Source organism: Lissotriton helveticus, chromosome 2_1 (assembly GCF_964261635.1).
Source record: "Lissotriton helveticus chromosome 2_1, aLisHel1.1, whole genome shotgun sequence".
In the NCBI taxonomy this organism is placed as follows: domain Eukaryota; kingdom Metazoa; phylum Chordata; class Amphibia; order Caudata; family Salamandridae; genus Lissotriton; species Lissotriton helveticus.
The window spans coordinates 960,741,903-960,886,081 of NC_136059.1; positions in this window are offsets into that span (position 1 = coordinate 960,741,903).

Genomic DNA, 144,179 nt, shown 5'->3' on the forward strand with positions numbered 1-144,179 from the left:
CAGCCACTGCCGGAAACGACGGATTGATCTGATGCAAGACGGAGAAGATGGTCCGAAGGTTATGAGAGGTGGCGCGGCCGGGAATGAAACCAGATTGGTCTGGGCGGGTGGGCAATGAGTGGCATGAGTGTGAAGTAGGTGGGAGGCGAGCAGCTTGGCAAAGATTTTGTTGTCCGTGTTGATAAGTAAAAGTGGACGATAGGAATCTCTCAACTCGGGGGGCTTGTCCAGCTTGAGAAGCAATGTTAAAAGTGCCTTGTGCACCGATGGGGGGAACTGACCCGATTCAAAGAATTCATTATACATAACAGCAACATGTGGGATCAGTAGAGGAGCAAATGCCTTATAAAAGGAGGACGTCAGGGTAGGGCGGAGCTAGCTCGCAACGAAGATGGCCGCTTGAGCCGAGAGCTCCGATATCCCGCTGCTATATTTGTTAATTATCCTGTATCTGTGACCAACCCTTACCGAGAAAAGGTGATCTACGGCCCCCTGGGGTTGCACAGCGTCGGCGGAGCGAGGCGCGACTCTTCTGGTTGCCCCCGGTGCGAGAGACAGCCCATCGTCGGTGCACGGCTGATCGGCCCCGGATGCCGGAGCCGCGCTGAGGCTAACGTAGTGCGGCAACCCCCCTCTGGCCGTGGAGGCTACGTCTAGCACCTGGGGATGAGCCGCTGTGGCTGACCTACTGCTGCGTGACAGGCCTGGTATTACGGGGGCATGGCCGTCTGCGTCCCTGTCTGCTGGCTCTCTGTGCCCCCGTCACTTGTGATGCGCAGGGAAAGTGCGGCGGAGGCGAGCCCGCTGTAAATCGAGGGCTGATGCTGAAGAAGGAGCAGAGCCCAGGCAGCCTCAAATGACTCCCGGGCGCTCTGGGTACTGGTGGGTGCGACCCTGCTGACACTGGGTCCCCTGGAGGTTTCTGCTGACATTCCTGAGTGGCAATCCCGTGAGTAAAAACCCCCCTGGCTGTTGGACTTTGCGGGCCTTCCGGCCAGAACCTGCTCTGCGGTCTGGGCCCTTTCTCCACCTGGATGTGTTGCCCACAAATTACTTTTAGTGTGCCTGTGGGTCTGTAGCTGCACACTACCTCATCTACCCCTGCTGACCTTGGCGAGTCGCCCGCACAAAGACCGCCTTTTTACGCTGAGCGCCCGACGGCACCCACTAGCTGATAATACCCTGGGTGGAGGCTGATCGGCTCTGAAATACATTACGCTGCACTGTTGCCTGGCAGAGGTGTGGCGGGGCACCGAACAACGGGCTTACCACTCTCTACCTACACGGCGGCTAGATAGCTGGCGCTGGCTGTTATCTGAGGCCCCTGGATAGTCACCTGCAAGTCACTGCCAGCGGACTGCCACGGTGCGGTCCCACTGGCGGACAGAGGAACCTGTCTGGAGGTGGACAGGGTGACCCTGCTACTGGAACACTGGGCTGCGAGGCTGCATATCGAGAAGATTGTGACGCGCCACCATTTTGTGATAACCACGCTTGCATCCCTGTGTGGAAGCCCTCCTTCAAGGGGATCAGAAAATAGTTCCTGGTTGGGCCAGGTGCCCTCAACGGACCCCCGGCAGCCACTGTGGCTGTGACGCGACACTGACGTTGCTACAGCCCTAATGCACGAGCAGAGATTTGAAAGCGGAACGGCATCAACAGGAAGTCAGGATGGGGCAAGTGGACAGAACGCAACCAAAGTTGTCGTTCGACCAGAAGCGGTCCAAGTCCAGTGAGGCCACAGTAGAGGACGTAGCCGGAGAACAGGACCAGACCGTTGAGGAACAGCGCCAGGACATCCGCAGACTAATATTGACTATGGAAAAGAATCTTCAAGGTGGTATCTCCTCCCTGGGCACCAAGATGGATGCCTTATCCTACAGGATGGACCGCATGGCCCAAAGGCTGGACAAGTATGCGGAAAGGCTCGACATGTCGGAGCGCAGATTGACAGAGGCGGAGGAAGCCCAGACTGACTGCCCTTGATACTGAACATAAACAGCTGGGCAGTGTCCTTCAAGTCCTACAGGACAAAACAGAGGACCTGTAACCCCTTTTCAGGCGGTGTAATCTACGTATCACTGGCCTTCCGGAATCTACACCAACAGGTAACATGGAGCTCTTCACGGAAAGGCTCCTGGAGATCGAGATGTCGCGCTGAAACTGGCCCGTGAGAAATAACCACTACGCTTTGAGAGGTCGACGATATTACTGTTACCGGACTTCATGGTTAGAGTCCAAGAAGCACGACGCCTGTTCGCCCCCATGAAGAGACAACTCCGTGAACTTGGAGCAGACTATGCCATGCTATACCCAGTGAAACTGCGAGTGAACCGACAGGGCCGCTCACACATCTTTACCGATCTGAAAGCCCTACAGAAGGTGTTGAAATACTGGATGAAAGAGAAGCGGCTACACCCGGAACAACACCTCCTAGATGAAGCAACAGGTGGCCCTATGGATGAACAGGATACGCCATGGTGACACTAACTGCTGAGTATGATCTGATATTACAGGGGGGAGGGATTACGGTTCCATAAGTACTGTGTCTGGGATGGAGGATTTCTGTCCCTTGGATATGTGGCCCCAACTGGCTTGCCTTATGACTGGGTCGCCTTACCTGCCTAATGGAGATACCCAGAGCTACTCCTTTCCAGGGGTAGGGACATAACAAAGGAGCTGTCACCTGGCTTTAGATTTGTGTGCTGCTGAGGCTAATAACAGATTTTATGTGCCCTTTTCGGGCTGAACTTCTTATGGAGTGATACTCAGGGCTGGGGTCCCGATTACCTCAGTGCCTCCTGGAGCCTGCTGGGCTATGTTACCCTACACCATTTCTCAGTTGCAAGTTTTCCTAGTGGCGGGGTGCGGAGTATGGCCTTCTACGGGCCTGCCACTCTTACTGTTGAGCGAGCTACATCCACCCCTGTGTGTACCACACTGGGGATGTTTTTTGTTGTTTGGGAATGGGTGGGTTTTCCGTTTGGGGGCGAGGGGTGGTATCGCAGCCAAGTTGGGGTTGGGCAGGCGTGGGAGGAGGTTGGGGGGGTTTGTTACTTGAATTGACGCAATGTTTACATGCACAGTTTGCCTTTACGTGCTGCGTTATTTGTGCGTTGGAGTTACAAGGGGCAGGCCTCCTTGCATTTGGCCTGATGTGGGTGGAGGGGGGGTGCATGTTGAAATTGTTTCTAGACTTATTCCTTGACATGACAATCCATGATATGCGGCTTTATTGTTACGTAGCCCTGATGAGAGCGATTTTGCTGCCTCTAAGCTGCATACTCTCTCATGACGGATACACTACCGACTACCATGACAACTCTCTTGACTCGATGGTCCTGCTCACTTGGAATATACGCGGCCTTAATGACTACAGGAAGGTCCGTAAAATTCTGAGCTATGTATACAGACATAAGATCGACATGGCCCTCCTACAGGAGACACATCCTCACCCCAATTGTCCCATTTTGAGTACTATGGGGCTGCTGGGCAATGTGCATGCCGCTGGCTTTACTTCTCATGCCAGGGGGGTTCTGACGTGGGTAGACCCGAAGACATCGATAACACTGACGCCCTTGGAAACAGACAGGGAGGGTAGGTTTGTCCTTTTTAAATGTTGTGGGAAGGGATTGGAATTGTTTCTTTTAAATGTCTATGGCCCTAATTTTGACCATCCAGACTTCCATACTAACTTGACAACTCTGATCAAACCATATGCACAGGAGCAGATTTTGTGGGGGGTGGGATTTGAATTTTGTTAGGAACCCGGCTTTAGACAGGTTGGACGGCCCCGACAGACGCCCCTCAGCCTCAGCCAGAGTGGTGGAGACGCCCTTGATAAGGTTCGACATGTGTGAAGTTTGGTGGCACAGACATACGAGCCAGGGTGGGTATACACATTATTATGCGTGTCATAATGTCTACACCAGAATTGACTACTGGTTTGTTTCAAGACACTTATCTCAGCACATTCATACATGCACGATCCTACCACGCACCTACTCTGACCATTCGCCACTGCTATTGACACTCGCTTGCCCCAAGAAGCGAATCCCCCCATTCCTATGGCGCTTCCCGCCTTACTCCCTCCTTGATACTGTTTTTAAAGAAGAAGTTGCTACGGCCATCGAGACGTTTTTTTTTAGGTTACCGTGAGGTCAGTTGACTCCTTCCACACAGGGGTATATCAGTTGTAAAAATTTCTAAACACGCGGGGGTTCTTAAGTCAATTCGAAATAGGTTGGCGGCTTTGGAACGTAAACTGAAAGACCTGGAAGCTTCCCGTGTGGTGAACCAGAGCGACAAACTCACCCTAGAACTAGCGCAGACACTCCGGGAATATCATGAGGAGGCAGATGCAGAAATTAAACACCTTGGTAAATACGCCATTGCCCGAACATACGGGAAGGGCGAACGGCCGGGACGGTTTTCGCACAACTTCTTAAGCAACGCAGGGACAGAACCGCGATACCAGACATCAGACCACCATCTGGGCCCCCCACCAAAAGTGAGGCCCAAGTGGCGGAGCAATTTCAAAAGTACTATGCGGACTTTTATTCCTCCCGCGGCTGCAGCCCTGACGACCACATACTAGACTACCTCATTCACATTGAGTCCCCGTGGCAGTCCAACTTGCACCGTGAGTTCCTAAAGCGACCGATCGAGTGGGAAGAAATAGTCTTAGCCCTCTCAGATATGAGAGCTGGGAGCGCGCCGGGGAGTGACGGTCTCACTGTTGCCTTCTATAAGGCGTTCATGGACCTACTATTACCGCACTTACTTACATTGTTTGAGAACATATGCACCTCGGGAACGATGTCACCGACTATGCGAGAGGCGATTCTCGTGGCTATACTCAGGCCGGGGAAACTGCCAGATGAGTGCGCCTCGTATCGACCTCTGTCCCTCATGAATGTGGACGCAAACATCTTTGCGAAGCTGGTCAACAATCGTTTAGCCGGGGGGCGGAGCCAGGTCGGCGACCAAGATGGTCGACCTGGCTCCCGGCTCCGTCGACCTTCTCCCCCTACTGTGGGTTCCGGTCGTCGAGGCGGCGCTGCCGACACTTTCTTGGATGACGGAAGGGGACCCGACCCGTTGAGAGTGACCTCGGAGGCTCTCCGAGCTCAGACGACGGAGATATGCCCCCCCGGCCGGGGTGGCCTGCGCGAGTCCCGCAGCCTGGTCCTCGCGTGCTGTTGTTGCTGGAGCGAGTGTGATTGCAGCGGCCGGAGGGACCCAGAGCATGCCGGTCACCCGCCGAGGCATCCTAACCCGCTCTGGACGCGACCCCGACTTTCGCTGCTGCGAGTTGTTTCCCAAAGCTGAATGGAGGGCCCCCTCCACCCCCCCTTTTTGATTGCTGCCCTGCGGAATAAGAACATGCGAAGCCGCTCTTTCTCCCCCCTGATGTTGCTCGAGAGACTCGCTTGCAGCTATCTGTCCCTTACACTCCTGGGGATCGGAACAAGTTGATATACGCTGCTTTGGCATTGCCTGTGGGCATTGGGGGGCATGGATGAGATCAGCGGTGGGGGAGTGGAGGTGGCTGCCTCATCGTGTGCGACCGGGGAGATGCTCGGACGACACCTAAGATGGCGGCTTGATGTGAGCCCCGGCGGCACTTCTGAAATGGACCCCGCTTGGAATCATCATCCCGGAGAGCAGCACCTATCCGTAGGGATTGCGACGCACACCTCAACCAGAGCGCGCGGATCGGATGGCCCCCCCCCCTGTGTATTGGTAACGTACAGTATGGATTGGGTTTATAAGGTGATCAGACCCTGGCACGCGTGGAAATATGAGAGAGCCTGCTCCCGGCGCTTTTTCATGTGACTTTGGTTTGGTGACTCTCTTTGCGCATTTCTGGTAAGGCCCGACTGGATGTCTCTACACGACCCTGCCTGTTTTGGATAAGTGGGAATATGTGCGTGGGATTTTTTGGTCGTTTCGAAGTGACTCGTCGCAATGGTGCCTGACCCACGGATTCAAGGGGAGGTCGGACATTCCATCGGAAGTGATGCTGTGGAGTTTCAACTGTTGCACCCTCCCTTTTTCCGATGGCTGATGTCGTCATGTAACGTAGCCAAATGACCTGCTGACAATTTCTGAACCTGGACCTAATTTTGCTGCTCGGGGACTGGTTGTGGGTTGTGAATAGCCTTGGAGTGTGTTGAGTCCTCGTGTGGTACACTGTTTATTGCTCCCCTGGACATATTGTCTTTAGTACTGTTGCCACTCTGATTGATTGCCTTTACATCCGTATTGACTGTGCCGCGCCTTAGATTATGGCTGGGTGGGTCTGGATCCCAAGATGGTGGTCGTTCTCTTTGCTTTTTGACGGGGAGGGGCCTTCGAAGAGGGTGGGTGACTGGGTGGATTGATGTGGTAATCGCTGTTCTATCTTGGTCGGTGTCCTGGAAATTTTGCATTAGCGCCGCTATAATTGCAAGCTGAGCACTGGGGGGGGGGGACCTAGACTGGAGACCCCTCATTATATTCCTTTCCACTTTCTCTCTCTTCTATATTTCGGGTTCTTCACGGGGCGACAGGCACACTGCTAAGGGGGAGGCCATAGCCGTAGGCAGTGGTGCGGGGTGGGGGGATTGGGGAAGGGTATTCTTGTTTTTCACCTTTTTCTGTTTCTAGGGCCTCTTTTTTCTCTTTTGTTTCTCTCGGCTGTCCTTTACTTTCTTCTTCTTTTTCTGGGACTCGAGTAATAGGTTGTTCTATGTATGTTCTATAGGCTCGACTTACGAGGGTGGATGTCTTTCTGAAGCTTTACGTTATAGCGGGCTCATACTGTACTGGTGGGTGAATTGTTTGCTTATTGTTTATCCTGATTACTGCGCGTTAGCGCTAACGTCATGCCTACGCCTATCCTGCTTGTTAATATCCTGTTTCTGTTAACCATCTGCTCTACTATTGCTCGATTGTGTGACACCAGATACTTTTCTTTTTATAATTATAAAAGAAACCTCTTTAATCCTGGTATTATCCTGTTACAAGCACTGTCCTGTGTTGCATTGGGGCGTTTTGGGTGCGTATTGTTGCGTTCCTATGACATGATTGATTGCTTTATACGCTTCTTACGTAATGGCCGGCCGTCAGGGTTGTAGGCCCACGACTGTAACTGCTTTTAATACCAATAAAGGTTTTTAAAAAAAAACCAATCGTTTAGCCCCACTTGTCACTACCTTGGTAGCACCAAAGCAGGCTGGGTTTGTGCCTAGTAGAAACTTAATGTATAATCTGCGTACCGTTTTTGCTGCCCTACAACACACTCGACCGGAAGTTCCGGGTATTGCGGTCTTTTTGGACATGGAAAAGGCCTTCAACTTGGTCGAATGGCCCTTCATGAGACAGGTACTTCGCCGCATGGGAGTTGGGGCGGTTTTTCTGCAGCTCCTTGCGGCACTGTACTCCTCTCCCACGGTGCGTATCCGGATTGGCTCCCTGGTCACTGACTCCACACAATTCTGCAGGGACACGAGACAGGGCTGCCCCCTATCACCAATACTATACGACCTGAGGGCAGAGCCCTTGGCTTGCGCCCTACGGGAGTATCATGGTCAGAGGGGCATTCGTTTCCCAAACTATAGTTTAATTGTTTCTACATATGCGGATGACACGCTTAATTATGTCAGAGACCCTGAGACCAACCTCTCTCCGGTTTTGCGCAAAGTGGTCCTCTTCGGCTCCCTATCTGATATAAAAGTCAACTGGAATAAATCCATCATGTTCCCCCTTACCCCAGTCACGGTTCGCTTTGAGCCGGAATACCCCCTACAATGGACCACAGACGCGGTGCGATACTTGGGGATCAGGTTGCATACTGACTCAGAGGTTGTCCTCAGGGAGAACTTCGGAGTTGCTATCTCGAAGCTGGAGGAGGATGTTGACAGATGGGTGTGTCTCCCTTTATCTCCCAGTTTCACTTATGAAAATGATTATCCTACCGCTCTTCCTCCTTTTATCTTTACAAACATGCCCATGGTTCTGTCCAGGATATTCTTTCAGCGCCTTCACTCCCTAATGGTGCGCCTGGCCTGGGCGGGTAAGCAGGCACGCGTTGCTTGGAAGATACTGACATTGCCATACGCGATGGGGGGCCTTGGAGCTCCCGACTTGGAATTATATTATAGAGCTGCTCAATACTCTCACGGATATTACTGGATACAGGGACCCCCTGACATTCCGCACATACGGATTGAAACCATAGTTGCCGCCCCAGGCCTCTTCCACCTTTGCTGTTTGCGTCCTGTGATAGACGCACAGGTATAATGGATTCTTTAACCTCGGTCACACACGCTTGGCATTATATACTGGATGCCCAGGCCGGTAATATACTGTATACCCCAATAGCCTGCCTTGATTGGTGCCACTGGCTTGCTCCGTGTAAGGACAGGGGGGTCATAACCGCATTGCAGACACTAAACGTACATACCGTGGGAGACCTCTTTGCGGACAGCCCTGCCCGCTCCTGAGAGGATGTCTCAGAGGGGGAAGTAGTACTGATGCCCCTTGCGCAATTCCAGTTTCACCGACTTAGACATGCTCTCAGGGACTTAATGGGGTAGGATATGGTGGAGCCCCCTGAGGTTTTGGCACTAACCGTTGTTATTAGAGCACAATCACCCGATAAACTAGTGTCCAGAATATATCACATCACACTGTCTGCTAGAGGAGGCGACTACACCAAACCGCGATTGGCATGGCAGCGAGATTTGCTGGTGGACCGGACGGATGACAAGTGGCTCTACTGCTGCTCGAGCACTTAACTAATCTTGCTCAACGGACGCCATAGACTTGTACACTGTAAATTACTACACGCCGGAACGATTATATCGTTATGGGCTACGCGAGGGACCTCAGTGTGAAAGATGTGGGGAGCAAATCGCTGATTTCTTTCACATAGCCTGGGTGTGCCCGGGGGTTGCTCGCTTCTGGGGAGATGTTTTCACTGAAATTAATCGAATCACGGATATGGCGCTAACTCTAGACCCGGTCCTAGCCTTGCTGGGCTATTCCAGGCCTCTCCCTAAAGCACATAGATGTGTAGTGGACATGGCATTCCTCTTGGCTAAGATATGTGTTGCTCTTTGTTGGCTTCGTGGCCCGACACCTACAATAGCACAGTGGTCCAGAGACATGATGTATTGTTGCACCCAAACAGAAAAATATAGCGAGTTACTATCACCCCGCAATAGACCAAAAAGCTTTTGGGCCTTGTATATGACGAGACGGACGGCCCCGGCAGTTGCCGAATCTGACGACGCTCCACAACCCCGCGACAGCTTGCCCCATTGGCCACGATTATACTTTGTAGCGTATCTCTTTGTTCGATGCTGACCAATTAGTCTCCCATGTTACTGCCCTTCAAGGTAAGGGCATAGATGAGAGAGAGCTATTTGTCATTCTGGGGGCAAGACCTCTCAAATGGTTGCTGTACTGTCTTTTCATTTCGGGATGGTGCGACGATGTATGTTCATTTGCAGATAATATTGCGTGGAATATGTAATTGTCATTATTTTCTTGTTGCTTTGTTTTTTCTCTGTATAAAATCTCAATAAACATATATAAAAAAAAATATTAAAAAATGAGACCGGCGGAATCTGGGGCCTTGTCACCTGGCATACTGTTTATGGCAGCTAAAATTTCCTCCTTAGAAAAGGGCTCATCCAAGTATTCCTGATGTGCATTCCTGAGCCAGAGAAGTTGCAGAGTGTCAAAGTATTAGTCAAGTACTTCACGAGGCGGGGCCGAACCGGTTGTATGGAGGTGTGTGTAGAATGCGGTGAAGCACGCTTTGATGTCTTCGGGGGAGGTGGTGCAGGATTGCCCACCATCTTGCAGGGCAGTAATATACGATGCTGCGCAAGGCCTACTGAGGAGATTAGCCAAAGTTTTACCGGGACGGTCGCCCCCACCGAATCGACGGGCTCTCGCCTCTCTACCGAGAAAAGCCAGTTCCCTATTAGGCTCGTCGGAGAATTCAGTAAGCTTCTCGCGTATCTGGGCAAGCGTTGGGGCGTTGGGCATGGGAGGCGTCTAGTAATTTAATCTCCCTTTCAATCTTATCCAGAGTACCACGGATGGAGTGCAAAACACTGGATTGCTTAGAAATGCATTCCCCGCAGATAACTGTCTTGAAGCCTTCCCAAAGCATAGACTGGGAATCCACCGACGCCTCATTGAGCTCAAAGTAATTCACAATTGCGATCTGTATCTCATCACAGAATGCCGAATTGCGGAGTGCGTTAGGAGGGAGCCGCCATGTGAAAGCACGGCAAGGATAGTGGGGGAAACGGAGAGATAAGCAGACGGGAGTGTGTCATAAATAGTGCGTGCCATATGGTCTACTGAGCTCATTCAAACTAGTGTGTCCGGGCTGGTGATCCACAAGTCCGGCCGGGACCAACAGGCCCGAGACCCCGTGACACACGTACCCTTGCGTGCTGCAGGGTATGAATGGCGCCACGCGACGTATAGTGAGGTATCCAGGAGGATGGAATTAAGAAGTGAGGCCGCGCGTGGGTGGGAGAAATGGAAACCGGTCCGGTCCAGGGCGGCAGACAAAGTCACATTAAAATCGCCCCCCCTCCCCCCAAAGGAGAACAGCAGGGCTAAGAGATGATATGCGGTGACAGACTTGAGCAAAGAAATCTGTGTCGTCGCTATTGGGACAATATATGGCCGCGAGTACCAGAGGCTGGGCCCACAGGGTGCCGTAAAGTATTACTAAACTCGCGCCAGGCTCAGTAAACACCTGGGAGGTCTGCCATGGGAGCCCGCTGCACAGTAGTATGGACACCCCCCGGGAATAGTTGGAGTAGAAGAAGGAGTGGATTTCACCCCAATGCCGGGAGAGAAGTCTAGTAGCAGTGGGCTGCATAAGATGGGTCTCTTGTAAAAAGCTTATGTCCACCTTGTGACAAGTTAGATGGACATGTACCGAGCCTGCCTTGCGGTAGTCATTCAGCCCACGGACATTCCAAGTCCAAAGTGTAGTGTCAATCATGGTGCTGTAATCGAAGGAGGGATGTCTGGGGACATTGGCATGGTGGGCAGAAGCTGTGTGTATGGACAATTAGCGGTGCTGTGGGATGTGTGCGAGAAAGGCATTTCAATAAGCAAGAGAAAATATCAACATAATATGAACAGACCTATCTTGCAGTCTCTGGAGTGAAACAATAGTGCAAACAGAACTGGCCCCTTGACCGAAAGATGTCTAACATGAAGAGGAAACCTGATTACTGAAAGGTCATAGACAATCGACTGTGTAAAAGCAAACAACAAGGCTTCAGGAGGAAGCCGTAAACCCCAAACCCCAAATTCACATCCGCTGGAGCCCTCCCAGAAAACAAAAAAACCCAAGAACACCCCCAACCCTGCACTCACACCAACCCCCCAATCAGGCTGAGACACCACCCAGACCCACCCCAGGGATCCACAACTTGGAAAGGGAGAATCCGTGACCATGATGGGAATTATCCCGTGGGGGCATGGCGAAGCCCGGCATACACCCCTGCCAGAGAGACAGGGTGGCGAAGCCACAAGAGTATGCAGACATAGGAATGACCTTTAAGGGCAACAGAACTGCACATCAAATACAAACAGACGTGCCCCGGAGGGCTGCAGAAGCCAAAGGACTAAATTAGAATTACAGACCAGGAGAACAAGCAATCCCAAGGATACAACAGCAAAGGACAAAGAATAGGTCAATCATTGTCACTGAGGTTATCAGCAGCCGTTACTTGGGAGTTCGCAGGTGATTTACAGTAAGACTTGTCGAGTTTTTTAGCAAACCCCAACACCTCTCTAGGGTCTGGGAAAGTGAGAGTCTTTGTTCCCTGTTTGACATGCAGTTTGGCCGGGTACGCTAGCGAGTAGGGGATCTTATGTTTCTGTAGGATCCGTTTGGCTGGCAGGAACTCACAGTGAGCCACCTGAACTGTGATGGTGTAGTTCGGGTAAAATGAAAGGTTGTTACCCTCTTGGCGAATGTCCTCTTTTTCCCTGGCCGCCCGAAGGATGGAGTTGCGGTCCCAGAAGTTCAATATATTGGCAATGATGGGACGTGCCGGCAAGCCTGGGGCCGGACGGGGACCAAGGGACCGATGAGGACGCTCAACGATGAACACCGGTGTGAGGACATCACCGAAAAGCTCCCGTGCCAGATAGTCCTCCATGCGAGATATGTTGGTGGACTCAGGCACTCCAGTGATGCGAAGATTTCTGCAACGTGAGCTCGCCTCCAAATCTTCGTTCTTGTCGCGGATAACGGCGAGAAACTTGTCCATCTGTAGTAGTTTTTGGTGGTCCTGAGTGGCGGCATCCTCGGTGTCAGACACCCTAGTCTCAACATGAAAGAGTCGGGCATTGTGTCAAGTCGAGTCAACCCGGGCTTTCACCGTGTCTAGGCGTGCCGACAGTTGATCCAGCTGTGTCGCAATAGTGGTGACCGTGGATTTACCATCAATCATGATGGCCTTTAGATCATCCTCACGGGATTGTGCCATTTCGGATGTAGCCTGGGGGTCACCTCCGTCTCCACCGGCACCCTCCTGGCGTGTCTGGCAGTGCTGGTCAAAGGCGATCTTGGGCTGCTTTGGGTCAGTTCTGCCCATGGCCAGTGGACGCAGGAAGTTTGAGTAGCGTAACAGCAGGAGAGGAGGCCGCAAGTAGAAGGAGCAGACCAGGGTACTCAAGGTGCAGCCAGCCAGCGGAGGCCCAGAAATCAGAAGGGCCGCTCGTGGAGGAAAAGGGGATCCGATGGGCTAACAGTCTGGCACCAAGCAGCCGCCGCAGTCAGGTGACCGACCAGCCAAAGTGAGAGTGCAGCGGCCGTGTCCAGCTCAGGGTGGGCTGGTCGTAGCAGTTAGCCCCAGGTACAACTGAAGCCAGCTCTGACACAGACATGGATGTGGCCTGGGAGATGCCAGTGAACTACAGGGTGAGTAGCACAAAGCAGGTGACGGTCAGATGGGCACAACAGGAGGAGAGGTGGCCAGGTCGGGTAGTCTCAGGGCTGAAGGCAAGCCGGGGAGTAGCACCGGTGCAAAGTCCAGAGATGCATTGCGGATCTGCGGCAGAGCCCAGCCAGTGTAGCGCAGGAGGCCGCGCCTCGGTCAGATGCGGGGGGAGGGCCTGATGCCACCGGGATTAGTCGCTGATCTTTGCACTATGAGGCAGAGGGCCGCAGCGCCCATATGAGCCAGCAGGGGTCGAGGCGATAGGCAGCAAGCAGGGCTGCAGCACCAAGCTGACTCCAGGGGGGTGCCGCGTCCGGCCATCCGGGATCACCACAGGGAGGGCCCCGGAGGCCTCCCGGGCAGAGTTAGTCGTCGTCGCTGGGGAGTCGGTGGTCGCAACGGGAAGGGGGTCGCAAGCAGCGGGGGACCAAGGAGGGCGCACCGCCCACCTCGCCAGGCCCGATGACAGATGCCTAAACCCCGGGCGCCAGAGGAGGAGTGACGGCACCCGAGAGTGTGTAGGCCGGGCGGTACGACAAGCGCGCCCCCAGCCCCGCCGTAAAGCGCCCCCGCAGCAGTGGATCTACCGGCTCTGGCATCCGCAGGGTAGAGATGTTGCTTTGGACAATGATCCGGTCCTGGTCAGGGTCCAGCAGTCTACTCCGGGAGGGCCAGGAAGTCCACGCGCACCACAGGGCCTAGGCCCGGGCCTCGCACAGCGGCAGATCTCGGCTCAGCAGCGACCCCGGAAGGCAGAAAAGGTCTCAAAACACGCAGCCGAAGCAGGTGAGTAACGATGAAACAAGTTCAAGGTGGCGATTAGTGAAATGCCTGCGGGATTGTGAAGGATGTTGGGCTTGGCCGGCAGTGCCCACTCAGAGTGCAGCCATTTTACAGATGTATAAGCTTCCCTCCCCCCCTCTCCCCCCCCCCCCCCGGATTTCTAGGATTGTTGCCGCCCGCGACAGCCGCACTTAAGAACAGGGGTGGCAAGTTTGCTGCCGCAAGATGGCAGGTAAGAGCTGGGAGGAGACCACCACCCCGCCCTAGCTACACCACCGGCCACTGCACTCTACACCAATGCACTCTGTCACTCTACTCTACATCACTGCACTTTACAACACTGAACTCTACAGCACTCTACTCTGCTACAGTACACTCTACGCCACTCTACCCTGCACAACTGCACTGCACTCTGCATCACTCTCCACCAATGCACTCTATGCCACTTTAATCTACTGTGCACCACCTCACTCTGACACTACACTCAAGTCCACAACACTCTATGCCTCTCTGTATGCCGGTGCACTGTACTCCACGATGCTGTGTATCACTGCACTCTTCGCCACTGCACTCTACACCACTCCAGTCCATCCACTCTACTTCACGCCACGCCACTCTACTCTGCAACACTGCACTTTATAACACTGCACTCTATGCCAATACTCTATGCCACTGCACTCTACCCTGCACTACTCCACTCTACGCACCACTTAACGCTACTCTGACACAGTCTACTCCACGCCACTCCATTCATTGCCACCCTATTCTGCGCCACTCTACTCTATGCCACTGCACCCTACCTGATAGCCAAAAACCGGTCCTTGGATGCTTGATTCCGGTCTGGGAAAGACATGGCTTGGTAGTTCGGACTGGACTGTTTCCATGAGGCACAGGGTCAGAGCTGATTTGCATATAGCCAGTGTCTAACCCAGGGTGGTGTGGTTTGCAAAAAAACGATGGATTTAGGCCCAGATCCTTGTACTGGGGTGAATGTATGACATTGTTCTACATTCTGTCCATCAACTGTGGTTTTTGTAAACTGCACCCTACCCGGCACCACTCTACTCTACCTGGCAGCACTCCACTCCAGTCTACTCTGAAACTATCTACTCTACGCCACTGCACTTTGCACCACTTTACTCTAAGCCACTGCATTCTATGCTGCCCCACTCTGCGCCACTCTACTCTAAATAGCTACCGTCTAAACCTCTGCACTCTATGCCAATGCACTCAACAACAGTTTACTCAAAACCAATGAACTCTACTCTATATAGGGCTTTGTCACTGCCCTATACGCCGCTCTAATTACTCTGCACTACTGTACTCTGTGCCACTGCTCTTTGCACCACTCTACTCTATGCCACTACACTCTACTCTGCACCACTCAACTTTACGCCACTCTACTGCACTCTATGCCACTCCACTGCACTCTGTCACTACACTGTACGTCACTACACTTTAAATCACTCCACTTCACTCTAATCTATTCAGAACCACTGCACTGCAAGCCACTGCACTCCACCCTGCACCACTCCCCACTTCACTCTACTCTGAAATATTCTACTCTACGCCACTGTGATCTACTCTGTGCCACTCTACTGTATGCTACTCTACTCCTCTCTTCGTTACTTCACTCTCCATACACTTTACAGCACTTTACTCAAACCCAATGTACTGTATGCCGCTGCACTCTACACCAATCTACTGTGCACCGCTGTACTTTACGCCACTACACTCTAGGCCTCTCTACGAAACTCCTCTCTATGATGGTTTACTCCATTAAACTCTACTCCACTCTGTCACTCCAATCTACAACAGTTGAGTCCAATCCATGCCAATCTACAACACTGATCATTCTACGACACTCAACGCAACTCCCTCTATGCTGCTTTATGCCACTTTTTACTCCACTCTATTCTACAGTACACTACTTCACACTACTCCACTCTACCCCACCCCACGCCACTCCACTGTTGTATTCCACTATTAGGCCCATGTAGCAAAGAAGCTTATTTCTTACATTGTCCTCACAAATAAAATTTTCAGCTGTGACCTTTTGCATGCATGCATGCATGCATGCATGCATGCATGGATGTCAATGTCGAATTAGTTTCTCTGAAACTAAATTTGTTTTCACATCTAGTTACGCACAACATTTTCACAATACCCTGAACATCATGTACAAGGTCTTGTATGGATCTACGTTCAAATGACATGTCTATCTTCACCCACGGGGCAATAGGGCTATCTACATATCCATAATATCACTCATCTATACGCACATCGCAAGGCTGCTTTCTATTATAAAAGATGAGCATCCCGATAGGTTAGCAGAGGAGGCACTTCCGCTTACACCGAGGGTCCTTGCATGCTGAGAAATCACCATGCAGCGGTCTGACATCTCATGAGGGATGTCCAGTTTGTGACCAATACGGGGCCTTCAGTCTATCCCATCAGGTAATGGGGTTGGTTTATTCCTTGGGGGAATTCTTGGCTTCACACCTATACTGAGAATTTGGCCTGGTATATGCTGTCCACTAATTAAAGTGGGCACCTTGCACCAGTCAAACACCCCTTATGGTGATTTCAGAAGTCACAGATAACCTTAGAAAGCTATCCAAGTGGTATCTGTGGAGAGCAGCCTTCAGGCTTAGTCTTGAAGGAATGTTAAGCAGCTTGTTTTACCAGAATGCAACCTTAAAGTATTGGTTAAATGAAAGGAGAGTATTAAAAAAAGAGAGGTACCCCTTAATTTATCAAGGGAATTGAGGTTCAACAACCTAAACAAGTACTATCCCCTTGATATTACTAATAAGTTCCACATATAAAAACAATCAATATATGACCAAATCTAAAAAATTGGTATTTTTTATTTCAAGTATAAATGTATACAATAATATTAAAAAGACACAAATTGATATTGTTTCGAAACAACGCGGAACTCCATGAGAGACGCGACGAGTGTGAAAGAGAAAGTAACCCGCTGAAACTGGGCAAGCGAAGGACTTTATCTCTCGTTTTTATTGTGGAGGCACAACTTAAGAAACTGCCACCTTGAAGATCTTTTAACACAAGAATCTGAACATCAATAAAAAGTAGAAAGGATAATAATTGGTGTTGTTGAGATCTGTAGCTCTAAACACCGGGGACCTCAGTATAAGTTCGTCCATGCAGCAACTGATCTGAGTTTGAGAACCAGTTTGAAAGTCACAACGATAAGCATATTCTACTTGGTAGTCTACTGAGGGAATTACTCTAATTCAAGCAGGAGCAAACTCGTGACAGGAGGAGAATCTATTGTTGACCCTTCTCACATGACAGAAAGAATATACAAAGTCTTGATAAAGATGGTGTAAATTGATGTAATCCATAGAAACGCGCCGACGCACTTACCCAGTACAATTCAGGAGTCCATCACTTGTGTAGTAATACCGATTACATCTTTGTATACGACACAGTGGCTTTACAGGATATCGAATGTACAATTTGTATTGAACAATTTTGATGTCTTACTTGTTTCTGTCTGTCTTTAAATTATGCTGGTCATAATTTTGTATGTATTATCTTTTTTTAACCAGTGTTCTTTTGTGTTAGCAACATAAAGTGTTTTTATCATAGGATGTATATCAATTTGTGTCTTTTTAATATTATTGTATTAATTTATACTTGAAATAAAAAAATACCTATTTCTTAGATTTGGTCATATATTGATTGTTTTTATATGTGGAACTTTATAGTAATATCAAGGGGGTAGTACTTTTTTACGTAAATGAAAGGAGAACCACACAGTAGTTATAAAAATATGTATTTATTAATATAACACTATCTAGCACGACACAGTATCTCCTACACAGAGATAATCACAAAGCACACAATACTTTAGCACAAAAATGATAGTAAACAGCACTAATTCCCAGTGGGCCGGGGGATGGGGGGGGGGTTGGGGGGACCAAACCATATACTAAAATAGTGGTATAAGAACCACAACTCGAGTCAAGACAGTGTTGAGAGGTGGATTCTTGTCGAAGAGTACCTGAAAGCAGAGGGGACAGAGTCTGGATCACTCAGGAGTGACCAGGGACTCTGTAGACAAATGCCCACCGATGTCTGGTACTTCAGGTGCGTTAATTGAGTTCTTGACTCTGCAGTTACGGGGACCAGGAGACGTCAAGGATGACCAGGAGCGCGATACGAGCTCTCCTACAAAGGATGTCGAGGACTGAGAGGTCGATGTCTGGCGGGTGCACCAACAAGCCTTGGTAAAGGCAACCCATGCAGAAGGTCAAGGATGTGTACGGTTCGGACCAGCAAGATCCGGGAGACTCGCCACAGCAAGGAGAGTCAGGGCAGGCCTGGAGCAACAAGGGGAGCCCAGGAAAATCAAAGTTGACCCTCAAGTGGACCCACAGGCCAAAGGCACAGGAGTTGCGAGAGGACCTCGGGCGATTTCACCAAACAGCAGCCCATGGACCACTCGTTGCGAGGAGGCTGGAGTTCTTGGTAGGAAATGGTGCCAGAGGTTGGGGATACTCAGAGCCCAATGCACTTATTTGGGAAACGCCAACAAACATGCACTTGCAAAAGTACGCGATGCACAGGGGTTTGGGTATTGCAGCCCCCACGAGGGATTCTGACCTTAAACTTGGTGATAAGGCAGCTCGGACCTCGTGGAATGTAGAAACCCACCTCCTGTGTTGCTGAAGCCTTCAGAGTCGGTAGGAGCTCAGGGTCAGCAAAGCGGACAGCAGTGTTGCAGTGCCTGCGAATGCAGGGGAGTGACTCCTTTACACCAAGGGAGATATCTTCAGTTGTCCTTGATGCTCCACAGGTCCTGCAGGGAGCCTGTATAGTACACAGGCACAGACGATGCTTCAGACTGAGAGAGAGACGAAGTCGGGCCCAAACGAAGTCCAGAGTGTCCAGATGGTTGAAGTTCAGTGGTTTCTGGTTCAGAATCTTGTCCACATCGAATCTAATCTCCTACAGCCAGGTAAGCCCTTTTGTACCCACGGGAAGGGGTTAGACAGAGTCAGGGGACCCTCCCAGGGAAAGGTCTGGACAGTGGGGAGGTTACTTCCATGTCCTTTGTCCAGTTTCGTACCAGAGCATGAGCCAATGACTACCAGGGCTGGTTTGAACTGGACTATGCACAGGGACACCAAATGTGCCCCTCATGCAGACTTTCGGTCACTGGCAAGCTCACCCACCCAGCCCTAATACACTAAATCCAGTCTGGGAGGTGGTCACACCTTCCTGTGACAGGATGCCTATTGTTCATCCTTCCCCTGCTCGAGCTTGGCTCAGCAGTAGGAGGGCAGAAATGTGTGTCTGGTCGGCAGCAACCATTTTGTGCTGCCCGGGACTAGAAGGCTGGTACCGGGAACAACAGGGACCCAATGAAGCTCGCTTCTGAGGGGTCGAATCATACCTCCCACAACGGTTACTGGTGTGGGGGTATGATTCCAGCATGTTTGACACCAAACACGATAGGATTTGTTTCAGCCGTTTTAGAGTTGGTCATCACACGGTCGCATAATGCCACTCTATATGTTGTAAATGGCTGTCTCACTGACAAGCTGGGAAAATGGTCTCCGTAGGCTGCAGGGGTGTTCTGCTCATGCAGTGGCACCCTCTCACCCAGAACCAAACACCCTGCCTTTGGGATTGTTAAGGCCTGCTATAGGGGTGACTTATAGAATGTAAGTGCAGTGACCCTTAGATATCTTAGATTGAAGGGCCATCTGCTTCGGCTACTAGGTTTAGAGATGGAAGGATAGCTGTCGCCCAGTGCATGACAGACAACTGTCTGCAGCTCAATACTAGCAAAACAGAGGTTTTGCTGGCAGGGAAGAACACCGCCCTCTGGACTGAGCATTGGTGGTCGGCATCGCTGGGCGAAAAGCCAACACCAAAGGCCCTTTAAAGAACCTGGGAGTCTGGATGGACTCCTCACTAAACTTCCGGACCCGCGCCAAGAGAGTGGCAGCTACGTGTGTAGGCCTGATGAGAGGCTTTAAACCCATCCTGAAATATTTTGAACCAACGGTACGTCAGCTCATCATACAAGCCATGGTCACCTCACATTTGGACTACGCCAGCGTGTTGCTCCTGGGTGCTAATAAAGCTGAGATCCTGCGACTCCAAAGGGTTAAAAACATGGCCGTGAGAACCCTGATCGGTCTCCCTCGCTGGTGCCCGGTCAGAGCAACACTGGAAAAACTACATAGGCTCCCGATTGCATCTCGGATTCAGTTCAAAGCTTGGGTCACGGCGTTTAAGATTCTTAAAACCGAGAGTCCGGCCTTACTACGCCCTTTGTTGACCTGGTATGTTCCGCGGCGCAGCTTGCACTCGCTGGGCCAATATCTGGTGAACGTGCCACGTATCAAACTATGCCACATGGGTGGCCGCTCTTTTCGCGTTTTGGCGGCCAAACTGTGGAACTCCCTGCCGATCCACATTCGTGGCATGGAGAACATGTTGGTCTTTCGGAAGGCCATTAAAACCTTTCTGTTTCCATCATTATAGTTTTCTCCTGTTAATTTCGGTCTAGCCTCTGTTTTTGTCTCTTGATCTGGTAGCGCCGGGCCGCCTCTTTGCTGGGACAGCTGTCGCGCTTAAAAATTTCTTAACATAACATAACATATGGTAAACCTATATCCTAAGTGGTGCATGTACCAACTTACACAGGCTGCAATGGCAGGTCTGTTGTTCCATTTTGCATGGCCCCTCATGTGTGGCATAATACATGCTTCTGCCCATGGGAGGCCTCTGGGGTACCTATGCCCTGAGTACATATGTACCATATACCAAGGACTGACAAGGGTACCTCAGTATCCAATCTGGAGTGTACCTAAGTACATAACATAACCGTTTAGGGAGAAAGCAGATAGACTGGGGTCCTGATTAGCAGGATCCCAGTCAGACTAGTCAAAAACAGTATCACATGTAGCAAAAAGTGGGGGTAACCATAAGAAGCAGATCCTACTTTCCTACACACGCAGTCTAGGTACACTTAGAGTAGGGTTTACATTGTAGGAGTACACTAGATTACTGCCTTGTTTTATATGCCTACATATATATATATTGTTTCAGCACCATGGTAGAACAATATCTACTATTTACGCTGTTGGTGCTTGTAATCATATTTATCTGCTTCTGTCTACTAATCTTTGCAGCACACGTATTTTGTGCAATAAATATTATTGAAAACGTCCCCCTGTATATTCTCTGTATATTTCTCTGGGAATAAGTAAGCACAAGTGACTGAGGGAAAAGTTCTGTACTGTTCTCACGATACCTGAGGTGTCAGGATTGTCATCTTCAGTGGTTGCCAGAAAACATTTCGCTACCTGGCAGGTTAGGAGGGCTTACGGTTAGCTGGTCTATAGGCTAGCATATCCTGCAGGGGTGTCGGGATTCAGTCTTGGCACCAAGCCCCTAGTTTATATTGTCCAAACAATGGGTAGATCCTCATCATTATGAACTACACGACATGGCGCCGCCAACGTTGGTTAGGCTCTTATTTAATGTCGAATCTGAGTAGTTAAATCGTGTTTTCTCAAAGACCCCTACTCACATTTAAACCGGAGACATCCATAGTGGGAAGGGAAACAAAGACGCCTCAGCTGAGTAGGTATACTCTATGTATTGGCTGTAGTTTAAATCCAGCTTGGAGGATTGGAAGTTCCCACGTTGTGCAGACCCTATCTCTATAAAATATTAGCTGAATACTAATGCTGCGACAATGACAGAACAAACTGAGGACATTGAAGAACAGATAATTGCACTAAATATTCCAGAAAATTGCAGAGAGGCAGTTGTCATGAAATTATTACAACATAGCCTCCCTGCAACCTTCGTGGTTGAGGCACACGAAACATTCAGAACAGAGGGATTCTATTCTTGGGTTAAATTCCTGCCTGCAGATGCACATACATGGTTATTTCATGAATTCATTGAAGTTGAATCACCTGATGAGTATTTCCCATTCATGGACTTAGAAGTCCAATTAACTTACCAAGAGCACATTAATTGGTTTAAAGGCGTCCTACCCCATACTTCAGAACATATGAGACTCGGTCCGCTCAGTAGAGAAAGAGCGACTTGGCTGATCTTAGCTTCATATACACCACATCCAGACATTGTTACTTTATCAGCAGCTAAAATGCGTACACTCTACAGAGATTTAGTAAAAATTTATGGAAATCTTACACCATAATAAGAACATTAACCGTTCAACCTGCAAAGGCTGCTCAGGCTACAAACCACATATGGCTACTACGGATGTTAGCCCACAAACATTAAATGCCGTTAGGCGAAAAGTTCCCACCAGTCGGGAGCAAATTCCTTTCAGGATAGCACAGAAAACAGCCCCTCTTGAGGCAGTTTTTCTCCATACGAGTCCGCAGGAAAAACACACTGACACTTTGCTTGCCAGTGGGGATGGCTCCTCCGATAGAAGATTGTGTCTCTTGGGGTACAATCTTCGCTGCCATTTATACCAGTACACATGGCACCTCTTCAGAAGCAGTTATACCAGATGTACTGAAACAGATTCAGAATGAGTATGGGCCAGAGACTGCCATAGATCTGGGGATGAAACTGAGGGGACATTTTGCCCAGGTATCGCCCATTATGTTTAGTAACATAAAAGGGGAGGCAGCTGCGGTGGCTATATGCCAACGGTAATTCACTTCTGCACAGTAGGAGCGAGAATCGCCTAAGATTATCGAGGATACATATGCTTCGATTCGTAGAGATAATCTGGGCCATACCTGGGAAACCAATAGTTAAGAGCAATTCTGAAAAGGATTACTCTAAGCAAGCACCTGATATTTCAAAGAAGAAATGGGATAATAAACTAAAATATAAACAAAATAAAACACAGTCACAGGGTGGTCTCCTCAACAGGAACACACCAAAAAAAGTAGAGTTTGAGAAACTGTGACGATATGAGAAAGCCTGACCGGTATCAGGATACGGATACACGTTCCTCTTGTTCCTTTCAGGAGTCATCCGAAAAACATTCGGAGAGAGACAGTCAGTAAGAGCACAGATCGGAAGAGCGAGTCAAGCCAAAAAGGGAGACACACCGCACTTCGGACTACATCATTAAACAAGAAGATAAACAAAAGACTTCTAAACCTTAATTTAAAAAGAAGGTAGCCAGGATCAACATTAGAAATGCCCAGGCTACCGTGGACTCTACTTCTGAGCGGAGGATAAGCAATGACGATGCTGGACAGGGCATCAGAAGTCACAATAGCTCGCCAGAACCTAATGGATTATCTGGGGGTAGTAGCGCTGAATGAGCATATCACGGTGGAAACACCTGATACAAGGGTAAGTGTCCCATATCGAATATGTGAAATAATGCTCCAAATGGAGGGGGACATTCCCAGGCAAATAAAGGGTCTCTTTTGGGAGAACTTGACGTATGGTTAAGATATTCTTTTGGCTGAAAAGGATTGGGCACCTGATTTCGTAATGGATTGCCCAATGGGGTAAGATGTGATTTTACCTGCTTTCTTCGACCTCGTACCAGAATCGGTTTAAAGTCATACGCACAGGAATGGGCGTTAGGTCCTGCACTTTACCGTAGTCATGTTGGGTGGGATGATGAGTCACCTCATCACGAAATCCCATTAAAATTAATTCCTCAACCACATAGACAATACCCAATAAAGCACGAAGCAAAGAAACAAATCAGGGAGCTTCTAGATCAGCTTGAGTACCAGGGTGTGATAGAGAATTTCACCTCACAGATGAATGATCCCTTGTTTCCCCGTAATGAAACCTGATAATTCATATTGTCTGGTCTTACATTATAGTCATTTAAACGCATCCACACGCACATTTACAGTACAAAATGCACATAGTGTCACACTTATGAATAACAGCGTGCGGAAAAAATACAAAACAAAACTAGACATCTCAAATGGATTTTTCTGTCAACATATAGCACCTGGGAACAGATATTTGACAGCATTCTCAGTGCTAGGCTCTCAACGCCAATTCTGTAGATTATCGAAAGGGTATAGGAACAGCCTCTGACTGTTTGCAGACAGGGTAACAAAGTTACTTCAAAATTTTGATGAGGAGGCATTGCCCTATGTAGATGACCTCTATCTGACGGACAATAAATTAATGGAACACTTGTCTAGGGTGACCCACATAATTCTTGGATTCGCCCACCTGGGGTACAAATTTAATAAAATTTTTAAAAAAAGAAATTGCCTATCTCATTGTCCTATTTTTAGGGTATGAATTGTCAAGTGAAGGCAAAAGCCTGGCGGCACAATTTTTTGAAAAATATGCACTGCTCCAACCTCCAACAACTCTGAAGAGACTATAATCCATTTTAGGATTTTTTAATTTTGGCAGGACATACATTTGGGATTACGCAGAAAGGGTGAAACCTTGCTCAGATTTAATTAGACCTGATTTTTCAGTGTATCATTAGACACAGGAACATAGAGATATTCTGTGTTCCGTTCAAGCTAACTTGATAGCTTCTAAACATTTACATACACGCTTTGACAGAACTAACCTGGTGATCCACGTAGTAGCTTGACCAAAGGGGTACACTTACATCACTTTCCATGAAGGCGATACAATCCCTATTGCAAACAAATCACATTTGTACACAAATGCTGAAACGCATTTTGCACCAACTGAGAAGATGCTCACAGCAGTTCAGACTTCTGTAGTGAGAGAGAGCACTAGCGCAGGAGAAACGCATAATTGTCATGACCCCGGCACTGACTCTTGAGGCCGTTACAAAGGAAAGCATCCCGAATGCCAAAGCATTACATCCACAATCCATTCAATGGGCCAACTTTCTCACTGCAACAGATGTAGCTTACAGATTTAACTCTACATTAGTTATTCCAAAGGTTTCACAATAAAACACAAGATGCTTTGGGAACAAGTGGCAAAGCTGAAAGAAGAATGCATGTAGGTGGTCTGCACACCATTTTCTCCCATTATATCCAATTTTTACTTCAACCGAAAACTTTTGACCAATTGCGTGCTACCCAGGATTGTGCAAGCCCAAATACACTCAAGTTCAGTAATGTATGTGGGGAACACGTAGCTACGCGCTCCACTTCCAGGTGCACTGCACGTAGGGATTCCAGATCCCGCTTCATTTTAAACCATTCTAACTCTTCTCAATTTTTACTGCGTTTTTCACACTTATTTTTCATGCTTTTGTTGTTTCACACATCAAATCCACAAGTTCATCGTCCTGTATTTCAGAAACTTCTCATATTTCCTTGTGCCCTTCCGGACTTCTTTGAAAATAAGATCTTCATACACATAATAGTTCAGAGCAGCAGTCTTTTATTTCATTTCTTTCCGACCCAATGCATTTCGGGCTACATTTTAGCCCTTCGTCAGGGGTAGCTGTAAATGGATATTTTTAAACAATACATTATTCATACATAAAATCAATATCTTATTTAAAGTCATTTTTAAAATGACACTTTTATATACTAGCAATAACATTCCAAATCAATCAATGCTATTAAATATACAACCAAGGAAGCATTGCTACTCTACGCTATACTATACTTGCTAAAACCATGAATCTTGACTTGACCCCTAACCTAATCGTGCACCTCTTGGGAGGTCCTTTTACTGGGCATTTAAAAAGCTTATTCGACACTCAATTTCTTGTATCATTATAGCAATTGCGGTTACATTCAGGGAGTTGTCTTTCTAATCGTATGCATTTCACCTATTTAAACATCGAGTGCACTACTCTTAAATAATCCTTTATGATGTTTCTCTATTACCGTGCCTCACATACCTGCTTATTTTTCGTCATCTCTCTCAGCCCACTGCGCATACTGCAAATAATTTCTACTTCCACTTGTGTCAGTCTAACGTTTAAATAAGCACAACCTACTACGCCCAACTCCTCCCCACTTAAACTAATTGCCCAATTAAAAACCTAAACTGCATATCCCACAATGCATCCTTATATACATGCCAAGCTAAGATTCTAACACAAAATAATATAACAACACAACTCATGCTTGTAAACAGTGTCCATTTTTTCAATGTATTTGTAATGCTTCCATATACGTCTATAGTGAACATCAATAAAGATTGCGGCTCCCAACTTGTTGTTCTACTTCTTGTGGAGTTGCGGCTCATCATCAAACATTTTACGAATTTACTTTACTGTGGGTGCAATAACCAGCGATAGGGCTAATTTTTAGTACAATGCATGTAGGTGGTCTGCACACCATTTTCTCCCATTATATCCAATTTTTACTTCAACCGAAAACTTTTGACCAATTGCGTGCTACCCAGGATTGTGCAAGCCCAAATACACTCAAGTTCAGTAATGTATGTGGGGAACACGTAGCTACGCGCTCCACTTCCAGGTGCACTGCACGTAGGGATTCCAGATCCCGCTTCATTTTAAACCATTCTAACTCTTCTCAATTTTTACTGCGTTTTTCACACTTATTTTTTATGCTTTTGTTGTTTCACACATCAAATCCACAAGTTCATCGTCCTGTATTTCAGAAACTTCTCATATTTCCTTGTGCCCTTCCGGACTTCTTTGAAAATAAGATCTTCATACACATAATAGTTCAGAGCAGCAGTCTTTTATTTCATTTCTTTCCGACCCAATGCATTTCGGGCTACATTTTAGCCCTTCGTCAGGGGTAGCTGTAAATGGATATTTTTAAACAATACATTATTCATACATAAAATCAATATCTTATTTAAAGTCATTTTTAAAATGACACTTTTATATACTAGCAGTAACATTCCAAATCAATCAATGCTATTAAATATACAACCAAGGAAGCATTGCTACTCTACGCTATACTATACTTGCTAAAACCATGAATCTTGAAATAAAAGACTGGAATCCCTACGTGCAGTGCACCTGGAAGTGGAGCGCGTAGCTACGTGTTCCCCACATACATTACCAAAGCTGAAAGAAGGCCTGCCGTGGGTTCATGTTATTCATACATTGAGTCATCAGCGTGTTGGCATTCACGTTGAAGGGAATTCAATGGCGGATGAAGCTGCCAAGGCGACAGTACGCACTGCTGCCATTGCTGCAATTACTCGCGATTGTGCAAGCCCAAATACACTCAAGTTCAGTAATGTATGTGGGGAACACATAGCTACGCGCTCCACTTCCAGGTGCACTGCACGTAGGGATTCCAGATCCCGCTTCATTTTAAACCATTCTAACTCTTCTCAATTTTTACTGCGTTTTTCACACTTATTTTTCATGCTTTTGTTGTTTCACACATCAAATCCACAAGTTCATCGTCCTGTATTTCAGAAACTTCTCATATTTCCTTGTGCCCTTCTGGACTTCTTTGAAAATAAGATCTTCATACACATAATAGTTCAGAGCAGCAGTCTTTTATTTCAAGATTCATGGTTTTAGCAAGTATAGTATAGCGTAGAGTAGCAATGCTTCCTTGGTTGTATATTTAATAGCATTGATTGATTTGGAATGTTACTGCTAGTATATAAAAGTGTCATTTTAAAAATGACTTTAAATAAGATATTGATTTTATGTATGAATAATGTATTGTTTAAAAATATCCATTTACAGCTACCCCTGACGAAGGGCTAAAATGTAGCCCGAAATGCATTGGGTCGGAAAGAAATGAAATAAAAGACTGCTGCTCTGAACTATTATGTGTATGAAGATCTTATTTTCAAAGAAGTCCGGAAGGGCACAAGGAAATATGAGAAGTTTCTGAAATACAGGACGATGAACTTGTGGATTTGATGTGTGAAACAACAAAAGCATAAAAAATAAGTGTGAAAAACGCAGTAAAAATTGAGAAGAGTTAGAATGGTTTAAAATGAAGCGGGATCTGGAATCCCTACGTGCAGTGCACCTGGAAGTGGAGCGCGTAGCTATGTGTTCCCCACATACATTACTGAACTTGAGTGTATTTGGGCTTGCACAATCCTGGGTAGCACGCAATTGGTCAAAAGTTTTCGGTTGAAGTAAAAATTGGATATAATGGGAGAAAATGGTGTGCAGACCACCTACATGCATTGTACTAAAAATTAGCCCTATCGCTGGTTATTGCACCCGCAGTAAAGTAAATTCGTAAAATGTTTGATGATGAGCCGCAACTCCACAAGAAGTAGAACAACAAGTTGGGAGCCGCAATCTTTATTGATGTTCACTATAGACGTATATGGAAGCATTACAAATACATTGAAAAAATGGACACTGTTTACAAGCATGAGTTGTGTTGTTATATTATTTTGTGTTAGAATCTTAGCTTGGCATGTATATAAGGATGCATTGTGGGATATGCAGTTTAGGTTTTTAATTGGGCAATTAGTTTAAGTGGGGAGGAGTTGGGCGTAGTAGGTTGTGCTTATTTAAACGTTAGACTGACACAGGTGGAAGTAGAAATTATTTGCAGTGTGCGCAGTGGGCTGAGAGAGATGACGAAAAATAAGCAGGTATGTGAGGCACGGTAATAGAGAAACATCATAAAGGATTATTTAAGAGTAGTGCACTCGATGTTAAAATAGGTGAAATGCATACGATTAGAAAGACAACTCCCTGAATGTAACCGCAATTGCTATAATGATACAAGAAATTGAGTGTCGAATAAGCTTTTTAAATGCCCAGTAAAAGGACCTCCCAAGAGGTGCACGATTAGGTTAGGGGTCAAGTCAAGATTCATGGTTTTAGCAAGTATAGTATAGCGTAGAGTAGCAATGCTTCCTTGGTTGTATATTTAATAGCATTGATTGATTTGGAATGTTATTGCTAGTATATAAAAGTGTCATTTTAAAAATGACTTTAAATAAGATATTGATTTTATGTATGAATAATGTATTGTTTAAAAATATCCATTTACAGCTACCCCTGACGAAGGGCTAAAATGTAGCCCGAAATGCATTGGGTCGGAAAGAAATGAAATAAAAGACTGCTGCTCTGAACTATTATGTGTATGAAGATCTTATTTTCAAAGAAGTCCGGAAGGGCACAAGGAAATATGAGAAGTTTCTGAAATACAGGACGATGAACTTGTGGATTTGATGTGTGAAACAACAAAAGCATGAAAAATAAGTGTGAAAAACGCAGTAAAAATTGAGAAGAGTTAGAATGGTTTAAAATGAAGCGGGATCTGGAATCCCTACGTGCAGTGCACCTGGAAGTGGAGCGCGTAGCTACGTGTTCCCCACATACATTACCAAAGCTGAAAGAAGGCCTGCCGTGGGTTCATGTTATTCATACATTGAGTCATCAGCGTGTTGGCATTCACGTTGAAGGGAATTCAATGGCGGATGAAGCTGCCAAGGCGACAGTACGCACTGCTGCCATTGCTGCAATTACTCGCGCCAGTACGAGGATAGACAGAACAACTACGATAGCTGCCAATGCCATGCACAACAGCTCAGACCTTTTCACTCAATTACTGCTACAAGTTAGATGCACAGACCATTCCATATGCTCAAATTCCTGGAGTGGGGGATAGAGTAATACCAAACACTGTTCTCGGATTGGGATTGATAATAGCTGCTCGTGAAGGTCTGGGTTCATCACAAGCAGGTATCCCTGCTAAAGGAAAGTACAATCGAACAAGACAGACACAGAAGGGTGAAATTATAATTTACAAGTATTGGCCCGGGTGCTCTCAAAAATGATGTACAATTGAATTAGATAATTTTAATGTCTTTTGTGGTTTTTTGTCTCAATTGTGCAGGTCATAATTGTTGTATATTGAATGTGCATATGTGTATGTATGATTTAGAAATGTTTTAATTTTATTACTTGTGAGAACCCCTGACACAATTGTATTTTGCACATGTTTGTTGAAAATGTATTGTTTTTAAACTAATTTTATTGAATATTGCTAAAAGCATATAAATAAAGACAATTGTTTATGTAGATAAACTATATAATTTTTGAGTGTTACAATATTTGGTATCGGCTGATTACAGTTTGAAATTAGTGTGTTACACAGGTTGTGGACATTGTAATTAATATCGTGACCAAGGGAACCCTCCTTTTTTTCTGGTATTTGTACCTCAATTCCCTTGGTGTATCTAGGGGTCCCTCTCATTTTTTCTCATATCACTGTTACAGTTCCACTACTAAAGCAGTGCTATTGGTGACTAGGTCTTATTAAACAAACCAAGGACTTTGTCCTCAAATGCGATATCTGCCAGCAGATGAAGGACTCCACTGTAGCACGTCCACCACAAACACCTTTATTGATCTCAGACAAACCTCTCGTGTATGGATATTTGGTTCACTGCAGTCCCTTACACTCGAACAGGGGATTACAAGTACATCTTGGTGGCAGTAGATTCATGCTCCAGATGCCTGTGGGTTGGCCCCATTGCTCGGCTGACACTCATTCTGTTATAAAGGAGTTGCGAGTCTTTATCGACACACACGCAAATGGCACATTACATTCTGACCAAGGACCGGCGTTTAGCTCTTGGGCTTACAAAAGAGCCATGGGAAGTATGAGTGTGGCCTTGCGGTACTCCTCCCTGTACCATCCCAGGGGAAATTTGGTCATTGAGATGAAAAACCGTGACTTAAAGCAATCCTTGACAGTGAGGGTATTGGGCCTGGATGGTAGTTAGGTTAATCGTGTATATGGGGTCCAGAGGGCACGTAACAACATGCCAAGGAAATCACTTGGGGGACGTACATCTTATTGACTCCTGTTTGGGGTGAGGATGTGGGTACCCGACCTCGATAGTGTCAGCACAGTGGCGGCTGAAACCCCATTTGATATCAATGATCCTTTGGATGTTTTACAGGACCTTAAGGAATACCAAGCTTTACAAAGTAACGTCCAAGTAAAACGCACCGTCACTGGGGAAGTGAAAACAGTATCGGTAAGACCTGCTTGGGTCCCGAAGATTGGGAACCTGGTCAGAGAGAAAATTGTAGATAAGAAAATGTGAGCCTGTACCTGTCCTTGCTGTCGAAGGTATAAGAACTGTACTTCTTCCGCGACTTGCCAGTCACCGAGACAAGTGGTTTGTCTCCAAACCACACTATGTGGCCGATTGTAACAGTAGGTCACATGGGCTCCTTGGTAGGCGCCACACTCCTCTCGCTACCGTACAGGAAGTTCAGATGGAAACTTTAATAACAATGGGAGACTCCACTTTCCAAAGAGAAGCTGTAAATGACAATCAAGTGATACTTCTACCAGTTGAAACAACCATACATTCAACAAGTACAGAAATTTCAATTCGAAAAATTGACGGCGCCTATGTTAACATGCAACACATCCAGGACCGGTGTCAGTTCCCAGTCCGGCCCTGCACACATCAAGTCATCTGCTAATTCTACAAATCCTGCTGAGCTGCCAAGAATAGATCGGATGGCGTCTGGCTACCTTGTACATTATGATGATTTTTTATCCGATCCAAGTAAACATGAATTGCCAACCTTACCTCTCCCTTTCAAGCTATGAGTGTATGCTTTCCTTCTTTTGCTGAAAAGACTTCCTTTGTTGTTCCCTGGATACTTCTCTGGATTACTATCTGATTACTTTTCCTGGTACTTTGAATTAATACAGTGCAGGAAGATTGCTTAGTATATCTTTCTCACTTATGTAAGTGTAGCACCCATCACTAATCCAGACAACCCTCATGGTGATCCTAGCAGTCTTAGACAACCTTAGAAAGCTCTCTAAGTGGTAGCTGTGGCGAAAAGCCTTCAGGCTTAGTCCAAAAGAAGTGTAAAGCAGCTTGTTTTACCAGAACGTAATCTTGGTATAGATTAAGTGAAAAAGAATCACACAGTGTATTTATAAACATATGTATTTATTATAAGACACTCACTAACTCATACACATATCTCCTATCTGGACATATAACACAATGCACACAATACTTTGCAAATAAAAATGTAAGCACAAATACACGGGGAGACCAAACCATATACTAAAATAGTGGGATGGAAACCACGACTCAAGTCAAAGCTATACCCAGAAGATGTAGAAATTCTGGGGACCCCGGAACCACCCGAGGTAAGTAACCAGCAACCCCACAGAAGCTGTGTGCAGAGTGGGAACACGACTGAGTGCTCAATTGAAGTCAATTAGTAAATTGTGATTTCAATTTTAAAGATGGATCCTTCCCAGTGGACCCTGAAGAAACCCTGTGGAAGTCAGAAGGTTTGAGAGCCACCCCACCCGTGGATACCATAGGAACCAGGATACCTACACCAGGGAAGCCGGGTGCATAGGTGGAAAGTGGTGTCGGAAACCGCCTTCGAACTCAATGGAGGACTTCAGGAAGATGCTGCTGGCGCGAAGAAGGTGAAGGTGTCCAGTGGAACCCAAAGGTGGATGCAAGATGTGAAGTGCCTACAAGCAGAGGGGACAAAGCCAATGCCACACAGGAGTGACTAGGAGGCACGGAACACGAATGTCCACCGATGTCTGGGATGCAGGAGAGTTGACGATGACCGTGGAGCTGCAGCTGTGTGGACCCGGCAACATTGAGGAAGACCTAGATCCGTTTATGAACTCTCTCATGTTGGATGTCAAGAGCCAGGGGGTCTGTGTCCGTCAGGAGCACTAACAAGCCTTGGCAATGGCAACCCACGTAATATGCGAAAAAGGTGCAAGGTCAAAGTGACTCACCATGAGCAGATAGGATAGGATAGAGTTTATAAAGAGCTCGAATGATGAGGCATCTTGGTGCTGGGAGGTGAGAAGAGAAAGAGACTGCAAACAACTGTACCGACCGTTTTATACCGCAGGGAACAACCAAGTTTTTAGCAGTTTCCTAAACATTAGACTATTTGGTTGAAGTCTCACAGTGGTAGGTAGTTGGTTCCATAGCCTGACTGCACAGTGCGATAGACTCCTACCTCCCCATCTGGCTCTACAGACTTTGGTGGCACAGATGCGACCTGTGTTTGAGGAACTGAGGCTTCTCGTAGGAGTTTCCATTGGAACAATTTACGGAAGTCAGCTGCCCCTCTGCCATAGAGTGTCTTGTAAACCAGGCATAATGCTTTAAATTCCATTTGCTGGTGTATAGGGAGCCAATGCAACGACCTAATGGCAGCAGAAGTGGTGTGCCTTTTGGGATATTCAATAATAGCCGAGCAGCTGCATTTTGAATAGATTGCAGTTTAGCCTTCTGCACCTTGTCAATGCCTATAAATAGTGCATTACAGTAATCTAGGCGTGATAGGGCTAGGGCCACTACCACTGTTTTCTTAGCTCCTGGGGAACACCTTCCGAAGAAGCTTCAATACAAAGAAATGGGCGGAGGTTACACGATTTATCTGGGCCAAAAAACTAAGTTGGCCATCAAAAATGAGCTTAGATTCTTGGCCTTGGCTGAAGGAACAGGACATTCACCAGCCTCTATCGGACACCAGGTGTTGGTCTTCAGGGACAGACCGATGCCAAACTCCATCACCTCTGTCTTATCCGTATTGATTTTAAGATAGTTACTACTTATCCAGCTCATGATGTGAATCAGACTAGCATGGAAACTAGTGGCAATGGACTCAGACTGTTTAGATACAGAGATGACAATCTGTGAGTCGTCCGCATATGACACAAATGATAAACCATGCTGTCTGATGAGACTGGCGAGTGGGGTGACAAATATATTAAACAGAGTTGGAGACCGTGCCGATCCCTGTGGCACTCCACACGGGAGAAGAAAGGATTCAGATTGTAGATTTTCCCAATGTATGGTCTGTTCCCAAGCCTCTAGAAATGAGGAGAGGAGGGACAGAGCTGAATCCCCAATCCCCACTGCCTTCAGCTGCCGCACTAACATCGTGTGGCTCACGGTGTCAAATGCTGCCGATAGGTCTAGGAGGATGAGGATGGCTCTTCCCCCCATCTACCTGTCTTCGAATCTCCTCTGTTGCCATGACAAACGCGGTCTCTGTTGAATGACACAACTGGAATCCATGCTGACTTGTGTCCAGTAGATTGTTGACATCTAGATATGCAGTCGGCTCCCGGTTTATCGACCTTTCAAGACTTTTGGCTGCAATCGGCAGACACGAGATAGGTCGAGAGTTCTTGGTCTCCAAGGTGTCAAGGGTCGGCTTTTTCAAGTCAGAGCAGGCCCGAGCAAGCGGGAGAGCCCACTGGAGCCAAAGAAGATCCTCGAGAGGACCCACAGGTCTGAAGGCACAGGAGATGCAAGATGACCTCGAGCAGCTCATCAAAGGATCAAGCCCACGGTGCAGAGGATGTGGTGCTAGCGGAGATCTTGGCTGCAGGAGATGCTTGATGTTGGACTTTCTTGGAGCCCGAAGATCTCTGGTGAAGAGAGTCAACAAGCCTTGGTAACGGTAAGTCAATGCGGTGAACAAGGTTACTGCTCCAGCAATTCCAACGAGGCATACTGGCTTCAAACTTACTACGAGACAGTGCAGGCCTCAAGGGAGTTGTAGAACCATCACCTGTGTTGCTGAGCCTTTCGAAGTCTGATGGAGCTCAGGAACAGCAGACCGGTCAGCTTGGTTGCGGTGCCTGCAGATGTAGGGAAGTGACTCCTTCACTTCAAGGGAGATTCCTTCAGGTGTGTTGGATGTCCAGAGGCTTTGGAAGGATCATGTAAGGAGCACAGGCACAGACGTTGCAGCGGATGAGCAGGGTGATGAGACCAGGAGCCGCAGGAGACTTCCCAGTTACAGTCTTGGTGCCCAGAGCAAAGTCCAGCGAAGTCCAAAGGGCCTAGACGGTTGAAGATGAAGTGGTTTTGGATCTGAATCTAAGGAACCACCCACGGGTAAGCCCTTAAGTACCCAGAGGCAAGGGTTGGGGCGATTATGGGATCCCTTCCACAGGAGGGACTAGACAGTGGGGAGGATACTCCCATGTCCTCTGTCCAGTTTCGTGCCAGAGCGGGAGCCAAAGGCTCTCCTAACTGGTTCCAACTGGATTATGCAAGCAGGGCACCAAATGTGCCCTTCAAAGCAGTCTAGTGGTTCTGGCAAGCGCCCACACACTGTCCTAATACACTAAACCCTGTCTTGGAGGTGGTCACACCCCCCTGTGACAGGATATCTATGTTCTGCCCTCCCCTGCTCGAGCTTGGCTCAGCAGGAGGATGGCCGAATCATGTCTCTGGTCTGCAGCAGCCCTAGCTTGCTGTCCGGTTCTTGAAGACTGGTACCGGGAGCTCTGAGGGCCTCCCGGAGGAGTTTTACAGTGCATGGAATCATACCTCCCACACGGTATGCTTCCAACATGTTAATACCAAACATGACAGGGTTCGTTACAGCCATTTTAGAGATGGTCATCATGTAATGACGCTTGGCCACTCTATTTATCGTAATTACTGATGCCCTTACAATCTGGGAGAATGGACTCTGAAGGTTGGAGGTGTGTCCCGCTCTTGCAGGGACACCTCACACTTAGAACCGAGCACCCTACCTTCAGGGTTGAAAGGCCTGCCTGAGGGGTGACCTATAGGTTTTAAGTGCAGTGACTTCAGATATACGTAAATATATCTGTTGTTAGTGGTGCTAGCTCTAGCTTACATAGGCTACAATAGCAGGCCTGTAGTCACAGTTTGAGTAGTCTCCCATGGGTGGCATAATACATGCTTCAGCCCATGTGGGACACCGGTGTACCAATGCCCTGGGTACCGTGGGTACTAAGGACTTATAAGGATGCACCAGTAGCCAATCTGGGGTGTACCTAAGTACTTACCAAGCCAATTTAGGGGAGAAAGCACAGATACTGGGGTCCTGATTAGCAGGATCCCAGTCAGACTTGTCAGAAACAGCAAAACACCAGACACAAAGTGGGGGTAACAATAAAAGCAGATCCTACTTTCCTGCACCCCCCCAGCCCTCAGAGCCCAAGTTTAGTATGGCGAAGACTTAAGCATTTTGAAGATGCCCAAAATGGATAGAGTTGACCCCAGAGCCTTTACCCCATTGGTTATGGCATCCTCGGGGGTCATTCCCACCCACTAGGTTGTGCCTGGCATGAATGTGGCATCTTTAGGCACCTACATCAGATTACTTTCTGGACCTGAGGAAGACAAGAAGAGCCTGTGGAGACCTGCTGTCTCTGACCTGAAAAGAGTCCTGAAGCCTGAACTTGCCCTCCCTCATGTACCTAGAACAAACAAGTCTGACCTCCTTTTAAAGCTAATGTGGCACAAGCTGCAAGAGGACATTTTCTGCAATTGCCCAGCTGACCAGCGGCAACTGGACCTGGACTGGACTCACCTATTGGCCTCTGCCTGCCACCAAGTGAGTCTCTAAATGCCTCCCCTGAGGTCCTGGAGGGGTAGGGGGCTTGAGAAGTGCACTTCTGTGGTGGGTTGGGACTTAAAGGACTAAAGATGAGTGTACAACATTTGACCAGGACGAACTTGGTTAGGCTATCTGACCCACGCTCCATCGCTGTCAGCATCAAATTGTGCCCATGCCCTGTTCTACAGCCACCATTGACTATCATTGGCACTTTGTTCCTCTTGGTGCTACTTTTGATTAAAACTTTAACAATTCATATATCCCATTACTCTTATTATTTTTCTGTCATTTTGATGTCATTTTTTAAAATTACATTTTACTTTATTTTTCTAATTAATTTTGTAATTTTTATTCTTTTGCATTTTGACTTTATTACTGTGGGAGTACCACATACATACTTTACAAGTTGCCCCTAAGTTAAATCTGTCTGCTCTATGCAATAGAGCTCAGGTTAATTTTGTGACTTTGAGGATTCACCCTGACATGGGTTGTAGTTATTACTTCAGGTGGGTGGATACTCGTCCCTCCCATTTCACTGAACTAATAACCACATTTTGTACATTGCTGTTTAGTGATGGGATCCAGGATTTTGTGTTTTTGTAGTACCAGTAAGTTGAGATAAAAAATCCCTTTATAATTTGACATCAAACTCTGCATTTATTTTTCAAATTGACCTTCGATTTTTAAATGAAAGTGGATTTGAGCCACAGTGAGAACTTCAACATTGTGGTGCTGAAAAAGCTGTGCAAGGAGAGAGTCCTGAAGCCAGCAAAATGGGCCATAAAAGTGGACTACCAGATAGCCAGAGCATGGAAGGAGGCCCATCTGCTACAGTCCCACACACACAGAGCAAGAGGATGATGAGGTAAAGGAGGAAGTAGTAATGATAGAGAAGGTAGACGGCAGTGCAAAGGCTCCAGCGCCAGAGGAGGATGAGCTTATGGGAGCCATTTCCCTGCCTTATCCAGAGTGGGAAACCTAGCATCCGCCCGCAGCCTGACGTAGTCAAAACTGGATGATAGACAAGCAGGGAGGGCCCTGAATCTGAAACTGACCACCCTGGCCATGTACGAGATACAGTTGGCCACAGAGAAAATGAAAGCTGAAGCAGCAGCAGAAAGAGCGCTTGAGGAAAAAGATTTGGCCTCGGTGGAAAAGAAAATGTTGTTGGCTAATGCGATGCATTAGAAAGAACTGAACCTGTAAGCCAGGAGCGTCACAGATTCCGGGGAGATGGTGGTAGTGACACTTAAATGCCTAGAGGAGGTAAAATGGTCCACATACCCAAAGAACTGGTGCCTAGCTGTGTGGTGGGGTATGGCATAGACAAGTAGTTTGAGTCCTATGAGGTGTCCTTGTGTAGTCCCAGAGGGGGGCTGGGAAGCTAGCTTGTGGAAGCATATGTCCGCTACAGGGAGGGATTCCTTATTGACCCTTGAGAAACTTGACAGGATGAAATATGCCCTAGTGAAGGGAGCCCATGTTGTGAATTTTGGTCTAACAGCAGGGATGTGTCGCCTGAAGGTCAGGGAGAGCAAAAGCAGTCACACTAGTCATGAATAGACTTTGTGGATTCATCAAGTGAGGCACTGGCTGTTCGGGTGAAAGGCAGCAAAGTAAAAGATTATGATGGGTTTTATAATTTATTTATAAATGAGCACCTACTGAGTAATTGTTTTACAGAGTTGTGTCAGCATAGAATTGATTCCATGCTCACTGTGCCCAGAAGCATTTGGGGGAGGCTGACCTTTGGATTAATAACAGAGTGTCTAGAAAGGTACCTGGGAGTGACCCCAAGAAAGCTGATTCAGATCCCACTGAGCAGACTAAAGGGGAGATCCAGGATAAAACCAAGAAGTACCCCAAAGGGTCTCAAAAGAGTTTGAGGGAAAGGATTCCCCTAACCCTTCTGAGCACAAGAAAGGGGGTTCTGGTGGGTGGAACAGCAGGGCTCCTTTTCTTTCAGTCAGGTGTTATGACTGTCACCAGTCAGGAAACAAGAATGGGCACTTTAGCTATCCCAGGAAATCACTCACATGTGGGCACTCCACATGGGTTGCCAATGTGGCTGTGCGGTAGGTTGTCACCAGGAGAAGATAGTGCAATGCTTAATGTCCTTTTGCTGGAAGGTGGATCCAGATGGTAAGCTGGTGATCCCTGAGTGTGGGATTCATCACCTCCATCATATCATAGTGAATGGGGTCCCTGATTTGAGGGGTACCTGTTCCAACCAGACCATGGTGGTGGAAAAGCAGTTTTCCCCAGGGCAGCATCTGTCAGGACAGATATAAAGGGTAACTTATGCCCATGTGGAGGACTTGTTTTGCTCTGTGGTCCTGGAATGGGGACGGGAAGTTACCCAGGGGGGCGTCATTGTCAATCCCTAGATGCCCATTGAGTGCATCCTTGGACATGAACTTTCACTGGTGAGAGAAGAGCTGAGTGGGGCAGTTGTGCCTGGAGTCCCAAACCCTCATATTTCTGGAGGTGCTGCCTAAAAAAGGGATAATACAGAGGACCAGATGGAGAGTAAGGTGGTAGGACGTGGAGGCAATCCATAGTGGGAGGACCACTATGTCAGGGGTTACCTGCTCTGAGAGAAGAGCATCACAAGACTGGCCCTGGTGAAGCTAAAACTGACCTGGAGGGGTTGTCTGCACTTTCACAGAGACAGAGGACCAGAGTCCTGCCGCAGACGGACCCCTACATGACAGACAGAGTGTGTCACTATTGGTGGAGGCTGTGGTGCTCTAATAAACGTTCTGGACTGCCAGGCTTCTGTCCAGCCTTGAAGTACCATCCTGAGGTGGCAGATGTAGGAGTGGAAGAAGGGTATCTATCATCTGAGGGTGTAGTGTCCCACTCTGAAGAACCTAAGTGGCTAAGGAGACATCAGGAAAAAGTGGGGGACTCCTTACAAGACCCATGACTGGAGGTAAAACCTGCCCAAGGCCCCAGACTGGAACCTCTACCTGACAGTGGATGGTCAGTGGCCTAGCTCTTGACACTAATAGCAGGCAGTGACCTCAGATGGCTGCTATCCTGGTGGGCAGTGGTTTCCTAGGTTTGGGACAGAAGTCCGACTAAACGGGCTGAATGGGCCACATCACCTTGTTAGCCATGGTGGTACTAGCTGTATACTGGAATGCACCTGTGAGCAAGCTAAAGTTAGGAGTCTCACAGATGGGGCCTGCAGATGAGGAGAAGTGTTCCAATGGGTCGGACCAGTGGCCCAGGAGGATGGTGACAGAGGGTTAAATATAAGTGCAGACTTCACTGTAGAAGAGGCAAATTGTCCATGTACTATTTCCTGAGCAGGGTAGATCATCAAGGTATTGATTAGTCTACCCTAGCTTTTGGCGAGGGGTACACAGAAATTTGCATTTCCTGTAGGGTAATCGTGATTTTTTTCCTTTTTGAGGGACCCGGATTTCTTGGCTAAAGTATTATGTGCACTTTACCCTTGCTACCAGGGGTAAAGCGCTTGCACTCCTGTTTTCAACGTGGTAAAATTGTTATACTTCTTAGTGGAGTATTTAATTTATTTTAAGTCCCACGTATATGGGACCAAGATGTACCCAGGAAGTGTAAGTTAAATATCACAAAGGGACTGCAGCACACATTGTGACATCCACTACAGTGACAATGTAAACATGTCTAAGGCCTTCCACGATTAGCCTGGCTGTGGAGATTTTAACTACAAATTTGTTTTGTTAAAAAAAAAACTTTGACAGGCCTAAACCTTCCTTTAAATATTTATAAGTCACTCCTAAGTAGGCATTAGGGGTTGGCATTGGATGACATTTAAAAGTAGGACATGTAAAAGTTTAATGTTAAATGTGACCATACAGTGAAAATGCCCTCAAAGCTATTTTCACTGTAGCAGGTTTGGCTGTTCTATAGGACAACACTGGGACGCAATATTATATACTATTCCTGTATTTCAGGAATAGCTAGAAAAGAAATTAAACAACTATTTTTTTAATAGTTGTTAACATCAAATTAAAAGGTCAACCCAGATTTGTTCTAAATAATAGAGAAAGGTAACTTTAAAAAAATAGTTTTTGCCCTGCCTTACCTGAACTTTTACTTACCCCAGGTAGAGTGATCATTACTGACATCCTAAGTTTCTCTCTCTGTCCTTTCCCTTTTCAGCTCATCATCCTTTTCCCTCTGTTTCTCCTCCCACTCTGTTTTTCCTTCCGTGCCCTCTGTTTCTCCTCCCCCTCTCTCACTATTTCTCTTCCTGTGCCTATTTTTCCTGTCTCTCCCCCTTCCTTTCCTCTTGTTCCTGGTAAGCATATCTTATCTTCTCCCTCCCAAAGTCTCAGGCCTTTTCATCTTTCCTCAGCCTTGGGTTTTTGAAGTAGCAACTGCGAGCCTGAATCCACAGCTTTCTCTTCCCTAGTTCTAACCATGATTCCCTCCCCAGATTCAACTACAGCCTCATACTTTTCACTAAGGGGCAGATTTACAATCCCGTACGCCACATTTGCGCCGCTGTTGCGTCACTTTTGTGACGCAGCGGCGGCGCAAAGCCAGCGCCATGCTGGGGGGTATTTACAATGTGACGCATCTAAGGGGATGCGCCGCGTTGTAAGGCCCTGTGCCACATGTGGGCATTCCGGCACAGGGGGGGACGTTCCGTTGCAGAAACGCCTCCTAAAAGTGGCTGAGTGAAATCTACAAGATTTCACTCAGTCACTTTTATGGCCATGCTGCGTCAAACCCCTGCGCCTGCTTGAAGCAGGCGTAAGGATTGACGCAGCATGTTAGGCATAGGGGCACCCCGAGCCTTGCGGGAGCTGCGTCGCAACTCCAGTAATGCGTCACCTTTATGGCAGCAGATGCGTCACGCATCTGTCTATTCTTGCCCCATGGTGCGCCGCATTGTAAATGCGGCGCATCTATGGTGGCGCAAGAGGTGTCTGCTGTGACGCAAAATAACTGGTGCATCCCTGCTGATATGCAGGGATGTGCCAGTTATTGTAAATCTGCCCCCCAGTGTCTCGAACCAGTCCCTAATGAAAGTAGCAAGGACCTCTATGACCCTCCCCGCGGGAATCATTCACCCTCTGTCCCAACATAAATCCTTCATCTGCTATATGGACATGGTGCTGAGGTCTATTTCCAACAGTCTGTTTTCTATTGTTTGTGTGTGGCGCCTTTGTGCTAAAAATAAAACTGGACTTATTGTACTACTGATGTAAATTGGAAGTAACCCATGCCACTCATTTATCCAGGGTCCTAAATGTTAGGCACCTTTCTGCTTTATGTCAATTGTCAGAACCCTGTTCACAGGGCCATGGGGCAAGCAGCGGTTACTGGCCCCAACCGTGGTGGTTGAGGCCTTTTACTCCTGATGTACCTGGCACCACCGACTAGGGATCCTGAGCAACTGGGCCAAGTACCCCTTCAGCACTTGACTCTCGGGAATAGTGGGGTCTGAACAGTCCAAGATGCCCTCGGGGAGGTAGATACAGGACCTGTCCAGCCAAATGCTCACTTTTATAAACCAAGACTAGTATTTTATTTTATTCCTAACAAAACACATGGAAATATAACATTCACAAGCAATACACACTCCCCTCTCAGGGCTCTAGTGTTTCATAGGCAGTTCCCCATGTCCCACTCCCTCATTCCCTCCTCACTCTAGCGATAGTGAGTATTCCCCATCCACTATAGGCAACATGCAAGGCAAGTCCCACTAGTAGTTGAAGACTCAAGAGCTCACTCCAACTCTGTATCAAAGTCAAAAGCGTTCCAGCACCTCAGCACTATCTTGCAAACAAGTTACCCTGTGGTAGACCGACCTGAATTCAGTCTTACCCACACTCTGGCGCTAGACAGGCAGCGAATGGTTCAGTTGAGTTCACTGCATGTGGCCCAGGTGGGTTGCACTCAGCGATCACTGAGTTCCTCACACAGGGCAACCGGTATTTCCTCACTGCTCTTCCTAGCAGGGTAAGTTGTTTGGTCCATCCCTCAGTGAAGAGAAGGTAGTGTGAAGTTACTGATGCTAGTCCTGCGTTCTGATGTAGGTGCCTAGGGGATCCAACTATGGCCTCACTTCTCTGGCAACACTCCTGGTAAGGTCACACTTTTTGTCAGTTACGGCGGCCCCCCTCTGGCATACAATGTCCCCATACCTCTAGTGTACATGACACCAACCCATTCAGAACAGCAGATTCCTGCATGTTGGCCCCCCTCTGGCATACAATGTCCCCATACCTCTAGTGTACATGACACCAACCCATTCAGAACAGCAGATTCCTGCAGGTTGGCCTCTTTTGGCATGCAGGGTCACCAGCTCTTCACCGCGCATGGGCTACGGCCCAGTCCACCTGGCAATCTGTCCACAGCAACACCCCTGGTATATGGCCGAGCCCTCACTGTACACTGACTCTGGCCTGGTCGACACAGCGATGGTGATAGTCCACTTTGCGGTGTCCCCTCCTGGCATGTGCGGTTGCTTACACCACAATGCACAAAGGCTCCTGCCTGATCGGCACATCGGTATCCATGGCTCACTTCAGGGCGGCCCTCCCCAGGCATACTGGGTCGCCAATTTCGTCTTGCACACATCCAACAACCTAATCTGTGAAGCAGCCATTTCCTCACACCAGGGGGTCCTGAGGTGCTGACCCCCACTCACCCTCCCTTTCCTTGCTCAGGAAATGGACTCAACCGGATTCCTCACTGGACTTTCCTCTCTCCAACACTCTCCTCTTCCTCACAGTGCACACTAGTTTTGGCAGGCAGGCAGGCACTGATGCTCTAGGGGTCAGAGCAGGTCATTCTGTGGGTTATGTCCCCATATCCAGCAGAAAGACTAGCAGGCCTTGGCCCCCAGTTCTGATGACGGGCAGAAGTCTTGCAGACCTTCGCCTAGCACAGCCCGACTGGCTGCTTGACACGTTTTTTTTTTGTTTTTTTTAAATATTTTTATTGAGAGTTCATAAACACAAAATAAACATTACATGACACATTTAGCAGCAGAATTAATACAGTACGGAGTAAAGCGCGTATGCATAATTACAGAAAAAGACATTGCATTACATTACAAAAAATGAAAAAACAAAAACCAATCCCAGCTTACACTAACTTCATTTAAATACAGAAACGTGTTCAAATTTCAACAGTTTAAAACTTACTTATAAAGTGCAATGTGCAAAGTGTTAATGTAATAACGATCTAGCAGACTAATATTAGAAGAAGTGGTTAAAAATAGATATCCAAGAAAATCTGACTAGGATTCAAACACACTCCAGTATTTATCATATTTCCTGAGGGCCCCTGATCTCAGTGCGTATTTTCTTTCCCTACCCTGAATACGTAATAGTTTTGCCTTCCATGCTTGTAGGGTTGGTACTATCTCTGATTTCCATGACTGCAAAATAAGCGATTTAGCTATTAGAGATGCTATGAATAGGGACTCATCGTATGGAGTGTGGCTCGGAGAGCATCCTAGCACTGAGGTTAACTCCTTCCAAAATTCCTGTATTTTGGGGCACTCCTAGATGATATGCTTCCAGGTGCCCTTTTCTTCGCAGCGGAAGCACTTATCGGCAACTTGGGGATAAATACTGTGGAGGAATGAGAGAGTTCTATAGATTAACCATTTATTATAAAATTGCATACGTTTAAAATTAGCACCGCGGAAGATGGTTTTATTAAATGTATTAATCTTATCCCATGTCAGTTTGCTAATTTCAATCTCTTCCCTCTTTTTCCACCTTTCTCTGATCTTATTGAAAGAATCGATTACGTTGTCTTCTTTTAATATTTTAATCCAAATACTGATCTTCTTTTGTGTTGCTAACTGGCTGCTTGACAGTTGACAATTTTTGGGGTCTTAAGTGCCCCTTCTTATACTCTAGTTACAGACACCTAATGTAATTCAGAGTCTAAGACTGAAGTTTATGTTGGGGGTCTGCTTCCTTTTGAAGTGCCTACTGCTCTGCCCTCTCTTCCTGTGCCCTATCCTGCTCTTTAAAACAGTCTGTCACAGCAGGAGCGTCTCCAAAGCTGATAGCCATACAACACAATCTATGAGAGAGACTAGTGTTCACACCTGGATGTCAGCCACAGTGAAATGTGCATCAAAAGGTTAGCCCAGAGGCCCAATCGTACACTTTATGATTCTTGTATCAGGCCATTCTCTTTCCTGAGATATGCCCAGGCCCCTTCCTTATGACAGCACTCTTTGTAGTGTATGGGGGAAGCCTGGTTCTCCCTTCTCCAGTGTGTCTCACCCAGCTTACAGAAATGCAGCAATACACAAATCTGTCTGTCCAGCTGCTTGCCGTATGAGTCAATGGGGATGGCCGTTAGGTGTCATAATTAGGATGAAAAGCTAATAATTCAGCTCCCCATACTCTCCACAAGGCGTGCCCAAAATTCCTCATCAAAACTTACCCACGCCCACCCCCAAAGTCACCTGTGCCGGCCGCACGCCATCCAGATATTTGAACAACACTACAGATTTCTCTGGAAACGTCTTACAAAACACACTCACGTATATGAGAAATGGTGTCATCCAGTTTTCAGTATTAACAGGTACCCTTGGCCTTCGAGACAGGTCGTACTCCTCTTCCTTGGAGCCTACTTTTGCCCTTATCTCCTAATGTAGCATCTGTTTGTGGAGGAGTGTGGCTCAATGGTTAGAGCGGCAGACCCTGATGCAGAGTTCTGGCCCGGGACCAGGGTTCAATTCCTGCCTCAGCGGGTCTTGGGCTCAATTTCCTCAGACCTGACAATTCTCGCCTCGGTGCCTATTCTAATCATGACCCCCACGCTGCAACTCTGGGCAATAGCTTGCTTAACCTCCACACCGGCCCCAACAGCGCTAGGATGCCTGGCTTCACCCTGGGGGTGCCCAGGAGTGGACACTTCGCAGGGAAAGCCAGGAAGGGTTCCACAGCGGTATGAGTAATAGCGCCAGGAAACCGCTTGGTGGCAATGCGCTCTACAAGTACCTTGACATTTACATTTACATCTGGAAAATTTCCACATATTCCCCCTTCAATATCCGCTCCCTGGTTGGAAACAGATGTGCTCCCAGATTGGTAATTCCTATGTAAGCCTCCACTTGTTACTCTGTGTTAAAGGAAATCCCTCTGAAATAATGTGTCATATGCTTAACATCTTCATCGATATGTAGCCAGATTTGCTGGTATTTTAGCTTGATATGTCCTTGAAAGAACTGGGGGAAATGCCTGACAACATCAGAATTTTAAGATGTTTTAAAGAGTGCAATGAGCTGACAAAGCACCTAAAGTAAACTACGTTTCGTCTGAGTAGAAATTGAGAAGGCATTGGTAGTCGGTAAAGGCCTCAACAACATATAAGTCTAAATTAACTTGCTTGCCTTCATGGAAAAGTGCATCAGGGAGGTATGGTTTGCTTGTGAACACTTTGTGAGTACCATATGCTTCAATTATAATTTCACAAGATGAAGTGAAATGCAGTTTGGCAAATACGGTGTCAGTCACTGTATTTATGTGTGCTCCTGTATCAACCAGAAAACAAGAAATGTAGTTTTGGTGCCTCAAATACTAATGGCTGCCGCAAACTCATCACATTTTTTCAGTCATCAAATTGGTTTGGATTCAGTATACGTTCACATTTTCTAGCATTGTGCATTCACACGAGTTTGAAAATACACTTGTGTTACTTCTCTTCCATGAGCTCTTTCATCTGATGTTGTGACCTATACGTACAATTTCCTTTTGTCATTTAATGCTTGAGAGAAGAAGTCGTCAATCATCAAGAATGATTGTTGGCCACACTTATGTTGAGACTGGGTCGCACTCTCACAGAGGATTGTCATAGGGGCTGTAAACAGAGGGGCACCTTCTTCCAAATAATATGGGACTGTCCGATTATACATCAGTTTTGGAGGACGGTGACGCGAGTAATGTCAGAGGTTCTTGGGCTCAAGGTACCTATGGAGGTGAAGTGGCACTTTCTGTGTGTACCTGGGGAACAAACGTGGCCTAAATATAAAAAAATCTGGTTACTAGTGGCCGCAATGGTGGCCAAGAGAAATATTGCCGGGGCCTGGGGAGCCAGCCAACCGCCAAAAAGATGAAAAGATGGACATGGACTGGTGTTGTGCAGCGGAGAAAACAATTGATGAGAGTCGAGGTTGCCCGAAGAAATGGGAAAAAGTTTGGAGCCAGTGGGATACATATAGGAATCTGTAAGGGACATTGGGTTGCATAAATGGGAGGGGGAGGGAGAATAGGATTACTTTGGGCACAGTTTCCGTAGGCCCTTGTTATGTCAGCAAGGATAATATCTTATAGAATATGCCATGTGAGGATGTTTATGTAATGTCAAATGCAAATTGTGGTAAAGCTGTTTACTCACACTGATGTTTCTTTAATAAAAAGAAGTTTAAAAAAAAAATAATACTAGTTGACATTCCTCTGGACAGAGAGTCCTGTCGCCCCACATGCATCTCAGTCATTGGCAAGTGCCAGGCACCAACATACAGAAAACGATAGTGTTGGAGCCTGAAGCGTCCATAAAATGTATTTATTGCATGCTTACTCTCCTTACTCCTGTAACCATACTGGGACCTTTACGATTAGACAATCTGAAGCGTTTCCATTTACCACACAGGCAATGATCCTCTGATGAATCTTTCTTCGCCGATAGGAGGGGTGGAAATTAGAGGGTCCAAACTCCACGTTCTCTGTAAAATGAGGACCATTAATTGGCAGCCAACTCACAGATTTGAAATCAGATTTAGATACACCACTCTCAAGACCATGCTGTAGTAATAAAGAATAGAAACTGGAAGACTCAAACTCCTAAAGAAGTTAAGTTGAGTGAGGATTAGGCAAACCAAAAGCTCAGCAATTGCGACATAAAACAAGTAATACCTGCTGTTCGGACAAAGCTCACTGATTCTCCCTACAACTCATTTAAAACATTAGTCACTGACAAAATGGAACATCAACAGGATTCAATAATAGACTCTGACAGATATTTGAGTAAATTTGGTTATTATATTAAAGAATCAAAATTCATTCAAATAAGCTATTTCTTACGGACTTCAGTCAAGAATATCACAGCTTGCATTAAAGCACCAAGCATTTAGGCAAATCTTTATCGATTGGGTTTAAAATCAGAATTATAGTCCCACTACCCTAAGTCAGAAGGATGGTTCAAGTTTTAACAGCTCAGGTCCTACAGTAAAGGAGGAAAGGTTTAGACCTAAAGTCCGTTAGGGGTGAGTCTATTATCTTGGTGCTAAAGGTGTAAATGAAAATTTGAAAAATACAAATGGTTTGGCAAAGGAGGTCTCAGTCCAACAGTTATTGATTGTAGCATCGAAAAACCGTCCAAAGTTTAAAGATCGATCAGCATAGCATTCAGGCCCCAAATAGGAAAAATCAGAATGGGAGTTGTTGCCCCTTCTTTGGGGTTTCTTCTTTTATAGAGTTTTAGCAATGTCAGGTGGCTTGGCATCCCACCACCTTCGAAAGACTAAATGATTGAAACATCAAGCTGGTTTTGCATGCTAGTCATGAGACACAAACGTTTGTGAGTCCTCACAGGCCTAACTTTGGTGGAGATGAAATACTAAGTTGCAACTTATAGCCATAGCTGAAATTCGATTCCCACAGGAATATTTCCATGTGTACATTTTAAAATCATTCAAGAATGTCAGGGGATAGATGTGTACAGGACAAATATGTACAGTTTACTTGTAAAGAACTATCCATTGTATTAAATCAGGAGAAAGGTCAGCACTTGAGAGAAAGCATTTCATGAAGGTCTATAAGTGAGCATTGCACGTTTAAAGAAGTGAGCTCTGCCTTTACTTCAAATATAATGAAATTAAATCAATTCAAATGAAGGATAAATACATTTTCAAAATAATCATATGGAAAAGATTGACATTAGAAATACCCTACTACCCAAACATTTTACAATATTCATTCAAATGCACATTTTTCTAATTTCATTCTACTAAAATTGTTTCTAATCTATACTACTATTATAAAGAGAGAACTGTGTCCTTTGAGCAAGGTAAACTCGAAAAGTACACCACCAATCACAACACCTAATACAGCGTGGGAAAGGGGAGGTCCAGGAGATGGACATAGGCTATAGAAAACCACACCATATACATTAGGGGGTGGGGGGGACGTTAGGGGAAAAGTAGTCCGTATGGGCGTATGGATACAGTGATTGCACGCGGCGTTCGGCGGCGTCACAACGCTTGCGAGAGGCGCAATGGCGTGTGGGCGTGACGTCACGTCAACGCGACGTCTCTGTCCGGACCGGAGCGCAGGAAGGAGCAAGGGAATAAAACACGACATGCGGGGAGGAGCGGTGGCGCGGGACCGACACACAACATTGGAGTGCCCAGCGCGGGGAGGAGCGGCGATGCTGGTGGGAGCGCAGGAAGGAGCAAGGGACACACACCCGACATGCGGGGAGGAGCGGCGGGGCGGGAGCTGGTAAGTACGCTCTGCTGCTCCCGCTGATGGCCGCTCTGCTGCAAGTCTCCTGCAGCGGTGCTGCCCCCAGCCCCCTTCTGCCCCGGACAACGTCGGGCGGGCTGCTAGTATTTCATAAACTATAAAGTGTCTAGTATAAATTAGCAAAATCTCAAGCCTGTACTTCATTGCAACACATTATTGCACCAAGTTTCTAACTGGTACATTCTCAGCAGAAACACAGAGAGCATTAGGCCACTTCACATAGCACCACAATATTTCATTAATATACATCAATAAGCAACATATGCATTAGATGTTTATTAGCGCAACTTGTTTATATGTATTTGTGTTTCCTTTTAAATGTGTTTTCTTCTTCTGACGTTTTAAAGCATGCTTTTACACTGCTTCTACTACACTTGTCTTTGTTTCATGTGTCACTGTGTCTAACTTGCAACGTGGTCTTTCAACGTTTTGTCCCTTCTGCATATAAATGTCATGTATTATGATTTTTATAACCATGCTGGATCAAAAGACATGTTGGTTGTAGACCACCTTTTTCTTCTACTACAACAGGGTTGGAAAATGTCACTGTATGTCTTAACACCATGACTGTGATGTCCATTGCCTCCGACAGCACATCTGCATCATGAGCTGTATTTGCAATGACTAGAATGCCCTCCAGTTTCCAGGGCTTTTGCAGTATCTCTCTTCTGAAGATAGAGGCTTGCAACCAGCAACAATTTGTGACTTCAATCTATTTGTTAATTTGATAGTCCTTAACATGGATCTTCAAGTGTATGACAAAAGTGTTCATGGATTGTCTGGGTCTATGAACCATAGAGAGATTATGGGAGAGGTGTGGCGCCGCGGCCAGGGCGACTGACGCGGGAATCTGGGGATCAGGGTTCGATCCCCGGCTCCGGCGGCAGGTTAGCCCAGCACCATGCGACTCTGGGCAATAGCTTGCTTAATCTTCCCGACGGCCCCCAGCGCCTAGAGACCCTAACGGGTGATTGTGCGCTTTACAAAATGTGGATTATTAGAGTGGGCCCTGTGACTCTCATAGTCAGCATCCTTAGAGTATTTCAGGAGACTGTCCTTGAGAGCATAATATGTGTCAGAATCTGCTGTCTAAAGTTCAAATATGATGTCTTGAGATTCAGGACCTGAGCAGTGAGGAACAGTCGTTTTAGCACTCTGTCCTTGACACACGCGTACAACCACATATAAATAGAAGTGCTTGAGCTAACAAGGCCAACCTAAGAGCCTCCCTCCTTGACTCATAAATGTCAAAAGGTGGAGACACACCTAGCGCACTGGTTCACATAGACAGTTAGGCATGACTGCAGTAAGGTTGCACTACTAATTGGCTACATCCTTTCCCGTTTAATGCCAGAACCACCTACGTCACCATGTAAAAATGACATCTCGATAGATTAAACTCTGGTGCTTCACAGCGGACAGATCAAAATAGAAGGTCCTCTTTAGAAGAATACAAGGTTTTTAGCACCTCCTTGCTGCCAGAATACAGTCTATAGAACATTGACACATGCATTACTTCATTGCAACAAAGTTGTCAGTGGCAGCTATATGACTCCGAAGAGGGAAGCTCAACAAAGGCACGTCTGCTCAGTTCATTGATTCCTCCTTTTCTGCTTTATTCCTACCCCTGCACATCCGATCCGCTCTTCCACAGTGTGCATCAGAAACGCTGTCAGTAGTAGTGCACTGGGTGTGCAGTCTGTGACTACTTTTCTCTATACAGGACAGAAATCACACTGGTCTCCTGTGACCTGACACCCACCAGTGCTGCAAATGACACTCATCTAACAGAGACTAGCAACACAGCTGCTTGCTTGTCAAGTCTTCTGGTTTAAGCAACAGGCTACCACTTTTTTGACAATTTTACAGATGGAAGATGTTGATTTAATATGTCAACAGGTAAATGATGCAAAAACAACATTTGATGGACAGAATGCAGAACAATGTCATACATCCACCCCTTCTAATGGCATGGAGAGCACGGGACTCACGTCTGAGCATACCCTGTCAACTTAAGGCGAACAAAGCGATACCAAAAGGGATGATGAACGGAGCGTTTGAGCAAATCAAACACTCACCCCCAGTCAACTGATCTGGGTTTAATCCATCATCATTCTTTAGCTCACTCCACCACCTCAGTTCAGACATGGCAATATGCAAATCAGTCTGACCCTGTGCCTCATGGGAACAGTCCAGCCGGAACTGCCAAGCCATGTCTTCTCTGGACTGGAAACAAGCATCCGGGGACCGGTTTCTGGCAAATCAGCCAGGCTAGCTTGAATCCAGTGGCAAAGTGAGCAAGGGACCCACATCTGGGCATACCCTGCCAACTTAAGGCGAACAAAGCAAAACCAAAGGGGATGTTGGATGGAGTGTTGAACATTGCAAGCACTCACCCCCAGTCAACTGATCTGGGTTTAATCCATCATCATTCTTTAGCTCACTCCACCACCCCAGTTCAGAGATGGCCTGGCAGTTCGGGCTGGACTGTTCCCATTGGGCACAGGGTCAAGACTGATTTGCACATGGCTGGGTCGAAACTGGAATGGCATGGTGAGCAAAAAAACGATGGATTTAGGCCAAGATCTCTGTACGGGGGTGAATGTATGACATTGTTCTGCATTCTGTAAATCAATAGTTCTTTTTGCATTTGTCACTCCGAGTGGGACGGGAATGCTCAGACGTGAGTCCCGTGCTCTCCATGCCACTAGAATCAAGCTATTCTGGCTGAAGAGGGGTGAAACCCCAAAACCGGTCCTAGGATGCTTGTTTTGAGTCCAGGGTGGACCTGGCCTGGCAGTTCGGGCTGGACTGTTCCTATTGGGCGCAGGGTCAAGACTGATTTGCATATGGCTGGGTCCAAACTGGAATGGCATGGTGAGCAACCAAACAATGGATTTAGGCCCAGATCTCTGTACTGGGGTGAATGTATGACATTGTTCTGCATTCTGTCCATCAACAGTTCTTTTTGCATTTGGGACCCCGAGTGGGACGGATATGCTCAGACGTGAGTCCCATGATCTCCATGCCACTGAAATCAAGCTATCCTGGCTGTAGAGGGATGAAAACCCGAAACCGGTCCTAGGGTGCTTGTTTCCAGTCCAGGGAGGACCGGACCTGGCAGTTCATGCTGGACTGTTCCCATTGGGCGCATGGTCAAAACTGATTTGCATATGGCTGGGTCCAAACTGGAATGGCATGGTGAGTAAAAAAACAATGGATTTAGTCCCAGATCTCTGCACTGGGGTGAATGTATGACATTGTTCTGCATTCTGTCCATCAATAGTTCTTTTTGCATTTTTCAGAGCACGCAGCACGCAATCGGAGGCAATCAGTGATCACAGCGAGTAGTAGTATTCATTCAAATACTTTATTCGGTATTCTTTGTTAGAAACCATAAAAGTTACACTTTAAAATATAACACATACATTTTAAAACCATGATACAGTAAATAAGATCAGTTAATGTATGGTAGCAGCAGTGATTACACATGAGGCAAATAAGGCCAAAAGCAACATCAGTGGGCCCATGTAAAATGCTATGATATTAAAAGTCCAAACATTTTCTATATTTCATTGCACTTTTAAGAAACCCGGCCACATATGGAATACAGTCAGAGTTAAGCAGTTGCAAATGTAAAAGAGCGGGACGAGCTTGAATAAAATTAAATCTTTTTAAAAAAGGTAATAAATAGACAGTCCTAGGCATTACATAATATTTACAAAAAAATAGAAAGTGGAGCAAGTCCTGTAGAGACAAGTTGTCACAGCCACAGGGTGCTAACACCATTTATTTAACGATTTGTAGAGCGCCTGGTGACCCGGAGGCATCCCCGCGCTGTAAGAGCTTGCTATGACCAAGAATGGAAAGATGATCCTATTTGGGGAAAAGGAGGGTTTTTAGCTGTTTACGAAAACGTAGGTAGCAGGGTTCCAGCCTCAGGTAGCGTGGGAGCAAGTTCCAGCCTGAGGGCGCTTTTACTGAGAAGCGTCGACCACCAGTGCGGGCCCTCCTAAATCTTGGGACATTGGCCAGTCGCTCATAGTCCGAGCGCAGGGATCTAGATGCTTTATACGGGGTGACCATGTCTCTCAAGATCGAGGGGCCTAGACCGTTGAAAAGTTTATGGACGGTACACATAGCCTTAAACTGTATTCTCTCTTGCACTGGGAGCCAGTGAAGGGCCTTGAGTGCTGGTCTGGCCGAGGCTCTAGAGGGAAGATTCATCAGCATGCGGGCGGCCGCATTCTGGGTGCGTTGAAGCTTTGCCAGAGTGGTCTCAGGGGCTCCTAGGTAGACGGTGTTGCTGTAGTCCAATCGTGCAAGGATCAGGCCTTGGACCAAGAGTTTCCTAGATGGGGGAGGGAGCAGCGGAAGAATCTTGCGAATTGAACGCATGAGTCCAAAGCAGGTTCCCGCTGTCTTGGATGCCTGAGTTTTCATGGACAGGTCTGGTTCGAGCCAAACCCCTAGAGTTTTAATTTCTTTCTTCGGGGTGGGCACCTCGCCGAAAGTTTTGGGCCAGACAGCTGGTGGAATAGCTGACCATTTCTTGCCCATCAGCATGACTTCGGTTTTGGAACCGTTGAGCTTAAGTGATGACTCGCACATCCAGAGGTGGATTTCCTGGAGGCAGTTCAACAGGTTATCTGGGCAGTGGTCAAGATGTGAGAGCAAGACGACCAGCTGCGTGTCGTCCGCATAACTCACAATCTTGATACCGAATGGAACAACTACGTCCTCCAGAGGAGCCATATAGGCGTTAAACAGGGTGGGACTTAGCGAGGACCCCTGGGGGACCCCGCTAGACAGAGGCAGGGAGGCTGAGCGGGAGTTGCCATCCCAGACCTGGAATGAGCGGCCCGACAGGAACGACTCTATCCAGGCCAATGCGGTGCCCCCGAGTCCCGTCCTGGCCAGCCGGTGGAGCAAGACACGGTGATTCACCGTGTCAAAGGCTGCACTAAGGTCCAGGAGGATCACTGCCACTGACCCCCCTGAATCCAAAATGCACCTTGCCTCCTCGATGACAGCGAGGAGGGCAGTGTCCGTACCGTGGCCAGGGCGAAACCCAGTTTGGGATCGACGAAGTAGGTTGTTGGATTCGAGAAACTGGGATAGTTGGACATTGACAAGTTTTTCGGCAATTTTGCTGATGCCCGAGAGGAGCGAGATCGGCCTGTAGTTGGCCAGATCGGCGGGGTCTAGTTGTTTTTTTTTTAGAAGGGCTTTAACTACTGCCCCCTTCCAGCTCGGGGGGACAGAGCCCTTGGACAGCGAGGTGTTGATCAGCTCCGTGATAGGGGGCACGATAGTAGAGGTGACTGCTTTCAGGAATCTCATGGGGGCAGGGTCACAAGGGGAGCCGCTTTTCATCTTGGCCAGAGTTTTTCCTACTTCGTCCAGAGAGACCGCCCTAAAAGCAGTCAGCTGTGGGCGAGGGGTGATTCCTGGATGGATGTCAGGTGCATAAGTGTCCCTGTAGTTTGGCTGGCTGGATTGTGGGAGTGAGGCCAGGATATGGGAGATTTTGGAGTCAAAGTAAGTTGCCAGTTTGTCGCTCCTACCCGGAAGGGACCTGTTGGGGGAGGGGGGTAATGGTATTTTCAGCAGCTCTTTGGCAATGAGGTGCGATTCTCTCGCCGAGTTGGTGGCATTTTTTATTCTTGCATCGTAATATGAGGCTTTGGTGAGTTTCAGGGCAGATTTATAGGTTCTCACCGACCTTCGGTAGGCATCCTTATTGGAGTGGAGCCAGTCTTTTCTCCACAGTCGCTCCGCTTTTTTGCATTCCTTGCGGAGGGTTCTGAGTTCCGGGCTGAACCAAGGGGCTGATCCAGTTTTTCCGTTTTTATCTTGGCGGGTTTTTATGGGGAGGATAGAATCAAGAGAGTTGGAGATCCACTTCCTAAAGTTATTGTCTGCTGTGGTAGGATCCTCTGCGGGGGCAGGGATCGAAGAATCCAAGGCTCTAGCCCAGTCCTCCGCAGAGAGTCTGGACCATGCCCTGTCCCGGGTGTAAGTGACGGGCTTGTGAGGCTTCCTGAATTCTCCTGGCCAAAAGAAAGGGACCAAAAAATGGTCAGTCCAAGGAAGGGGGAGGGCCGCCTTGGCCTGGAGGGAGTGGGCATTGGTGAAGACCGGGTCTAGCAGGTGACCCTTGATATGGGTGGCTCCAGAGTTGGCCAGTTGGAGACCGTAGGCAGCCAGGTCAAGGATCAAGTCGGCGGCCCCTGTGTCTAGGGGGTCATTGAAATGGATATTAAGGTCCCCTAGTACGATGAAGTTAGATGTTGAAAGGGCCAGCAATGATATTGATTCTAGAAGGGAGCTAGCAAAGGAGCCGAAGTGGCCGGGGGGGGCGATATACGAGAAGGCCTGCCAGTGATGTGGTCGGGGCCAGCTGGATGGTGAAATGGCAACTTTCAGCGTCCAAGATGTGTGCATCGCTAGTTCTGCAAGAGAGATGACCCCAGTGCAGGATGGCTATACCGCCTCCTCTGCCAGATGGGCGTAGCTGGGACTGGATGAGCAAGCCCGGGGGTAAGGCCAGCACCACATCCGAGTCAGAGTGGGTGGTGAGCCATGTTTCCGTAAGAAACAGGATGTCAAGGTCGTGGTCCCCAAGCAGGTGATTAATAAGTAAGGCGTGCATGGGGAGCGACCAGCAGTTCAATGCAGCTAGTTTTAAGCCCGAGTGTGAGGTAGGTGGGTCGTTCAGTTGTAGATGGACAGGGTGACAGAGAGCACAGTTAGTGAAAGATCCATCTAAATCATGAATATAGTTACACATTGTGTTAGTGGTGGGTCTTAGACTTAGAAGGGCCCGGCGCGAATAGCTTACCCTCTTGGGGACCGAACCCGGCATAGGTTCTGGCCCTAAGCCCGTTCGAGCGCGGACAGGCGCAGACAGGCTTGCATTAGGCGCTTCCTGGCCAGGCACATTTTAAAGGTGATGTAAGAGGGGGCGTGGCCTAAAGGGGGTGGAGCCTAAAATGGGGTGACCTAAAGGGGGCGGAGCCTAAAGGGGGCGTGGCCATCATCCACGCGGTGCCGAGTTCGTTGTGGGCGTAGGAGGGGGTCGAGGCAGCGTGGTAGCGCTGAAGGTTGCTGCCCGAGCCAAGCGCCGCTCTACAGTGCCCAGGTGAGAGTGAGTGAGTTTAAAAGCACAAAAATTCCGTTCACACACAAGTATTAAGTTTTTTAAAATGAGGAGCAATAGTCCCGGCTTTCCGCCTCAGGACACGGCAAGATCTAAGCGCCTGACGCTTGCAATCCATCCCATTGTTACTGCCCCTTGGACCTGCCAATAAAAAATGAAAAAGGTTAAATCTAAACCTTGTTAATAAAAAGCGCTCATAGGCTGGCAACGGACAAGATAAGTACTGCTCGATATCTAGGGGTCACTACACTGAGAGCGTTACCTGTTGGAGGAGTTCAGCGGACCTGTTGACCTGTTGCCCAGCGGACCCTTCTCCCTCCATTCTTCCCGTACTCGGCGCTACGACTCGCCGGACCCGCTCCGCGGGTCCCGCAGCGCGTCATCTGCCTGGGGGCTGCACAGAGGAGCTGAGGAGGAGCGCGGGGTCAGGCAAGTGTGCTAGCGGGGTTGCGAGCTAGGCAGGGGACTCCAGCGACCAGGAGCCCCTGCGCGCCCAACCAGGAACACCTGGGCTGCTCTCCCCGCTGGCCACGCCCCCCCCCCGCCCCCCGCCAACGGAGCCAAAAGCTGCCTCAATCCCTTCGCCTGTGGGTCACTACACTGAGAGCGTTACCTGTTGGAGGAGTTCAGCGGACCTGTTGACCTGTTGCCCAGCGGACCCTTCTCCCTCCATTCTTCCCGTACTCGGCGCTACGACTCGCCGGACCCGCTCCGCGGGTCCCGCAGCGCGTCATCTGCCTGGGGGCTGCACAGAGGAGCTGAGGAGGAGCGCGGGGTCAGGCAAGTGTGCTAGCGGGGTTGCGAGCTAGGCAGGGGACTCCAGCGACCAGGAGCCCCTGCGCGCCCAACCAGGAACACCTGGGCTGCTCTCCCCGCTGGCCACGCCCCCCCGCCTATCACCAAATCAACACATAGTAGCAGTATCTTAAGGAGGGTGGGCCCTCCGCTTCGCGGGAGCGAGCGGGAGAAGCCCGGGACAAGGGCGGGACCGTCTGTGGCCGTCCGGGGCTGGCAGAGGCTGGGCTGGGCCCCGTCCCTTTCCACGACGACTCACGCTTGGTGCCTGTTGCTCTCCTGTTGCCCAAACCATGTCTACACGCTCTGGTAAGCCTCTCAGGGGTGAGGTCGAAAGGGGATCTAATGCCGCGAGCCCCGTGATAGGGTCAATGGACCGCTTCATTACCAGGGTGGCGGCGGTGATTGAAAAGGAGATCGCCATCTCTGAGCGGCGTCTATCTGAAGTATATCTCCCCGCAAGTCGCTCATTATTGGGGGTAGACGCCCAGCCGCTCACACCAGCCATTACACGGGTTCAAGGAGGTACCCCTCCTAGTATGGACAGTGCTCCCTTGGAACCCCTTCATCGGCCTGGTATTGAGCAAAATATTGACAGGTTGGAATCCCAGGCCGCTCTTCCTTCTATAGATACTCTGGAAGATGATGGCCGTAGTAATTGCTCCGCATCACTACCACCTATTTTGTTAAGTGATGTTACTGGAGACCCAGAGTCCCCTAATTCCCCTGTACGTACCTCAGTTGTATCAGATGGAAAGCTAGTTGGGGCATCTTCTATTATCGTGTCTTGTGATACTCGGCAGGAGTTTCCCCTCGTAGGTAAAAAATTGCGCAAACGCAAGAAGGGTAAGCTAGTGAGACAGGCCGCCCTCTACCAAAGAGTATGGAAGTCTCCTGTGCCAAATCCAAGTATTACAAGGGGTACCCCTATGCAGAACGAAACTGATACAGAAGGGGATGTACTGATTTCTCCAAAGGGCCCTCATACAACTAAAGTCCCAAAGCGAGCTGACTTGGTAGTGGTCGAAAATATTCTGGAGAAGGTATATACCCTCTTGAAACCATTAATAACTCAAATGAAGAGTTTAGGGGATAGGATTGATAAATTAGAGCAGTCAACTCTGGATGGGTTACATTCACTCAAGACAACAATTAAACTAGCAACTAGAGTGACTGTAAATAAGGATGTGGGTGTAAAAGGGAATGACTTATTAGTGCAGAAAGGCCCTGAGCCCCAAATAACCCAAAATAAAGCTGCTCTTAACAATCGAGTAATTCCAGCTCCGAAACCCCCTCCGATTTTGAATCCAGGGCCAAGCGATAAGGGACTTCCAACAAATAAAGAGTCAGAGAAAAATCAGCCAAAATCACATTCTCAAAAACAGCAACAGACAACTGAGGGCAAAAAGGCGGTTCAACAAACATTAGAAGGTAGCAGTAAACCCAGCGGCCCAACGACTAGGAAAGCCCCCAGGCCTGCAACACAATGTTCTGCCCCAACAATTTTCTCACAGGCCCCCAGTATCCGCCTACGACGGATCCCCCCAATTAATCTCCCACCAGACTGCCAACCATTTGTTGCAGTCATGGTTAATGTGCCTCCTCTAAAGGATGGCCAGTTGGAAAACCATCAATCACTTAAGAACAAGTGTATACACTGGCTGAAGGCAAATAAACCAATCCCCCCGGGTATGGACGGTATTATCTTAAGTGTCCGTAGAGTGGGATGGGTGGGGCAAGGGAAAAAAATGCTGGAAGGGGACTGTGTTATTATAAATTTCCAAGATTATAGAATGGTGCCATCCATTTGTACTCCTATTAAAAATATGGGGGCCCCGGGGGTGAAACTGGTAGACCTCACGTATTTTTACCCAAGGCATCTTGTGAGCCCTATTGGAGGAAGTGAAAGTTCTCTCAATTCGGGCCAAAACTGGGCCGGGGTTGTAGGAGGCGACAGGGAGAAATATATGCGGGCAAATGGCCCCTGCTGACTGGAATCAGTGAGGAGAGCAGAACGAGAAGAAGTACCATCCACCCAAATAAACCTTGTAAGTGAAATAGGAGAGTCTACAATAACCCCACAAGATCCCTGCTCTCCTCGGTTATATAGAGGGAGCCCCATGGATAGGGGCTTTCAAGCGTCCAGCGACTTTCCAGCTGTGACGGACCTAGTCTTTAAGGTTTTCAGCTGGAATATCGCAGGGATTGCTGGAAAACTGGCCCTCCCAGATTTTACTGCATGGGTCGACAAGCACTCCTTGTGCCTCTTTCAGGAAACTTGGAGCTTGACACCGGTCCATAGGGTGGGCTTTTCCTCATACTCCTCTCCCGCGCGGGCCTCGGAATCTGGGAGAGGCCGCCCAGCTGGTGGCCTTCTTATTTGGGTCGCGGCTTCTTTAGATTGTAGAGTGGTGGACTATCCCACAGGCTCCCCGGACATACAAAATATTACCCTTATAGACCAAAGGGGAAGAATTGTTCTAAACATCTTTAACGTGTATGCTCGGGGTACAAAGGGTGGGAGAAAGTCTCCAGTGATAGCTCTTCTTGAGACCCTGCTAAATAACACCCCCAATAAGACCCGCACCCTGGTTGTTGGTGATATGAACTGCACGTTCGAGCCTTTGGGCTCGGATGTTTCCCTCGACCAGGATGAGGAGGATGCCAGGTGGGGGATCCCGGCTCTGGATATCGTACCGATTAAAAAGTGGACAGAAGTGGCGCTCCAAATATACTCCCTTACTCTCGAATTTAATCTAAGGGCAGCGAATGGGAGGACTTCCTTGGATAGGGGGGGTGCACATACTTACAACAGACCAGGGCACACCTCTAGGCTGGATTATGTCCTAATAGATGTGTGCTTATGGCCTTATGTGAAGGACATGCAGGTGGTCCCTTCGACGGAGAGCGATCACAACCCTCTCTCCCTAGAAATGGAACACTGGTGGCAACCCCAATGGAAGGCCAACTTTAAAGAGGCGCTCGTACCACTAGACGAATCTGAAGTCTCCCCATGTGGCAGAAGAATTAAATGGGCGAAACTGGTCCTATCCGAGGCGAAGGTTGGGGAAATTCAATCCCACTTAAACCGCGCGGTAACATCTTTGGAATCTTCGCTAGAAGGGGTTGGTAAAGTGAGTGGGTTGTTTCTCTCTCTGATTGAAGACCTAACCAATGTCTTTACCCTGTCCTCTAAAAAGCCGGGCACGACAGGAACTAAAAAAAAAGTTTGTGAGGGGTGGTATACCCAAGCTTGCAGGACCCATAAGGCAAAGCTAGTTGAGGCAGTTAAATCTAAATCCCAAAGTGTGATCCATGAGGCTAGGAAGGCTTATAAAAAGATCCTTAATTCGGCTAGAAGGGAGTGGGAAGAAAAATACTGGGAGGACCTACTCCAGGCTAGCAAAATCAGGGATTCCGGGGTGTTCTGGAATCTCATAAGGAAACGGACCAAACCCGATGCAGCCATGAGACCCTGCAGCATTCCACCTCAAAGTTGGGCAAAACACTTTGGGTCTCTATACCTCCCACCAGACGGGGAACTGTCTGTGGGGATGGATCTCATGCTAGCTATCGAACCTCATGCCTATGACCTTTTCACTCCTCTAGAGATTGAGGGGGTTATAGGCTGGGTGGCACCACGCAAGGCACCGGGCCCGGATGGCCTTCCGGGTGATCTGATGAGGGCTTACCCAAGGGAATGGGGAAGGATCATAGCTGCTCTCCTAAATGACATTATGAGGGGAGGAGTAGTACCAGAATCCTGGAAAGGGGCGGTGGTAGTCCCCATCTACAAAAAAGGTTGCAGGGAAACCCCGGGAAACTATCGCCCAATAAGTCTGATAGACTCCACCCAAAAGATAGCTGGTAAAGCTATCCTAGGTAGGATCCTCCATTGGGTGGAGGAGAACAAAATCCTATCAGACTTTCAGGCAGGTTTCAGGGCTGGTATGGGGACTATAGAGCAGGTGTTTAGGTTGTCCCTCTTGGGGTGGAAGGTGGTGGAACTGGGCAAGGGCAGTCTTTACTTAGCCTTTATAGACTTGAAGACTGCCTTTGATCTAGTTCCCAGGGAAGAGCTTTGGAGGGTCCTTTTTGAGATGGGGCTACCACCTTACATCTTGTCCCTTCTTATAAGCCTTCATGCCCACACTTTTGCACAGGTCCGTTGGGGTAATAACGGAGAACTCACGGAAAAAATACCAGTGTCTAGGGGCGTAAGACAGGGCTGCGTCCTGGCGCCCACCCTATTCTCGTTATATCTGAATGGGGTGGTAAAACACCTCCAACAAGAACCAGCTGACGCCCCCTGTCTTGGAGGTGTCCGCATCCCAACCCTGCTTTTTGCGGACGATACGCTCCTGATTTCCAAGACCCCACAAGGACTACAGAAACTTCTAATACGATTCCAGGAGTTCTGTGTTGCAAAAGGTCTTACAATAAATGTGGACAAGACCAAATACCTAGTTGTCAATCCACCTAAAAAATTGGGCCGCCCACCTACACTTAACTCTATTCCCCTGGAGAAAGTAGCCGAATTTGACTACCTTGGCATTCGGATTACGGACAGGATGACATGGGCAAACCACATTGAAAAAATGGTCCTTAACCACAGGAGAGTAGGAGGAGCTCTCATGAGGGAATATAGGGCCTCAACTAGGAGATCACTTACCCCAGTACTTGACATTTACAAGGCTAAAGTAGCGACATCAGCCTTGTATGGGGCAGAACTGTGGGGTCATTGCCGCCTGGATGCCCTAGTTACTGCTGAGAGCAAGCTATTAAAATCCTTCATTGCTCTCCCCCTGAGCACACCATCAGTACCTGTGAGGATGGACACGGGATGTAAAAACATTAAAGACCAGGCCCAGCTTCGCCCGCTCCTGTTGTGGACACGGATTTGGAGGTGCGAAGAATTAAAATCCTATGCTGATGCACTGAGAGACATAATGAGCCAGGGGGGTTGGGCCAAAATAAAATGGTTAAGGGACACCAAAAAGTTGTTGGAGAATATAGGTCTAGGGGATTGTTGGCCATCCCGCTCAGCCCCTCCAAAAGAAGTTGTCAAGGCGCTTTTTTGGAAATGGATTGCTGAGCGCCTAATCTCCAGCCCAAATCACTGCAGGTCCACTGCCACCTTTTTACAAATTAAAGACATTGTGGCCTTTGAACCTTATTTGGACTTGATTACTCTCCCCTTTGATCGTGCCCTTTATTTTAAATTTAGAGTTGGTTCCCTCCCGTTGGGAGCCCTGGTGTCGAAATGGTCAACAGCGGATCGCACTTCTCCCAACTGTGCATGCTGCCCGACTAAGATTGAGTCTATTGTGCACGTTTTATTTGAGTGCCCGGATTACGCAAGGCCTAGGAGCTCTTGGCTGAAACCACTCTGCCGTAACATGGGCACACGCAGTTATTTAGTAGCCTTGCGTATCCTAAGCACGGACACTTCCCCCCCAATAGTCTGTGGAATAGCTAAATTTTTAAAGCAGTTTTGGCATATTCGATGTAAGAGATTGTCAGTAGCTGTTTAATTCTTGTTTTAGCTAATTTATTAACGGATTTAAATCCTTTTATCACTCTTAAACATTCTAAATATTTTTTACTGACTTCTTATGGCATAAACTTTTTTTGTATACTGTATTGATTGTATTATGTATGTGCTTATAAGATATCTCTGAGTATCGAATAAAAGCTTATGACTGACTGATCTATGGAGGTTTTAAGCATTAAATGTTTCCTCACACTAGGTTTCGCAGTTCCTTCTCCTCTCTATCCATTTTTTTGATTGTATGAAGGATTGCTTTATAAACATAACATCCTGCCCGGTAATAAAATCAGGATTAAGAAACAAATCAGGATGTCCCAGCTCTATAAAACTTGCATTTAAATATTTTATCCAAGGGATCTTCATCTTGTTATCCAGGTTTAAGGCTTCTCTCAAAATACTGTGTGTGAGACCTATGTTCTTGTTAAGCCAACACTGTAGCCAAAAGGTTAAGGGGCGAAGGGCCAAGGTATCACTTATATATGGCATACCTGTTTCCTCGTGAACTGACAGATTTGCTGTTCCCTTTGGGACACTCAGGGGCTGCTTCAAGAAATTATTTTCTGTCACCTTAAGGGCCTGTAGCCCACAGTATCCCCACAGATCACTGCCATAACTTGCTATTGACACACTCTTGGCCTTATAGATTTTAAGCATTGCTGCAACTGGACGATTACCCATTCTAGCTGTAAATCCGAACAGGGCTACATTGGCCCTAATAACCTCGCCCCTTTTTTTATTTAAAAATGCTGCCCAGTTGAGCCGATAGTCAAGCAAGACACCCAAATAGGAAAATGTTTTACACTGTGGTACCCTCATACCGTTCACCTTAAAAGGGTACTGTTTTTTTTAGCAAGACCCCACCTGCATCACGTAAGATTTAGTATTATTTATGGACAAATCTCGCTTGTCCATAAATTCGTGAAATGCATCTAGCAGGGTTTGAAGCCCCTTTGGGGTGCATGCCAGGAGGACTGCGTCGTCCGCATACAAGAGGACGGGCAGACCTCTCCTTCCCACATACGGGTAGTCAGCCCCTGTTTCCAGCAACACACCTTCCAGGTCATTGATGTATAAGTTGAAAAGGAACGGGGCTAATATACACCCCTACCTGACCCCCCTTGCGATATCAAAATTCTTTGATACCTTTAGGTTGTTGGAATACCTGACATTTGCCTTGGTGTCCCTGTGGAGATCCCTCAGGAAGTCTACCAGGCTACGCTCCACCCCCATTGCCTCCATGGACCCCCACAAGCCCCCTCGATTCACACAATCGAATGCGCATGAGAGGTCCATGAAGGCCATAAAAATGGAGCCCGTGCGAGCCTTGGTGTACTTCCCTATAATCATATAGAGGTTTAAACACTGGGCCATGGTGGAATGGCCTGGGCTAAACCCCTACTGTATATCAGAGATAATCTTATTCTCCTCTGCCCAGGTACGCAGTCTTTTAAGTATTACCCCCCCAATGACCTTAACAACAGAATCAATCAGCGAGATTGGCCTGTAATTCTTTGTACAGTTACGATCACCTTTTTTATGTACCGGGACAATTGTGGAAACACCCCATGAAGCTGGGCATCCTCCTCTAACGGCTGCGTTGCCCACGGCAGTCAGGATCCCCGCCCAGAAGGTAGGTTCGGATTTAAAAAGATCCGGGGGGATGCCATCTGGGCCTGGCGCCTTCTTGTTAGACAAATTTGTAGTAGTACCCAAAGACTCATAGCCTGTGTAGGAAGCAGCCAAGCGGGAGCACTGTACAGACTCGCCAGTCTGCTACTGCAACTCAGCTTTAACGGCCGTAGTGAACAACAAGCTCAAGTGCTGAGTCTTCTTTAATCTTGAGCCGGTTGTTCTAGAACTGGTTCATCTTATTAACTTATTATGCAAGCTCCACATAAACAACGGAAGCCTTAATTCTTACCTAGAATACCACACATGATCCAAGGAAACATGCTTCCTTGCGCTCACTTTGCTTCACAGCACCTTTTCCCTCCTGTACTATAGAAACTAGCTCCGAACATAAACATAGAGACTCAACGTGGACTACAGATCTCTATGGTAATACAATCAACTTCCGGCCACCAAGCTGAGGAAAGCAGCATCCTACTTCCTGTATTTTCAAACAATGGATTTTCAAATGGATGATTGACTAACCAAATGAGATCCATTCCCAAATCTTCACCCCAGGTTCGTTTTTCAGCTTTTGCAAGCCCCTCTCTTTCATAGCCCTCCCATTTCCATTAGTGGTGAGCGTCATTGAACTCAGCCACGCAGCAGATGCAGAGTTTTCCCAGAACTCTGCAATCCAAGCAAAGTGTAGAGTCGTAAATACTCCGCAACTCCACCGGCGGGGCGGAGTTCATCGCCCGGGGTTACTAGCGTGGCATCTGGTTGTAAGTAAAGGAGATGTGAGTGCTCTCACTCAGTCCCGTTACTATAATTTATGTGTGTCTCCCAGGCGCGCAACACCCATTGGGCTCACGGGGCTTCAGCCCCCCCCCGTCGTCTGTGTCAGCCCGGGCTGACACGTCTTCGCGGGCTGGCGAGCATCTAATTGCAGCTGCACCCGAGTACTTAACAGGTCTTTAAAAGACAATTAATTGTAAATTAGGCTTTTGCTGTGTGTGCACCCCTTCTTACAGCCACTCTGTATGTGGTTGGAAGAATTAGCCACCCCCCGAAATTTGGCTCTAGTTGCCCGCCTGGTGTCTCCTGTGTGCCGGCTTGCTCACGTGTGCCGGTCTTGTGGAGATGAGGATGACTGAGGCGTGCCCACAAACCTCACTGCAGCACATTGGGTGAAATGACGCAGTAACCAGGCCAGTGAGAGTAAAAGGCTGCTTTATTAGGGAAGGTGTGCAGTTCTGCAGCCCATAAAACATTTTACAATTTCGGAATAGTCTGTGCCTCACTAATACAAAAAACAATTCCTAACACCCTGCGCCCTTAAACTCCACCCAACTAGAAACAGTCCCAAAACGATTATTCAAACATTCAATCTTCACCATTCCCTTTCTTTCATCCACTGACCATCGCAAGTGACTCAACCATCGCTCCCAGGTGTTCCCTCTGCCAAGGACCACTCTGCAATGCCCCGAACCTCTCCGGCCTGTCACGAGCTTCTCCATTTCTGCCACCTGAAAAACAAAAAGGCAAAAGGTAGACAAAAACTATAAAAATAAAAGGAGGGAGACAGGGACATGGAAAAAGAACACCCTACCGCCTGCCTGGCCCAACATAGCAAACACAAGGAGATGATGGACGGAGCGCTGAAACTTTTCAGACACTCACCCCAGTCACAGATATAGGTTAAATCCATCATCGTTCTTTGGCTCACTTTACCACCCCAGTTCATAACAAGCTATATTCCAATCAGTCTCGACCCTGTGCCTTAACAGTACAGCCCGAACTGCCAAGCCTCGTCTTCCCTGGACTGGAATAAAAACAACACCACCAAAGGTACTGCCACACAACCTGAAATGAGAAACAAAAGGCATACAACTTAAGCATCTTCCATGTGTCTGATATAGCGTAAACGGCGATCAGAAGACCATATGCAAAATTTCTTCACTTCTCGTAAAAACACCTAAATGCTACAGAGGCAGCGCCAATTTGGAATAAAATAGTACCCAAAAATACAAGCATCTTCTCCAATGTAACATAGCACGTTTCTCATTACTCCAAGTACCTGCGATGCTAGCAGCCTAGAACCATCTACATGTGCAAAAATGGAAATCTGAACTAGTCACGCAAAGTGCCCTGCAATTCTTCCATTTGCCCACTGGGCACACCACTCCACTGATTTTCTTAAGTAAAATCTTCACACCCTACCACCTTGATCAGTTTTCTAATCGCTCAAGACAATCTGCATCGTATCGTCTGTTTCTGATATGTTCTCTACTCTCATACCTCGTGACTTACCGCCCACCCCCCAGTAACTCTGATATGGAAAAGACACCAAAATAACTAGGACCTACACATTCTAAGCAGCAGCTCTTCAAACGAAGAAAAAACATATGGTTAAAGCCCAGCCTTGTAACATCCGCCTAAACATCTCACCAGCTGCGGGCTGATAGCTCCAGAAAACGTACTCAAAATTGATTGAACCCACTAACCTACCAGCAATTGTTGTAGCTGAAATCTTGCTATCAATATTGCTCATGATAAAATGTAACACATCTCTAAGAAGGAGGAGGCCTTGCTCATCTTGCCGCTTATGGCTTGCCCCACTAAACAATTTTTTTTTCTGTCCTGTAGGAAGGCCACTAGTAATCCGTGCTAGAGATTTTTTAACTAGTTCAAGCATCCTCAGCCCACAAGTTCCATGCATTCTGTGATACCTGTGTTTTCTACAAATCTGTTCCGGGCGCCAAACACAGACTCTCTGCCACTATGTAGCAAAAGACGACATCTGCAATTTATTGTCCACACATAGTACCTGCTTAGCTCTAAAAACAATGTTATACATCAAACAGCCTAGCATAAATCTTTGAAGTAACCTCAAGATATGCTGACCAAATCCACCACAGTTCTGTTGTCCACATAAAATGTATAACTGTTTTATTCTCCAGTGTCTTTTCCCCAGACTGCTAAGGCCACCAACAAAGGTAATACTTCAAGCAGCACAATGCTCCTACCTTTTGCAACCACTTAAAAGGGGGCACTTCTCAGTTTACCACCTACCCTTACAGAACAAACCAAAAACGTGTGGTGCCAGCTGTATCCAAGAATATCGGAACCATCCCAACAAAAAGAGACCCATAGATCACATGATAACACCATTTGAAACCTCTCCTAAACATCCACCAAACTTCGAAATCTGCATGCATAGCTGCAGAAATCCGAATTCTAAACTGGCGTCAAAAAACGACCAACCTGCCTTCACTACACAACCTGCAAAATTAAGATGATCTAGAAGTTGTGACTTTGCCTCGATAATATAGCTTACAAGTTGCTTTTGCTTCTTCAAGTGAAGCAACCTGCTCTCTAACCTCATTGCCCTTTAGCTTACCTTCATCTTAACATTGTCAGAATTCACTACCCAGAAAAACCAAACTAGTACTTGGACCATCATTTTTTTCTGGCACCAAAAGCTCCCTAAATCTTCTGCTCTGTCCTGAAGATGTAAACTGTTTACCAAACACATGTGTTTCTCCAATAAACCAATAAATACATCCATATAATGGATAATCACGTCATGACCACTCTTGAATGTAAAGTACCACTGCAAAAAAGGTACTAAAAGACTCAAATCAATTGCCAGAAATGGCATTTCCCAATGGCAGGCCTTTATTAACATAAAACTAGTTTACAAATTGAATACCTAACAGAGAAAATCAACGGAATGGACTGAAAATATGTAACGGCACACTTGATGTCGCATTTTGCCAGGTCACCTCCCGGGCCTACAGATCCAACTGAGGGGCATTGCATGATCTACAGAAACAAACTGCACTGTGGCGACTTTTGCTATGAAATCATTGACAGACCAACCTTGGGGTCAAGAAGGATAACAAATCATGCGTAATATGCCAGTAGTTTTCTTTGGTACTACTCCTAGTGGAGAAATCATTAAATCAGGCAAAGGCCAAAGTGTGACTGGACCTGCACTGATCCCCTCCCAACTTTGATAACAAACGTGAAACCTTCTCTTAACCCCCATTCTAACCTCAGCTTCTCTTTTCTGCCCCCTTCCCCAAACTTGCTTGTTCCGCAAAACACTGAAAGACTGCATGCTTACCTTCACATTTGGAACATCCATGCCCTCTCCCTCCCCCCTCCCCCCTAGCCGTATGCAAGAGGGGGAGGTCTCTGTGGGTACCCTGTGTCTTTTTGGTAATTCCCAAGCTTCTTCTTTGAGACCTTGTGATGTATTCCTATAGGTTCTGTATCGATCCCCCTATTCCTGACCCTATTCTGGTTAACAAGTTAACTAGCAGCCATCCCATGAGGCAGAAAACCCCCATGATGCAGGAACCGTTATCTGATAAAGCCACACTACGGCACAGGAACGTGTTATCTGATTAAGTCATAACGCTTGCCATCTAATTAGACAAGCGATATTCCTCCAGCCCCTGATAAGGCATACAGAGTTCTCAAAACAAATCAAACCTATGACAGACCTGGGAAAAACCCTGCGGCCATTGTTTTGATTTCACCGAGAACTTCAGCAAAAGAATGTGCTAACGACCAGGTCGTATGACATCCTTATTGACGTATCTATGTCCATCCTTACGTCAATCTCGGCACCTTAAAGGTATAAATATTACCGATATTGCCCTATGCAAACACACGCGGTGGTGACGAGATCGGAGCAGCCAGACTTGCCGAAGCCCAGAGCAGAGCAGACCCCGCTGGCGCAGCCCCGCCTTCCTGACGCGCTGAGAACGAGACGCTGCTTTCTCCTGCCGAGAAATCCAGCTCCGGCGCTTCCGGGTAGCCCTCGCAGGCAGCCTGGAATATCGAGACCAGAGACGAGAGATACCATCCCTCATTCATCCTAGATTCCAGGTACAGAACTGAATAACCCCTTGCAGAGAATTCTTTAGTCAGTCACTTGGCAAAACAAACTTAACTTAAACTGCTACTTTCTATTCCCGCCCACGTATTAGGCTTAGGTCAGGTACACGGGGTAGGCGTAGTTAGAAACACCAGTTGAGTAAGATTAGTCAAATGTAAATGTGTATGTATTCATTTTATTCATTTTATTCATTTTAAACCTTCATATGGCTTAGAAACCATATCAATGTTTTTACAGTATTATTTTATACTTCTGCTTTTATTGTATGCACTTTACTTAACCATAAGTATTACAATAATATCGATCCATTTCTCTTGTATGAGAAAAGAGACTGATCAATAAATCACATCTTTTATTGAACACGCCAGTCTCTTCCTTTTCTCTACAATCTGGTGAGACTAAGAATGCACGTACTGACTGAGTAAAATAAGTCGTCTTTTGTTTTCACACGACTCTAGAGATACACTCTTGATTAGGGGAGAGCAAAGTTGTCATGTTCTATGGTTGTCAGAAACTAAATCCCTTCTTGTCTATCCAGGGAGGTTCAACTCCTCCTTGCCTATTCGAGAAAGTTTCTAGTGAACTCTGAGCTAGCTGGCAAAACCCAAAACTTTAAGTCTAATATCGACAGTAGTAGACCTAGTTAACGTCTGGTCTAGGCCTATACTATTGAAGGTATTATTCCAATGCGCAGAGCCTATTGGGATAATAGGAACTACACTACATGGCGCCCAACGCGTTTGGAAGGGCGATAAAACTAACGTAAGACATTTAGAGTAACTCAGTCGTGCTTTTTCACTCAGACCCCTTTTCCCATAATACTCCAAAGACGTCTGGAGTGGGTAAAAGGTAATATCCGCCAGACCTCGCAGGAGGAAACTCCTATGTATGGTCCTTGGTTTAGTCAACGTTGAAGGATACACTGTTCCAAAATATTGTGCATCTAATCTTTGTTTCCATAAGAAACCTGATCTGCAAACAAACTAAATAACCTTCCTGTCGGTAAAATGGTAGACAGTGATGAAGAAAGAGAGACAGTTAGGATAGCAACTGAACTCGCAGCAGCTGATAATGCACTGCTAGACACAGACCCGGATATAATACTCATCCCGGTCATCAAGAGGAAATCTATAACTTTAAAACTTATAGAAAATGGACTGACACCTAGAGGTGGCACAGTCATATTCGTGATTGAGGCACACGAATATCGGCAGACAGAGGTATATTATTCATGGATACATTTTCCAGCAGCAAATGCTATAACAAAGTACTTCCACTATTACAAAACAGAGGACCCTCCTAATGAGTACACTCCTTTCGAGGAGGTGGAAGTACCACTTAAATTTCAAGAGCATCTGCTCTTATTTAATGGCGCCCTAAAACATAATAATCACATCACCAGGCTCGGTCCATTAGGTAGACCAGGAGCAACATGGCCGGTCCTAGCCGGATACACACCACATCCAGACATCAATGGGATGTCTCAAGCAGAGCTTTTAACACAGCTAAAACAATTAATAAAATTACATAGACAATTAGTCCAATATGTGATGCGGACTTCAACAATTCAACCAGCAATTAAAATTCCACAGCTGACCCCTCACCAGGGGAACACAAATAAAATTACACCACAGAACATACAATCCTGCCTAGGTAAAGTACCAGCTAAACGGGAGCAAATACCATTCTGGTTAGCACAAAAAATCACCCAAATAGAGGCGGTGTTTCCAGACACCACCCCGTTAGAAAAACACAGGATTCTGACTATCTGTCTTCCAATGGGAATCGCACCACACGTGGAGGACTGTGACACTTGGGGTACAGTCTTTGCTTCCATTTACACAAAAACGCACGGTGTTCCATCCATTTCGGTAATACCAGATGTGCTAAAACAAATTCAAGACGAATACCGTCCAGAACCCGCTTTAACTCTTGGTATGAAATTACTGAAAGACTTCAAGCAGGTCTCGGCTATATTATTAGCCAACATAAAGGGAGAAGCAGCAAACGTGGCGATCCGCCAGAGGTTAAAGGAGACAGATATAGCAGACCAACCAGCTGAAATTGCCAGAATTATAGAAAAATCCTATGAGGAACTAGGTAGAGATAGTTTAGGTGGAATACCAGTAAAACCACAACTGATTGAAAGTCCCGAAAAAATATTTTTTAATAATAATTCAACATCACAAAAAAAGAGCTGGGATGGAAACAAACAATCCAATCCTAAAGAAAAGAAATTCCAGTCCAGAGGAAGGTCTCCTCGGCGGAGAGAAAAATCTCCGAACCAAAGACACAGGTCACCCCAAAGTGACCCCTCTGGGAAAAGATATAACCTTAGAAATAGGGATAATATAAAGAAGCCTGATAGATATCAAGACATTGATACACGTCCCTCTCAATCTTTTCAGACTTCCTCGCAGAAATCGGAAAGAAGAGGACGATCAGAACAAAGAGAAGAGCACGCCAAGTCCAAAGACAAGGAACCTGCTCATCTAAAAAAGAAATTACAATTTCCAAAAAAGAAGGTAGCCAGTATCAAGGTAGTTAACAATGCCGAGAATACTGAGGACACAACTGAAAAACGGAGAATGGGCTCAGACAATGCTAGACAGCGCAGCAGAAGTGAGCAGCGCTCGCAAAGTCCTTATGAATCTTCTGGAGACAGTGGGCACGAATGAATATCTTCAAGTGGAAACTGCAGACACCAGAGTTAGCAAACCTCACAAAATATATGAAATAACTTTACGTATAGAAGGGGATAAGACTAGAAAAATAAGGGGACTATTTTGGGATAATCTCTCCAAGGGCTATGACATCCTTCTAGCTGAAAAAGACTGGCCACCAGAGTTTGTCAGGGAGTGCCCTCATGGCGAAGAAATAATTATGCCTGCCTTCTCAAATCATATCCCAATTCATAAAAAATACACACTTGCCAGAAAGTGGGCAGTAGCTCAAGCTCCTGCTTTATATAAAAATCATGTAGGATGGGATGAGGACTCTCCTTCTCACAAAATCCAGTTAAAATCACAACCTACTGCACAAAGACAGTACCCAATTAAGCAAGAAGCTAAAAAACAGGTAAAAGAAATCCTAGATCAATTAGAATACCAGGGGGTGATTGAAACTTGCACCTCACAAATGAACAACCCTTTGTTTCCGGTCTCCAAACCAGACAATTCATATCGTCTAGTTTTGGATTACCGACACCTTAACTCATGTTGCAAAACTTTTGCAGTGCAAAACTCGCATAGTGCTGCACTAATGAATAACATAGTGCGCAAAAAATACAAAACAACATTAGACATCTCTAATGGATTCTTTTGTCAAAACATAGCACCAGAGAGCAGATATTTGTCTGCATTCTCAATAAATGGCACTCAAAAACAATTCTGTCGGTTAGCCCAGGGGTACAAGAATAGCCCAGAGGTATTCTCAGCGAGAGTAACAGAATTACTACAAACATATGATGACGAAGCATTATCTTATGTCGACGACATATACTTAACAGATGATGACTTGGATACTCACTTGAAGAGAGTGAACACCATAATACTTGGGTTCGCAGCAGAGGGTTACAAATTCAACTTTAAAAAATCCAGAATTGCCCATCTAACAGTCCTGTTCTTAGGATATGAATTATCAAGTGAAGGCAAAAGCCTGGCTGACAATTTCCTAGAGAAATGTGCCGTACTCCAAGCACCTAGAACACTAAAAAACCTACAGTCAATTCTAGGCTTCCTAAATTTCGGAAGAACATACATCGCAAATTACGCAGAAAGGGTCAAACCCCTTTATGATCTAATAAAACCAGATTTTAAAAGAACCAATTGGACTCAAATACACACAGAAATTTTGAGATCCTTACAAACAGACATGTTAATTAAAACAAAATTAGAAACACGTGATAACACACGCAATCTTGTGATTCGAGTCATCCCAGGAAGATGCGGATTCACATACCTGACCTCTAATGAGGGAGAAAAGGTACCAATTGCATTCAAATCACACTTGTACACAGAAGCTGAAAAGAAATTCAGCATTAAAGAAAACATTGTTCATGCAGTTCAAACCGCAATAGCTAGAGAAAAAGATCAAGCGGACGGTAGACGTATCACAGTCAGAACAGCAGAATCAGCCTTTGAGGCATTAACAACACCTTGTAATTTACCAACAACAACATTGAATCCGGAATGGATACAATGGGTGAATTCAATTACAACGGACAAAGTATACTACTACTTTGATCCAGAACTAAAGGAATTGAAAAATCTAGAATATGAAAGAACATTCCCTCTGCCTATCGACATTCTGCCCTTACGACAATACGCTTGTGTAATCTATACAGACGGACATGCTCAACCCTCCGTTTGGGGAGAACAAGCATACAACCCCACATGTGAGATTACAAAAGAAGTGTGGCGCGGAGGTAAACTAAGACCTCTATTAACAAAAACACACTCAGTAGAAACTAATTCAGAACAACAGACTGAAATAATAGCATTGAAAATGGCGCTAGATAATGCGGATCGCGAATTCCCAACACTTATAGTGTCCGATTCATATTACTGCGTCAAATCATATAACAACGATTTGCAGACATGGATTCAAAACGGTTACAAAGATGACAGATGCAACAATAAAGCAAAAACTGCTTTGGGAACAAATAGCTCTTTTACAAAAAGAACTACCAAAGACTCACGTGACACACTCACTGAGTCATCAGCGTGATGGCGTTCACGTTGCAGGGAATTCATTGGCTGAGACAGCCACAGCGGTAGCAACTAAATCGGCTTCCGTAACTCGAAAAAAGCGTACAGTGAAGTATATTGACGGTGAAACAGTGCTGGCGGTGAAAACGTCATTAAAAGGCGACTGCTCGACGCTACCGATCAACTATTCACTCAATTATACATACATAATCGATGCAAACTCCGTCCCTTTTGCTCGAATCCCTGGAGTGGGGGATAGAGTGATTCCAAACATGGACAGGAGAAACTTGTTAATAGCAGACGCACATATGGGCGAGGGTCTCAGACACCTCAAACTAAAAGATTCTCTGGAAGAATTACAATCAAGGTACTGGTGGCCAGGCATGAGCCTGCATCATACCATTTTTGTAAAGAACTGCCCAAACTGTAACAGAAATCGCAGTGGTGAGAGAAACGGTGTAATACCGTGTCGTTTCACTCCAGAAAAAATCAACAGTAAAAAGCAAAGCGTCCGATTAACATATACAGGCTAGTTTCCACTTATAGTGTAGATCACCAGCACTCGGCTGACGTCTGGACTGTTATACAAAGATTTGCGAGTCTAAATGGCATATACGCTAAGAGCATGATACGCTAAGAGCATGCTACGTTTGACCATTGTTTTCAATCTGGCCCTCCAGCCTGAGGGGAAACATGGCCAAATGAGCATAGCACAGCGGGACTCTTCTCACTTCCTTCCTGAGGGATACGGGATGTTGTAAAGAAAAAACCAAGGCATAAAGCTATCTATAACAGAAAGGATATTAGGTTCGGGAGCTGGGTGGGTCAAACATCTAATAAGTGTCCAACGTAGTCTAAATAACTTGCCAAGAAATTCTCTGAAGGGATTCAGTCCGTACGAATTATTATTTGGAACTAGGATGTTAGTCTTAGATCTCGACAGTCAGACTTCAGTGGTGAAGGAAAACTGCTTTGATATCAAAGATCGTTTGGCTATTTTGCAGGACTTAAACAAAACAAGAAAAGACCTGAGCAACATAAAGTTGAAACAGCAGCCAACAACCACTGAAGAACCACCACCTGTCCCAGCAAGACCTGTCTGGATTCCAAAAGTCGGGGATCTAGTCAGAGAAAAGATCGCGGTAAAGAAGGAATTTGGGCCTTCTTACAGAAAAGCAGTTCCTGTCTTGTCTGTCAACGGGACAAGATCAGTTGTACTACCGCCGCTTGCTGGTAAAAAGGAGAACCGAGTTGTATCCATCGACCTGGTAAAACCACAACATGTGGCCGATAACAAATAGTAGGCCAAGTGGACTCCCGAGAAGTAGTAGAACACCAAGATTTGCTACTAACACAGAGGTTCAATCTAAGAGGCTAATCACATTCGAAACGCCTACAGAACTACAACAAGGACTATGCAACAATGCAATGGAACTTAGACCTCTGAAAACCCAAATAAAAACATTTAGCAGAGACACACCAATCTATAATGAAGTAACAAACGACTATGCAAGAAACAGTAATCCTGAAGCAATTGGAACAATTGACAGAACTGCATCCGGCTACTTCATAAACTTCGATGATTCCTCTGAAGGCTTCACTGAATCAAAAACACAGCCATCAACAAAAACCTTTAAAGATAAAGTTAAAGTACTTTTGAAACAACTGAAAGAAACATATCTGATTTCTCCATGGATTGAATTTTGGGTGGGTTTTGGTGCATTTATCCTCATACTTTGGCTCATTATGGTACTAACTTTGGGACGCTTCATTGAGGGAAAATATGCTAAAATGGACACAGCAAGTCAGAAAATCAACTTGATCCTCAAACCACACACATCTTCACACGTCGAGAAAAGAGAACTTTCTTCAGTCAACTTCACAGCCAATCCTATACCGGGTGGGGTAGCATGGGACAAAACTGACTACGAAATTTATGGTCCGGTTGAAATCCTGAAATATCCACACCAAATTAAGATCTCGTTGAGTGACTTTGTAAAACCAAGCTCATTTGCTGATGATTGGGACTTTGAAAGTATAAATAATATGATGTCTGACTTAGTGATGTCTGCTAAATTTACCAAACATGATTATTTGCAGGGTTCGACAAATTATGATAGTATGTACTGTTATAACCACTATGGTAACCATTTTCTACATAGATCTGCACAACCTAGAAATGTTTTAAATTATAATAAATGGGAACATTGTGCAACCCCTCCAAAAGGAAGCTCAAGAACCGTTTATGACAAATATTCATACTTTTCAGGTTTTAACACAAGTAATGCTGAAACATTTTATTTCAAATTGTCAAATAAGACAGGGACAAAGACCATGATAACAAACACAAAATTGATATATTCAGACTCATTCTTTGAACAAATGAATACTTTTGGTTTTGATTATTGGGACAAAAATGTTGAAGTAAAAAGTGTTTGGGGTACAAAAGAATGGCAAGTACAGGGTATAGAATCCTTGTTTAGAGCCTGCATGATCCCAGAACAAATTATATTTTTAAATGACACTGTTCAACAAACTACCTGTCTTGGCTTAGCCAAAATCAAAGACTTAAATAAACTGTCTATTCCAAAACCAACAATGAACAGCAATAGCGCCACAGATGAAGAGATAGACGTACATTATGTATTAAACCAAAGCAGAACACATCCTGATTGGAAACAGTGGTTGATCTGGCCCACAGATACTAATAACTGTCAAAACAGATTCCTGAACAAAACACAGGGGTTCAAAATGACCAGGCCAGACCCTAGATATTCCCAAAGACAACACCCAGGAATAATAACCACCTACAGTGTGGGCAAATTATGCCTTCAATGGCTACAGACTTCCACACTGGCAGAAATTAAGCAACACCTAACTTTACTGACTGATGGTGCTGACTTGCGTGATTTCATTATGGGACCGCGCAAACAGCGTCAGAAACGTTTCATAGCAGCCTCTGTATATGCAGCATACAACGAGGCCTGGAAGGTGACTCAAATTGAGACAGCAGAAAGAATACGGGAAATTGACCGTATTAATTTGGAAAAATCACTTTCTGTAGTGGACAATGGGTTAATGACTCTGTCCTCCAGAATTTTTCTCTGGACAGCATTGTGTCTTCAGCAATCGACATAATATCGCAAGACTTACTGTTGTTACAACACGGTCAGTCTCAATTGCGTTCTATTGTACAGCTTGGCTGGACGTTACAAAATCTGCGTTCAGGCTATGTGCCTTGGCGTTTAATCAACACAACGTCACTATTCAATATCTTTAACCTTACTGATAAACAAATCAGTATGGCCCAGAAGGGTGCTGATTATACAATCCTGAGCATTGAGAAACTCGAGAGATTACCAGTGACAATGTCAGAACGACCTGTCAGTGAATGGATAATACATGGGATAATTAATATTCCAATATCAACCTTCAGGTTTCAATACTGACAAAAATATATACAGGCTGGCATGTACGAAAAATTGGGAAAGGGGTACATTAAAACAACATGGAACTTGCCCTATTCACATGCATGTGTCAGTAATAAAGGCCAGAAAGTGTTTCTTAGTGGCAATAATTGTGCAATATCACTGAGCGGTACACTTCTGTGTAATGGAATTAGTTTGCATGGAGCCTGTGAAGGGAACTCAAATAACCTTTCATGTCACCAGCTAGGCGCACCTGCAACAGAGATAGAACCATTCTTTCAAAGACTCTATAATGGGAGTTACATTCTAATTGTAGATCGCAGATGCTGTAGTCTTATGCCCGGGACTCCTTATCTCGTAACTACGACTGCGAAGGTCAAGTGCTGTGGACGCTTATTGTTCCCCAGCTCCCTTCCAGACAGGGAGGCAAGGGCATGGCCCAACTTGAAAATTACTTCTATTCGAATAGATACTTTAAGCAGAATGAAAACAGTGCTTCTTCAGACGCCGACCAGACTCACGTCATCAAAAGAAACGTATGATCTCCTAGTCGCAAGGACGACTGCAGAGATTCACTCCTTATTATCAACTAATTCCCCCATACATTTCGCAGAAATCCTGAATGAAATCTTAAATATTTCTGATACCAGTGGAGTCTCAAAAGTATTTAAGACAGTATTTTCGATGGCATTAACACCATTCAAAGCCATACTGGGTATTTTTCCAGATTTCGTCCATTCGATTTTTGGCGGACTTCCCCTCATTTTGGGACTAATTGCAGGAATCCTATTCTTAGTCCTCATATTTCGTTTTGGCAAACCATGTCACAGACAAAACACCTGCGACAAGGGAAGAAACAATCCTAGCCATTGGATACCGGGACCGGATATCAAAAATCCTGGGACTATCCCGGCTTAGAGATCTGAACATGACTTGGTTTCTTTCATTTCGACCAATGTGGCATCGATGTGTTTTACCTGTATTAAGGTGCTTGCTATGCGGAGAAGAATGCGTGTTAGACACCTGTCTGACTCTACAATCAGATGCGCCAATGGATGCAGAAACATTCTTGAGTCCAATAAAGGCTCATGCTTTGTGCTGCCCTCAACGGCTACCAATCCTGATGACGGCATTCGTGGAAACTTCACCACTACGATTAAGGGGTAGTGAAGTTCATGATGAAAGCAGCATTGATCAGGTACGACCTTCTGTCAGCAATACTAATCAAAACGTCAATGGAGACAATCATGCGCACGAATGCATGGTTACATCTTTTTCCGAGTTAGTGGAACTCTCCCAGGAAGCTGTTGACAACTTTTTCGAGAGTCTAAATGATATGATGTTCTCACCAGAGCAGAAATAGAGACTTTTGAGCAAGCTCGCACACGGCGTTCCCTGAATTTGGCCTTCAACTAGAATAGCAAAATACCATGAACAATTTTCCCTCCAGTTCACGGACAGCAATTTTTTTCAGCAGCCCCAAAATATTTTTACGAATTTTTCGGGACACTTATTTTCTGCTTAAAGTAAGAACTATTCTTAGAGAACTAAGATTTCTATTTTTAGAAACTTTATAGACATTAGCTGCCCGCTGGTATGTTCATAATTGTTTAATTCTGTGATGGAATGGTCTCGAAACTTTTTTCTGTATTAAGAGCCATTTCATGTGTAAATTCTCATATACAAATTAGTGATAATGTATAGATATGCGTGATTACTTTAGCATTATTGTACAGCTTGAGTGCATATATTACATATGACTGTTTTTTCAGTATATTTGATAATTTCAAAATGCATTTATGTATTTTGGGGTGGTAAGGTATACACGATACTCTACAGTATGTTTTACTATGCATAGATTCGTAAATATGTCCATAGTTAGCGTGGAGTGGGTGTGATGTATTCCTATAGGTTCTGTATCGATCCCCCTATTCCTGACCCTATTCTGGTTAACAAGTTAACTAGCAGCCATCCCATGAGGCAGAAAACCCCCATGATGCAGGAACCGTTATCTGATAAAGCCACACTACGGCACAGGAACGTGTTATCTGATTAAGTCATAACGCTTGCCATCTAATTAGACAAGCGATATTCCTCCAGCCCCTGATAAGGCATACGGAGTTCTCAAAACAAATCAAACCTATGACAGACCTGGGAAAAACCCTGCAGCCATTGTTTTGATTTCACCGAGAACTTCAGCAAAAGAATGTGCTAACGACCAGGTCGTATGACATCCTTATTGACGTATCTATGTCCATCCTTACGTCAATCTCGGCACCTTAAAGGTATAAATATTACCGATATTGCCCTATGCAAACACACGCGGTGGTGACGAGATCGGAGCAGCCAGACTTGCCGAAGCCCAGAGCAGAGCAGACCCCGCTGGCGCAGCCCCGCCTTCCTGACGCGCTGAGAACGAGACGCTGCTTTCTCCTGCCGAGAAATCCAGCTCCGGCGCTTCCGGGTAGCCCTCGCAGGCAGCCTGGAATATCGAGACCAGAGACGAGAGATACCATCCCTCATTCATCCTAGATTCCAGGTACAGAACTGAATAACCCCTTGCAGAGAATTCTTTAGTCAGTCACTTGGCAAAACAAACTTAACTTAAACTGCTACTTTCTATTCCCGCCCACGTATTAGGCTTAGGTCAGGTACACGGGGTAGGCGTAGTTAGAAACACCAGTTGAGTACGATTAGTCAAATGTAAATGTGTATGTATTCACTTTATTCATTTTAAACCTTCATATGGCTTAGAAACCATATCAATGTTTTTACAGTATTATTTTATACTTCTTCTTTTATTGTATGCACTTTACTTAACCATAAGTATTACAATAATATCGATCCATTTCTCTTGTATGAGAAAAGAGACTGATCAATAAATCACATCTTTTATTGAACACGCCCGTCTCTTCCTTTTCTCTACAATCTGGTGAGACTAAGAATGCACGTACTGACTGAGTAAAATAAGTCGTCTTTTGTTTTCACACGACTCTAGAGATACACTCTTGATTAGGGGAGAGCAAAGTTGTCATGTTCTATGGTTGTCAGAAACTAACAGCCTGATTCATGAAAAACGGCATTTGCGAGTCTCAAATAGCGATAAAATGCGAATCGCTATTGAGAACTCGCAAATCAGAATTCATGTACATTACGGGGAAAAAAAAGCGACTCGCACGCGGGCGCTAAATCCGTTAGCGACTAACTATAATCGCAGAATAATCGCTATTTCCGGCTACCTGCGTCGGGAATGCGAGTCGCAATCTCGTGCGATCGGGAATGCGAGTCGCAATCTCGTGCGATCGGGAATGCGAGTCGCAATCTCGCGCGATCGGGAAAACGGGAAGTCGCTTTTCGAGCACAGTGATGACATCACAACCAGGAAGCAGGCAGTTCCCACCCCCAAACACCACAGTGAGGCAAACCTCGAGGGAGCAAGTCGGAAAGCAGCAGCTAAACTAGTGATAGCGACTTTACTACCAAACTGCTGCCATGTCTGAGGAACCTGTTCCTGGCCCCAGCAACAGCGCAGGGCGTAAGAGGAAGCTGAAGTTCTCAGAGCAGGAGCTCGAGAACCTGATAGAAGGGGTGGTGGCCAACCACGACAGACTCTTCGGGATCAACTCCAGGAAGGTCCCAGAGCAAGACAAACGGAGGATCTGGCTGGGAATAGCCTCCAGTGTGAACTCCGTGGGTGTGGCCGATAGGTCATTGGAGGAGCTCAAGAAGCGATGGTATGACCTCCGAGGTCGTGCCAAGGAGAGGGTGGCGGAGCGCCTTGGAGAGGCATCGGGCACTGGAGGTGGCGGACCTACAGTCCCTCCCAACACACCCTTGGAGGACCAGGTCGAGAACACCCTTGAGAGGGAGGCGTGCGTTGGCGTCACACCTCTGGACTCCTCCCGCCCCACCCAAGACACCCAAGGTAAGTGGCATGCGACTGCGACCCTGTCCCCTATGACCGTCCCTGACCAAATAGGCTCACATAATGGCCCTTAGTCATGCCTTTGTTGCGCATCAGGAAATGCCCTGAAGCATTGTGGGAGATGTAGTATGTCCACAATGTAGTAGTACCACAATGCAGCCAGACAGGTTCCAAAGTACGCAAATCCACAGCCATCCAGGGAATGTCACCCAGCATGCATGTAACATCAGCACGTCTGGCAGTCACATGCAACTAATGAGTATCCACTTACCCTCACAGGTGGCGCAGAAAGCAGTGACAGCGAGAGGCTGCAGATAGATGAGGAGGCCCAGGAGGAGGATTCACAACCGGAAACCCAGGCAACAGCCCCTGCCGCTGCAACAACACCAGCAGCCAGGCCCCCCACCGTTGTGGCCCCTGCATCTGCCGTTCCAGCCGCAGCCAAAGCCAGGCACCCCACCGTTGTGGCCTCTGCATCTGCCGTCCCACCCGCAGCCAAAGCCAAGCCCCCCACCGTTGTGGCCTCTGCATCTGCCGTCCCACCCGCAGCCAAAGCCAGGCCCCCCACCGTTGTGGCCTCTGCATCTGCCGTCTCACCCGCAGCCAGAGCCAGGCACCCCACTAATGTGCCTCCAGTCCCTGCCGCACCAGCAACGCCTGCTGTGACACCACCTGCAGCTGGTGCTACGACATCTGGGCCTGCGACAGCGGCAACACAGCGGCCAGCCACTGTGACAGGCCAGCAGAGCAGGCGTGGGAGTTCTCGCCGTCACACCACAGCTCCAATCAGCAGGAGGGGCAATGGACAGCGCCATGCCTGTTTGAGCGTAGAGAGGCGCATGCTCAGGATCCATCAGCGCCAGTCACAGCAGCAAGGTGCCATACAGCTCCAGCTGCACAAAATTGGGCGCAATGTGGCGGGAGTGGGAGACCGCATGGACCGCATGACGGCGGCCATGGGCCGCATGACTGCAGCCATGGAGGCAAACACTGCTGCGATGATCAAGCAGCGCAGTGCAGCAAGCCGGCGCCACCACCAGCTCATGAGCCGGCTGGCCTCCTACAGCAGGTCAAATTATGTGGCTGCAAATGCCACCTCACAGTTGTCGCGCCGGTCACTCACACAGCAGCACCAACTAGTTCAGTGCTGTGAGGACATCACCAGGGTCCTGGAGCACCTAACCACCGCGGTAACGGCACTACACCCTCCTGCTCTACCTGCCACTGTAGGGGGTGACGATGGCAGTGAGGGGGCTTCCAGCGTTAGCAGCCAATCTGCCACACTTGTTCCGCCACTTAGGCGCAGCACCAGGGCAACGCCTGGTACAGGTGCCCCGGAAGAGGATGAGCCTCAGAGGCGCCTGGGCATAACGCGCAGGAGGCGCACTTGACTCTGTCAGAAAAACACTGGCACAGGCTGACTATAAGCCTGCCATGTACTTTCACAATGCAGTATGAAGGAATACTGTTAGTTGTAAACAGTGGCGGTGGGTGACATTTGAAAGTGGTGGGGCGCAAAGTGATTTGCATACTGCACCGTAGCGAGCGAGCGTAGCGAGCGAGCCCGAACCCCAAAAGGGGGGGTTGGGGGGTTAACCCCCCCCAAGAAAATTTTGAAAAAAAGGAAGAAAAATCGTGCATTTTCAAGCAAATTTGAGAAAGCAGAAAGGTTAATAAAGCAATTGTGAAAGTGCAGTTATTACATTAATAGAAGGCATAACATAGGTAGCTGCTTATTCAGTATAACCACAGAGCTTCATACATTCCGTCCTATTATGCTCAGGTGCAGAATTCAGACTATAAGAGTTTCATGGAAATCTCAGCTGTAAGAGTAGAAGAAGTTGCACAGCAGTTGGGAAACAGCCTTCACAAAGCTTTGGGAACCACGCCTTACCTTTACCACGTTAACAGTAAATAATGGAAATAATAAAATATTAACATATTTGTGTTTGTTAGTCACATGAAATGAGAAATGTTGCCCTGTCCAATGTATCAATACCAAAAACATGCACTTACCACTACCCTCATTTTCAGGCTACCAGACCACTGTGTGATTTTGATAGCATTTAGAAGCTTAGCCAGGGATCTTAAATCTGGAAAAATATCCACTTTCTGCCACTACTTTTGCCCAAGCCCAAGGTAGCCCTCTGTATTTGTCTACACCTTCTAAAATCAAATGCAAGGAGAATGTTCCTGTTTTTGTTCTCCTAACTGTTCTCAAAGTGGAACAGGTGATCTGAAATGCAAAATTTAGTGAGAACCCTAGTTGACAATTTACCAAAAGGTATGTAGTGCTTCTGTTACGGCATTGGAGACCTTGGACATCTATTTTAAAACTGGGCCTAGGTGGGTGGCAGGGAAAAACACAAAAAATGCTAACAGGTAAAGAAAAATACTAGCCAAAACTAAAACACACACAAACATCACTTAGAAACCGTCTCACTTTACTGCAAAATCCACCCCAGACCTTATCCCTCACTTAGTCGCATTGTGACTGTTAGGCAATCCTTGATACCCCCATGGTATCCCTGGGCCTTTTGAGGTGCATCCAGTATCCCAAGACATTTCATTAGATATCCACACAAGATTAATTACAACACCGACCATTGACAGTACATTTCAACACCACAGCATATTTACTGAACTGAAATAATGTGTTTTTTGTGCAAGAATCATGTATTTTTTCAAGTAAATTATCAGCCCTTTGCCCTGCCGTGGTATTTAAGGTGGTACTTTTTCGGAGACAGGTGACTGTTCAGGGGCCAAATGTGGTGAAGCGTAAACTGATTTGCATACTGCATCATAGCGAGCGAGCCCGAAACCCATAAGGGAGTTTTGAAAAAAGAGAAGGAAAATCGTGCATCTTCAAGCAAATTTGAAAACTTACAAACTGCAAGTAACAAAAGGATCTCTCTGACAAAAGCAGTGACTCACTGACCTATTTACATCATATGCATGTTGTGATCTGCATCAGGTACATGTTCTTTGCAGCAGGCACATTAACCTTCTGCGCTGCCGCCTGCTGCCCTGTTCACTACTGGGACCACAAACATAGGCTAGCTCTACCAGACTGCCAACGCACCTCCATATATAGGCCAACAACTGATTTTTCTATTTTTTGTTTTATATAGCGAAATAGACCCGAGACATCGGGTATCAGAGCGCTTTACATGAGCACCAGTTTTGTTACATTACCATTAATGCCTAAATAAACCTCACTTTACATGAATGTGTCTTATAAAGAGTCTTGGATAAATAGGGTGAATGAGCACAACACATAAGCGGCAACTTGCTTATTCATCTCAACCCCTTGGAACCCTACATGCCTTGCCCTTTCTTCCACCCTGCCGTCCATGCTGCAGCAACAAATGTCATTGAACCACTACCACATTGTCAACTTTGAATTACAAAATATGTTAGACTTTTTGATGTAACATTCTCAACAAGCAAGGCATTGTAAGCAGCTTGAAACAAGTATTTACAATGCAATGTAAATGTAAATGTAGATGTAGTTGAGCTTATATAGCGCACAGCTACCCACAGTGGGTTTCCCGGCGCTTGCTTAGGGAACCCGTCCTGGTATTCCCCTGTGAGATAGCAGGGTATCCACAAGGTGAAAGTCAGGCATCCCGCCGCGAGGGGCCGTTGTGGAGATTAAGCAAGCTATTGCCCAGAGTCGCAGAGTGTGAACCCGTGAGTTGAGAAGGCACCGGGGCGAGAATTATCGAGTCGGTGGAATTTTTAGATGGTTTCGCCTTTCGAAAAGTTAGAGCTATTGGCATTGTAAATGACAAAATTTGTATATATGTGTTGGTTTTGAAAACAGATAAATAAATGGCATTGTCATTAGTTTAATCTCTGCAGTCACTCTGCAGTCCCTAGCACTCCATAGCACTCCCTTGCACTCTGCACTCCCTTGCACTCTGCACTCCCTAGTCACTCTGCACTCCCTAGCACTCCTGGTCTGGTGCAGCTCATACTTCTCACTGATGACACCACCCCTGCCAGCTCTCCACAAGCTTTAGATCTTTTTTTTGAAGCTACAAAAAATATTAGGTGTAATCCATTCACACAGTATTGCCGTATTCCTTACCAATCCACTTCATCACATAACTGTTACCACAAAACATTTCTGCACACCTCTAGTCTCCAATCTGCTAACGTTATAACAACCATTCAGTGGCACTGAGTGACCCTTTGCTCTTTTATGCGGAGCACCTCAAAGTGAAACTCATACGTGCTGCCTGGTATTGATTCACTTATCAGGCTGTCTGCGCCCATCCTATTCCAGTGTGACATTAGCACACACTCCACATCGGCGGGGGGGGAGGGGGATTGATGGGTGAAATAGCGAGTAAATGCATTTCAGTGGATGGGTGATTATATTGGTTTTGTGAATGGGTTTATGCGTAGATGGATGAGTGGGTACATGAGTGAGTGATTCGATAGGCGAATAAGCAGATAGGTGGATTAGTGGATCGAAGGATGGGTGAATGGGCTGATGGGTGGCTTAGTAGATGCCTGAGTGGATAAATGGAAGGGTTGATACATGGGTTGATGAATCAGTAACTGGGTGGATGAATGAGGTGAGCGGATGATTGAAATGGTGAGTGACTGTGCAGATTAACACCTGCATCAGACTTCTCACAAAGCTTTATCACAAGATCTTATACTTGTGTTCCGCAGCAGGGTCAGTGGAGCTAAATCATATGGTGAACCCCCAAATCACAGCAGCCTAAATTTGTAAATGTTATGCCGGGTCACTCCTGGTAAGGAACTTTACTCTGCCTGTTGTTGCTTTGCAGAAGCAGTGCTGCACACTATAGCAGTCTCCTACTGTCTCTAGCCCCACCTCCGTCCAAGCAAGCAGTTGCTCCAGCCCAAATATCAAGCATGGAACTCCATAAGGCAGGCTCACCAGTGGGAGGATCAGCGTGTATCTGGGGGTTTCCATCATTTTGGACATGCATCGTCGTTTCCATCATCTCAGGGATGCAGTCTGCAACAGAGGTAGGAAGGGGTCACCGTTGTGTAGTCCAGTATCTTTGCTAACAAAAATGTGGGATGTAAGCCGGGCACAGACAGAAACGTCCCCTCCGTATTCACTCCCTCCAATCATTGCGCTAGCCATTGCAGTTGGGAGGCTAATTGATACAATTCTAAATTCGGGACTTCCAGGCCCCCTTCCCTCACGGACGCTGCGCTGCAGTGTTTTCAGGGAAACCCTCTTCTGTCCTACTCCCGACATGAAATCTCTCACAAGTGAGTTTAGATGAGTAAACCATCTGTTTCCACACATCAAGGGGCATGATTGTTGCCCTCTGACCCCCCCCCTGTTTGACCCTCGTTATAGACGTCATTAAAAATCATAGTGTGTCGCCAAGAATGCAAAATGGCATATTTTTCACAAACTGCCCGCCTCAATTTAGCGCAGAAGATCCACTCAAAAGTATACACATTACACATATACCTGTTATAATAACATTTTCAAAAATCCACAATATTAAATAAACGTGAACTGGTATGTAAACAGCCAGAGAACATTTTTATAAAATCAATGTTTTTATTCAAAGCCAAAACACACAAAAATGCAGGCCAGTAACAGTCTCGTTAATTCTCTCCTAAATTTAAAAATTCTGGGCTAGCACAAAAAGTTAATCGTTCATCATGAGTTATAGCCCAGGCTGCAATAAACCGCAACACGTTTAGTTCAGAGTTTCTGATCTGAAAAAAGGAAATTCAGGGCAAGCTGACAAAGCTGCTTGAAGTGTCACTTAATATGAAGAGTTTATTTTCTGAGAACGCAGCACAGAGCGGCACCGAGGTCAGAGCATAATATGCCACAGTTGTCTCCTTTGTCAGTGCAAAGAAAATACTCCCAGTAAAGAAGGACGTTTCACATTCAGCCCTGCGTGCAGCATTTTAATGGGTTTTTAGCCAAAGGCTTCCTAGAGTAGGTTCCTCCATGATATTGGAGGTCACAATTGTTCAGTGGGGCACATACCCTGGTATGATGCCAGTCATTCTATGACGATTACGGGAAAACTTCCCAAATGCATCTCATTCCAGAACAGTTGACACATTAGTGAGTACATTTTTTTAAGCTGCCCCACCGCTAATGACAGCGAAAAGCCGTTAGCCATATTTAATCCTAACTAATGACAAATGCGAAAAGACAAGGTTTCACCATTTTATAAATCAGAAAAAAATGCAGTTAAAAAATAAATCTTGTTAAGGAATTTACACATACATAGTCGCCTGTAAACAGACGGTGTGTCTCCAGTGAAAGCATCACAGCCCTGCACCTATTCACAGTTCCCCCAGCTCAGGCCAGCTGTTCCAAAGTGATATCATAATGGCTCTGACCTGCTCGGCCCCTGTCTCACGAATTACGATCAGAGCAGGCCCTGCACACACCAGCAGACACATCGAAACGCAATCTGTCTCCTCACGCATGCCCAGAAATTCTCTAATGTCAATATACTTGTACCACTCTGTCACTACTTTTCGTTTTGTAATATATAACAACAATATCCCTACCTCCATGCCCACAACTCTGTAAGAGGAACAACTGTGTCAGCCCTTGTAAGCCCCAATTTCCACGTTTATGGCCGCAGCCGGCCGTGGTCCAGAGTTCAAGAACGACACCCTTGTAATTGGCCCTGGACCCCCAAATCTTAGTATGCTTCTGGGGTCAACCCCTGGCCGCATACACAGGAATCTCCCTGCCCGTGCACCAGTCAGGACCCTCCCTCCAGGCTCGATTGAAAGTGGATCCCAGTCTTCCGAGCTACAAGCAATGTCTTGGGCTTGGCCACAGCCAGGCCCAAGCGCAGTAGTGTTTGACCGTGCTGATGCAGATCTAGGTGGGTCGTGACGTGCATGAGAGCCAATTTTGGATCAAAGGGGAAGGCCGTCCTTTATCCTTCTGGGGTTGAGAAAATGTATAATTAAACTAATTTATTTTTCAAGAGACAATTTACTGTTCGTGAAAAAACGATGTAAAGGATCACTACTATAGACTCAATTAGCTTAATAATCATAATCATAAACAGTTTCTGTAATGTTGATTAAAATCTAAGGGGGGAAACGCGGGCGGAACTCAGCTGGATTGTGTATGGGATCAAAGGAATTCTTCTTTACTGACAGTCGCCCTGAAATGTGTAAACCGATCACGAGAATAAGCAGTGATGCAACAAGGGTGCCCGCTACACGCACAAAATGCAAACACAGCCGTAGTGGGGATGCTTCGGAGCCCTCGGAACATTGGTGCCACTGCACCTGCTGCACTATGGATAATCACGCCCCTGAGAACAGGATGTGTTCCCTGGCACGAACACGTTATCTAAAAGAAAAAAAAAATCCCACCTCTTTATCCCGTCATCCCTAAAAATCAATGGTCTTCCAACTCGGCTGTGTCTATGACGGGCCTCGGGTCGATGTCGCGCGCCGCGCGGCAGACTGAGAAAGGGCAAAACTAGAAAGTAAACCGAAAATAAACAAATAAAAGCCTGCGCCGTCCCCAGCCTATTCTATGTCTTATAAAACATTACCTCAGACTTTTCTCGCATCTTCCTTCCATGTGACCAGCATCCTGGAAGCCAGCCGCCTTCTGCTGTTTGCGTTCAGTTTAAGGCCAAGTTGAAGTAAACAGTACACGGTGTCTTCCAAAGGTGAAAAAGAACAGCTTGTGAAATAAAGGGTGTATGGAGCGAGACTTTCCACGTCAATTCCATTTTTAATCACATCATCTCCGAAGAAGATACTGGAGTCCTGCACTAGTTGATTATCTTCCTTGTCAGACAGGAGGATCCATCAGGATGTCCCACCCCCACCAAGCGCGGCATCCAATGATGGATGCTGCGTGGTGCACCAGCCACTCCCGGTGCTCCATGCAGGGCCAGGATTGGCTAGGGGGTCACATTTGCTGCTCGCCCTGTCGCCCTTTGGAAACACGGGCTGTGGCAGCAAACGAGCACCCCTGGGTCCCGCTGGGGAACTTACAGTGCGCATGCTTGAGAAAGTTTTCAACTTTCCCAAGCGTGCGCACTGTAAGTTCCCCAGCGGGACGGTCTGCTGCAGCCTGAGTGTGGACTGTCACTCAAGCTGCAGCAGGCCACCCCCCCTGCGCAATTCCTGCCGGCGGCTTTTATTTTAGAAGACTGAAGAGTGAAGACATACTGATAGGAGGATTGCGGCCGGCGGCCGCAATGCGTCCATGGTGGCTGGTGGGGCTACGCCCCTACGCCCCAATGGACGCACCGCTGCTGGTTGTAAATAGTTGTAGTGATTACCTTTTTCTTGTGAATGAAACAAATATATTTATTTTGCAGCACACATTAGCCTTGTGTAATCATTACATTTTGCATGCAATTGTGATATGTGGGGTGGGGGAAGAGGGTGGGCTAGAAATTGTTCTGTGTGATGTGGTTGCGACGTCTGTGCCCTTCAGCTGGGTTCTCCCCGCGTGCATGGTGCGCATGTGCTGGTGGCCGGTCGTCCCCTTCTGATTCACTGCCTGAGATCTCAACAGGTATCCGGCGCTTGGTTGCAATGTTATGAAGCATTGCACAGACAGCCACAATGCGGCAGCAGGCAGCAGGACTGTAATACATGGCCCCACCTGTCTTGTGCAGTATACGGAACCTGCTCTTGAGCAGGCCAAATGTCCTTTCTATACAGTTCCTTGTCCGGATGTGCGCAACATTGTAGCGCCGTTGCTGAGGTGTGGCAGGGTTGAGGTAAGGGGTCAGGAGGTATTCCCGTAGGGCGTAGCCACTGTCACCTGAATGAGAGGAGCAGATGTTGATTGCCTGTGCAGCGCAGTGACTTCATTGCAATGTGACATTGTCGACAAAGTGTACTTACCAAGTAGGTGTCCTTCCCCAAACTCTCCCCTGAGCAGTCGTGTGTGGAGTCCGCTGTGCCTGAAGATAAAGGAGTCATGGGTACTCCCTGGGTACTGGGCGACAATGTCAGTGATGATGGTCTTGGCATTGCAGACCATCTGTATGTTGAGGGAGTGGTAGGACTTCCTGTTGCGGTACATATACTCCGTGGCAGCTGGTGGGCAGATGGCGACGTGGGTACAGTCTATGCAGCCGAGGACATGGGGAAAATGGGCTACATTGTAAAATTGAAGTTTTGTCAGGTCCAGTTCCTGTTGGCTCGTGGGAAATGTGATGTGGCGGTGGAGCTGGGTGAGCATGGCGTCAACGAAAGTGTGGAGGCAGCGTGACATGGTGGGCTGGGATATCCCCCCAGCAGCCGCTACTATGCCCTGGAAACTGCCGGAGGCCAGGAGGTGCAGGCTGCACAATACCTGCACATGTGTAGGCACCGAATTGTTTCGCCTTGTTGGGTGCTGCATGAGGGGGTCAAGTTCATGTATCAGCCAGATGATCATTTCCCCATTCAGTCTGTATTTAGCATATATCTGTTCTCTGGTTTGGCCCAGCAAGGTGACCCGCTGCCGGTAAATCCTTTCCTGCCTCATGCGTCTCCTCCGTGCTGCTCGCTGTAGCCTTCGCCGCCTCACCACCATGTACATTCCTGGCATTGTGGAACGCCTAATGCTGCTGCTGAATGTCCTTATGTGTGATTGGTCAGGCCTGGACCTGTTGGTGATTGGCCAACTGTTTTTCAAATTTTACTTAATCATGGCTTTTATGGTTACCACCTGCTTTGAGTTGTCCTTAATTTGCGCCGCGCAAAAGTGCGATTTTGGTTTTTTTCGCTATTGTATATTTTTCATGAATGCCGATAGAGAATAAATTGCGTTTCGCTATTCATTTCGCAGATTCCGTGGTTGGTCGCTATTTCCGTATCGCTAATGCTCGACTACCGGGAATCTGCGACTATTATAGCGTAATCGCTATTATAATCGCTATTCTGTGTTTGCGAATTCGCTATTTTGTTCTTGAATGCCAATTCCGTATTTTGCACCCGCAATTGCATTTTCGCAGCCATTGCGGGCGCTATTTCGCTTCATGAATCAGGCAATAAATCCCTTCTTGTCTATCCAGGGAGGTTCAACTCCTCCTTGCCTATTCGAGAAAGTTTCTAGTGAACTCTGAGCTAGCTGGCAAAACCCAAAACTTTAAGTCTAATATCGACAGTAGTAGACCTAGTTAACGTCTGGTCTAGGCCTATACTATTGAAGGTATTATTCCAATGCGCAGAGCCTATTGGGATAATAGGAACTACACTACAACCTTCTTTCTTTGTATCTCTCTATGTAAATGCTTATACCCATCAATTAACTAACCTTTCAAATCTGAAGCATTATTCAAATGTGCCCCCAAATGGATGGACACTCCCATATAAGGTAATCTTTCCAAACCTTTTTTTATTTCTCTCCCCTTCCCCATATCGGACTTATCCATGGAGGCATCCCCAGTATTCACATTCTCCCCTTTTCCCCACCTCTTTAACTGTTTACCTGATAATGGTACTTTTTCAACTATGCAAACACAAGGAGATGACGGACGGAGCCCTGAAACTTTTCAGACACTCAGCCCCAGTCACAGATCTTGTTTGAATCCATCATCATTCTTTAGCTCACTTCGCCACCTCAGTTCAGACCCAGCTATATGCAAATCAGTCTTGACCCTGTGCCTCATGGGAACAGTCCAGCCCAAACTGCCAAGCCAGGTCTTCCCTGAACAAGAAACAAGCATCCTGGGACCAGTTTCTGTGTAACACCCTAAATCAGACAGGCCAGCTTGAATCAGTGGCAAAGTGAGCAAGGGACCCACGTCTGGGCATACCTGCCAACTTAGGGCGAACACAGCAAACACAAGGAGATGATGGACAGAGCCCTGAAACTTTTCAGACACTCAACCCCAGTCACAGATCTGGTTTGAATCCATCATCATTCTTTAGCTCACTTCGCCACCTCAGTTAAGAACCAGCTATATGCAAATTAGTCTTGACCATGTGCCTCATGGGAACAGTCCAGCCCGAACTGCCAAGCCAGGTCTTCCCTGAACCGGAAACAAGCACCCTGGGACCGGTTTCTGGGTAATACCCTTCATCACTTAGCTGGCTTGAATCCAGTAGCAAAGTGGGCAAGGGACCCACATCTGGGCATACCCTGCCAACTTAGGGCGAACAAAGCAAACAGAAGGAGATGATGGACGGAGCCCTGAAACTTTTCAGACGTTCACCCCCAGTCACAGATCTTGGTTGAATCCTTCACCATTCTTTAGCTCACTTCGCCACCTCAGCTCAGACCCAGCTATATGCAAATTAATCTAGACCCTGTGCCTCATGGGAGCAGTCCAGCCCGAACTGCCAAGCCAGGTCTTCCCTGAACCGGAAACAAGCATCCTGGGACCGGTTTCCAGGTAACACCCTTCATCAGCCAGGCTAGGTTCAATCCAGTGGCAAAGTGAGCAAGGGACCCACGTCTGGGCATACCCTGCCAACATAGGGTGAATAAAGTTGGCAGGGTATGTGCATCTGCAGAGCCAGAACAGAACAGGTAGAAGAGCCTTCTCCTACCTCACAGCGAAGCCTTGGAACGAGTTCCCAATCGACAATAGACGCACCCCCGACACTGAAGACCTGGCTTTTCCACTGAACGGAGCGTCTCTAACCCCACCCCACGCGCCTTGAGACCCTCACGGGTGAGGAGCACGCTGTACAATCCCCTGAATGATTGATTGATTGATTGATTGAATATTTGGTGGGAAAGTTTCTCTTTCCTCCAATATTTTGTTAGAAAAGTAAAATGTGGCCTTTCAGTGTCTGTCACACCCACTGCTGCCCTGAGGGCACAGCTCAGGACAAGAAACATGAACAAGAGGCAGCTACGCGTGTCTCGGTTGGGACAGAAGGCTTGTGACACTGAAGGCCCACACGTTCGTGTGTGGAGGCTCACACTGCTGAGGGCATGTAAAGGATAGAAAACATGAATGCATAGGGAAGTCAGTATGGCAGGGTGGGAAGTGAAAATTAATTCTTTTCAGCCCTGAAGTGTGCAAGGGACGTAGTGTCACACATCCCATATATCTACATTATTTGAAATGGTTTCATTGGAGGAGCATGCTCCTTATCATAAATCGTGCACACAAATACAAGCACCAATTCCGCTTCCCCATTCAGTCAGCTGACAACGTGTGCAACCGTGGCACTTAGGTGGAATGTAGGGATAGCACTCTTTAATATTCATTTCAAAGTGACAAGAGAAACAGAAGTTATGGTGAAATACCCCCATCTGAAGACTTAAGAATTAATGATTAGCTATCGTATTAAATGAAAACTGTAATTACATCAGTTGCACATAATACTTTGCATTATTGAGCCATGCCCGATAGTTATTTAGGTTATGCTTTCCTAAACTTTGCAGAATGCATGAGCATAATGTCAAAAGGGAAATATATACTTGAATGGTAGCTAAGCAAAGTTGATAGAGTGATGTGCCTATTGTAGTATTAAAATCTAGTAATTTCCTATCAATTTCATTAATCTTTTTTAACATTTTAAGAATGTTTTTAAAAAAAATGTATACAGCGTATTGTAGATATAAATATTTGTATTGCTTATTATTTAATGTATCTACTGTATTTTGGTTCCTTTATGTATATTTATTCTAATTTTTAGTCCTGGTGTAATACTGTTAATAATATTGTGTCTTTTATGATCAAAATGATCGAAATAAAGACTGTTTTGCCATGGCTTGACTTGAAGTACCCCCATCCTTATTCACTACACTGCGAAGGAAATATTTAACCTGCTTCAAAATCTGGTGGGTAAGGAGAATACGATGGTGCTGTGGCAGCATTTGAGGCACAAGTCAACCCTCAGTTTAACCCGGACAATGAGAGGTTTGTACTTAGACAGGCCCAACAGATGGAGGGCGAATGCATCAACAGTTTTTATGCATGCCCCAGGGAACTGGTGAGCACCTGTAGAACTGATGATCCTTTGATGGTAGTAATGGGCGTAGGTTCACTTCTACTTTCATTTGGATCTATATGGACACAATTTCAATGTAGGTACTGACCACAAACAGGTTAATCCATTACCTTCCATGCATTGAGAAATGGGCCTCTCAACTACAAAAATGATGGTTCAATATTGCCTCTGGGCCAGGCATTAATATTCCTTCGAACTACTACTGGTATCTCAGGATTTTGAAAAGGAGCTGCTATCATGAAATACAGAAGAACGTCCAGTTTGTGACGCAGGCAACATTCCCCTAAGACACAAAATGGTAACCACCACAATAAATGATACCTTTCTTCAGTTGGCCTGTCCGACCTTTTGGATTAACTACTGGAATACATTTCTAGAAGGACACCTAAACAAGGATGCCAAAACTCAGGAGACGCTCATTGTGGTCTGTACCACGTGAGGTGAGCAGCACAGGAGGAGGGTTGACCCTGAAGTAATTGTTCTCGGTAGCCTAAGCAGAAAGTTTGTCCAGCTTGCACATCAAAAACATCAAGCCATCAAAGCCAGGCTGAGGGACAAGATATGGTACCTGGACATGGATGAAGAACCTGTGGAACTAATCAATGATTGTGAGTTATGTAAGGCAACCGAGGAAGGTTCTCGCCAGATATATGATAGTACAACGCGATCAGTTTGATTGCGGTACTTTACATCGTGGATTTTACAACGCAAGTCGTTACAACGACTTGCGTTGGAGGGCGCGGTTTGAGGATTATTATAATTTTCTATTCCAACACCAGCCCACGTAACAGTAGGGAAGGTGTTGGAATATAAAATTACATGATTCCTTAACCAACAGCGCCATCCAGCGCAAGTCGTAGTAACGAGTTGCATTGTGATGGCAGCGTGGTAAAGGTCGTGCGGTGTAAACACCGCGTTGTAAACAACGTTTACCGTTCTCGCCTGGTTCACGGCCAATGAAAGAGTATGAGAGACCACATTCACCAATGTCAGTGGACGTTTGTACACTTCCTGACCACAACTATTGATGCTCATGGAGGCCGGCACGAACTACCCAGTGGTGTAGATAGTTGACTCTATATAATGTAAGAATATAATGCCTGAAGAAAATCCTAGTGGTTGACAGCCTCTGAACATCACCAAGACAGACAATGGGTTCCCCGTTCAAAGCAGATTTTTGACATAGCTTCAAATACATGGGTTGACCACCAGAAAATAACACCCACAGGTCAACAGGGAGTAAGAGCGATTTATGAGGACTCTCAAGAAAATGTTGAGAAGCAGCGTTGAGTGACAGGAAGACAGTGAATGTTCTTTTTTCTTAAATATTTTTTTATTTAAGAGAAAGAACACAGATTACAAATATAATAATGCGCTCATATAGAGAGAAATGTAACAAAAATTGTACAATAATATAATCTATACACAATCAAATGAAGTAAATGGAATTAGAAGATTGAATAAATATATAGTAATATTCCTAAAATTGCTACTAGAAAAAACAGAACAATTATAGAATTGAACTATGAAGTTAAAAGCTGTGTCCTTGTATATATAGGTGAAAGTATAATATACTAGTAATATTTAATATAAAAAAAGAAGTAAGAGAGGAAGAAAAAGAGAAAGTACAGAAGAGGGAGTAAAGAAAAGAGAAAGAAGAAGAAACTAAAAATAAGAAAAGAAATTATAAGAAAGGTGAGTGAGAAGACAGATAAGTGGTGAACGACATCCATAGTAGATCAGATTTTATCTTTAAATGTATAGATGAGTGGGAAACCGAAGCAACACTGTGTTCATCGCATATTAAATTCCACCAGAGTAAAAAGGATACTTTAGAATTGTCTTTCCAGCATATTAGTATAACCTTAAAAGCAACAGCAATAAACAAATCAAATAAAATGGATTTGGAAACAATTTGGTCAAAATCAGGAGACAGATATCAAAGTCGACCTGTAACTCTTCAAATGGTAATAATTCTCCCACTTTGTATAAGTTGCCAATTCTAACAATGTCACACTCGACCCATGCAGCCAAGCTGCTCCCGGCATTCACTGAAGTAAGGGTGGATAGCCACTACAGTGGAAGGTTCGGTGAGTAGGGGGTCCCCATTTTCGTCATTTGCAGACAGCATGTCCAGCAATATTTTGGCAACTGCCTGTAGCCTGTGTGCCTCTACCACTGTGTAGTGGGGCACCAACAACAATTGCTTTAGCCACTTCAGTGGTGGGGTATCAGGGTTTACCTGTGGTATCTATGTGCTATTACATGCACCCACTTCATAACCCTTTGCATCTGCGCTGCTAAGTAATATAATATCAACATTCAGGGTTGCTAGACCACCCTCTGTCACCGGGCACTGTAGTTTAGTTAGTGCGGCCTTTCCTCTACATGAACACCATATTAAATCAATAAACAAAGAGTTTAGTTCTCGAAATTTAGTTCTGGGTACTATTACTGGCAGTGGGCTAAAAAATATATATAACAGCCTGACTAGTACCCCCATCTTGGCAACTAACACTCTTCCAGCTACTGAAATTGGTTAAGTTTCCAAAAGGTAATTACTGCTCGCAATGAAGCTATGGGAGCTCCTATGTTACCTTCTACAATGTCAGCTGCGGTTCTGTATATACGGACTCCCAGGTATATGAATGATGTCGGTTCCCATATCAATCTCTGCTGATTAGGGGCCGCGTCTGAGAAGGTGGAACCAAGAACAGGCTATTTTTCCACCAGTTTATTCGCAAGAGATTGAGACTGCGAGATTCCCAAATCTGTCAAGAAATTGTATTGGCTTTCCTGGGTTTTAATGTTTATCATTTAGCAAGAGCAGCGTATTATCCGCATAGAATGCGATGTGGTGCATTATTTAGGGAGACCAACTGGCATGGGTGCAAATTCAGGACGGTAAGTGTAAAAATTCAGGACAAAAGATCAAAATTGAGGACAAAAATTCAGGACAGAAGGTCAAAATTTAGGACAAAAACTTCGGGCCGAAAGGTAAGTTTTACAGACACATCAGAGGATGTTGCGCAATAGCATAAAAGTAAGTAAATAGACAACCACTTAAGTGTAAGTCATAATAAGTTTTATATTACGTTGAGACAATTGTGCACTTCACTGTTTTTCGGTATACGTGCAGCTTTGAGTAACTGTGCAGGTCTTTTGTGGTATTTCATATGATATAATCTATTTATATTGTTACTGCACTGGGTTGTCCAGTATGATATTTTGTTTGCAACTCGTGGTCCTGGGCATGCATTTTTGGTGAGAGAAGTGGTCAGGAAGATCTGCTCAGATAGACTTTGTCACTAGCTTCTCATATGTATCAACATCCTCATTTGCGATTCTCAAATAGCGATTTTTTAGAAATCGCTATTTGAGATTTGCAAAAAGGATGTATGTAAAAAATCTCAATTTTTTAGCAATTTCTTAATATTCCTTAATTGTGATTAGCAAATTGCGAAATCTCAATTAAGGAATACTTTCCCATTAATTTCTATGGGCCAGGAGGCCCATAGGAATGAATGGGAAGTTATTCTCAATTTGGGATACGCAATTTGAGAATCGCAAATTGAGAATAATTTCAAGGGTGCAAGGGTGTCATAAGGACACCCTGATGCACCCCTGAAATTTACATGTGTGCGCATATGGCGCACATACATGCCCTAAGGGAATGTATGTGCGCCACATGGCACCTTCACAAATGGCAAACAGTGCATTTTTGACAGAAATTGCTAATTACCACCAACTTGAAGTTGGTGGTAATTCGCGATTTCTTATGGAGAAATTGCAAGACTTCAGTGGTTGCTGCATAGCATTTAAGGAATCGCACATTGCGATTCCTTAAATGCTTACGCAAAGTTAAGGAATCGCAAATGTTGCGATTCCTTAAATTTGTATTTCCATTATCCTCATACATACTGTTTTCTGAATTTTGAGTCGCAAACGCTGCTTTTTTGCGATTTGCAGCATTTGCGAATCAAAATTTGGATGATACATATGCCCCTAAGTGCCATTGTGAGATGTAAAGCGGCATGCATAGGTGAACTAAAGGGAGATTGCTGTGATGAACCCACTATAGGGAACGCATTATGGGTGTTTCAGCAACTGGAACTTAAAATATGGAATCCAACTTACCTTATGGGGGTTTGGCAGAGAGTTGCGCAAGCTGACGGAAGTCACAAAGGTGCTTTCTCCTGCAGCTTTCTTTAAGAATGCACTGTCAATACACTATTGTATTGTTTATTTTTTACGCCTTGCCTATTGCTACAAACACAATTTACATCTCAAGCACAGCTCCTGGCACTATGAGCCTCTCCCTAAAACCTTACACCTAAAACAAATGACTAGTGTAACATTCAAGTAGCAGTTGGGTGTCACTCAAAATGTCATCTTTTAATTATTTCATCCATCACTCAGTCTTCCACCATTCATTCTGTCCTTCCATCTGTGTGCCCATCCATATCCAAACGTTTTCAACCATTTGCACACCTATCCATCATCTATCCTTCCATGCATCATTTCACTCATCCATCCCTTCATCCACCCTTTCACTCATACATCTATCAACCCTTTCGCCCAAGCCATCATTTCACTCATCCACCCATCCATTCACTCCTCTATCCAACAATTTACCCTTTCACCTAAGCCATCCTTTCAGTCATCCATCCACTCTTTCACCCCTCCATCCATCCATCCATTCACCCATCCAAGCCATGTTTTCACTTACTCATCCATCCACCCAGTCACTCATCGCCTAAACCATTCACCCTTTCACTCATCCATCCATCCATCCTTTCTTCCAGCTCCCCACTCTCCCTTTCACTCATGTATGCATTCTTTCACTCATCAATCTTTACATTCTTCTTTTCACTCATCCATGCACCCATCCATTCTGTCAGTCATTCATCCATGCTTTCACTCATCCATCCATCCATCCGTTCTCTCTCCATTCCCCTTTCACTTAGCCACCCATCCATCACTCCACCCTTCACCCATCCACCCACCCATCCAGTTGCAGACAAAAGAGGCCCATCAAGAACTTCACTCTCGCTATAGTTCCTAAAGCAAGGGGTTGAGTGGGGTGGGGGAGGATTCACGATGCCCCTGTACATAGGCAATCTGAAAACTTGGAAGTCATGCATGATGCGCAGTGCCAGGACGCGAGGTGACTGTGACATTGTGTTGTTTCGAGAGCTTTAAGTGGGATGAAAACACTGGGGGGTCTCTCCAAAGGGGGTGTTTGATGTAATTAAGGGTATAGCTTAAAACACCTAAGCTAAAAGTCTGTGCTAAGCATAGTGTGCCCTTTCAATGCACCACTCCCAGGTAAGCCATGAACAAAAACCACACACTCATCATAGGGCCTAATAGGGCCAAATCTGTGCTCTTCCACCACTTTCACAGCAGATTCTTCATAATCCTCTAGTGACTGAATGAAGCTCATCGTGTTAGAAAACAAGTGACGATATAGCTGCATGCCCATTGTGTTGTCACCAAGACATATTTGTTCAATCAACTGTGTGAATCAGTTTTAAATCATATATAGTTCAAATAATTGCCTGCCCATTAACACCCAACATTGTGCTCCATAACTTAACAGTACAATGCCTCCCAGCAGGAATGCGGGAAGCCCCAAGTCCACTGCCCTCTTACTCAGAACCTAAGTCAGAATCAAACAGCACCTTGAAGGTGAGGCCATGAGCAGACCTATGGAGTTATAACATCTAGAGATACATTTCATCAGGTCCCCAACTCAGTGGGCTATGTCACGTGAAATGGCATAGATACAGAGTAATTTGAACTAGACAATGATCCGAAGCACACCCATATTTTAACATTAAGTTCCATAGTGTTATTTGTTTGCCAAATTTAGACAGGAATCTTTTTAGCGGTTAACTCTTGCATGTATTCATCATGGACTCAAGGGTCACTTTCTTTGAGCTTTTTTAAAATTAGCTGTTCACTTTCTAGCTGGTAGCTGATCTGCGTGACGTCCTCCTCCTCCCAAACCAACCTTGGGAGGAGGAGGACGTCACGCAGATCAGCTACCAGCTAGAAAGTGAACAGCTAATTTTAAAAAAGCTCAAAGAAAGTGACCGAGTTAACCGGGCAAGAGTTAACCGCTAAAAAGATTCCTGTCTACACAGAGTGAAAGTGGTGGATGGAATAGCATAAGGTAGCTCCCAGAGGCGTCCCCCCAACTACTACAACGATCAAGGAAATAGGATCGGATTGAAGTTGGTCCATTTTCTTCAAAACCCGAGGAAAGTTTTTCAACACATCACAGATATAAGTAGAAAAGAATGAAAGCAACATGAGCAGAGGGATACGTGCTCATAAAAACCTATAACAACGAAACCAGGAAAGACTAAACCTGGAAAATATTAAGCTGTGAACGAGTCCTTGAAAAAGGTGCAGAATAGAAAAAAAGCACCGAAACGCCGCGTCGACAATTTCGTTCTTGTAACAATTCATTGTTTTATGAATATGATTATGTAATGTTTATGTTCAAGTACCAAATCAGTGAAGGTTTAAATGTTTTTTAATTATTCCTTGGAAAACTTTTTTTAAATGTGTGAATAAAATTGTGTATATGATTTGTACATACTACTACTTAAGATTACTTATTCTAATAAATGTATGAAAATGTTTTAACTTACAAGTATGTCTCATGGTTTTAATGATATCTTTATGGTCCATACATATTTAGTTGTAAATTTGGTAATCATCGTAACACTGCAACCCATTCCTTTATTGCAAATCATCCCCCAGTTGGTATCTTAAGCATTACTGACTTCCAGGAGAAGGAACCCTCTTTTTGTTGTATTGTGGATTTTTGTCATTTGTGGTCTTGTGTTAAGTCTATATAAAGAATACTTATTTTTAGAAAACCTGAGTTGTGTCCATCTGTAGTGTTTTCACTGTTTTACTGTGTATTTTCACAAATGCTTAACACACTGCTTCTGAGATAAGCCTGTCTGCTCGTGCCAAGCTACGAAGGGGGTGAGCAGGGGTTATTAAGGAGTGTAATCACCTTATCCTGACTTAGAAGTTAGGGTCCCTATTTGAACAAAGGTGAATACCATTGCCAACTACAAACCCCCAGATCTAACATTAGTGGCAGCGGTGGGATTTGTACTTTGCATTTGTGGTTCATATACAGTGATTGGTGTACCCTACTAGTAGCTGTGAGGCCATCCATGCCTGTTGATTGTCTGTTAGGCAATGATTTGGAAAGCTTCCCTTGGGCTAAGGTGGAGAAGAAGGCACATTTAGAGATGATCAGTCTGCCTTAGTGGGAGTGTATGACCACTCGGTCTATGGCAGCTAAGGGTGTTCAAGAGACCCTGGAGCCTGAAAGTGTGACCCAGGGACCTGCCTTAAAGAGAAGAGGTAGGGGTGCGGGAAACCAGCCCCCATTGTTCCCACGCTCCAGGAGGAGGCAGACCTTGAGGGGGATGCCCTGGAACTTACAGGGGAGCAAGTTTCTGAACTGGGAAACCTGCCTGAGCTGACCTATTGGCAGCAAGAAGGGGGTCCCTCCAGGGAGGAATTTTTTGAAGAGCAGCAGAAGTGCCCTTCTCTTGTGGGATTGAGGTAACAGGCCACAAATCAGGCAGCAGGTGATCAGTCTGGATCACATTGGATCTACTGGGAGAACGGTCTCCTGTATAGCGAGCCTAAGGTTGCTGGGCCTGGATCTGCCCGTGTGCTGGTGGTACCCCAGCGCTTCAGATTCTTCCTACTAGGTTTGGCTCTTGATGTTCCTTTAGCTGGTCATCTGGGGCAGAACAAGACATTTGAAAGGCTTGTCTCGCACTTTTATTGGCCCCAGATGCGGAAGAGTTCAGATACTCATTGTAGGACCTGTCAAACTTGCCAAGCAAGTGGGAAAAGTGGAGGGAGGCACAAGGCCCCTCTCCAACCTTTCCCTGTAGTCAGTACCCCCTTTGAACGGGTGGGCATTGACATTGTGGGGCCACTGGACCCCAAGACAGCCATGGGCAACAGGTTTATCCTGGTTTTGGTGGACCATGCTATCCAGTACCCGGAAGCCATTCCGCTCAGGACAGTGACAGCCCCCGTGGTGGGACGTGCACTGATGGGTATCTTATCCCATGTGGGGTTCCCCAGAGAGGTGGTGTCTGACCGTGACACAAACTTCGTTTCCAATTATATGAAGTCTCTGTGGAAGGAGTGTGGTGTTACAAACAACTTCACCACTCCTTACCATCCACAAGGTAATGGGCTGGTTGAAAGATTCAACTGGACCCTTAAAGGCATGATCATGGGTCTTGAGGAACCAATGAGGCGTACGTGGGACATCCTCTTGTCATGCCTTCTGTTTGCCTACCGTGAGGTGCCACAAATGTCCCTGGGGTTCAGCCCCTTTGAGCTTTTGTATGGTCACCCAGTAAGAGGACCTTTGAGTTTGGTCAAGGAAGGCTGGGAGCAATCTCCCAGGAAAACTCCCCAGGATGTCTATAGTTACATGCTGGCCTTCAGGAACCAGACTCGGGGTTTCAGAGATCTCGCTCAGGCGAATCTGGAAGCCAGCCAGGAGGAAATGAAGCGGTGGTACGATCAGAATGCCACTCTGATTGAGCGTCAGCCTGAACAGAAAGTTTGTGTTATGGCCCCTGTGGAGCCTTGTGCGCTCCAGGACAGGTGGATATGAGGTGATGGAGCGCAAGATTGATGTCACTTACCTGGTAAACTTGCAGACTCACAGGAAGCTTACATTAAGGAAGAAGTCTCCAAGATGTTTGCCTTAGGGGTCATTGAGTCCTCAAACAGTCCTTGGACCAGCCCAGTGGTCTTGGTCCCAAAGGCTGCCTCGCCGGGGGCCACACCCGAACTCTGGTTCTGTGTGGACTACAGAGGGCTCAATTCAGTCACCAGGACTGATGCACACCCCATCCCCAGAGCTGATGAACTCATTGATCGGTTAGGGGCTGCACGGTACCTCAGCACGTTTGATTTGACATCTGGGTACTGGCAGATCACCTTGACTAATGGGGCTAAGGAGAGGTTGGCATTCTCCACACCAGATGGGCACTACCAATTTTGGGTTATGCCCTTTGGGATGAAGAATGCACCTGCCACCTTTCAGAGGTTGGTCAACCAGGTGTTGACTGGGCTGGATGATTTCAGTGCCGCCTACCTGGATGACATTGCAATGTCCAGCGCCAGTTGGGAAGAACATCTGCAACACCTGTGGGAAGTGTTGATGGCAGCAGGCCTCACGATCAAGGCGAGTAAGTGCCAGATCGGCAGGGTTCTGTGGTACACTTGGGTCACCAGGTCGGAAGCGGCCAGGTGGCGCCCCTACAACCCAAGATTGATACCATCCTGGCATGGGAATCCCCAAAGACACAGGTGGGAGCCTTTTTAGGACTCACGGGGTACTACAGGAGGTTTGTCAAGGGGTATGGCAACATTGTTGCACCCTTGACTGAGCTGACTTCCAGGAAGCAGCCCAAGAAAGGGAACTGGACTGACACCTGTCAGAAGGCTTTTGACGCCCTGAAGACTGCCATGTGCACAGCACCCGTGCTTCAGACGCCCAACTTCTCAAAAGAATTAATTGTTCAGACAGACGCTTTAGAGCATGGTGTGGGGGCTGTTCTATCACAGATTAATGAAGAGGGCCTAGACCAACCTGTAGCCTTCATCAGTAGGAGGTTACTTCCACGGGGACAGAGGTGGAGTGCAATTGAGCGTGAGGCATTCGCTGTGGTCTGGGCGCTGAAGAAGTTGAGACCATACTTGTTTGGGGCTCACTTCCGGGGTCAGACCGACCACAGGCCCCTCAGATGGCTGATGCAGATGAGGGGTGAGAACCCAAAGTTGTTGAGGTGGTCCATTTCCCTACAGGGTATGGACTTTACGGTGGAACACCACCTTGATACCGAACACGCCAACGCTGATGGTCTGTCCAGATTTTTCCGCCTTAGTGAAGAGAATTCCCAAGGGTAAGGGTAGTTCTTCCCACATTTCAGCCGGAGGGGACACTTGCTAGACCTGGCATCGTTGGCGTGAGTCTCCCTTCCATTTTGACGGATTGCCTCCTCTGTTTTGATATGGTTTTGCTGGTTTTTGGGCACTGTGCCACTGCTAATCAGTGCCACAGTTCAAGTGCTCCCTATGTTAAATTGATATACTAATTGGTTATTCCATGATTGGGTTATTTGATGTATCTGTCAGCCCCTAGTACAGTGCACCATGTGTCCCCAGGGCTTGTAAATCAAATGCTGCTGGTGGGCTTGCAGCACTGGTTGTACCACCCACATAAGCAGCTTGTAAAGTGTGTCTCGGGCCTGCCATTGCAAGGCATATGGGCAGTCTAGCACTGTCATGTCGACTTGCCCAAGTGCACCCACTTGCAGTACCCAAACCTTCCCTTTGCTTCATATCGGACACCCCTATGGTAGGCTCAAGGGCCGGGTGCTTTGTAAGTATAAGGTAGGACATGCTCTGGTGTGTGTAGCATGTCCTAATAGTGAATTACAGCCATTTCCGCTTTTCATTATTGAAGGCTACCAGTTCTCCATAGGTTAGAATGGGCAGTTAGATTATTACATTCTTATAATCCTAACTGACTCAGGGAACATGGTAGAAATTCGAATTTAGTATGCCTGAACTCAGAATAATAAAATACATCTTTTAGTAAAGTTGGTTTTAATATTCTGTGTTTGAAAATACCACTTTTAGAAAGTAGGTATTTTCTTGCCTAACTGTCCTAACTGTCCAGGCCTGCCTCTGCTAGGTTGTGTATTCCTTGTCTGGGTTTGTGAGTGACACGGCTGGGGGATTCCAGGAGACAGGCTGGGGCAGCCAAGTGGTGAATAAAGATATCTGCATCTAGATGGGAGGGAGGAGTTGCACCTGGGACCTGAATAGGGCTGGGCCTTCACCCTACTATGCTAGCTCCACCTCCTGTGGCTTGTCTGATGTCTCTGCCCTGCACTGTGAAAGGAGCGGAGGAATCAGGAAAACAAAGTGCTCAGGAACTGGTTTGGACTACCTTCAGAGAACAAAGGATTTCGGGGTATAAATATTGGGACCCTGATCCCAAGAAATTAGGGGCCAGATGTAGGTAGGCAAATACCGGTCGGTAACGGCCAAAATTCGGTAATTTCGGCCATTACCGACCGGTATTTGGAAAATGAGATGTAGGTGGGCATTTTACTGATTCGGTAATTTACCGAATCGGTATTTTAGGGAATCGGTAAATTATCGATTCCTTAAAATACCGAATCTGTAAATTACCGATTTTGCTATGTAGGGAGCACTCAAATGAGTGCTTTTCCCCTTTTAGGATTCGTTATTTACCACAAACTACAAGTTGGTGGTAAATAATGACAACCTTGTAACAAGCATTTTGTTTTGCTTTTCCAACAGTGCCATGATGCAGACATACATGCCCTTAGGGCATGTATGTCTGCAACATGTGCACCCATACATAATTGAGGGGTGCAACAGGGTGTCAAAGTGACACCCTGCCACCCTTCAATGTTTTCCCCCTTTTACCGAATCGGGTAATTACCGAAACTTATCGATTCGGTAATTTTTTCGGTAAAATTACCTACATCCCATTTGCCTGTTCTTAAATTCGGTATTTAGGAATCGGTAATCTGGGATTACCTACATCGGGCCCTACATCACTTCTGGAACAAGAAACCTTTTGCCAAGGAGAAGAACCAAGGAAGCTGCAGGAGTTTTACTGCCCCTCTGTCAGTGTGCTGTTTGCTGGGTTGGCCTGCAGTGGTTGCTTCATTGCCAAGGAAAGGAGAAGGAACTTTTTAAGGACTTTCATCATCTTCAGAATATTCTCCATGGGCTTGAACTGTGCTTGTCTCCTGCTGAAGTCTCAGGGACAAAAGACTTCATCTGCAGCTCCCCTCTGAATTTCCTTGCTGGAAATTCTTAACTCCAAAACACACAAGATGATGGACAGAATGTTGCACAATGGCAAAACATTCATCCCCAGTCACAGATCTGGGTTTAATCCATCATTATTTTGCTCACCAAGCCACCCCAGTTCAGACATGGCCATATGCAAATCAGTCTTGGCCCTGTGCCTCATGGGAACAGTCCAGCCCGAACTGCCAAGCCATGACTTCCCTGGACTGGAATCAAGCATCCTAGGACCAGTTTCTGGCTATAATCAGCCGTCTTCAGCCAGGCTAGCTTGAATCCAGTGGCAAAGTGAGCAAGGGACCCATGTCGCAGCACCGGAGAAGTGTGACGCCATCGCGAGAGTCGCCATCGCATCACCGGAGAAACGTGTCCAAAGTACAGAGTCGTGGCAAGGCTGCCAGGGCGTCTACGCATCGTCACCGTATCGTCGCATCAAGGGCGCCATCTTCTCGCATCGCAAAAGGATCATCGCATCGCATTAAGGCGCCATCTTGCACACCGCAACGGGCCCACAGGCCGAGAATCTACGCATCACCTCCGCACCGGTAAGGATCAGGACGCATCCCCTACTCTGCGCAAACATTGAGGCACGACGCATCATCTCCCCCGGATCACGGAACTAACGCATCTCCCCTTTTCCAAGCCTTTTGTTTACTTTGCGTTACGCATCCAGGTACTTTGTCGCATTTATACGCAACTTGAACTAAGCAACTTTTAATCATCTTTAAGTCATAATTGTAGTATTGTGGATTTTTGTCATTTGTGGTCTTGTGTTAAAGTCTATATAAAGAATACTTATTTTTATAAAACCTGAGTTGTGTCCATCTGTAGTGTTTTCACGGTATTACCGTGTATATTCACAAATGCTTAACACACTGCCTCTGAGATAAGCCTGTCTGCTCGTGCCAAGCTACCAAGGGGGTGAGCAGGGGTTATTAAGGAGTGTAATCTCCTTATCCTGACTTAGAAGTAAGGGTCCCTATTTGGACAGAGGTGAATATCATTGCCAACTAGAGACCCCCAGATCTAACACCCTTTTATTGGGATTACCTTGCCATTCCAACAGCTTCCCAGATTTCTTTCTTTCAGTGTGAGCTCTCACCAGATATTCCTTATATTCAAAATAACAGAGACACTGCACCTGCTCTGCCATTTTGCTTTTGCTACTAATAGCGTGTGTTGTAAATTGGGTTTCCCAGGCCTGTCTCTCTCTATTTCACTTAGTATCGCTTCTTGGGATTTGATCGTATTAACCAGTATTTGGTGGACCCCCAATGCATTTGCGATACAGTACCTGTATTGTCTGTGATGTAATTCTGTATCCTTTCCCCTATGGTGTGGGGGAAGACCTGGTCATCTAAATTCTCGACTTTCAAACTCTAACTAGAAATGTTAATATGTATATTTACCCAGGCCAGTGTTATAGCTGTAGGAGTGTGATCTGAGGTTGTTCTGGTCAAGTACTCAGAGTTAGTAACTGCTACATGTACCACCAGTGTGAAAAGAAGGGCATCCAGTCTAACGTGGCAGTTGTGCAACGCTGAGATGAATGAGTAGTCTCGTCCCCTGTGGGTGAGTTATTCTCCACATGTCCATGACTCCCGGTGCTCATTCCAATCTCTAAATTTCTGTGCCAGGTGCTCTGTATGAGAGTTGGGCAGCAGAGGATGTGAATGATTCATCAGAGGATCCAGAAACCCATTAAAGTCCCCCCCACCCCCGATTATAACAGAGTGCGGTGTGTATGCTGCGATTACCTGGGAGATTTTATCCAGGGACAGAGCCTGATTTATTTATTTTTTTGCAGTTTTATATCATGCGAACATGGCCCTAAAGTAAGCCGTACTTTGAGTACCCATGCCGTAGAAGGTGAATGGCAAGATAGTGATACCAGGAGAGGGGTTCATCAGGTGCCCCCTATCTTGCTCTCATCCTAGCCAATGAGACACCCTCTGATTCACCACATGAAGACAGTAGAAGTAATTCAGTGCCCAGGCTCTGGGGCTGCTCTTTGCTGACTCTTCGTGATATTGTGGCTTGGGGACACTCTTCCACCTTCAGTGCCTGCTGTCTGCGCCATTCTCGCAGCCCTGCAGCCACTAGTTGTAGTCCATATGGCCCTACGGGTCACTGACACAGTATTGTGATAAACAATATCACATGACACAAATATTGTGTAAAATATAACGTTTACCAAAATATCCTATCCCTATACTTATAATAGTAATTACAAAAATATCAGGGAAAAATATTGTTGACTCTAATAGCATCAAAAAATATACAAAGGGGCGTGGCCAAGATGGCGACGGAGTAAGACGCTCTCTGCGTTCCCTCCGGCGCCGAATTCTACAACGCACCGAATAGCACCCCCGGGACCGTGCTTGGACCGGTGGTTTTGTAGCCTAAGGGCACCGGAGCATAGCGGCTGAGTACTGGCGGCAGCGTTGGCCCCTCGGAGCGTCCCGCGAGGAGAAGCGCGCTCTTGGTGCGGATGCGGTGAAGGGCCTGTCCGACGCCGGACTGGCGTAGAAAGGAAGCCGACAGGAAGTGCAGGCTGAGCGGTTGCCGTGAGGTGGTGGAGGTCGGCCCGATACCTGGAGCGGCGCCTCCTTAGCCTCAGTGGCCGACGGGACCTCCGGAGGTCGGCGTTGCTCCGCTGCCCCCTTCCCGTGTACCGCACTGGGGGCACGGCGGCTGAGCTGGGGGCTGTATGCAGATCGGCGGAGCGGGGGCCCTGCAGCGCGGACTGAGGTGAGCGCCTGGAGGCAGCCGGGGGGCTCGGGACCGCGATCTGGCCCGCGAAGGGCGACGGCTGTGCCGGACTGCTGGGCGGGAGCTGTGAAGAAGCGGCATTGGGCGGGTTGGGCGGCCCCCCCGGGGCGAGTCGCCTGCAGATTGCGGCCGAGTGCGGCCTACGCTTGCTTGCGGGGCACACTGGACGGCGGCGGCCTATAGTGGAGGAGGAGGCGTAACGCCTGGAGTCTTGGCTGTGATCTACGACCTGCGTGAGGCTCGGCTCGGAGGGCCTGTGCCCTGCAGTGACCTGGGCACCATTGAATCTGGGAGCGGTGGCCCGGACATGTGAAGCGCTCTCTGGTCTGTGGGGGCACGCACACCATTGAACTGTGACCTGGGGGGGGCTGTCGCAAGATCTACAGGGCGGGCCGATCAGTGGAGAGGTCCGGATATAGCGGCCCTAACACCTCGAAGAAGGACGCCGGGAGGCCCTCGTGGCCGGCGATTGCCACTGTGATTTGTGGTCGACGGCGACTTGGGATCAACTTGAGGGGACGCACACGGCGGACCTTGTGATGGCGAACAACCAGAGGAGGGGGAAGCCTAACAAGGATGGCCTGGCCAGGGGCTCCAATCTTCCGCCATCGCCTGGGGCGGGCTCCTCCTCCATGTCCGGGGACGGTGAGGCGCCGGTCACAAAAGCATTTATGACTGAGCTATTTGCTTCCATTAAAGATGACATCTCAGAGCTGCGGTCCCAGCTCGCGTCGGACCTTCGGGAGGTGAGGAGAGACCTGGATGGGGTTGGCGAGAGGGTAGCCACCCTGGAGGACCATGATCTTACCCTGGCTAATGATGTCCATCAGCTGCAACAGGATGTGCTGCGTCTTAGGGAACAGAATCTGGATCTGCAGTCCCACGCGGAGGATCTAGAGAACCGCTCCAGGCGGAACAACATCCGTATTAAGTCGGTACCATGGGACGGGGAGTCCGGCGATTTGAGAGGCTATATCCTGGAGCTGTTCCGGCAGATCTTGGGCGACGAAGAACTTACGGATGTCAAGATGGACAGAGCCCATAGGGTTGGTCTTCCTAGGCGCGGGGGGGGCCCTCCGCCGGACATTCTAGTCTGCATCCACGATTTTCAGTTGAAAGAGCGCATTCTGAAGAAGGCCCGGGAGGCTACGTCTATCCAGTTTCGTGGACACCACCCACAGCTGTATCAGGATTTGGCAGCTTCTACTCTTCAGAAGCGGCGTGAATTCAGGCCTGTGACTGCCTTCCTGCGGGACCGCGGCGTTGCTTACTCCTGGGGCCACCCGTTCCGCATCATATTTCGTTGGAACAACAGGCTTGAACAGATCAGGTCTCTTCAAGCGGCCATGGATCTACTGGGGATCGACAGACCGGATGCTTCACCTGGCGACAGGAGTCCCTCCGCAAGGGGCCGGCGGCGGTCCCCCTCCTGGCACAGGGTGGGCGGGGAGGGGGGGAGGAGGGTGCCTGACAGGCCCACCAGCTTGCAAGAACGGGTCGACGCGGTGGCCTCGGTTGCCACCGCCACGCTATCTGCCTCTCAGCTTGGTTCCGGGGCGGCGTGATTTCTGAAGAGGGATCTGGCTGGCGCCGGAGGGGCGCACCCCTACAGGTATCGTGGGTTCCTATGTACTTTGGGAGAAGACGCCCAGATACGAGACTCGTGGGGGACATCGGCCGATGTCTCCTTGCCGTCCCATGGAGGACTCTTTTGGACTTCTGATGGTTTGTGGGGGGGTTTCTGGGGGGGGGAGGGTCTTGGTGGGGTTGTTTGGGGTGTTGGGGTTGGGGGCGAGGGGGGGTGTTGGTGGTGACGCGGCTGTGCTGTGGATGGTGCTGTGTGGTGATGATTGGGAGACTGAGAGGTGCTGTTGGTGTGGGGGATGCGAGGCGGATGGGCGTGGGACTCGAGGTTGGGACTGTGGGGCGGAGGGTTGGCGGGGGCTTGATCTTGCCATGTGTTGTAAACAGGGCATCTACCGGCTGGGGTGGAGGGCCTGCCCCCGAGGTATAGAGGATTCTTGTTTTTTGTCTCCCGATGCCTGTTAGCATAGGGACCTGGAATGTTAAGGGACTGAACTCTCCGCAGAAAAGGCATAAGGTGTGGAAATACATAACGGACCACCACTTGGATATAGTGGGTCTGCAGGAAACTCACCTTACCCGCACGGATGAGCTGCGGCTTAAGCATAAGGCATATCCCATGATATACAGATCCTCCGCTTCCACAAAGCACAGGGGGGTGGCCCTCCTCTTCCATGCCTCGCTGCGTTTCCAGCCTGTGGCGGTGCGCACGGACAGGGAGGGTCGCTGGTTGATGGTGCGGGGATTAGTTCAGGGGAGGCTCTGTACCTTTGTTGTGCTGTATGCTCCTAATACTGGCCAGAATAAGTTTTTACAAAGTTTACTGCAGAAAGTGGGTGATTTTGTTGAAGGGCAGTTGTTTATCATGGGGGACTGTAATTTGGTGTGGGACGGGGCGCTGGATTGCTCTGGCGCTCGCAGGGCGGATACTGGTGTGTTCTCAGAGGTGTCGCGGCAAAAAGTGGTGGACATGGGGTTGATTGATGGGTGGCGATCTCTACATCCAACGTCCAGGGATTACACGTTTTTTTCTAATGTGCACCGCTCATATTCCCGACTGGACCATATATTTCTTAGCCAGGCTCTTAGAGGAGATGTCCTTGACTCCACCATACTGCCCCTCTCGGTCTCGGACCACAGCATGCTGGTACTTATTCTGCGCTGGTCGTCGACAGGCTCCGGGCAACGGAAATGGTATTTCCCGGCCTCGGTGCTTCGAGACGAGGCTTCTAACAAGGCGCTGCGGGTGGCCATTAGGGAGTTCTTTGCCCTCAACCCACCGTCGGATACCTCGGTAACCAACACGTGGGATGCCTTTAAGGCGTCCGTCAGGGGCACTTGTTTGGGCCTTAACGCACAACTCAATAGGATGCGACGCAGGGAGAGGGAGGCCCTGGAGGCTGAACTGGCCTCTCTCGAGCAGGTACATAAACTCAACCCCTCGAGGGTGACCCTCCGGCCTCTCACGGCGGTACGGGGGAAACTGAGGGCCCATTACAATAACAGGGCGGAGTTTACCCTACTGCGGTTGGGCCGACAGTCCTACTCTTGTGGTAATAAGGTGGGGAGGCACTTGGCCCGACAGCTTCGTGACAGGCGGGAACGTGAGTACATTGGAGGGATTCGCGACTCTGCTGGACAACTGCAGCATCGGGACGAGACGAAGGCGGCCCTCTTCGGTCGCTTTTACTCGGACCTATACAGGGGGGAACAACTAGGAACGGCTGCCCAGAAGGCATACCTGGGGCGTCTAACCCTTCCGCAGGTGTCTAAGGAATGGAATGAGCTCTTAGGGGCACCGATTACCAGGGAGGAGGTGCTAGCGGCTATTACGAACTTGAAGCTTCACAAGGCGCCTGGCCCGGACGGTTACACGGCTGTGTTTTATAAATCTTACGCCTCCGAGCTTTGTGATTTCTTGGTCGCCCTTTTTAATGATGTGGCCTCCTCTGGTTCCTCCACTGGCTCCCTGGCAGAGGCGATGATTACGGTGTTGCCAAAGCCGGGGAAGGATCCGGCACACTGCGCCTCCTTTCGCCCGATAGCGCTTCTTAATCTGGACGCCAAACTATACTCGGCGATCCTGGCGCGTAGGCTCCAAGACCTTATGCCGGCGCTGATCCATCCGGATCAGTCTGGCTTCATCAAGGGGCGCCAGACGCATGATAACACGCGTCGGGTGGTACATCTTATAGAAAAAGCGGAACGGTTTCGTATACCGGCGGTTCTAGTGGGCCTGGACGCCGAGAAGGCCTTCGATCGGGTGGATTGGGGGTTCCTTTTCAATACCATGACTGCCTTTGGTTTTTCGGAGACCTTCATCACTATGGTGAGGGCCAACTACTGCTGCCCCCGGTCCCGGGTTGCGGTGAATGGTCATGTGTCGGCATTTTTTGCTCACACTCGCGGCACCAGGCAGGGTTGCCCTCTGTCCCCCCTGCTATTCGCGCTGAGCATTGAGCCGCTGGCGGTGGCGGTGCGGGAGCATGAGGGGATCCGAGGTTTACCATTCGCGGGGGAACAGCATAAGATTTCGCTCTTCGCGGACGATGTCTTACTCTCCGTTACTGATCCGGAGAGCTCGCTTCCTTGCGTCCGGGAGGCCCTGTTGGAGTTTGAGGGAGTGGCGGGCTTTAAGGTCAACTATAGCAAGTCGCACATCCTGAATCTTACCCTGTCGCAGGTCGAGAGGGACAGGGTGCTGCCGCTGACTCCGTTGTCCTGGGCCACGGGTTCGATTGTCTACCTGGGGGTCCACCTGACTCCGACGGTGGGCGGGCTGTTCCAGGCTAATTTCCCATCCTTGCTGGCGAAATCCCAGGCGGAATTGGATAGGTGGAAGCCGAAGTTTCTGTCGTGGCTGGGCAGAATCCATGCCGTGAAGATGGTCCTCCTCCCCAAATTCTTATATTTGTTCCAAGCCTTGCCTATCCCCGTGGGCAGCGATTTCTTTCGGCGCCTCAAGACTTCTTTATTGCGTTTTGTGTGGCAGGGGGGTCAGGCACGGGTCTCCTATGCGGTTCTCCGTCGGCCGAGATCGGAGGGTGGGGTTGGGCTCCCGGACCTGCAGTTGTATTACAAAGCAGCGCAACTAAGAGTTTTGGTAGAATGGTCGCAACAGACCTCCGAGAAACACTGGCTCCATATGGACCGATGCGTTGCCGGCAGGTCAATCTGGGACCTGGCCTGGAAACCGAAGAAGGACCGCCCCCTCAATGCATATATCAGCACTCCCACCGGCACGGTGTTGAAGGTGTGGGACTCACTGGCGGGAGATGACCGTTGGACCACGTTCCCTTCGCCGTTCACGCCCTTGCATTTCAACCCGGCTTTCCCGCCGGCGCTACATGAGGGGCCGTTTGCGGTGTGGAGGGAGGGGGGGTGTCGGGCGTTGACCCATTTGTTCCACGGCCCGGACACCCTCACTTTCGCTAACTGCATGAGGGATTATGGGGTTGCCCAGACTGAGCAATTCCGGCATGTGCAGCTGCTTCACTGGGCTACGTCGCCTGGAGTGGTGGAGGCGGCTACGAGACCACCGACGCCGTTCGAAGCCTTTATTTTGCGGACGTCTGCCATGAAGGGGGCCATTTCCTTCCTTTACCAACTGCTGCTTCAATCGGCTATAGCTCCTCGACCTCGTTATATGGGGCAATGGGAGGAAATGCTGGGGCGAGATGTCTCAGACGCGGAATGGTCGGCGCTGTGGCGCGACTTGTCGTCCTTTAACCATTCCTTGCACCTGAGGGAAGCCCATCTCAAAACGGTCATGCAGTGGTATATGTGCCCGACTAGGCTTCACCGCATTTTCCCGAGGACCTCGGATAAGTGCTGGAGGGGTTGCGGGCTTTTGGGGGACTTCCGCCATATCTGGTGGGACTGCCCGGTGATCCGTCCGTACTGGGAGGAAATCCTCTCCCACATGAAGGACATATTGCCTTATCCCATTGATGACTCTATGGCCTGTGTCCTGCTTGGGCTGCGGGACCCTGGCCTCATCTATCAGACCAGGGCGGATAAAAAGATTATGTGGCTGTGCCTCGGTGCAGCGAAGCTCACACTGGCTGCGGCCTGGAAGAAGAAGGAGGCCCCGGCGGTCTCCTTGTGGCACGCGCGGCTGTGGAGGTTGCTCAGTCTGGAGAGAGTGGCGGACATCTTCCTGGGCCAGTATAAGAATTTCCGGTATCAGTGGGGTCCTCTGGTTACGTTTCTGTCTAAGGGGTTGCCCTCGGCCGTCTGTCCGGCCTCTTTGAGGTCGATGCACCTCTTTCAAGTGTAATGTAGGTATGATTGAGTGTTGAGTGAATGGCGTCACCACTGGGGGGAGGGAGGGGGTGGGGTGGGGATGTTGGTTGTTTCTGTCTTTGGGCTGTGGAGGATCCACGAACTGCTTATCTGCACCGCTTGTATGGTTCCTGGAGGGCTAGGGCCCGGCGCAGTGCGGCGCTGGGTGTCTCAGCTGGACTGACCTAATGACAAACTGTTAGAACACTGTGTACAATGGTCCTAATTGCTATGTGGTCTCGCGCCTGGGCTGGATATGCATATGGAATGGCTTGAGTCACTGTTGCTGTGCGTACAAAGATTTTACCATGACTTTGAGTTATGTGCGGTTCCCCCGCAGCCCTCTGTTTATTTTCCTGTGCAACTTAAAATAAAATAAAACTTTTACAAAAAAAAAATATACAAAAATATTGATTTTAATACAAATAGAGTTTAAAGTAGATATATTCCACTAATATTTAATACTATATATAAATATATCATTATATAAACACACAAATATATGTTTATATATAGTTTAACATAATTAATAAAATTATGTATTTACATTATATTATTTTTTAATATTTAAAAATGTATTACTGTGAAAATAAAACACACACACACATACATATATATATATCCCCAACAATAATAACATAAAACAAAACACATACATATATAATACATAGACAACAATACCATAAAGAACACAATATCAAATATATATTAAATAATTTAGACAATGAAGTAAATATTAAAAATACATAACCCCCCCAAAACACATTTACTAAAATTACCTAATTGGACTTCGGAGAGGTTAAATTTACTATTCCCACTCCAGCCTGTAAGGCAGTAGGGAAAGGGCTGTACTTTAGAGGAGTAAGATGTAATAATCCCACTCCAGTCTGTGCTACAGTAGGGAAGTGTTAAACTTCGGAGGGCTTAAATTTACTATTCCCACTCCTACATGTGCAACAGTAGGGAAAGCATCAAACTTCAGAGGGATTCAATTTACTGTTCCTATCTCAGTCTATGAAACAGTAGCAAAAGCGTTGGACTTCGAGAGGGGGAGATTGACTACTTCCACTCCAGTCTGTGCAACAGTAGGTAAAGCATTGAACTTCAGAGGGGTTAAATTTACCATTCCCACTCCAGTCTGTACAACAGTAGGGAAAGCTTTAGACTTCAGAGGGGTAAAATGTACTATTCCCACTCCAGTCTGTGCTACAGTAGGGAAAGTGTTGGACTTCGGAAAGGGTTAAATTTACTATTCTCACTCCAGTCTGTGCAACAGTAGGGAAAGTACTTCACTTCAAACCCATTACATATTTCAACAACCCTAATAATTAATAAAATAAATAGAAATCTTGTATAGTCTCTTAATAGAAACAATATTATTATACATACAAATATATTTTTTAAACAATGAAAGATTTACATAATTAGTAAACATTTTAATGATTAAAATTATTATTAATATTAATTATTTGTGAAGTAACTTCCCACCGTATACACCCACAAATCTAGCAGTCCACACCTAAAATATAAGTAAAACAAATAAGTATACCTCAATTTACATAATTAGTAAGCAATTAAATAATTAACAAATAATAATTAATTGATTGCTATTACTTAATAAACTTCCCACCCTATACACATACAAACACCGCAGCCCACACCTAAAATATAACTTAAATATATAATACTAACTAATTACATTTAATTATTATTTAATTAACTTCCCGCCCTATAACCCTACAAACCAAGCAACTCACACCTAAAATACACCAATATGACATAATGTGAAAAATTAATATCAATGCTGCTGAGTCAAGGGCAGGGTGGACCAGGCATCCTGATTGACATCCAGCAGGAGTAGGAGGAGCTGTTGGGTACTGTAAGTGCTCATGATGGTTTGGCCGGCCGCCTTAGGCCAGCCAAACCATCATTCGCACTCTGATTTCTCCAACCCTGCTGTATTGTACAGCCAGGTTGAAAAATGGAAAAGGCTATCAGTCACTTACTTAGCTCTAAAGAAGGACGCTCAGACCAATTCTGGCACTGCTCTCAGGCTGAGAGTAGCGTCTGGACTAGGTGGGAGTGGTCCATGGACTTCCTCAAACTTCTGCACCGAAGCGGCTGGCAGTGGGAGCTGCAGTGTGAGGTAACTGCTTTTTTAAAATTATTATTTGACCCCCTATGCTGCCCCATCAGTTTATTTTGGCAGCAGCCGCCCTGGCTTAAAAATTGATATTCTTGACTACGATATCTCTACATCACAATATTTGTATCACACTACCTTTTTTTCCTACATATGCTTCTCCCAATATTAAAAACTTGATATTTTGTCCAAATACTAGCCCGTTGCAGTAGACCAGCCATTCCCTTCCCGCCTGGGTGGTCCACTTTTTACACTGTTCTCTTCTCCATTAGACTTTTCAGGCTTGCTGGATACCAGGCAGGTTCCGCTAATACATTTCACCCAGGAGGGGATGTGGGGTATAACCCACCAGGTCAGCCCAGCTGGGGAGATCATGCCACCCCCCTGAGACTCCTCCACAGCCGCATGTTGATGCATAGCCTGTGGTGGGAAATAGCCTAGCGCTATAGGGCGGCTCACCTACATACACTGTGCCTGTCGTCATTGTCTTCGCACTGCTGCCGCCAGTTACATTCCATGCAGCCCCATGGCATCCGATCGGGCAGTCTCTCTCCTGTTCTGGCGGTTCCACCCTGTGGGATGCTCTCTCTCCTTCATCGATATGCTAGCCCACCAGCTGCCAGGCAGGACTTGCAGCCCCACCGCATTCAGGGAGGAAGCTTGTCTTACAGCGGGGTCGCCTATAATAATAGGATTTAATAATGACTTTTGTAAAGCTTTGGTTACTCCCAAATAGTGCATGCCTGCGCTAGGATTGCAGCTGAGAAGGAAGCCTAAAGAAAGGAGCAGATCATTAACTAATCATAAGAAGAAAGAGCTGAAAAACAAGCTCAAAAGAAAAGTACAGGCAGGTACAGACCACTCACTTCCAGACCCTAAACCTGTTCAAAGAGCCAAGTCTTTCGTTTTAAAAAAAAACTTGTTTCTGAGCTTTTCTGTCTCAGGTAAGGGAGCAGAGTGTTACACAATTCTGAGGCTAAAAAGTTAAAGGAGCAGCCTCCCATGCTAACTCTTTTAACACTAGGGACCACAGCTAGCGCCGTTCTGGTGACCTAAGTCTTCTACTAGGCTGGTACAGACTCACCAGAAGAAATAGGTAGCTGTGTCCTTTACCGTTTAGGATTTTATGGCACAGACACATGGCTTTGAAAACTCTTTTCCTCACTAGGAGCCAGCGCAGCTTGGCAAGAGCAGGATCCGAGTGAGAACTCCATGGGAGATTTAGCAGTAGCCGAGCAGCAGCATTCTGTAGTCTTTGAAGCTTTCACAGTCTTCCTTGCATAACACCAATGTATAATACTTTACAATAGTCCAGCTTGGACATTATCAGGGCCTGGACTATTGTTTTTCTGGCTGCTTCAGGTTGGGAGGCCGAAGATTTTGTTCAAAATTTTAAAAATTGCAAAACACTTTCCTGCCTGGCAAGACAATTGACTCGAAAGTTAAATTTGCATCGAACTGTATCTTCACATTTGGCTTGGGATCTGGTACAGGATCCAAAACATCAGGCCACCAAGTGGAGGACCAGATTGAAGGTTGCTTACCACGGTCTTGTGTAGGAGATCCTTGGTCTCTATAAAATTCATCAATTGCTTGTTGACATGTTTCTCTGCCACTTTTGAGAAAAAAAGGGAGTAGGGAAATCGCCCTGAAATTTTCTGGTAGAGGCGGATCTAGAGTAGGCTTTGTGAGAAGTGGCACTACAGTAGCATGCTTCCAAATTGCAGGTATCTGGGCAGGTGTGACTGAGCTGTTAATCAGGTCACTTAGTCTTGGTAGAGTTGCCTCCATTACATGGGTTAGAATCCTGGGCGGGACTGGGTCAGCTAATGAACTTGGTTTCATCTTGGTCAGGAGTGTTGAAACTGGAAAGTGCATCCTTAGTGTCAGATGGATTACACCAAGCTTCAAGGTATGGAGTATCCCTAGCTGCCTCAGGGAAAGTGTTGTATATTTTGGAGACTTTATCAGAAAAGAAGTGGGTGATTGAGTTGCAGCTCTTGACTGACAGGGCAATATGAGCAGAAACATGCTCCAGAGGGGAGAAGTATTTCACAATCGAGAAGTGCTCTTGCAAGGAATTATGAGCTGATTCAATCTTTTTAGCATAGTATTGGCTACACATGATTCTGAGCTGCTTGTGGTAGTCCTTGAGGGCTATAAAATGGTTACCTTTCCTATCACAGTTGAAATTCCTGTGCTAAGGGCACTCCAGGCATTTGCAGGTTTTCTTGAGCAATAAGAGTTCATCGTTAAACCATTCGGCTGAAGGCTTAGAACGAGTGTCTGAGTGAATTGTCATAGGTGCAGTCCGATCGAAGGCACCAGTGATCCAGTCCTCCAGTTGCTGATTTGCTGTGTCAATGCACTCACTTTGACTGGGATAGTTGGCTGTTGAAGCTTCAGTAAAGGCCGTTGGGGTGACCTTGGCCCATTTTAATGTTTTATGCTGCTTACCTCCCTTCTAGGTAGGTGTACCAATCATCAAAGACAACTGAAAAGGAATTGCATAATGATCAGACCAAATAACGGGAATGGGGGTATCCACCTTCACCTCTGCTGAGTTAGAGAAGATGGAGTCCAACGTGTGGTCTATATTATACATAGGAGAGTACAAAAGTCGCAAAAGTTGGAGGGTTCAAGATCTTCAGTAAGAGTAGAGGCCAAGAGGCACGTTGCCTCTTCAAAATGTAAATTCGAGTCACCAGCTTTGAACAGTTTGCATAACGCAGTGAGAAGGAGGGCAGGATGTTCGCTAAAGAAGGTATGAGAAGATTATGATCTGTCTCCACCAGCAATTGGCTCACTCACAACTGCCACAGGTGGCTGCCATCTTAGTTTTAGTTCTTCTTGCAGCCGCCTTCTCAAGCCTTGAGGTTTGGATATCAGGTGGTGCAAGTGCATTTCTGCTCCTATTCTGCTTCGGGCTATTAAGGCAACGTCTCCTCATGCCAACGTTGGGGCAAGGGCAATAGGAAAATTGACAAGATGGTGCCGGATAGTGGTGCACAGCCAGGAGCTCTGGGAACTGCTGCTAACTCCTTGGCGTTCAGCCCCCCCCCCACCCCCTGGATTTTTACTTTTAGTTCTTCCGGGGTGCCCCCCTGTGTTCGATGTCCTCTTCTCTGGAGGCCTCTGCTTGGGAAGTGTAGATCTTCTTCTGGGTGTAGATGTCCTCCTTCCTTTGCCCTGTCCTCTTTCTTTTGGTTCTTGGGAGTCCTTCTCGCCCTTTTTCTTTGCAGATCTTGTTCCCATTGAAGATGGTGACGGAGGTGCTCCTGCTTTCTCCCCAGACCTAGTGTGCCTCCTCTCCTTTGCACCTCTTTCTCCTAAATGCATTTGGCACAGTGTTGAGGCTCTCAACCGGCTCCATTCTACTGGCAGTTCCTCCTTGTTTATGCTCTACTTTGGTTTCTCCTTCTTCTTTCATCCTTTTTCGATCTCTTCCCCTTCTTCTGATGTCTTGCCATAGCTGATGTCACTGGCATTTCCTCCTCTTTAGCTTCTTGTGATGCTCCTTCCCTGGTGGGTCTGTTCGGGCAGGGATCTTCTTCTGCAGTCATCTCTGGGGAGGCTGTACCCGAGTGTCCAATCCTACCTCTGGTTCAGTTGTGGGCTCTGTCTTCTCAAGACTGGCTGGCTGTGGTGTTGTGTCCTTGGCAGCTGATCTTTTTGGGGCGTCCTTTTATGGCTCAGGCTTCTTCTCTCAAAGCCTTTCGGAGGGCATTCAACTTTGCATTGGCTGCATGGGCCAACTAGGGTCTGGTGGTTCTTGTGGCTGGGGTGCCTGCTGCCGAACCGTGTAGGGGTTCTACCTTGTTGACTTGGGACATTGGTAGTAGATGTGTCCCTCTGTGTTGCAGATGTTGCATATCTTCCTGCTGTTACACACGCTTGTTTGGTCAATTTGCACATCTATCAGAACTTCTCCAGGCAGTCCTTGCCTTTGTGACCCATGGTCTTGCATTTTGTGCAGGTAAAGGGCAGTCCTTGGTATGATTGTTCCCTCGTCCACCCTCAGGGGGAAGCTTGTGGATGGGTGCCTCAGTCCATCCTTTCCTGCTGGGTCCTGCTCCAACTCCATTGTCGCTTGCCAGGTAATGTTCTATATAACTCATCTGCTCTGGACTTTGGTGGTTCCCTTCATGATTGTGCTGTATCTTCTGAGGAGGTATGCAATGTCATTGTCCGAGATGTGGGGATTGGTCATCTCCACTGTTATCCTCTTCTCTGTTGATATCAGCACCCATCTGACAATAAGTCGAAGGTGTTATATGGTTTCGCATACTTCTTATGTTCCAGTACTTTCTGAAGAGCACCTTGGTGATGAATGATAGCAGAAAGATAAGGCCTGGTGCTGAAGCCTGGCAGCTCGACACTTCCTCTCCTGGCGCCCCTGCTGAGGATACTACCATGTGGTAGTAGTATAAGCTTTATTCGAGAAAAGAATCTCATAAAAGCACAGCATTAAAACAATACATTCCAAATAACAAATAATACATTCATCAATATACATATACAATTTCTAAAACAGTTGTGCAAGCAAATACGATACTACAAGTTGTACATAAGTAAAAACCAAATTACATTAAAAACACATTAAAATTGCATTGAAGAACTACGCTAACAAACACTACCTATCAACCTCCTCCTAATGGACCAAGCCCACCCCAAATATTTAGCCACTCCTAGTGCAATCGGCTCGTCAGTAGATGTACATAGAATTCTTATAGCCACTGCACTACGTCTTGTTCCAAGATTTTTGCAAACTCTAGTTAACCACACCCTCCTTGGTAGCGAGTAAGCATTACAGACAAATAAAAGTGACCTAGGCTTTCAGTAGCAGCTTTACACACTGGGCAACACTTAGAGGTCAAATTCTGCCATCCTGCAGTCAGTATTTTTAAAGGGAGGGAACCAGACCTTAATTGGAAAAGTAACTTCCTGTCCGTTGGGGCAGTGATACTGTCCCAATAATTTTCCAGTTTTGGACATATTTTAACCTCCAAAAAGCGTCCAGCCATAGAATCGGATCTCGTGCCCCTCAGAAGGCTAGTATCCACCCAGTCCCAATATTGCAACTTAAGGGTTTCTTTACTCGGGAAGACTTCACCCTGGGGATTATCCCACAGATTAGAAAGGCCCAATTTGATTAACATGGCCCTTAAATTTTTTAACCACTTAATCTTATGAAATTTGTCTTCTTTGATAATTGCCAGGAACCCGTCTGCATAGTGTTTAATCTCTGGAGTTGTCCATAGACGTCTCCAGTGAAGAATGGGGCGCAATCTTGCTCTATCACTAATTGTTCGTCTGCCTAAGTCAGAAAACAGTGGAATTAGAGGGGTGCTCTGGGGTACACCCGTAATTCCTCTAAAAAACCTGTTTTCAGATGTCTGTAAGGTAGATAGGTTATCCCAGGCCCACAACTCAGCCCCATATAGGGCCGCACCCAGGGCCTTTGCGTCATACACTATAAGAACAGGCTTGATGGGTTTTATTTTGGATTTCTGATGTTCCCCCCGCAGTGCCCCCGAGATTTGCTGATGTTTTAAGGCCGTTTTTTCCAAGTGATGTAGCCAGCCCGAGCCATCTGTTATCTGGACCCCTAGGTATGTAAATTCGCTAACCACTTCTAGCTTGATGTTGTTCAAGAATACCCTGGGGTGGGCTTTGTGGCGCGGGGAAAAGACCATTAGCTTCGTCTTGCCCACGTTTACATCAAGGCCATGCTCTTTACAAAAATCATCAAATATATTTAGGGCACGTTGTAGACCAGCAGGAGTCTTAGACATGATTAGTGTGTCGTCAGCGAACATCAGGATCGGGACCCTGACGCCCGCTAACGAGGGTGCGTCTACGCTAACATCCAACATCCTCCCCACAATCCCATTTATAAATAATGAGAATAATAGGGGTGCCATTGCGCAACCTTGTCGGACCCCCCTTTCTACCGGGAAGTCAGAGGATGCCTCGCCATTCCCACCCCACTGAACCCTTGCAAAGTTACATTCGTGCAATCGCATGATAAGGGTAAGGAGTTCAGGTGGTATGGCTAACTTATGTAATACCATCTATAGCTTTTGCCGTGGGACCAAATCAAAGGCTGCCCGCAAGTCGACAAATGCAACATACAGGCAGCCCTTGCCAAGCAATACCGTCCTCCACCGCAAAATGGTAAAACGAAAGACTTGGTCGATTGTACTGGTGGCCCGCCTGAAACCTGCCTGATAGGGGGATAGGGCATTATTATCATCCACCCAGTCCATAAGCTGATTTACAACCATTTTCCCCAAAACTTTTTGTATGGTTGCAATCAAGCTTATTGGTCTATAATTGGCTGGAAGAGATCGATCTCCTTTTTTGTGGATTGGTATGATAATGGCACCTTGCCACAGCTCCGGGATCACCCCACCCTTGGCAATTGCATTACTCAATAGTAGGACATACCTCGCCCACTTATCCATATCATGTTTGAAGATATCTGACGGTATTCCGTCTAACCCTGGTGCCCTCCCCCCTTTAACAGAGGAAATAGCTAATTCGACTTCCTTGAGAGAGAACAAGTTTTCAGTAGCAAAAACTGGCGGTAACACCTCCCCTAGCCCGTCCTTATTTGCATCAGCATATTGAGGTCTAAAATACTCAACCCAGGCTTCTTCAGCCACATTATTGTCTGGCCTATCAGGGGTACCGCCTCTACCCCACTTTATAATCTTCCAAAAAAGCCTGGAATCCTTGCTGCTGGAGGCCTCCTTTAGCTCCGCCCAATGCTCTACATCCCATTGTCTTTTTGCCCGGAGGATACATAGGTTGTAGGATTTTCTGGCTACACTAATCATAACCCTGTCTCTTGCTCTAATTGCATGACCCAGTGCCAACCGAGCTGCCCTACACTGGCGATTAAACCACCTGGCCACTTTGGGAGGTCTTTTACCTTTAATACTTAATGGTTGCATAAAGTGTGGTCTTAAAAGGCTAAAAAACCCATTATGAATATCTGTAATTTCCCTAGAACCAGGGATTGTAGGTTTTGCCGCTTCCATGGAAATGAGAGCCTTGTCAACCTCAGCATTAATAATAACCATGGATTCTTCATTTGCTAAGACACTTGGCCATTTCAACCTTGGCATGTCGTTGGCCATTGTTGGAAGTTGTTCTTTTCTTGTGTGCATGTTGTAAGGCCCCACACTCCATCATTTATGGGTCACACAAAGGGGATTGTGATCACTTTCCAATCTACCATTAATGACCATATCAAAAACTCCCTGCCAGAGTGACAGACTACATATGACATAATCTATTCTACTCCTACTATGGCCATTATCAAAGGTACTAGCACCTTCTTTGTCCCCTGGTGTCCTCCCGTTTAGAGCTCTTAGCCCATGCTCCAAACACATGGCATTTAGTAGCAGTACGTCCTTCGTCCACCGCTTTATAGGTTCTATGCTCAAAGATGGTATACCCCAAAGCATATCCTCATCCTGGCCTAATGGATCATTTGTACTATCCAGTGGTTCGAAGGTCCTGTTTAAGTCCCCTGCTACTACAATTCTATTTCTTGTGGACTTGGTTTCCAGAAAGGAGAGCAAGGCCTCTAGGGTGGGAGAACTCCCCGAGTTGGTTCCTCTTGCATAGATGTTGTACAAATCAATCACGCCCCACTTTTCTGAGGAAAATCTCAGCATCTGGATGTCACTATGGCCCAGATCCAATACCTTGATAGAAATGTCCAAGTCCTGCCTTATCCACACTGTAAGCCCCCCCATTGGCCGGCCCCTAACCCCTCTAGTAGCAGGGATTGAAAAATGTAAGTACCCACAGAGAAAAATAGGGTCACAGGCCCATGTTTCTTGGAAACAACACACGTCAAACCCGTTACTAAAATCTACCCAGGTTTGTAGTTCAGACTTGCTACACAGCCCAGCAATATTCCACGATAGGAATTTCCCAGGACTAAACCCTTCCTCACATACTCTATTAGTTAAAGAACATTGTTGAATATTCTCTAGACTCACATCAATCCCGACAGGTCTCACACTACACCTTGTACTACCCCCACCTATGTCATTATCAACGTGTACAATCAATGTAGGTGACTCCCCATTCCTTGCATCTCCACAGCCCTCCTCCATACTCAAGATATCAACACCAAAGTTCGTGTCATCTAACATCACCCCAGCATTTGGATCAGAGTCATTAAAATTCCCTTGTTGGTTCATGCAGTTTCCTATTCCACCAGTATCCATTTGGCAAACACTTTGTCAGCATCCCCAACCTGGATCCTGCCAGCCAACCGGAGAATTACAATTCGGACCAATAGGATTGTTATAGTACTGGAATGACGGGACAGGAGGATAAATCCTAGACCGTGGGGGGTTTAAGTGACAAGTTTGCTCACTAAGCGGACCAGTCAGGACACTGATAGGGCGTGGATAGAAGAAAGTTAAGTCAACAATGTTTATTCCTCCATTGTTTATACCCCATCCCAATTTTGTGATCCATCCTGCCACCCTTGGATCTTGAAAGTTAACCACAATACAGTCCCCTCCCAAAGTTTTTGGGGTGCAACCAATCCATTCAATTCTCCTTACCCCCAGTATTAATCCATCCACTTCCCCTGGTAGAGGCCGGTTCACCCTTAACCAGTGCATAACCTTGTTTTTAAGCATCTGGAAGGTTTCTCTCTGTCCCGTTAAAAGTGGTGGAACATTAGTAAGGACAGCTACATAGGGAACGGAGTCAGGGGTAAGGTTCATTGGAGGTTTCTTTTGAGGTTGCTTAATCAAAGCTGGCAGGGACGGTTTGAGAACTTTGGGTGCAGGGAAATGTGCGGGTTTGCTTGCTGGTGGTTGATTGCTAGTTGATGGAACAGTTGGTAGAGCAGTACCTGTGCTAGAACACGCGTTACCCCCTACACCGTCACTAGGCAACAAATTTGAACTAGGCAGCATTAATTGCGCCGTGATGTGGGACGTAGTTGTAGTTTTGGAACAATTGTTAGCAGGGCCTGGTGTAGCCAAGTCAAGAGGCTTGGGTGGTCTCTTCCCTACTGCGCCATCCGACTTAGGTGGCGCTGGAGAATTAGTTTGTGGCCTCCGTCCCTTATCCTCTGGTATACAATGGGTGTTATTTTTGGGCTTGCTACTTTCAGCTAGCCTACCTTGGGTTTTTATGAGTGACTTTGTAGAGAAGAAATTATCTAATGTCGCCTGCTCAAAATGGTCTAGCCTATCTGTTAATTTGCTAATTCGTTCCTCTATTGGTAGTAAGATTGACCTTAGCAACCTTTCTAGATCTAGTAACAGGTTGCTAGAAAGTTGTAATGTACCGGCCATTGCCAAGCCAGTTGCAGGGGAATTAACAGTGCTGGTGCCCTGGTTATCCAGTACAACAACATCACCCTCTTGTATACTTTCTCCACTATGGCTTATATTAGTGGCAGCCTTACTAGGGCACACATTTTTTTTACTCACTTTCCTGAGTTTATGTGGTGGTTTAACAGTATTACATTTTCTGGGTGCAGTACTTCTTTTTCTTTTTGAACCTGATTTTATTTGGGGCACATGAACCGGGGCACATATTTCGGATGGACATAGTATAGTGTCAGTTTGACTCACACAGGAAGATGTTGATTCTGCTACAATACCATGGTTCTCCTTAGTAATAGTAGCATCGTGGCATATTTCAGCTACAACAGGCAAGTTTAAAGATGACAAAGGCGTAACCAGTGTAGGATATATTTGAACAGGGCGTTTGTCTCCTGGGTTTTTCAACAGTTTAATAGACAACCTCCGCTCGGCACGCCTCTCTGCAAGCGTTATCTCTTTATCAATATCCTGTGAGGGCCGATTAAAGTATTTGTCTAGGGGACCGATAACTGCTGGACCAGACTCGTCCATTTGGGTTGTCTGAACAATACTACCAGAATATACAGACATACTAATAAGGTCACCAACCCTTTTACAGAACTCAAAGTCTAGCACTTAATCGACAAAGCCTTTTCTTAAATCAGTATAAACCAGTGCAGTAAGAGACAGAGGGCTGGCCCAGCCCGGCCTCCCTCAGCCCCGGACGGCCACAGACGGTCCCGCCCTTGTCCCGGGCTTCTCCCGGCGCGCTCCCGCGAGGCGGTAGCACTAGTCACCTTTAAACAACAAATACAGCAGCCTTATTGGCTGATAGGCGGGTGGGCGTGGCCAGCGGGGAGAGCAGCCCAGGTGTGACTGATTGGGCGCGCAGGGACTCCTGGACACTGGAGTCCCTGTCTTTGTGCTCGCAGCCCCGCCGACACTATCACCTGCCCCGCGCTCCTCACCAAGAGTTCCCAGCAGCCAGCAGCTTCACGAGACAGAAAGCGCTGCGGAACCCGCGAAGCGGGTCCGGCGAGGCGCTTGGGTATTTCCTCACAGCAGGGACACGTAGGAGATCAGCAATGGAACCAAGGACTAAGTAAGGGCAGTCACAGTTCACCAAAAGGGTCCCGGTGGGCCGTAGGCAAGGTCCGCTTTTCACTCCCTTGGCGGGGGGCGTGGCCAGTGGGGAGAGCAGCCCAGGTGTGACTGATTGGGCGCGCAGGGACTCCTGGACACTGGAGTCCCTGTCTTTGTGCTCGCAGCCCCGCCGACACTATCACCTGCCCCGCGCTCCTCACCAAGAGTTCCCAGCAGCCAGCAGCTTCACGAGACAGAAAGCGCTGCGGGACCCGCGAAGCGGGTCCGGCGAGGCGCTTGGGTGTTTCCTCACAGCAGGGACACGTAGGAGATCAGCAATGGAACCAAGGACCAAGTAAGGGCAGTCACAGTTCACCAAAAGGGTCCCGGTGGGCCGTAGGCAAGGTCCGCTTTTCACTCCGTTGGTGGGGGGAGTGGCCAGCGGGGAGAGCAGCCCAGGTGTGACTGATTGGGCGCGCAGGGACTCCTGGACACTGGAGTCCCTGTCTTTGTGCTCGCAGCCCCGCCGACACTATCACCTGCCCCGCGCTCCTCACCAAGAGTTCCCAGCAGCCAGCAGCTTCACGAGACAGAAAGCGCTGCGGGACCCGCGAAGCGGGTCCGGCGAGGCGCTTGGGTGTTTCCTCACAGCAGGGACACGTAGGAGATCAGCAATGGAACCAAGGACCAAGTAAGGGCAGTCACAGTTCACCAAAAGGGTCCCGGTGGGCCGTAGGCAAGGTCCACTTTTCACTCCCTTGGCGGGGGCGTGGCCAGCGGGGAGAGCAGCCCAGGTGTGACTGATTGGGCGCGCAGGGACTCCTGGACACTGGAGTCCCTGTCTTTGTGCTCGCAGCCCCGCCGACACTATCACCTGCCCCGCGCTCCTCACCAAGAGTTCCCAGCAGCCAGCAGCTTCACGAGACAGAAAGCGCTGCGGTACCCGCGAAGCGGGTCCGGCGAGGCGCTTGGGTGTTTCCTCACAGCAGGGACACGTAGGAGATCAGCAATGGAACCAAGGACCAAGTAAGGGCAGTCACAGTTCACCAAAAGGGTCCCGGTGGGCCGTAGGCAAGGTCCGCTTTTCACTCCGTTGGTGGGGGGAGTGGCCAGCGGGGAGAGCAGCCCAGGTGTGACTGATTGGGCGCGCAGGGACTCCTGGACACTGGAGTCCCTGTCTTTGTGCTCGCAGCCCCGCCGACACTATCACCTGCCTCGCGCTCCTCACCAAGAGTTCCCAGCAGCCAGCAGCTTCACGAGACAGAAAGCGCTGCGGGACCCGCGAAGCGGGTCCGGCGAGGCGCTTGGGTGTTTCCTCACAGCAGGGACACGTAGGAGATCAGCAATGGAACCAAGGACCAAGTAAGGGCAGTCACAGTTCACCAAAAGGGTCCCGGTGGGCCGTAGGCAAGGTCCGCTTTTCACTCCGTTGGCGGGGGCGTGGCCAGCGGGGAGAGCAGCCCAGGTGTGACTGATTGGGCGCGCAGGGACTCCTGGACACTGGAGTCCCTGTCTTTGTGCTCGCAGCCCCGCCGACACTATCACCTGCCCCGCGCTCCTCACCAAGAGTTCCCAGCAGCCAGCAGCTTCACGAGACAGAAAGCGCTGCGGGACCCGCGAAGCGGGTCCGGCGAGGTGCTTGGGTGTTTCCTCACAGCAGGGACACGTAGGAGATCAGCAATGGAACCAAGGACCAAGTAAGGGCAGTCACAGTTCACCAAAAGGGTCCCGGTGGGCCGTAGGCAAGGTCCGCTTTTCACTCTGTTGGCGGGGGGCGTGGCCAGCGGGGAGAGCAGCCCAGGTGTGACTGATTGGGCGCGCAGGGACTCCTGGACACTGGAGTCCCTGTCTTTGTGCTCGCAGCCCCGCCGACACTATCACCTGCCCCGCGCTCCTCACCAAGAGTTCCCAGCAGCCAGCAGCTTCACGAGACAGAAAGCGCTGCGGGACCCGCGAAGCGGGTCCGGCGAGGCGCTTGGGTGTTTCCTCACAGCAGGGACACGTAGGAGATCAGCAATGGAACCAAGGACCAAGTAAGGGCAGTCACAGTTCACCAAAAGGGCCCCGGTGGACCGTAGGCAAGGTCCGCTTTTCACTCCGTTGGCGGGGGGCGTGGCCAGCGGGGAGAGCAGCCCAGGTGTGACTGATTGGGCGCGCAGGGACTCCTGGACACTGGAGTCCCTGTCTTTGTGCTCGCAGCCCCGCCGACACTATCACCTGCCCCGCGCTCCTCACCAAGAGTTCCCAGCAGCCAGCAGCTTCACGAGACAGAAAGCGCTGCGGGACCAGCGAAGCGGGTCCGGCGAGGCGCTTGGGTGTTTCCTCACAGCAGGGACACGTAGGAGATCAGCAATGGAACCAAGGACCAAGTAAGGGCAGTCACAGTTCACCAAAAGGGTCCCCTTATCCAGAGATTTCTATCCAGTCCGGCCCCTCCTTACCACTAACCTCCCACCTTTTCACTTGATAGTGCCTATAGGTTAGGGAGTACCCACTGAAGGATTTGGGAGCCTTGCCCTGTTCGGTCCATTCTTTGCCTGCCCTCTTCCTATCAGGTTTGGCCACACCAATACCATAGGGCACTGCACCCTTAGACCCTGGAGGGGGCATCCCTTACCGGCGCCAGCCCTGCCTTTCCCAGTTGGGGTCTGGCACCTGGGCATACATTGGGGGATGCTTTTTGGATGTCCACTGGGGATCTAGTGTCCATCTCTTACGCCAAATCGGAGTGGAATTCCCGCCTGCATCACCAATCTCTCTCTCTCTCTCTCTCTCTCTCTCTGAGGTTACTGCAGGTTTTGCCTTTGGGTTTATCTTCTGGGATTCTGACTCTCCACAATGGGGCAGGCACCTACCTCAGTGACGACAGTACTCTGTCTGTAAGGCTGAAACACTGCACATAACTCCCAAGGCCTTTGGTGAGGATTAGAGGTGTTACCGCCATGGATCCCCTCTATAAAAGATCTAAGTGCTGACAGGCCTGCAAAGGGTGTTAGTAGGGTTTTTAATTCTCCAGAATTAGTCCACTCAAATGCCAGAAAGTGACCCAAAAAAGAGCGTAATGTTACTTTCTGACCTAGTGTCTAATCACAAAGTCCTTGGCGGTATCTATTTTGCGCTAGGGCTAGGGTGAGGGTTAGAGGTGTTATCACCTAAGAACGGATCCCCTCTACAAAGCTCTAGGTGCTGGCAGGCCTGTGAAGGATGTTTGGAGGGCTTTTAATCCTTCAGCATTAGTCCACTCAAATGCCAGAAAGTGAGCAGAAAAAGGGAGCGTAATGTTACCTTCTGACCTAGTGTCTAACCACAAAGTACTTGGCAGTATCTATTTTGTGCCCCTAGTGAGAAAAAAGACATGCATGTGTGTTTTTTAAAATTAGCACGCCAGAGACAGACAGATACTTGCGGGGTCCGTAATTCAATCTTTATTTAATTCTGTCAAGCAGACGTGTTTCGGCAAACATGCCTTTCTCAATGCTGGGTGAAAGAGAGCTAATTTTTCCAATTTTGCTTTTGAAATGTCAATATGCGCTCCCATTGAAGGATTATGTATGAGCATCAAGAGAGGACTACACCGTCCTAGTACCAGATACAATGTTGTTTGGCTGCCATGTTTGCATGTTACATTTCAGCTGCTACCAAATGGCAGTACCGGCATTTTTGAAAAAGGTCTCCATATAACTCAAAGATCGGTACTGCCATTTGGTAGAGTTTGGAATGTAACAGGCCCATGCTGTTGTGGTCATCCCTAAATTTGCCAGACAGCGCAACCTTGTCGCAGACAGTCACAAATACCGGTGTTGACAAAGAAGTGCCAGTGCCGAGCACCAGAAACCATCGGCTCAAATTAAACACGAAGGCCCCAGATGAACCCCCACCCCCTTGCTAGGGGCAAATTAAAGAAAATATTGGGATTTGCGCTGATCCTGCTGGACTCCCATAGAAAACAATAAAAGATCATGGACGGAGTGCTGAAACTTTTCAACTGCTCAGCAACAGTCAAGAGATCTGGGTTTAAGCCATCGTTCTTTTGCTCACTATGCCACCCCAGTTTGGGCCCAGCCATATGCAAATCAGTCTTGACCATGCTCCTCATGGGAATAGTCCTGCCTGAACTGCCATACCAGGTCCTCCCTGGACCAGAAACAAATATTCTAGGTCTGGGTTTGGGGTATCACCAGTTCCACCACAGGGAAGTGAATTGGATTCCTCAAGAGTCCAGTGGGATCGAAAAACTATTAAAAGAAAAAAAGGGGGGCATGTCTGTGGTGGGTGAGTTGGCTGCAGACAGGCATTTGCCTCTGCAGCTAACCCATTCCGAAAATGGACTAAAGGCCATGTGTGACATGGGTTTGACTGCCCGCTGACTTTACGGGGAAAAAAACTAGAAATTCAGTGAGGAAAACAAAGTTTAAATTGATAATATAGTTAGGTATGGTAATAATATCTTACTTTTACATTTAAAAAAGCAGTAACATGCACAGGAAACAAGCATTGCAAATGCAATAGGTCTCGCATTAGAAAAGTTGGAGTTATTGGTCTTGTAAATGACATATTTTATTTATTTGTTGGTTTTTAAAATTGCTAAATTGATGGCTTTGTCATTTACAATGCCAATAGTTATAACTTTCGCGAATGTGACACCTATAGCATTTGGAATGCAACATGTTTTGTATTTACGTGACTTAGATGGCAGCTCTGGTCGTTAGGCCACATCTCTAGAGAGCAGGAGAGTGCAGCAGGGGAGAGAAGCACAGCAATGCAATAGGTCTCGCATTAGGAAAGTTTGAGCTATTGGTATTGTAAAGGACACATTTTTTATTTATGTGCTTGTTTTGAAAATAGCGAAATTAATAGCTTTGTTATTTACAATGCCAATAGTTTTATCTTTCGCAAATGTGACACCTATTGTAACACAATATGTGTTGTGAGGGTGAGTGAGGGTGAGGGGTTGAGGGTGAGGGGTTGAGGGTGAGTGAGGGTGAGGGGTTGAGGGTGAGTGAGGGTGAGGGGTTGAGGGTGAGTGAGGTGAGAGGGTGAGGGTGGGTGAGGGTGAGTGAGGGTGAGGGTGAGGGTGAGTGAGGGTGAGGGGTTGAGGGTGAGTGAGGGTGAGGGGTTGAGGGTGAGTGAGGGTGAGGGTGAGTGAGGGTGAGGGGTTGAGGGTGAGTGAGGGTGAGGGTGAGGGTGGGTGAGGGTGAGGGGTTGAGGGTGAGTGAGGGTGAGGGTGAGTGAGGGTGAGGGTGAGTGAGGGTGAGGGTGAGGGGTTGAGGGTGAGTGAGAGTGAGGGTGAGTGAGGGGTTGAGGGTGAGGGGTTGAGGGTGAGTGAGGGTGAGGGGTTGAGGGTGAGTGAGGGTGAGGGGTTGAGGGTGAGTGAGGGTGAGGGTGAGTGAGGGTGAGGGGTTGAGGGTGAGGGTGAGTGAGGGTGAGGGTGAGTGAGGGTGAGTGAGGGTGAGGGTGAGTGAGGGTGAGGGTGAGGGTGAGTGAGGGTGAGGGTGAGGGTGAGTGAGGGTGAGGGTTAGGGTGAGTGAGGGTGAGGGTGAGTGAGGGTGAGGGGTTGAGGGTGAGTGAGGGTGAGGGTGAGTGAGGGTGAGGGTGAGTGAGGGTGAGGGGTTGAGGGTGAGTGAGGGTGAGGGGTTGAGGGTGAGTGAGGGTGAGTGAGGGTGAGGGTGAGTGAGGGTGAGGGGTTGAGGGTGAGGGGTTGAGGGTGAGTGAGGGTGAGGGTGAGGGGTTGAGGGTGAGGGGTTGAGGGTGAGTGAGGGTGAGGGGTTGAGGGTGAGTGAGGGTGAGGGGTTGAGGGTGAGTGAGGGTGAGGGGTTGAGGGTAAGTGAGGGTGAGGGTGAGTGAGGGTGAGGGTGAGGGGTTGAGGGTGAGTGAGGGTGAGGGTGAGTGAGGGTGAGGGGTTGAGGGTGAGTGAGGGTGAGTGAGGGTGAGTGAGGGTGAGGGGTTGAGGGTGAGTGAGGGTGAGTGAGAGTGAGGGTGAGTGAGGGGTTGAGGGTGAGGGGTTGAGGGTGAGTGAGGGTGAGGGGTTGAGGGTGAGTGAGGGTGAGGGGTTGAGGGTGAGTGAGGGTGAGGGGTTGAGGGTGAGTGAGGGTGAGGGGGTGAGGGGTTGAGGGTGAGTGAGGGTGAGGGGTTGAGGGTGAGTGAGGGTGAGTGAGGGTGAGTGAGGGTGAGTGAGGGTGAGTGAGGGTGAGTGAGGGTGAGGGTGAGTGAGGGTGAGGGTGAGTGAGGGTGAGGGGTTGAGGGTGAGGGGTTGAGGGGTTGAGGGTGAGTGAGGGTGAGGGTGAGGGGTTGAGGGTGAGTGAGGGTGAGGGTGAGTGAGGGTGAGGGGTTGAGGGTGAGTGAGGGTGAGGGTGAGTGAGGGTGAGGGTGAGGGGTTGAGGGTGAGTGAGGGTGAGGGTGAGGGTGAGTGAGGGTGAGGGGTTGAGGGTGAGTGAGGGTGAGGGGTTGAGGGTGAGTGAGGGTGAGTGGGGGTGAGGGTGAGTGAGGGTGAGGGTGAGGGGTTGAGGGTGAGTGAGGGTGAGTGAGAGTGAGGGTGAGTGAGGGGTTGAGGGTGAGGGGTTGAGGGTGGGTGAGGGTGAGGGTGGATGTGGTGGTGGATGTGGTGGTGGATGCGGTGGTGGTGGATGTGGAGGTGGTGGTGGATGTGGTGGTGGATGTGGTGGATGTGGGGTGATTGCGGCTTGCAAGCTTATTCCGCTCACGTTATGCAGTTTCAAACATGATTGCCACTATTACTCTCAAATTCACTTGGCAGCAAACTGGTAAACTAATTAAAAGAAAGTCGTATTCAGCGTTATGGCCGGTACTTTATTCCAGCAAAGTGGCAAGCCAGTACACACCAATGAGCTAGTAAAGCTAAAAACACACCACATGGCACAATTGCTGGCTGAGCGAGCAGAAGTAAGCCAAACAGCTTTCCCGTAGCTAAGGAGAGCTGAGCTCTTTTTGTAGCAGCACGCATAAGAAAAGTCCCGTATTTTCACCAAAACACTCTCTGATAATGATCAGCCGAATTCAGAAGGCTTCCTGCCCTCATATATTCCCAAGAGAGCAGTAATCTTATAAGGAAATGCTGTCATCACACCTAAAGCTACGGATGAGGAGAGCTTGCTGGAAGACATTCAATTAATGAAAAAAAAAAAAAAAGGAGACACGGCCGGCCGGCCGTGAACTGAAAGCCCGGCCGGCCGTGAAAAAGCCTTTGATGCCGCAGGGGGTAATTAGGGGAGGAGAATGGCTGGGCTGAGGCACAGTGCCAAGCCTTTGATGCAGCAGGGGGCGGAGCGGGAAGAGCTGCTGGCGGCACTATCCTGGATACGACCATGTTATGCCAAGATTCGGGGTGCATAGGTTTAGAGGATGGAGGTGACAGGATCCTTTTTCTTCTGACCCTAGATTAGAAGGCGTTGAGTCTGGGAGGCCACTGAGCAGGCATTACCTCCATCAGAGTGAAACAAGCTCTTCAATCGCTTTCTGTAGCAAATACCTTCACTTTCTGTAGCAGAGAGCTGGTACCAGGCGTGGGGCTGTTCTCGGGGTTAATCCAGGGGACTTGGCATCAGTGAAAGTGGTCTCAAAGCCGCTGGGGTCTACAGCCTCGACGTTCACACCAAGGTCGCATCTGGCCGAGAGCCGCTGCTTCACCCAGACAGGGGATTGTGTTATTTGGGACCAAAAATCCCAACTGCCAACACTATCGCCACAGCAACTCTACCATACTGCAGGGAAGGCGAGCCAGAGCACCCCTCCTGCAGCAGGCAGACAAACTGCGCCTGTCTGCGGAAAGGAAACCCGGCACTGCCACCCCAGGCCTTGGAGGATGCACAGGCAAGACCAGCTCCTACATCACTCACACATGCTACATGACAGGACGCAAGCACCAACTCTAGTGTGGGTTACATTTTGTGGCACGCTTAGTGAGTCCACAGATTTGGTTAGTTCACGCCGTCCATAGAAAGAGGCCCGACCCAAGAAGGATGTCGGTTGTCATTCACACTGCATGGCTGGATACGCCGAATGTACTTAGGGCGCGGCCCCGCAGAGGTCCCCTCGCCCCGCAGCCAGCGGGGCTGTTCGCAGACGAGGGTCCCATCACAGGTCCCCTCTCCCCACAGAAGGGCTGGGGGGCGCCGGAGGGTCCTTGCCCGAGAGCAGGGTACCTCCCCAACACACGGGTTGGGGGATAGCTCCCTCGCAAAGGCAGGGCAGAGAGCGCTGCACGGCCTCAGTTCTCAGGCCGGGTCATGTGACTTCTCCGGTATTTACTTTACACGAGCCCAGGCTTGGCTCACCACTGCTCCCGCGGGGGAGCGTCTCCCCAGGCAAAGAACAGTCCCTTCTGGCCGGGATACACCGAGAGCAGACGGGGCCGCACTCGCTGCCTCAGAATACTTTCTGGATGTAGGAAAAACACGACAGTCTATGGTCCATTTTTTTATTCAATACAACGCGCTTGTACCGTTTGGCTTTTGTTTGTTAAACCAGTATTTGGACATTCACGCCCAAAAAGCAACGCTTCTGCGAAAGGAAAACACGCAAAGGCTCTCACTGTGGAGAGGTGCCGTAGATACAAGCGGGCTCTGCAGAGGCAGACTGCCGGAGGGCACATGCAGCAGGCGCCGAGCCAACTGCACACACCATCACAAACACTGGTCACAGGCTGCTCCCGGCACCCCGAGCAGGGCCGAACAAGGCAGCTCTGTGGTCCAGCAGCCTGGCATGACAGGACAAAGAACGCCCCCCACTCGCATCCATGACCCCAGGGAGGTCCCCGCCCAGAGGTGCTGTGCCCTACTGTGCAACACACCAGGCTGCGAGGGTGTGCGGGTGAAACACGGCGTAGGGGCTCAGCTCCCCCTTCAACCCAAACACAACAGTTAGCCGACTCTAGCCTAATAATTATAGTGATGCATTTTATGCAGCGCTTCATACAACCCATGTGTTTCTCGGCGCTCAAAATAACAGATGCTATGATACGGTAAGGTTCTCAATCGACATAGCTCGGAGTTTGAGGGCCAAACCATAATAGAGGTTAGCTACACATGTCTGAGCAGGAGGTCAGGGACTCCAAGTAGCGGAGAGGGCCTGTACGCACATTAGGGCAGCACATCGAACAGTGGAACTGTAGGGCAACCCTAGTCTGAAGCATAAGATTGGATGTCCAGTGACCTCCCGCCGCTCGCAAGAAAACACAAGTGTGCCAACGCGGGACCAGCACCTGGCTCCTTCCCCCTCCTCCCAGCAAAACCAGCTCCGAAAGCGAAACCTTCCTTGGGGCGGGACTTCCGTCTTCAGAAGCCCGCGCACGCGCCCACGGGAAAGCAGTGCTGGTGACGCGGGGCTCATACCCGAGGGAGAGCCCCGCGGAGGCTGCAAGACCTTAGAATCACGGTAAGGGGGGGGGCGCTTGCATGTATGGTGTGGGGGGGGCGCTTGCATGTATGGTGTCGGGGGGGGCGCTTGCATGTATGCGGCACCTGGGGGGGCACTTTTATGTATACGGCGGTGGGGGGGGGGAACTTCTATGTATGCGGCGGGGGAGGGGGGGGCTTATATGTATGCGGCGGCGGCCAGGGGGAGGGGGGGCCCTTCTATGTATGCGACGGCGGCGGCAGGGAGGTGGGTGGGGGGCCCTTCTATGTATGCGGCGGCGGCGGCAGGTGGGGGGGGGGGACTTCTATGTATGCGGCGTCGGCGGGGGGGGTGTGGGGGGGGCTTTGTATGTGTGTAGGTGCGCTCCTGTGTGTGTGTGCCTTCTTGCCTGCATGTGTGTGTTCAGTGTGCCTTTCTTTGCATGGGAATATGAGGGACGGCGACGTGCGCGCTCACGAGGTAGAATCTCCGGCAGGAGACGCTCGTGACAGTCTGCTGTCTACATTCCCCTGAAAGTGATTACATTAGTTGTCTCGCTAGACGCAAAAGCTTCGCTTTTGCGTACGTCTAGCGAGACCTAAAAAAGGTTAAAGTGATGTTATAGGAATGTGAAAATGTAAGCTTTAGCATAATGTTTTAAACTAAAAAAAATACTGATTTTCACCAGGTATAGTTAACCGAAGTAACTATAATTTGCACATCTGCATGCACATGTTTATGACTTCACATAAAACACTTGTGACATGTTCTATTACATCATTGTTAACTTCACTGATGACATCTGAAATGATGCCATTGATGACACTGTGAATAGCGTGGGCGGGAGTTATTTATAGTTACTATAACTAGAGAAACATTTTTTTTATATATATATATATATATGTATATATATATATATATTGCAAATGCTAACGTCACCTCAGAATCAGAGGTTGCAACATCTGAGGATGAATCAACAAGAACAAGCAGAAGACCAACAGAAGGAGCAGATGCCAGAGAGCCTTTTTTAGACGAATTCGAGGTGTTGAAAGAAACACGACAACGCCCCCAACCTCAGATGAGGAAAAAATACACAAAAAAAGGAGGAAAACAAGGCGCGGGAGAAGGGGCCGCACAAGATTCAACATCAGTAGTGACCCGGAGCAAGGGAAGGGGGGCGAAACGATAAAACATGAGAACACTATCGTCAACCTCTCTCAGAGAAAACTTTCGATCTATGAAGAGAAGGTACTGAGAAGAGGCATGTCTTTCTGCCCGACTGCCAATTTTGATCCTGTAGAGACAAGGATTGACATTTTCAAATTCACAAGGAAGTTGAAGCTAGATAAGATCTTTGCTAATCGTCCGCCATCGGAACAAATAGCTGACTTTGGCACAACTGACGAATTGACTAGTGATCTCATAGATGATGATCTACCTCTACTTCAAACCACACATATTTTAGCAGGCAGTGAAGATATGCCTAGCTCAGGGGAGATCCTAAGGAGGGAAGAAATCATACAAAAGAGAGACCCTAGCAAATTCAAGAAAAAATCTAAATTTCTGCCACATGTGACACATGATGCGATCGACGTCTTCAATGACGCAGTACTCCAAGATTTGGACAAAATGATCTCTAAGAGGATGGAAATTACAAGAAAAAAATCCAATATATCCAGCATGGAATGGCAAGCAATAAAATCACTTAAGGAAGACAACAGCATAGAGATCAAATCCTCTGACAAAGGGGGGAACATTGTAATTTTTGATAAAGATCAATATAAAATGGAGGCTTTGAAACAACTGGAAGACAAAGAATGCTATGAGGTCATTACCAAGATTGAATTTGATAAATGCATCTTGGATTATCATGGACTCCTCAAAAATTGGATGGATGAGGGTATGTTGAGCAAGAATGAACACGAATATCTACATTGTGCACACCTGATCATCCCCACTTTCTACCACCTGCCAAAGGTGCACAAAAACATCAAGCACCCACCTGGGAGACCGATTGTCTCATCCATAGGAAGTCTTCTAGAAGCGACCTCAAGATTCATTGACAATTACCTATCACCCTTTGTCAAGGACCTCCCATCTTTCGTCAGAGACACTCAGGACTTCCTTAGGATTATTGAGAATATACAATGGGAGGATGACATGCTTCTCATTACTCTGGATGTAGCGAATTTGTATACATGCATTGACCATCAAGATGGACTTCAAGCCATTGAATGGTTCCTAAAAAAGAAAAGCATGCATTTCCATCAACACAATTGCATGCTGCTAAGGATGACTGAATTTTGTCTTTTTAATAACATCTTTCTTTTTTCAGGCACAATGTATCGCCAAGTCAGGGGGACCGCCATGGGTACGTGCTTCGCCCCCAGCTACGCGAATTTATTCGTGGGCTGGTGGGAGAAGCACGTGGCCTGGGGGGGGACCAATGAACATTGGCTGGACAATATTATGATTTGGACCAGATACATTGACGATCTGTTTGTGGTCTGGCGGGGAGACAGGCCCTCGGCTGAGAGGTTTGTGTCAACGTTAGGCGAGAACAGTCTCAATTTGAGGTTCACCAGTGAAATCAGCAATAAAACAGTCCACTACCTGGACCTGGAGGTGTTTGCGGAGGGAGGCAGAATTCAGACCAAACTCTACCGCAAGCCGACGGCGGGCAACGCCGTCTTGCATGCCGCAAGTCACCACCCCAGATCCATGGTAAAGAATATCCCATATGGCGAGTTTTTGCGCCTGAAGAGAAATTGCTCTGAACATAGCGATTTCCTTTCAGCACAAAAAGCAGCGACCGCCAGATTCATGGAACGAGGGTACTCACAGAAATCACTACTAGAAGCCTCGGAAAAAGTGGATCTGATAAATAGGAAAGACCTACTGGTGAACAAAAACCTGAAAGAAACAGAAAGGACGAAACCCATAACTAGAATGATAACGACCTATAACATGAGATCTAACGAGGAGGTCCAGATTTTTAACAACAACTGGCACATTCTAAAAACAGACATTGTTCTGAAAGACAGAATATCACCTAGACCAACGATCACATATAGACGTTGTCAATCTTTGGGCGACCATCTAACTAGGAGCCATTACAGGGACCCCCCCAAACCAGTGAGATCCAAACCAATTCAGGGTTTCTACCCGTGCATGCATTGCAAGGCGTGCAAATACAGCCATAAAAAAACTAAATTTGAGGGTAGACCCAATGATCCCCGACCAATCAGAACCATCAAGAAATTTCTGAACTGTAATTCAGAATTCGTGGTGTACTGTCTTGTTTGCCCGTGCTCAAAGAGATATGTTGGAAGTACGATCAATCCAGCGAAAAAACGTATCCTAGAGCACATGCGTGCCATCACGAATAAAGACAAAAATTACCCGGTGGCACGCCACTTCGAAACCCACCACAACAGTAACAGAGATCTTCTTTCCTTCTATCTAATAGACCAGTTGGAAAAACAAGAAAGAGGTGGTGACAAGATCAGAAGTTTGAGGGCAATGGAGTCGAGATACATCATCGACCTCCAGACCATGAAACCGGTCGGTTTAAATAATGACGAAGAGCTTTGGGTACATCTGGAATAACCACACAGTGGGAGTAACCTGTTTAAAAGCATAGGGTCACACCTGTAATAAAATCTGGACACCTATTTTCTGCCGAAACTCTCCCGTTTGTTCTGTTCTGCAGAATTAAGCAAGATATTAATAGAATACTTCAGGGAGGAGCATGCCCGTACAGGGCCATATCTCTTAAAAGCAACCAGTAAACGCCAATGGAGGCCTATATAAATTGTGACTTGCCTGTAATTGATAAAACAACAGAGACAAAAATGTTAACATTGAGGTGCATGTTTATAGCTTATTGATGGGTACTCGCGATATGGAAATGTTATAAATATATGATTAATGTTTTAAACATCTACATGAATTTTTCACATCATATGGCACGATGGAAACTAATTCTTTATTGTTTCTTTTTTAAATGCGACTTTTCCAAAATTTGCGAGTATACTATACATGCGTAAACACATGAAATGCATGCACTGAGATATAGAGGATTTCCTCTTTTTGCACGCAAGTCACGTATCCAATGTTTTATTTATCCTTTGCGAGTTTCTTTTTATTTGTCTTTTGAGCACGAGCACTTTGTTTATCGCCATTTACTCTCCATGTTTAATTGTGAAGAACAGAAGTTTTGCACATTACAAGATGTCTGCCATTTTCAGTATGAACTGTCGGCTTAGTCCTCTCTTGATGTTAATGGAGAGGAGGAGATATAATGGCGTGGTAACTTTAATATGTTGACACTGAGGAAGCCGTTTCTCGGCGAAACGCGTTTGTCTTTTCCTGGGGCAGGGGGTCTGCTATTAAATTTTTGACAACACCTATAGCTTGGAGTGCCGTCTGCTTTCTACAATTGTCAGTGAGCGTGTGTGTATATATATATATATATATACATATATTGCCTCAAAGCCGAACATGGAGAACTGATGTTTTATGGCTACCAAGCTTCCCAGCTCCACGTGTGAAGTGCTGCTCCAGGCCAGGTGTTTTCTTCGAGTTCTGGCACTTGTAGTCTAGTATGTTCCATTATAAAACAGGACAACAAGTCACAGCATTCGCAGAAAAAAGAAACTGGACTGGAGCAGCACAGAACGAATGAACCTGGGAAATGTGGCATATATGATGTTTAACCGCATCAGCGCTAGCGGTTTTCCCGCTGTGCGCTGACTTTTTTAAAATACCGCGTTACATGACGAGCTGAGCTCGTCATGAGCGCGCGAGCGGCGCAACTCATGACGAGCTCAGCTCGTCATGAGCGCGGAAGGGGTTAAATTAGAATCTACTTCATAGTAAAACAAATGTACACATTTCAGATACATTCTTGCATGTTGTGTATAATTGAGAAGTAAAAATGGCCAGGGACGAGAGCCTGGGCTTAAGAGAAAATGTTGCCATTGTGAGGAGGAATGCTTCCCCCTCCCACAAGTCAATATCAAAAGAGGACTTTTTACTCTAATAGACTGGAACAGAACTACTGATACAGATGGCAGGAGAGACCGACGCTCACCCCTTACACAATTTGACAATAAAAGAAGACTGCCTCTAACTAAAAAACTGAAAGAGGACTACCTTGAAGACTCCTACACTAGAAACTGGAGGAGTGACTTCCCCAATTAAAACAGAAAGAGGATTACCTGAAGGTTCTCAATCTTAAGAGAGAGGATTGCATTCCATAGAGATCTAACGGAGGAGCAGTCTTTTGATATGGTTCTCCCCAGGCAGACTTAAAATCAACATAGCGAAACTAAGAGGGCTTTGCTCCTTCCCCAGCCTGGAGCTCCGCATACTGGCCTAAATATGAAAATGACCTAAATTAATATTAGGGCTCCAGGTTATATGGTAGTTATTTCCTTAATATTTCCATCTGTATTTATCCATATTTATTCTCTTACCATGTTATTGGCATTTAGCCATTTTATCTTGTATTTTGAGATTAATTAGAGTTCCAAAATGGTATATTCCCATATCTATTTAACTATTAGATGATAGGCATATAAGCTATGGTCACTATTGAAGTGACCCTGCCCTACAAATTAGCTCAACTTATCTCTCACTTTGAAGCAATGCCCTCAATAAACTGAGACCTATCACCAACTTCCCGTTCCTAGCCAAAACTATGGAGAAGTGTGTCCTACTACAACTCAACCAACATTTAAATGAATTCAACCTCCACAACAACTTCCAATCAGGATTCAGGAAAGGCTGTAGCACCGAAACTGCTATGCTCAATATCTTGAATGACATTCACAGGTCCTAATCCTGCTTGACTTACCTGTAGATTTTAATACAGTAAATCACCCAGCATTACTCGAGACACTCAAGAAACGCACTGGTATCAGTGGCACAGCCCTAAGATGGTTCACATCTTACCTGCAACATCGCTCTCAACAAATAAAAATCAACAACTGTCTCTCAAAACCAACACTGGTTCCACATGGTGTACCTCAAGGCTCACTTTTCTCCCCATACCTTATCAATCTCTGCGTGGAACCCCTTACTGTTATCCTGAACCAAGTAGAGGTAAAATATCACCTACATGGGATGACACCTAACTATACTACAAAACGAAATCACACATGACATCCTACATCTGAACAACACACTAATCAAGATAACAACCACTGAACACCTTAACTGTCCCCTCCCCAAACCATCTCCCCCCTCCACTCCCACTCCAGTGCTGAGCCCTTTTTTGGCTATTTGGGGTAGTTTGTGCATAGGGCTCCATAACTTTTTTTCCACATAGGGCATCCATGCTAAATTTGCATCCTTTTTTTCCAACATCGTGAGGATTCTAAAGGTACCCATGGTTTGTGGATTTCCCAGGAGGGGGCCGAGAAAGAAGTCAAAATATAGCAGAAATATGAGTTTTAAAAAAGAAATAGGAAAGTGCTCCAGATAAAAGTGTATGCTTTTTTCCCTAAAAATGGCACCCACACACCGTTTACTGTACTAAAGGAAAATAACTGTTGAAATATTGAAAATAAGTTAGGAAAAAACAGACATTTCTCACAACATTTTCATCTGCAACGTTTTGTCAAGATGGCCGATTTACATAAGCAATATACCATTAAGTCCGCTAGACCCTTCTGGTTGCGAGACTATATAGGGTTTATAAGCTGTCCAAGAACCCCAGGTACCCAGAGCCAACAACTGAGCTGCACCATGCAATGGTTCTGCATTAAGGAGTTAGTATAGATTAATTCATATAGTGAAATAGGCAAAGTGAAAAATGAGTATGTGGGAAACCTGTGTATTTCCGAAATGGGCACAAGATTTGGATTTTAGGAGCAATGGTTATTTGTACATCTCTGAATTTGTGGGTATCCGTACTAGTGTAGGATTTAGAGATTTTTGAAATGTCATGCTTTGTATACACTGGCTTGCATTTGAAAGGCACAATGCAGCAAAAACCAATTGCTAATAACAAATGTTCTACTATCCTATCCTCCCCCAAGTCTTCAGTGAGGTATAATTTTACTCAGGAGAATGAGGGGAGTGCTGGGTGGGTGAAAATATGTTCAGACATGGTGATCACAAGCAGTAATGTGAGAAAAGTTCGATTTTTAAGCTAAATGTGAGGTTTGCAGGGGATTCTGGCTATGAAAACGGTGGGGGATCCATGCAAGCCACACTTCCCTGGACTCCTCCAGGTGTCTACTTCTCCATATGCCTGGGTTTGGTAGGTTTCCTTAGATGGCCGTGGAGCTTGGGACCAAAAAAGCAGGTAGCCCCCTTGCAAAAACAGGTCGTTTTGCAATAGATCATTTTGATGTCTCTACAATACGTGTTAGGCCCTTCCATGTCGCGGGCACTTGGCCCACCCACACTAGTGAGGTACCATTTTTCTCAGGAGAGTTGAATGAACAATGTCCCTAGCTACTAGAGGCTCGAGAAAACGTATATGTAATGCTCTATCAATGTACTTACTGCGCTAAATCCAAATCCTTCCAGTTTGTGGATGCAAGTTGGGGTTGTCCGAGTATTCACAGATAAAAAGTATCCAAACCAACCAAAGGAAATAAAGTTTAATGAGTGGGCCCAGTTCTCAAAATGAGGAATGATGACTTACTACTACCCCTGTTGGAAGTACAACCTCTTTGTTAAATTCCCCTGACACACTCTAATAGTGTCATGCTTCATCATAGGGACACCCTGGCTCCTACAGGCCATGGTGGGCTCAACTCTTTTCCAGGATGGACAGGGGGGTTAAAGATTAAAAAAACAATATCTACTCCAGGTATCCCTTTAATATGGCGAGAGAGTGATTATTAAAAGTTCAGAAAAAGGGAGTCCCCAGGATATAATGGTCTATGACCCTATGTATGCCAACATGTTTCAGCCAGCGTAAGGCCCAATAGGGCCACGGCTTCATTAGGGCAAAAATGAAAGCAGATTGCCTCCCTGCAGAAAAATAGAAAAGCAGAAATATGATTCGAAAAATGATTTAAATACCATACAGACTCCATGTGGATATACTTATCCTAAGTAAGGCATTCTCAGTTAGGGATGTCCAACCTGAAAAGGAGACAAAACACAGTGCATTACACTAATTCCATAGTTCACATTTAATCAAACA